Source organism: Prionailurus viverrinus, chromosome E1, assembly GCF_022837055.1.
Source record: "Prionailurus viverrinus isolate Anna chromosome E1, UM_Priviv_1.0, whole genome shotgun sequence".
In the NCBI taxonomy this organism is placed as follows: domain Eukaryota; kingdom Metazoa; phylum Chordata; class Mammalia; order Carnivora; family Felidae; genus Prionailurus; species Prionailurus viverrinus.
The window spans coordinates 10,608,187-10,730,440 of record NC_062574.1 but is presented as its reverse complement, the minus strand read 5'-3'; the positions used below and the strand labels follow the sequence as shown (position 1 = coordinate 10,730,440).

Here is a 122,254-nt window from a genome sequence, read left to right as displayed (position 1 = left end):
AAACTGTGACGATGACTCCGTCTGGAAGGAGAAGGCGAAGACAGAAATGGTTACATACCTAAGATGCTGCTCAAATGTCCCCGGGCTTAAGGAGGAGTCCGCGTGGGTAACGATGGCTGGTCTAGTGCCTCTGAAATGCCAGGCGCCTGCCTGGCTGTCACTTCCTAAGTCCGTAAAACCACTCAGCCAGAGAGGTCTGAACATCCCCACTGCACAGATGAGGGCATGGAGGTCAGGGCTGTCCAGTCCTGGCTCCCCCACGGCCTCTGCCCACCTCTCTGGCCCCCTTCTCTCCTCCATTCTCTGGGCCCCTTGGCCCGGCCGACACGTGCTTGTCCCTTGGGTCCCAACTTACACATCCATCCTTGACTTCCCCGGCTGGACGAGAGGCTCCTCCCAGCTCCCCGGTGTCTCAGCACCCCTCACCTTGGCACTTAACACAGGGGACCGTGGCTGCCTGGGTGAGATGTGGTCTCCCCTGGGAGCAGGCTGGGGCCGTGACTCTAGTGCACAGCACAGACAATAAAGAATGCCTTGGTCGTGATGTGGCAGGGTTGAAATCCAGGTGTTTCTGATCCCAAAGCGCATCTTCTTAAAACTCTGGGACTGGATGGGGGCGCCTGGGTGGCTCAGTCGGTTAAGTGTCCGACTTCAGCTCAGGTCACGGTTTCACGGTTCATGAGTTCGAGTCCCGCATCGGGCTCTGTGCTGACAGCTCGGAGCCTGGAGCCTGCCTCAGACCCTGTGTCTCCCTCTCTCTCTGTCCCTCCACTGCTCACACTTTCTCTCTCAAGAAGGAAAAAAAAGAAACCCTGTTCTTTTGCTCATCCATAGGATGCAATTCCTCACCCATTCATGTTTTATCCAGAGATTGAAGCCCTTTGATCACGCGTTCAGGCTCCACTTCTGATTCTGGTTCTCTTGTTGTTTCCACAGCATCTGCAGTGGCCTCCTCTGCTGGTCTTAAATCTCCAATTTGTAAAAAAAAAAAAAAAAAATGCACTACCTATGAGATGCAATAGAGAGAGGGATACCCACACTCTCTCCCTGGGCTTAGCTTGCCCAATGAGAGCCCACTTTGAACCTTTACTGGGACTGCTGACTACCCCCACTGCCGCAATGGGGGGCCCCTGGAGGTTGTTTGAAGGAGTCTGATGTTAGATGTTCCCAAAGTGATGAGGGTTAAGGTTCTGCAGCTCAGGAAGGCACTCAGGGCTTGGGTCAGAGATCATGTGATAACACAGGACCAAAGCATCCACCGCTGAGCTCATCGCCTAACCCCTGACCTGTTCCTCCTCCAGGGAGCCCATCTGGGGGACATCTCCACTACCTGCCCAGAAACTCTGACATCTCCTGCACTTCTCTCTCTCCACACACCTGTTTCAGGGACGTTGCTCTGTATTCCTGCTGCCACTACCCAGTCCAGACCCCCATCATCACTGTCAACCTGGACTGTCACAATGACCTCCTCCTGGCCTCCAGTCTCTTTCTCGAGTATGCCCTCCATAGCGTTTGCCAAAATTATTTTTCTGAACCAGGAATTGTAAACCCAAATGCCCACGACCGTCAGACAGGAGACATGAGCCAAGAGAGTTGAGTTTGTGTATCTAACGCACATGCTAGTCTTCATTCCCACAAAGATAACGTTTGTGTTACTGAAACCCAAGTTCGGTCACTTGTCTCTTGAAAGCCAATGCTCGAGAGATAGTGATGGCGGGAAAGGAAAGGCTGTTTTATTCAGGAGGCCAGCAACCTGGGAAGATATGGCAGACCAATGTCCAAAGACCATCTCTGAAGTCTCCGAGCAGTGGGTCTAGAAGAGGGAAGCACAGGGAAGTGTTGGGGGCTCAGCGTGCAGGGGAAACAGTGGGATTCTCGAAAGGACCTCAAGCAGACCTGCTGGTGTCAGGAAAGGCTATTTTCTTTTCTTTCCTTCTTCCTTCCTTTCTTTCCTTTCTTTCTTCCTTTTCTTTCTTTCTTTCTTTCTTTCTTTCCTTCCTTCCTTCCTTTTCTTTCCTTCCTTCTCTTTCGTTTCTTCTCTTCTTTCTTTTCCCTTCCTTCCTTCCTTCCTTCTTTTAAAATTTATTTATTTATTTTGAGAGACAGGGGGAGAAAGAGAACCCCAAGCAGGCTCTGTGCTGTCAGTGCAGAGTCCGATGCGATGCTCAACCCCATGAACCAAGAGATTATGACCTGAGCAGAAATTAAGAATCGGATGCTCAACCAACTGAGCCGCACAGGCACCCCAAGGCTAATTTCTAGTGTGGTCAAGCTTGATCTTCTAGGGACATCTGGGTCCTTGTTTCCCCAGGGTTAGTGTTCTGCTGAAATCTCAAAGAAGCTATAATTAGCCAAACCCCAGGCTAGAGGGCACAGGTCAGTGAATTTGCATTATGCAGCCTTTAGGCTACTTGGAGCATTTTACTTGCTCTCCTGGTTTTTTGTTTGTTTGTTTTGTTTTTTTGAGACACGTGTCCTCTCAGCCTCATTTGTTTTCCTGCTTTTAATACATGTAGAAAACAGTGGTGCGAATAAAATGGTAAATAGCATCTGACACTTGGACCATGCTGGGGAGGGCATTAGGGAATGGTGGGGACTGTAATGAACTAGAGAGCCATGCCCTTCCAGTGGGGGTGGTTCTGCTCAGTTATAACCCATCATTGCCATGTGTAAATGCGGGACTGATGTTGACAGGTCTTCTGGTTTTCCGAAAGAAACCGGAGATCAGGATTTTTGTTAATGTTTTATTTTTGAGAGAGAGAGACAAAGCATGAGCTGGGGAGGGGGAGAGAGAGAGAGTGGGAGACGCAGAAGGTGAAGCAGGCTCCAGACTTTGAGCTGTCAGCATAAAGCCTGACTTGCTGCTTGAACTCACAAACTGTGAGATCATGACCTGAGCCGAAGCCGGCCGCTTAACAAACTGAGCCACCCAGGTGCCCCTCCCCATTTTTAACATAGGCAAGTAACTCCAAGCTTTAAAAAAGCTCTGTGTGAGTCATTCCCCCATCCTGCTGGCAAGTCAACATGGTACGATCTCCAAGGACAGAATTTTGACATTAATTATTAAAATTGTAAGTGCCGTAGTCTGTAACTTGGCACCTGGACTTCTGGATATCCATCCAGCAGGTGTACTGGCAACATGCAAAATGATGTGTTCAAGATCATTTATTTCAGGACTGTTTGCAACAGCAAAAAAATCTGAGTGAATCTAAATGTCCACCTATAGGGTGCTAGTTAAAGAGATTACTTTGTAAAGGGATACCATTTAGCTGTAAAAAATGAGATGGTTTCTTACATAGGACATCAACAGCACAAGGGACAAGAGACAAAAATAGGTAAGTTGGAATTCATCACAATTAAAAACTAAAAATTTTAAAAACCTTTGTGCTTTAAATTAAAAAAATTTTTTTTAACATTTATTCATTTTTGAGAGACAGAGACAGAGTGGAAGCGGGGGGTGGGGTAGAGAGAGAGGGAGACACAGAATCCGAAGCAGGCTCCAGGCTCTGAGCTGTCAGCACATAGCTCAACCCGGGGTTCAAATCCACAAACCATGAGATCATGACCCGAGCCGAAGTCGGACACTTAACCGACTGAGCCACCCAGGCACCCCAAAACCTCTGTGCTTTAAATGATACCATCAAGGAAGTGAAAAGGCAATCTGCAGAATATTTGTAAATTATATATCTGATAAGGAACTTATTTCCAGAATATATACAGAACTCTTACAATTCAACAATACAAAGGGAAATAACACAATTAAAAACAAAGCATTTGAATAGACATTTTCCCCCCAAAAGACAAATGGCCCATAAGCACATGAAAAGATGCTCAACATCATTAGTCATTAGGGAAACGCAAATCAAAACCACAATGACGTACCATTTCACACCCACTAGGATGGGCTACTAAAAAAGGAGGGTGGAATTGACAAGTGTTGGTGAGGCTGTGGAGAAATGAGAACCTTCAAACTGCTGGTCAGTTTGTAACATGAACACAGCCACTGGGGAAAAGTTTGGCAGTTCCCCCCAAAAATTAAATGTGAAAGTTTGCCGTATGACCCAGCAAGTTCGCTCTAAGGTATCTACCCAAGAGAAATGAAAACACGTCCACACAAAAACTTGTACTTGAATGTTCAGAGCATCATTGTTACAATAGCCAAAAAGTGGAAACAAATGTCCACCAACTAATGAACAAAATGTAATCTATCCATACAATGTAATATATTTGGTCTTAAAAAGGAATGAACAAGACAGCGATGTCCACTCTCGCCACTGTTATTCAACATAGTATTGGAAGTCTTAGCCTCTGCAATCAGACAACACAAAGAAATAAAAGGCATCCAAATCGGCCAGGAGGAGGTCAAACTTTCACTCTTTGCAGATGACATGATACTCTATGGAAAACCCAAAAGATTCCACCCAAAAACTGCTAGAATTGATTCATGAATTCAGCAAAGTTGCAGGATATAAAATCAATGTACAGAAATCAGTTGCATTCCTATACACCAACAATGAAGCGACAGAGAAATCAAGGAATCGATACCATTTACAGTTGCACAAAAAACCATAAAATACCTAGGAATAAATCTAACCAAAGAGGTGAAAAATCTATACACTGAAAACTACAGAAAGCTTATGAAAGAAATTGAAAAAGACACAAAAAAATGGAAAAAGATTCTATGCTCCTGGATAGGAAGAACAAATATTGTTAAAATATCGATACTACCCAAAGCAATCTACATATTCAATGCAATCCCTACCAAAGTAACACCAACATTATTCACAGAGCTAGAACAAATAATCCTAAAATTTGTATGGAACCAGAAAAGACCCCGAATAGCCAAGGCAATCTTGAAAAAGAAAACCAAAGCAGGAGGCATCACAATCCCAGACTTCAAGCTATACTACAAAGCTGTAATCATCAAGACAGTATGGTGCTGGCACAAGAACAGACACTCAGATCAATGGAACAGAATACAGAACCCAGAAATGGACCCACAAACGTATGGCCAACTCATCTTTGACAAAACAGGAAAGAATATCCAATGGAACAAAGACAGTCTCTTCGGCAAGTGGTGCTGGGAAAACTGGAAAGCGACATGCAGGAGAATGAACCTGGACCACCATACACAAAAATAAACTCAAAATGGATGAAAGACCTAAACGTAAGACAGGAAGCCATCAAAATCCTCGAGGAGAAAGCAGGCAAAAACCTCTTTGATCTTGGCCACAGCAACTTCTTACTCAACACATCTCCAGAGGCAAGGGAAACAAAAGCAAAAATGAACTACTGGGACCTCATCAAGATAAAAAGCTTCTGCACAGCAAAGGAAACAATCAGCAAAACTAAAAGGCAACCGACAGAATGGGAGAAGATATTCGCAAATGACATATCAGATAAAGGGTTAGTATCCAAAATCTATAAAGAACTTATCAAACTCAACACCCAAAAAACAAATAATCCAGTGAAGAAATGGGCAAAAGACATTAACAGACACTTCTCCAAAGAAGACATTCAGATAGCCAACCGACACATGAAAAGATGCTCAACATCACTCAATATCAGGGAAATACAAATCAAAACCACAATGAGATACCACCTCACACCTGTCAGAATGGCTCACATTAACAACTCAGGCAACAACAGATGTCGGTGAGGACAGAGAGAAAGAGGATCTCTTTTGCATTTCTGGTGGGAATGCAAACTGGTGCGGCCACTCTGGAAAACAGCATGGAGGTTCCTCAAAAAACTAAAAATAGAACTAAAAATAGAACTAAACTAAAAATAGCCTGCCAGCTAGCAATTGCACTACTAGGCATTTATCCACGGGATACAGGTGTGCTGTTTCGAAGGGGCACATGCACCCCCATGTTTATAGCAGCACTATCGACAATAGCCAAAGTATGGAAAGAGCCCAGATGTCCATCGATGGATGAATGCATAAAGAAGATGTGGTATATATATATATATATATATATATATATATACACAAGGGAGTATTAGTCAGCAATCAAAAAGAATGAAATCTTGCCATTTGCAACTACGGGGGTGGAACTGGAGGGTATTACGCTAAGTGAAATTAGTCAGTCAGAGAAAGACAAAACTCATATGACTTCACTCATATGAGGACTTTAAGAAACAAAACAGATGAACATAAGGGAAGGGAAACAAAAAGAATATAAAAACGGGGGGGGGGGGACAAAACATAAGAGACTCTTACATATAGAGAACAAACAGAGGGTTACTGGAGAGGTTGTGGGCGGGGGGGATGGGCTAAATGGGTAAAGGGCACTAAGGAATCTACTCCTGAAATCACTGTTGCACTATATGCTAACTAATTTGGATGCAAATTTAAAAAATAAATAAAATTAAAGTTAAAAAAAGAAATTAAAAAAAACCAGGAATGACGTTCTGATACATGCTGCAAGGATGAACCTTGGAAAAACATTATGCTGAGAGAAATCACACACAAAAGATCACATGTTGTTAAGATTCCATTTGTAAGGAACGTTCAGAATAGGCAAATCCAGAGAGACAGAAAAGTAGATGGGTGGTTGCCAGGAGCTGGGGAGGGGAGATGAGGAGCGACTCCTGAAGGAGCTCTTTTTGGGGTGAGAAAAAAGTTCCAAAACTAGGTGGTGGTTGCACAATTTTTATGAACATAATACAAAAACCCACTAAATTGTACGCTTGTAATTTTTTTCAAGTTTATTTATTTTGTGAGAGACAGACAGAGTGCAAGCAGGGGAGGGGGAGAGAGAGAGGGAGAGAGAGAATCCCAAGCAGGTTCCACCCTGTCAGTGCAGAGCTGGACACGGGGCCCGGACTCGTGAAACTGTGAGATCATGGCCCGAGCCAAAATGGAGCCCGATACTTAGCTGACTTAGCCACCGAGGTGCCCCTTTACGCTTTTAGGTCTTATAGCATGTGAATTTTCTCTCAAAAAAAGCTATTATTAAAAAAAAAAATGGGGCGCCTGGGTGGTTCAGTCGGTTAAGCAGCCGACTTTGGCTCAGGTCATGATATCACTGTTCATGAGTTCAAGCCCCACATTAGGCCCTGTGCGCAGACAGCTCAGAGCCTGGAGCCTGCTTCAGGGTCTATGTTCCATCCTTCTCTGACCCTTCCCTTGTTCACACTGTCTCCCTCTCTCTCAAAAAATAAATAAAATAATTTAAAAATAAATAATAAATAAAACCTTTAAAAAAATGAGGGACCACTTTGGTTATTGATATTTAATGATCTTTAGGAAAGGTGTATAGAATTTGTATTTATTAAAGAGGAGTTGGACAAAAATGTGTATTTGTATTGAATTGTATTCTAAGAGACAACAAAAGTGACCGCCTGGGGTTAGGGCCAAGATTTTTCACTTAAACCTTCTTATAACAAGTTTTGAGCCATGTGAGACATTAAAAAAAAATTTTTTTAAGGTTTATGTATTTTTGAAAGAGAGAGAGAGGGAGACACAGAACCTGAAGCAGGCTCCAGGCTCTGAGCTGTCAGCACAGAGCCTGACGTGGGGCTCGAACTCACAACCGTGAGATCATGACCTCAGCCAAAGTCGGACACTTAACTGATTGAGCCACCCAGGCGCCTCGAGATGCTTTTTTCCTAAAGAAATGGTCAGTTGTGTCCGATGCAGCAGAGCTCAGTAAGGCAAAGACCGAAAAACATCCATTGGATTTGCCTATAGTTAGATAATTGATGACTTTTCCAGGACAGAGTCAGGGCCCAGTGAGGGTAGAGGCAAAGAAGGCAGCTCATAGTAGATTGAAAAGTAGATGAGAGGGGCACCCGGGTGGCTCAGTCGGTTAAGGGACCGACTTCAGCTCAGGCCGTGATCTCATGGTTCGTGGGTTCGAGCCCCATATCAGGCTCTGTGCTGACAGCTCAGAGCCTGGAGCCTGCTTCCGATTCTGTGTGTCTCTAGATTCTCTCTCTGTCCCTCCCCAGCTCACACTGTTTCTCATTCTCAAAAATAAACATTAAAAAAAAAAAGTGGATGAGAATCAGTTTTTGTCAGAGAATGTTGAATAGCCTATAACTGTATACCCAGCCTAGCTGAAGTTTTTATAGAGAGGTAACTAAAGTCTATGTATGACTCTCTTACGATACTTTGTTTTCTTCCTGAATCAGACAGGACCATCACACAGATGCCCACCCAGTCCCCTGACTACGTGAGTTTCTGTGTCTTGCTGTTTTATGACCTCTACTTATACTGAAGGTCACTGCAGGCCTCATATTAGACATACTCGAGTTAGGGAAGATTGTCTACTGTGCCCCCTAAAGAAAGGCCATCCAAGTACTATTTTCAGACCTCAGTGACAGAAAATGTTCCCTTTCCTCAAGTACGGTTTATTAATATTCAGTGCAACAGTTAATATGGTTTTTTGTTATGCTGTGAGAAAAACCAGAAACAAATTCATAGCTCAACCTTAATTAACCGGGGAGACCCATATGGGATCTTTATATGTCTAAATACTAGATAGTTGTTTTTCCAGGGGCTGACCTTAGACAAGTATGTTTTTCCTGGACTTTTAAAAGACGCAGTATCTACTTTTTCATTTTAATGTATGATCCCAATAAACCTCTTAAAATTCAGTGCTGGGGCGCCTGGGTGGCTCAGTCGGTTAAGCGCCCGACTTCGGCTCAGGTCACGATCTCGCGGTTCGCGAGTTCGAGCCTTGCGTCGGGCTCTGGGCTGATGGCTCAGAGTCTGGAGTTTGCTTCTGATTCTGTGTCTCCCTCTCTCTCTGCCCCTCCCCCGTTCATGCTGTGTCTCTCTGTGTTTCAAAAATAAACGTTAATTTTTTTTTTAATTCAGTGCTGGAGCGGGGTGGGGGGTGGGGGGGGGAAACTGTCACCATTAAAGAGAAGGGGCTTCTGAGCAGCTGATAGTTTTTTTTATCTGAATTCAATACAACCGTTGGGTTAAATTTGTGAAAACTGATTGAACTATACACTTACGTCTGACTTTCTGTATGTAAAAAGAAAACAAAACACAACACAACAGTGTGGAATATAAACAAAACAAAGGTTTTAAGATTTTATTTTTTTAGCCTCTACACCCTACGTGGGGCTTGAACTCACAACCCTGAGATCAAGAGTTGGCACGCTCTACCAGCTGGGCCAGCCAGGTGCCCCAACAAAACAAAATTTTTAGGAAGTGTGTAGGGCTTACCAAACTTCGTTTCTGGTCTGGATCCACTTTTCAGCCGCTAGTTAGTGATGTAAGGAAGAGACCCTCTCTACCCGGCACTCGGAGTCTAACCATGGGGTTCCACCCACCGGTCATTGATCATTATTCAGGGCAGAGCCTGCGATCCTGTACTTCTCGCCTCCATACCGTTGTCTGAGCCCTTCCCTCTTCTCACTCGGCGTAAAGAGCCACCTTTGGAGTCCCTGCTCCAAAGCCCTTTTCCTTACAGCACTACCTCGAGCTTCCTGAAAACCTTTCCTCCCCACCATGTTCATACTTGTCCCCGTGTCACCGCTGCCTCCTCCGCACTGAGCTTTTGAGGGATGGTGCTCGATGAGTATTTGCTATACGGACGAACGAACTGCCGGCTCCGGAGTGGGGCGGGGCACCTGGATCCCAGTACTGCTTCCTCCCTCTCTGGGCTCGGCTGACCCGCGGGCTCCGCGAAGGGGTAGAGGCTGGACGCCCCGCTCGCTCTCCCCCTCAGCTCCGCCGCAGCCCAAAGAGCGGAGACCACCGCAGAACCACCGACGGAGAGAACACGCAGGAGGCCGGGAAAACCCGAGCGGACGCCCGGGGACTCCGGAAGCTGGGCGGACGACCAACCACCGGAAGTCAGTGGCGGCTTCAGGCCGGCCGCTCTAGAATCCCAGAGGCCCAGGGTCTCTGTGGTTGGACGCGTCGGACCAACCCTATAGTTTGGGTGGCGCATTACCAAGAGCCGAGCTCCCAGCCGATCGGGAAAAGGAGGGGGTGGTGCATAATTCCTCGGGCGATGGGGACTGATAGAGGGAAAGGGGCCTAAGAAGGGAGATTTCATGAGCCGACCGAGAAGGTGACAGATCCACGCACCTCAGCCCTTCCAGCTCCCGGGACCAGAGGTGACTAACGAGTAGTTAAAGCGCAGGATGGCAGTGCGCGCGCACGCACGGGGACGTTGCCTTCCATTCACGCGGCGCCCGGGGCTGCTACTGCGCATGCGTCAGAAGACGGCGCGGGGCGGAGGGTGCACCCCTGCGAAGCGCCGAGAGCCCTTTGGGCGGCTCCCTCGGGCAAGCTGGACAGCGGCGCGCGCGCGCGGGCGGAGGCGTGGCTTCCTCTTCAGGTGGGTTCGGATTGGACGCAGCCAGTAGAAGGGGTGGGAACCTCCTGAGAGGCCGCCCAGCGATTGGTTAGAGGCTGGAGGGAGCGTGGTCTTGGGAGGCGGGGCGGGGGGACCGGCTGGGCAGAGCACGACGCTGAGGTGGTGGCGGCGGCCTTAAACAAGTGAGCGAGCGACTCTTTTAGTACCCCTCCACGGGGAACGGGAGATCGGGGAGGCAGGGGGCACCGGCGACCTCCGAAGGCCCCGAGGAGGTGTCGGAGTGGGGCGCCGTTCGGTGAGTGTTGACCGAGAAAAGCGAAGTGCCCCGCCCCTCCCTTTCTTCCTGGACCGCGCCTGGCGGCGCCTCCCCCACCTCCCACCCTGCGTTCCACCCCGGACCTGAGCTCTGGGTTCCAAGTCCGGGTGTGGGACGACGACTGCGTGCCAGCCGCTCTCTTTCGCTCCCTACCTGGCCCCCGTCGGCTTGGGGAACTTGGTAACTCCCTGGTACTGCTCCCCAGCCTCATAGAGGGGAAACTGAGGCCTGGGAGGGCGGCGGGCCCCTCCTCACCAGCGTCTCCGCACAGAAGCCATGGCCGAACCCCTGAAGGAGGAAGAAGGCGAGGACGGCTCTGGGGAGCCTCCCGGGCCGGTGAAGGCGGAACCCACCAACACCGCTGCCTGTGTAGCGGCCAAGAACCTGGCCCTGCTGAAAGCGCGCTCCTTCGATGTGACCTTTGACGTGGGGGACGAGTACGAGATCATTGAGACCATAGGCAACGGGGCCTATGGGGTGGTGTCCTCAGCGCGCCGACGTCTCACCGGTGAGCTTCCCTATCGTGAACCGCTTACAGATCTGGAAGCCGGTTCCCTAGAGAGTGAGAAACCTGCTCCATCTCAAACAGCCAGGAAAGCTGGGATCTACATTCTGGCTGAAGGCAACAAATACCGATGAAGTGTCTTCTGGGGGGGTGCTAGGCTCTGTGTTGGGCACAGTTCTCGGGAGCTGCCGTTGGTGGTTTTGCCTATTTCTTTAGAAAAAAAAAAAAAAATGACAATACCAATTAGACCAGAATGGAGATCCCATCTTTGGTTTCTAAAAGAGAAAAGTGTTCTGGAGCCAGAGACTGGAGCAAGGCATTGGTGGTGGGATGGGTGAGGTCTGAGATGGAGAGAGAGTGTAGGTAGGGAGAACGAGCACAGGTTATTTAGAGTCAAGGCTCTGCTACTGATTAGCTGCACAACTAGCTAGTTACTAGCAGGTAACTAGGTTACCATGGGGGGTTATCATGTCCAGCATTGAACTACTAGTATCTGTCTCAGGACAGATGTGAAGGGGAAATCTGATAATGTATGCAGAGTGCTTAGGACAAGGCTTGGCACGTAGTAGGCTCTTGTTATAGGATAGTTGTTATTCAGTATATGGTAACTGCATTCTAGAAGGGAGATGTTGGGGGGGCCTGGGTGGCTCAGTGGGTTCAGCTCAGATCATGACCTCGCGGTTTCGTGAGCTGGAGCCCCGCACAGGGTTGTGTGCTAAAAGCCAGAGCCTGCTTCAGATCCTCCGTCCCCCTCTCTGCCTCTCCCCCACCTTTGCACGTACTCTCTCTCAAAAATAAATAAAACACTAAAAAAAAAAAAAAAAAAATAGGGAGATGCTGAGAGTGGCCTTTTGCTAATCTGCAGCCATTCTAAGGTACGTCATGGTATCTTCCTTTTCCCTGCTCCCCAGGCCAGCAGGTGGCCATTAAGAAGATCCCTAATGCTTTTGACGTGGTTACCAATGCCAAGCGGACCCTCAGGGAGCTGAAGATCCTCAAACACTTCAAGCACGACAACATCATCGCCATCAAGGACATCTTGAGGCCCACGGTGCCCTACGGGGAGTTCAAATCTGTGTAAGGAGCAGGGATGGGAGAGAAAGGCAGAGGCGGGACCTTTTCTGAAGGCCGGGGCCATGTTGCTGAAGTTTCCGAAGGGCAGCTGAAGGCAGGCTGGGAAATGTCCCGTGATTCCAGGACCAGTGTCCCTTAGGGCTTTCCCCGGGACAACCGTGATTACGCGTGAAGAGTACAGACGTTACGGTTTTATGAAATCTCGGTATGTGGGATGGCAGACGCGGGACCTTCGTGAGATAACGTCACCCTTTTGTTCTCATAGCAGATATCACTGGTCGATCACAGAGCACTTTCTTAACAAAACCTGGGCAAGCCTGCGCAGTTTTCACATAGTCTTTCAAGCAGCCACACCAAACAGTGGAGATGGCCCCCAAACTAGACCTATCGGCCAGCCCTGGTTTAGTCCAACCCTGGGGAAACTGGATCTAGACAGAAAAATGACTTAACTTCACTTGAGGTTATGGAAGAGTTGGAGAAGATCCTGACTCTTCATACCATGCCATTGGCCCCTGCAGAGTGCAAGGATGAGGCCATTACCTGTCACGCTGGGAGGGAGTAGTGAGGCTGGGGCTGCCGCACTGGCGAGGCAGCCATGCCTGTCTTTCTTGCCCCCTCTAGCTACGTGGTCCTGGACCTGATGGAGAGCGACCTGCACCAGATCATCCATTCCTCCCAGCCACTCACTCTGGAGCACGTGCGCTACTTCCTGTACCAGCTGCTTCGGGGCCTCAAGTACATGCACTCGGCTCAGGTCATCCACCGCGACCTCAAGCCCTCCAACCTGTTGGTGAATGAGAATTGTGAGCTCAAGATCGGTGACTTTGGCATGGCCCGCGGCCTGTGCACCTCGCCGGCTGAGCACCAGTACTTTATGACTGAGTATGTGGCCACGCGCTGGTACCGTGCTCCTGAGCTCATGCTCTCACTGCATGAGTACACGCAGGCCATCGACCTGTGGTCTGTGGGCTGCATCTTTGGTGAGATGCTGGCCCGGCGCCAGCTCTTCCCAGGCAAAAATTATGTGCACCAACTGCAGCTGATCATGATGGTGCTGGGTACTCCATCGCCGGCCGTGATTCAGGCCGTCGGGGCTGAGAGGGTGCGGGCCTATATCCAGAGCCTGCCGCCACGTCAGCCCGTGCCCTGGGAGACAGTGTACCCAGGCGCTGACCGCCAGGCCCTCTCACTGTTGGGGCGCATGCTGCGTTTTGAGCCCAGCGCCCGCATCTCCGCAGCCGCTGCCCTTCGCCACCCCTTCCTGGCCAAGTACCACGATCCTGATGATGAGCCCGACTGTGCCCCGCCTTTTGATTTCGCCTTTGACCGTGAAGCCCTCACCCGGGAGCGCATTAAAGAGGCCATCGTGGCTGAGATTGAGGACTTCCACGCGCGACGCGAGGGCATCCGCCAGCAGATCCGCTTCCAGCCTTCCCTGCAGCCTGTGGCCAGTGAGCCTGGCTGTCCCGACGTTGAGATGCCCAGCCCCTGGGCTCCCAGCGGGGACTGTGCCATGGAGTCCCCTCCGCCAGCCCCGCCGCCGTGTCCGGGCCCGGCACCTGACACTATCGATCTGACCCTGCAGCCACCCCTGCCCGCCAGTGAACCAGCCCCTCCGAAGAAAGAGGGCGCCATCTCAGACAACACCAAGGCGGCCCTCAAAGCTGCCCTGCTCAAGTCCTTGCGGAGCCGACTCCGAGGTGCCTTGTGGAGGCAGCGGCTGGCCAGGGAGTGGGGCTGCAGAGGGGGTACTCCCAGCTTGGACAGGCCACAGACTCTTACCCTCCCCCTGCCAACTTCTCTGCAGATGGCCCCAGTGCTCCTCTGGAAGCTCCTGAGCCTCGGAAGCCGGTGACAGCCCAGGAGCGCCAGCGGGAGCGGGAGGAGAAGCGGCGGAGGCGGCAGGAGCGAGCCAAGGAGCGGGAGAAGCGGCGGCAGGAGCGGGAGCGCAAGGAGCGGGGGGCCGGGGCCTCTGGGGGTCCCTCCACTGATCCCCTGGCTGGGCTGGTGCTCAGTGACAATGATCGCAGCCTGTTGGAGCGCTGGACTCGCATGGCCCGGCCCCCAGCCCCCACACCGGCCCCGGCCCCGGCCCACGCCCCAGTCCCGGCCCCCACCCCAGCCCAGCCCACCAGTCCTCCGGCTGGCCCCCCACCGCAGCCTGTAGGCTCCACCTCTGGCCCCCCACCGCAGCCTGCTTGCCCACCCCCTGGCCCTGCTCCCCACCCTGCCAGCCCTCCGGGGCCCGTCCCTGGCCCTGCTCCACTCCAGAATGCCGCCTCTAGCCTCCTGGCTCCCCAGTCGCTTGTGCCACCCGCTGGGCTGCCTGGCCCCAGCTCCGTAGGTGTTCTGCCTTACTTCCCATCTGGCCCGCCCCCTCCAGACCCCGGAGGGGCCCCTCAACCCTCCACCTCAGAATCGCCCGATGTCAACCTGGTGACCCAGCAGTTGTCCAAGTCACAGGTGAGAGGCGAGGCCCGGGCTGTGGGCTCTCCTGGATCTGGGCCCAGAGAAGATGGGTCTGGGGAGTCCTTGCTGTTTGGTGGGGATGGGGGATAGGAGAGTCTTTGGTGTATCTTTATTCCATGAAAACTGAGTGGCAGATGGGGCTCACCTCTGAACTTGTTCTCTTGCTCTTAGAAGAAGCGTAATGCCAACAAGCAGGCTGTCGGGAGACAAATAAGATGCTTCCTGGGAAGAGGGCTTGGACCAAGCTGGTCCCTAATTAGCACTCGATGGTTGTCAAGGATTGTCAAGGGTGGTGCTGTCATCTCCCACAGGTGTCCAGGCAGAGTCACCGGCAGCATCAGGACGGACTTGTAGACGTCTGTCCGCTCTTGATGGTGCCTGTGTCGTAACCTGCCATCATCCGTTGCAGGTGGAGGACCCCTTGCCCCCGGTCTTCTCGGGCACTCCGAAGGGCAGTGGGGCCGGCTATGGTGTTGGCTTTGACCTGGAGGAATTCCTAAACCAGTCTTTCGACATGGGCGTGGCTGACGGGCCACAGGATGGGTAAGATGGCAGGACCGAGCTTCTGGAATGGGGCTGTGGGTAGGGTTTCCTGTTGGAGGAGGAGCTCGCCTGTGGGATGGGCAGGGAGCCAGCCTAGGCTAACAGTGCCTTTCCCCTCCACTCTCCCTGCTTCCCTTATCCCCGCAGCCAGGCAGACTCGGCCTCACTCTCGGCTTCCCTGCTTGCTGACTGGCTGGAGGGCCATGGCATGAACCCTGCCGACATTGAGTCCCTGCAGCGTGAGATCCAGATGGACTCCCCAATGCTGCTGGCTGACCTGCCTGACCTCCAGGAGCCCTGAGGCCCACGGCCTGTGCCTTGGTGCGGGGGGCAGACCCAGCTACCAGACTCACAGAGACGTCTCCAAGGGCTGGAGCCTGGGGCCCAGCAGCAGAAGCTTGGCTAGATTATTCTGCAGGTTCATCTCAGACACACTCTGCAGCCTTAAGCAGCCACCTGAGCCACCACCAAGCCATGGAAGGATCAGGAAACCTCTACTCCTTGAGCGATCCTTTTCAGTATTGTATTTTTATTATTATTATTATTATTATTATTATTATTATATTAATGTTATTACACAGTCTTTTTGCCATCAAAATGAGGCCTGTGAAATATAAGGTTCCCTTTAGTGCCTAACTCTAGGTGTCTTTTTGGAGTTGAGAGCAGGGTGTCGTAAGTAGGGGAGCAAGGGGGAGCCGGGTCCCCCCACGTTTGGGGGCCGAGCAGACAACACTTGCATGCACAACAGCCAAAACCAGTTCATTCAGATCCTGAGGTTTATTGAGATCTTCGCTCCCCACCTGCTTCCAGCCCCACAGGAGGTGGTCCTCTGCCCCCTCATGTGGTCAAACCTCAACCCTGGGGTGGGTGGGGGACCTTGTGTCTATGCCTACCGTGGTTGTACCTGTTTTCGAGCGGCATGCGGTAACTGCTGAAATACAGTTTTGGCATTGAGCTCTAGGGGCTGGGACAGGCAGGTAGGGGAAGCTGAGTATGACAGTGAGATGGGGCTGGGGGTCCATGGTGCTCACCGTTGGGGGATGAGTTGGTGGGAGGGAAACGGAGGACGGAGATACTCGGAACGGTGCGGGGAGCGCCGGGCAGTGGCGGCAGTGGCCACACGTGGGTAGCCTGGCGCAGGCCGTGGGTATTAGGCTACGCCAGCTCAGTCTAGCACACTAGGGTGGCTCCAGACCGAGGAGCCCGCGGTGAGGAAGCTGGCTGAGGTGGAATGCGGAAGCCCACAGCCGAGGAGAGCGGTTCGGCCTTTGGGGTAGGGCAGAGGCAAGGAAGAGTCTCGCAGAGCCCAGTCAGGTCTGGGCCAGGACGGCTGCGCCTTTCGGAGGAGGCCTGGGTCAGCTGCTGGCCGCGTGGCCGGTGACGAAGGGAACAGAGGCCTGGCCTGGAGATGGACACCCTGGGGGTGACGGGATCCGCTGGGGCGAGAGCCGCGAGATCCCCTGTGAGAAGCAGGTGCTAAGAGAGCAGGAGGCAGGGGTGAGGCCAGGGCGCGGAGGGAGCACTCATGGAAACCTGGAGCAGCTAGGAGGGGGAACTCGGGGCCTGACGGGGGCCAGCCCCTCAGGCCCGGCGGATTTTCATCTCGGTGCGCTTGAGGGAGTAGTAGAAGCCCTTCCACTGGGCCCAGTTGATGCCATTAGCATAGGAGAGGTGGGAGCCGCCCAGGTAGAAGCCGTTGAGGTTGGCGAAGTGGCAGCTGCGGAACCAGAAGGCTCCCGAGGAGAGGGCTGCACAGTTCTGCACAAAGAGGTCCTGGTCCCGGTCGAAGGTGGAGAATTTCTGGCCGCTGTGGTAGGACAGGGAGTCGCCTGGCGGAGGGGAGGAGGGATGGGGCCACTGAGGCGGGGTGCAGGGCCCCGTGCTGGCAGGGACGGGGATGGCGGGGACGGGGGACACTACGCGAGGCGTCACGTGGCAGCCTGGCGGGACGGGGCACCCTCCCTGAGTCCGCTGTTGGGCTGCCTGGAGTGAGGGGACGCGGCTTCTCCCAGGGCCGAGGCCCAAGCTGGGTGGGAGCCAGCAGGGCCCTTTCGGGCCAAGCGGGGAGGGAGGGGCCCACAAGGGGCTGGGAGCCAGCTGGGTAGTGCCAGCCCTGCCTTCTCCCCGCCCCCCCGCCCCCCCCCCCCCCCACAGCCCCTTGTTAGGGCGGCAGCAGGGGGTACCTGCCCCGCCGTCCTCGAAGCCTGCCACGTAGAGGGTGTAGCCGTCCTCCTCGGCACTGACCGCGTTGGGCGAGATGGAGAATTCGGCGTACTTGGCCGAGGCCGTGTTGTTCTCAAAGTCTTCCAGGTCCACTCGTAGCTCGTACTTCTGCTTTAGCGTCAGGAGGTGCAGGTTCTGCAGCCCTGGGGGGGATGGGGGGGAGGGGCAGCTGCTCAGCAAAGCTCTGGCTCAGGGCGGCCCCCAGCCCACCGGACGCCCCTGCCCCTACCTTACCCAGCCAGTACTCCCCGTCGGCACGGCCAAAGCCCAGCTTGTAGTCATTCCAGCCCCGGAAAAAACTCACGGAGCCATTGAATCTCTTCTGGAAAACCTGGAGCACAGAGGACAGGCCTGGACGATCAAGAGTCCAGGGGGTGGGGGCCTCACGCAGGCACGGACCCTGTGGTGCTGAGGGGCTTCGTTAAAGGACCAGACTGGGGCCTAACACGAGGCACACACTGGCACCAGGCCCCTCGGTGAGCATCTCCCGAGTGCCAGGGAAGGGTTAAGAGGGAGAGTAAGTCGTTCTAGAGTTCAGGCAGCTGGCAGTGAGTTCCAGTGTGGGCTGTGTGACTTTGGGCAAATGACTTCACCTCTCTGGGCTCCAGTTCCTCTATAGAAGGTACCTTTCTCCCAGGATTATTGTGAGGATACAGGCACTAGCCTGCCTTAGGCACCTGGAATTCAGTGTTGGCGGCGGCTCACAAGCTACACCGCGGATATCGTGACCCCATTAGAGATGACAAAACCGAAGCTCCCGGAGGTGAAGCTCCGTCACACAGCCGGGGCAAGAACCTGGCCTCCGTTCCTTCCTCCCACTCACCGTCCACTTGCCGCCCCCGGTGGTCATGTCACAGAAGACAGGCACGGGCACGCTGGGGCCCGAGGGGTAGATGAGGTACACACCGTCCTCCTGGTAGCCCTGGGCGTAGATGTCATCGCAGTCCAGGGGCTGCTGAAGGCAAAACTTCTCCAGAGCTGGGGGCAGGGGCGGGGAGGGTGAGGAGAAGAGACCAAGGCATACCCGGCACCCCGCAGCTTGCCCCTGTTCCTAGGGGCACAAGCAATCACGGCATTTCTTCCGGGGTGGGGCGGGGGGATGCTCAAAGATCACCTCCACCTGCCCCGTGCTGTAGAGGAGGGGATGGCATCCCGGCTCCCAGAAATGACGGCTCAGAGTACTCTCTCCTTGCCCAGCCTGCTGGCCGGGCTGCTTACCGTCTCCCCGGATCCCAGAGGCCTGGGGGGCGCAGGGGGGCGTGGAGAGAAGCAGCAGCAGCGGCAGGGCCAGGAGGGCCTGGGACAGGATGACAGGGTCACCTCACCGCAGCCCCCCCCCCCCCCCGCAACCAGCCCCAAAGCTCCTTGGGTTCTCTGCACCGGTCCCTCAAGCAGACCACCCCCTGCCGGGAGCCCCTTGCCTTCCCCCTCTGGCCCCTCTTTCCCGGCCAGAGGAACACCACGCTCTGGGACAGGCCCGGGGCCTCACAGCTTAAGAGTCTCCCCTGGATCACAGGAATGTCCTGTGCCTTCATAGCCCCCTCTCTGGTAAGGGCCCTCTTCCCCCAAGGGGGCTCAGGCCCCCGGTGCCGTGAGTCCCCTGCCCCGGGCCCAGTACCTTCATGCTGCCAGTTCAGCTCGGAGCGGCTGGGTGTCTGCTGCCCCAGACTGCGCCCCAGACTGCACCCGCCCAGAGTTATGTGCTGGGCCCTGGCCAGCCGCCCTGGCCCCGCCCCCTGTAGCTGCAGAGCCCCCCTCACCCCTCCCCGGCTCTGAACCAGCATCTGCTTTCATGGTCAGGGGGGCCAGGGGATGTGGGGCCCGGGCCAGGGGACCACCTGCGTCTCATTAGGCCTGTCGGGTAGATTACTGGGGAGTTCACTCCCTGCTGAGTCACCCCGCTCCCTGGAGCCCCTCTACCACCCACCCCCTGGACCTGGTACCCCCAGCTCATCCCCTGCTTCCCAATGCCCCCCCCCCCACACCCCCCAGATGTCTGTTTATTTTCTTCCCCGGCCTGTGTTTCATCAGCCTTTGGGGGAAGGCTAAGGAGTGGTGGGGAGGGTGTGGGCATGCCTGGGTTCGGGGGAGGGGAGGCCCATTATGGGGGAGCAGAGGGCTGGGGAGGCAGCTTAGGAGCTCCTGATGTGGGAGCCTGTCTGGGGCTGGAGGGGGATAGGGGCAGCGGGGGCCAGGCCGTCTCCTGGCAGGGCTGGGACATTTCTGAGCCATGAGCACAGCCTGCAGGCGTCCAACTGCTGTCTGCCCCAGCTCAAGCCAGGGCCCCTCTCCAGCCCCCTCCCAGCCCCCCTTGCTCTGGCCCCTCAGGCCCCCTCCTTTCCCCTCCCACAGTGTTCCCCGGGGATCTGTCTGGCTCCTGCTCTGAGCGCACTGAGCGAGGGGCCTCTCTTGTTCTCTTCACCTCACCCCACCTCCCTTCCTTCTCCCAAACCTTTGACCTCAGCCCCTATCCCACCTCAGCCTCCCCACTAAGACCCCTCTTAAGAAGTGTCTCATTTTCTCAGCCCTGAAAGCCTGCCTCTTGCCTCCTCACCCCCATTGAGCCCGGGTGTCCTCCTGTCCGCCTCCCAAGCATTCCTGGGGCCCGCCTGCTCCTTTCTCCATTTAGGTTCCAGGCCTCCTTCGAGCCCTCCCAGGTGCTCGTCACCCCCAGCCTCTTCATGGATGCCCCTGCTTCCGTTCCCTCCCCTTCCTTCCATCCTCTGCGCAGGCTGCCAGCACAATCTTTCTGGAGGGCTGCTTTGTCATCACCTGCTTAAAGCCTCTGGTGGTTCCCTATCGCCTCAGTGCTGAGACTGTTGCTAGCCTTGGACTCGAGAGGAATTAAGTCCGGCTTAGGCTTACCTTAAGGACCTCATCCCCTGACTGCCTGTGACTCCTCAAGTACAATCTGGCCACACCAGATTTCTCGCCGTGGAGCTCCCCCCTCCCCTGCCTTTGCCCACTCAGTTGTTCCCTGAGGGGCCCACCCAGTAGAGTCTCGTCTACCAGGCATTGGGTGCAAACGGGCCAGGTCAGTGTCATTCCTGCACGCTTTGCACACATCACAGACTGGCATGTGTGTTCGGTCACAGATCAAATATCTTTTGAGCACCCACTTTGTGCTGGCTGTTGGGGACACAGTTGCTGCCCTTAAGGAGTGGCAAACACCGGCATTAGCTCATTGCAGATGTTAACGTGGTTATACAGGAGCCTCTGTGGAATGGATGAACAAATGAGGTATCCAGAGGCACAGAGTAAGAAAGGACTCTGGCCCAGGTCCCCTCTCCTAAGTCAGTAAGCCCCTTGGATGAGCCCAGGTGGCCTCCTTGACTCGGCTCTGTAATTGCTGGTAAGAGTTGTCTCTCCCCCTAGTTGTGTCGTGCTCTGGAGCCAGGTTGCCAGCTTTCAGATCCCGGCTGTGCCACCTGTTAGCTGGGAGACCTTGGGCAAGTGCTCTCTGCTTCACTTTCCCCCTTTGTAAAATGAGAATAGTAATAGTATCTCTTTCTCAGGGCTGTGCTAAGAAGTAATCTAGAACAAGTGCCTACATACCATATGCCACAATACCCACGACGCGTGACTCTACCTACAATCGGTAAGTAAGAAATTTTAGTTATCATCGTTAACGTCACGATTGTGATCTCAGGTGAACGGTGTGCCTTCCATGTGATTTTTATCCTTGCGTGTGGAAGAGATAGTTGCCTGCCTCTCCGCATCCTCCATCGTTCCCTCAGTCCTTTGTAAAGGCAGGGAGCTACTCCGTCTTCCTGCCGTTTGCCCTGTTGCCGGGCACGATGGCTGGAGCTCCAGCCACCTCTTTGGCCAGTGAGGATGAGGCCCCGTCAAGAGATGGCAGAAGGTGGGTGTGTCTGGCTGGCTCATTCAGTAGAGCATCCAACTCTTGACCTCGGGGTTGTGAGTTTGAGCTCCACGTTGGGTGTAGAGAGCACTCAAAAAAGAAAAAAAAAGAAGAAGAAAAAAGAGAGAAATGGTGGAGCATGATCAGGGAGGAGCTGGGTCCCTCAGGACTTCGTGGAGTGGGTCCAAGGCCAAGCTCTGGACTGCCCTTCCCTAAGCCTCATTTACGTGCAAGAGAAAGAAACTTTTATCTAGCTTAAGCCTCTGTTGTTTTTCTCCTGTTACACACAGCTGAATCTAATCCTAATACATCTCTCCTTTCAGCAAATGTCAGCTAATTTTAGCACAGGCTACAAATAGGAAAATCATGAAAAATCAGTCATCAAAACAAATAATAAAATATGTAGTAGAATACAACTAATAAAAAAATGTAGGCAGAAAAATTTAAGCAGGGAGGTATCAGTCATATTTTGCCTTTTTTTTTTTTTTTTTTTTTAACTTCACAAGAACGTATGTAGGTGTGGCAAAGCAGGCACTCTGTTCACTGGATGTGGTCGGGAATTCGTTGAACCTTCCAGAGAAAGAGGTTTGGTACATACCAAGAGTCAGGAACACCTCTCTGAAGCTGCCGTCTGAAGGAAATAGTCTGACATTTGGCAAGGCGCGTGTACTGGTCAGTGGGTATATTCGTGGGCTGCCCACCGTGGGAACCTTCTTCCCGTGTTTGGGGGGATCCCCAAGCACCTGGAATACCTGTGCTTGCTCTCCCAGCCTTCCTTGCGGTTCTGTTGAGGACACCTGACCTCGGTTCAGCCAACCGAAAGCATTGCCCTGGGCTTTGTTTAGGGAGAGCTTGGTTTAAGAAGCAGGAGATTGAAGAATTCACTCTTGGGGCGGTAGTGACCCCCGAGGCATCTGACTTCTGGTCCTCTGGCTGGTTGGTGGTGGCTTTGCAAGCACGGTGCCGAGTCACATAGGCTCTGGCTCGGGCTGCAAAGCCCTGAGCTTGGTTCTCAGCACCTCTTGGCAATTGGTTTTCTCTGCCCACGATCTGCTTGCAAAAGACCCCCTTCTCATGAGTGAAGATGTTTACATGAGGGCTTTTTCACGGCCAGCAGCAGACGCCAACCCTGACCAACTTTGTTGGAAGGCTTTCGGGGCCTTGGAACTGTGGAGGACTAGCAAGACTGGGGACCAGTGGTTGCTCAGGCTGCTCCAAGGTCGTCAGTGGCGGTCTTGTAGTGGGGACAGTCTGTCAGGGTGGTGCTGCTCCCTGGACAGGCCGGGTCTTGGTCAGCCTGCGAGCCAGGAGGTGGGGAGCACCCGTCCCACTGGCCTTGCTTCGGTCGCTTGCCTACCCACTTGGCATTTGCCCCTCCACCTCCTCATCACTGGGTTCCCGTGGCCCCTGGCTTCTGGCTGGTTTCGGCCAGTGGGAGGCACCAACAGGAGGTGGAAGAAGAGGGAGGTTGGGGTGTTTGTCCCTGGCTCCCACCCTGCCTAGGACTGTGGTTTCAGCAATGGCTGTGCCCGCCTCCCCACCTCCAATTATAGCTCTTGCCGTAACCCCCTTCACTGGCCCTGATAACTCCATATCCTCCCCTTACCCCTGCCGCCTGGGATGCTAAGGCCCCCACCACTGCTAGTCCCAGGGTGGCTTCCTTAATGCCCACGCCCAAGTAGTCCATTAAATTCCCTTACAAACAGAAGCTGAGGCTGCCTTTGTTTCTTGCCAGGACCCTGACGGACACCAGGGCTTTCTTTGGTTTTGTTCTAAAAGCCCAGCTCCTGTGGACTGTCTTAGACAACAGCCAAAGACAAGACCCCCGCACTGTCTGTGGGTGCCGGGCATCGTGTCTCCATAGGACTTTCCTAACTGCCTCATCACCCGGCCTTCAGCCCGAACCGGGAGAGGGCTGAGGAGGGGAGTTTTTGAAGGGAAGTCCTAGGAGCAGAGGGCACTCGAGGAGGGGAGAGGGTGTGTCCCCCAACTCGGGCCATGCGAGGGGGCTCCAAAAAGGGTGAGGCTGTCTGTAGGAGAGGCCCTGGCTGAGCGGCTGCAAAGGGCCGCTACTGCAGCAGGGGGAGGGGCCGTTGGGAAGAGGGCTGGGGCCCTCAGGCTCACTGGCAGGACAAGGATGTAGTGTCCCTTGAGCACCTACTAGGACACATCAGGCATCCTTTAATCCCTATGTAGGCAGCTGCGGACAGACATGACTTTCAGCCCTGCTGGAGCTAGAGGGGGAGAAAATGACAACGTGAAATGATGAGCCCAGTGAAAAAGAAAGCAGAGGAGGGATGGGAAGGAAGGCCATGGTGAGAAGGGGTGACGGCTGACTCGGGGTCCCAGGTCTGCCGTCGCTTTTGTGGTGGGGGACGCTTCCCTTCCCATATTTTCCCTCTTTGTCAAGGGGGCAGTGAGGAAGCGTTTGGTGTCTCTCCCCGCTTCTCTTGGTAGTTTGGGGCGAGTTCAGTTGACGGAGCTCAGAGGGTGGCCAAAAGTAAAGCAGGTTGGAGATGCGGAGGGAATCGAATGCCAGGCTAAGTCACTGGAAGCGGGCCCTGAGGCCTTTGGAACTGGGGTGTGTTGAGGCATGATCTTGCGTCTCCTGTTTGCCCCCTGGGATTTATGTAACCTGGGGGCTTGATTTTATTTTGGTGGGAGAGAGGTGTGCATGCTGCCTACCAGGGAAAACATACAGGTGATAGGTTGGTCTTCCTTTCTTAAAATAAAGGAGGGGCGCCTGGGTGGCTCAGTCGGTTAAGTGTCCGACTTCGACTCAGGTCGTGATCTCATGGTTCGTGAGTTCGAGTCCCACGTGAGGCTCTGTGCTGACAGCTCAGAGTCTGGAGCCTGCTTCAGATTCTGTGTCTCCTCCTCTCTCTGCCCCTCCCCTGCTCACTCGCTCTCTCTCCCTCTCAATAATAAATAAACGTTAAATTTTTTTTTTTAATAAAATAAAATAAATAAAATAAAATAAAATAAATAAAATAAAATAAAATAAAATAAAATAAAATAAAATAAAATAGGAATGCATAGGCATAGTTGGGAAAAAGTTGTGCTGAAAGGCCCTTCCTTGAAAAACAGCATTCCCACCCTGGTGTTTGAGTCCTTCTGGTGGGTCTTTTCCGTTTCATTGCGTGGCCACTTGGGGGCCCTTCCACACTGGAGGCTGTGTCCTCATTCTGAGAATGTTCGGCTCTGTTGCCTGTTCTCCATTTTCTCTGTTCTCTCTCTTTTTAGCTTTAAAAATATTATTCTTAAGTAATCTCTGCACCCAGTGTAGGGCTCAAACTCATGACCCCAGGATCAAGAGTCTCACGCTTCACCGACTGAGTCAGCCAGGCACCCCTCTGTTCTCTTTCTTGTAATTTTATTAGTTAGATGCTGGACCTCCCAAATCAATCCTGTATTTGTTCTTATCTTTTGTCTGACATTTTTCATCTCTGTGTTTTTAATTCTAATCTCTGGAGCCCACCCTTCATGTCCAACATTCCTATTGACTACAATATTAGCTTTTCATGTTATTTTTATTTTCCAGGTCCCTCTTGTTTTAAGGCTTTATTTGGGGTATAATTTACATATCATAAAATCTACCCGCTCCTTTAAAAAATATAGTCTTTATTTTATTTTAGTTATTTTTTTTAAGAGAGGGGGTGCAAGTGAGCAAGGGGGCATAGAGAGAGAGACAGAGAGGGAGACATAATCCCGTGAGGGGCAGACAGAGAGAGAGGGAGAGAGAGAGTGGGGCTCACCCAAAGCAGGGCTTGTGTTTTACCCAGAGTGGGGCTCGTGCTTACCCAATGTTGGACTCGAACTTGTGAACCGTGAGATCATGACCTGAGCCAAAGTCAGATGCTTAATGACTGAGCCACCGAGGTGCCCTAGTAGTCTTTATTTTTTTGAAGACTTTTACTTTTACGTTCACGGCAAAACTGAGAGGAACGTACAGAGGTTTCCTATGTAGCCCCTGCCCCCACACATGCACGATCAACGTCCCCTAGCAGAGTGGGACATTTGTTACAGTGGGTGAACCTTCTCTGACACATCATCATCACCGCAAGTCCATAGTTCACACAGGGCTCCCTCTCGGTGTCGTACATTCTATGGGTTTGGATGGATGTATAACCACATCCCACCACTAAGCATCATATAGAATAGTTTACTGCCCTACGGACCCTCCGTGATCCACTGATTCGTCCCCGTACCCCCCGGCAACCGCGGATATTTCTACTGTCTCCCTAGCTTTGGCTTTTTCATAGTATCACGTAATTGGGATCATACAGTACGTAACGTTCTCAGAGGAACCTCTCTGACTTAGTGACGTACATCTAAGGTTCTTCGCTGCCTCTCGTGGCTTGGTAGCTCGTTTCTTTGTAGTGCTGAATAATATTCCGTTGTCTGATGGACCACAGTGTACCCACTCACCTACAGAAGGACACCTTGGCTGCTTCCAGGTGTTGGCAGTGGTGAACGAAGCTGCTATGTTTGGGTGAATAGCAAGGAGTGTGGTCGCTGGGTCATATGATAAAGAGTACGTTTAGCAACGTAAGAAACGGCGGAACTGTCTTCCCCAGTGGCTGCACCCCTTTGCACTCCCACCAGCAACGATTGAGAGTTCCTGTCATGCCACGTCCTTGCCAGCATTTGGTGTTGTCGGTATTTTGGCTTTCGTGGTTTTGTTGTCTTAATTTGCAATTCCCTAACGACATGTGATGTGGGGCCCCTGTCCGCATGCGTACTTGCCACGTGCATGTCTTTTAAAAAACTTTTATTGTATTTTATTTTTCGAGAGCGACCGGGTGCAAGTGACTGAGGGAGGAGAGAGAGGGAGAGAATCTCACGAGGGACAGAGAAGCATGCTCACCCAAAGCGGGGTCCCAGACTCACCAGATCCGGAACTTGAACTCATGAACCGTGAGGTCGTGGCCTGAGCCGGTCAGATGCTTAACCAGCTGAGTCACCCAGGCACCCCATCTGCATGTGTCCTTTGGTGAGGCATCTCTTCAGATCTTTTGCCCATTTTTAAATCCGGTTGTTTTCGTGCTGTTGAGTCAATTGCTCCTTTTTAACGCATGCAGTGTTTTTGGTTTTGCTTTGTTTTGTTGTGTTTTATGAATGTGCATCTTCTCTTCTTTGGAGATGCCAATCACAGCTGTGAGGTTTTCTTCCGTTTCCTGCGTTACCTCTACTTCCTCCATTTTTTTAAACGTTCACTTACTTTGAAAGCGAGTGTGTGTGTGAGCTGGAGAGAGGGGCAGAGAGAGAGGGAGAGAGAATCTTAAATAGGCTGCATGCTCAGTGCAGAGTCTGATGTGGGGCTCGATCCCATGGCCGCGAGATCATGACCCACGCCAAAATCAAGACTCAGACGTTCCACCGACTGAGTCACCCAGGTGCCCCTCCTCCATTTTGCTTATTTGACTTGGTCACTGTCTCGTGTGTTTGAGGCTTTCTTCAAAGACCTGCTGCTGATTTGTTCAAGTTTGGGAGAAGGCTCTGGAACCTGTTAGGAAGCTCTGTGGACCCAGGTGGGGCTGGGCCTCGCTGTGGCTGACGGGTCAAAAGGTGTATCCTCCGTAGAACAGGAAACCTCACTATAGTGGCACAACCAGCTGGAGGTATTTTGTTTCTGTTTTTCCACAAAAAAGAAACAAACTACAGAAATGGACCGAGCAGGGCTACTTGAGAAGCTGTAACGTTTTTCACTTCCTTCCTGTATTTTCGGTGGATTTTGGAAGGAAGAGGAAACGAATGTGAGAGATAAATCCACCAGATTTAACCCCCCGGACTATTTGCGTATCTCGTTTTGTTTTAAAGCATTTCTTGCTGTTGGCACAACGTTCTGCCTTCTATCAATGAGGAAGCTGATGCTCAAAGAGGTGGCGGCACCGGGGCTCGAACCTGAAGCCCGTTCTTTTCCCATGTTTCTGGGAGCCCCAAGAGACTTGTGATCCCATGGGACAGGAGGACATTAGGTACGCGGGACACGTGTGGGAGCAGGCCAGGCCACATTCAGTGAGGCCGTGGTGAGAGGGAGATCCAAGTATGGAGGAAGACGGAGACTCCCAGCCCATGGAGGGTGAGGAAGGCTTCTTAGGGCCCCAGGCGGCTGGCATGACACAGGCCCTTGCGGGTACACACAGCACTCTCCGTGGTGCCTGCCCCACAGTGCCTGGTCAGCCAGGTCCTGGCTTCTGTCGCTTTGTTTCCCGTACCTGCCTGCCCGTCAGCTCCCTGAGGATGGGAGCTGGCCCTGAGCCTGTCCCCTGGCACCTGGCAAACACCGGAGAGCCACCTTGAGGTGCTGATGGGCGGGGTGGGGGCAGCTTTCCCTCCAGATGCTAACACCTGCTAAAGGAAAGAAGTCTGGGTTCTGGGGTCCCAAGAAGGAAGGAGCAGAGCCATGGAGGGGTTTCCGGGAGGGGATGGGGAGTCCAGGGGCCTGGCGGAGGGAAGGGTGAGAGAGGGAGAGCTGGTGTTGGGGGTCAGCTCATAGCACAGGAGGGCTGTAAACCTGGAGCAAAAGTGACGTCGCTTTGTAAACTGTGAAGTGCCCTCCATATTCAAGAGGCTTCTTCCTGAAGCTCTTTTGGTAAAAACAATAGAATCGGGCGCCTGGGTGGCTCAGTTGGTCAAGTGTCTGACTTCGGCTCAGGTCATGCTCTCATGGTTCTTGAGTTCAAGCCCCGCGTCGGGCTCTGTGCTGACAGCTCGGAGCCTGGAGCCTGCTTCGGATCCTGTGTCTCCCTCTCTCTCTGCCCTTTCCCTGATCACGTCACATCTCTCTCTCTCAAAAATAAATAAACATTAAAAAAATTTATAAATGAATTGGGAAATGGTTCCTCCTCCTTCCATTTTCCTGGGAGATATTGTATAAAATTCATGTTTACTTATTCTTTAAAAGTTTGGTAGAATTCTCCAGTGAAACCCCTTGCTCCTGGAGATCTTTTCCTTCCTGAAAACATACTCTGTCACTTTCTTCTGCCTCCATGGCTTTTGCAGAGAAATTTACTGTCATTTGAATTGTTTTCTCCTGTAGATCTGTGTTGTTTTTCTCTGGCTGCTTTAAATATTTTTTTCTTCTCTTCAGTTTTCAGAAGTTTAATTATGAACTGTCTTGCCTAGAATTTGGGGGGGTTCTCCTGTTTGGGATTTGCTCATCTTCTTTAATCTGTAGGTTGATGCCTCTTGTCAAATTTGGGAGGTTTTCAGCCAGTATTTCTTTGACTACCTTTTCTGCCCCTCCCTCCTCCTCTCCTAGGACTCCTATGACATAAATGTTAGAACTTTTGTTACAGTTACATGGGTCCCTGACTCTTAAATTTTTTTTTCCCATCTTTTTTTCTGTGAGTTGTCACTGGTCTGCCTTTGTCCCATCCATTCTGCTGCTGAGCCCGCCCACTGAGCTTTATATTTCTGTTATTGTGTTTTTCAAGTCTAAGATTTCCATCTGATTCTTCTTTACAGCTTTTATCTTTTTTTGGTGAGGCTTTCTCACCAAAGTGAGAAAAGTGACGTTTTCATTTGTTTCAAGTGTGTTTGTAATTGCTTGTTGAAGCATTTTATCATGGCTGCTTTAAAATCATTTCAGGTAGTGGGGTGCCTGGGTGGCTCAGTTGGTTAGGCGTCTGACTTTCGGCTCAGATCGTGATTTCAAGGCTTGTGAGTTCAAGCACTGCGTCGGGCTCTGTGCTCACAGCTCAGAGCCTGGAGCCTGCTTCTGATTCTGGGTCTCTGTCTCTCTCTGCCCCTCCCCTGCTCATGCTCTCTCTGTCTCTCAAAAATAAACATTAAAAATTTTTTAGGGGTGCCTGGGTGGCTCAGCCAGTTAAGCGTCCGACCTCAGCTCAGGTCATGATCTCGCGTTTCGCGAGTTTGAGCCCCGCGTCGGGCTCTGTGCTGACAGCTCAGAGCCTGGAGCCTGCTTCGGATTCTGTGTCTCCCTCTCTCTGCTCCTCCCCCCTCACACTCTGTCTCTCTCTCTCACAAATAAACATTAAAAAAAAAATTTTTTTTTTAATCTTTTCAGGTAGTTCTAACATCTCTGTCAGCCTCTATTGATTGGTCTTTTCATTCATTGTGAGATCTTCCTGATTCTTGGTATTGAGACAGAGAAACTGGAGGGACCCCATGAAGAAAAGCTAATTTTTTCTTTCCCCTTTTTCCTGCCCCTGTTCTCGCCATGACCTGCACCCCCACCTTACATATGCCTTGTAGAGCAGATAATGTATGTTCTCCTTGTGAGGGTCAGGGAGTTCATGATTTCTCTGGAGTCTCTCAGCACAATAGATAACGTCGAAGGAGTGACCAAGTGACCTTTGTTCCTGGATTGCTGAGAGGACACGTGCACCTCCGTCTTCAGTAAAAAGACTCCCTCTTCTTTCTGAGTCTCCCAGACACCCTGTCTGTATCTGCACTCCCTCTACAACTTTAACAGGCTGTGTTCTCATTTCCTCTTGGCCCATGGTTGATTTCTGTGCCGTGCGAAGCCAATGACCCTCTTGGCCGGTCCGGTGGGACCCCCTCTGGGTCTGCAGACCACGCGTCAGTGTGATCAGTGATTTTCAAACGAAACCTGGAAAATGTCTAATTATGTTGTGAGACACTGCGTCCTATTTAAACCTATCTGAGCTGGCTTTCTCTGGCTCCCCTCTGGCAGGGAGAAAGGGGCACTGCCTCGGTACGCCCGGTGAGGGAGAAGTCCAGGTTTCTCGTTCTGCCTCATTGACAATGCCAGCAGGGGCTCCCTGTGACTGCTGGGCGGATCAGAGTTTTGGCTCCCCATGTGGCCTCTGTTAACACTTCATGGTCAGGGAGAGCACTTGTTTCCGGCTGGGAGGAAAGTCAAACCTCTCCACTTGGCCTTCTCTTGACAACAGCCAGCATGTCTGGTCTTTCCACCCAGTCTCCACTGGTGTGAGTGGGGGTGGGGCTGCATCTTTTCTGTGTTGTCTGGCTGAAGTCTTATTATCTAAAAGTTTCCTGACTTCAAAATAAAATAAAATAATAAAATTAAATTGTAAAAAAGGAAAGGAAGAAAGGAAAAAAGGAAAGGAAAGGAAAGGGGAAAGGAAAAAGGAAAGGAAAGAAAAAAAGAAAGCTTCCTGACTTGCCAGGCTGTCCCTTTCCTGGGGTTTTGGCTAGAGAAACAGGCTTTTGTTGTTGTCATCGTTGTTCTTGTTTTTTTGTCTGTGCCCACTGGCATTTCCAGAATGCTTGCTCTGCCAGCCCCCAGTCTGTGACAGTGAGACAAAAGGAAAACCCAGGGCATGCACCTCTGTGTCATTCCTTGGGTTCTGAGGTTCCCAACCCGTTTGCTTTCTTTTCTCTTTCCGTGTCTCTTTCTTATATTGCCAAAAAGGAACCAGGGGCACCTGGATGGCTCAGTCATTTGAGCATCCGACTCTTGATTTTAGCTCAGGTCATTGTGAGAAAAAAGGCCACTGACCCAATCAGAGGAGGGACGCAGACACTCGGAGCGCAGTGAAGCAAGGCTTTACTCAGCGTTCTTGCAAGAGCAGCTGTCTCATGGACAGGCACGCTTGGGGCAGTTACCGCAGGCAATTTATCTCCTAGCCTGCAAGGCCCTCCCCTGACTCCTCATTGGCTGAGCACTACAGAGGTGAGTCCCTCCCCTGGTTCCTCATTGGCTGAGCACTACAGAGCTTACAGCCTTCAGTTCTTTGGTGCATGCTCATTGCAAAGCCCGCAAAAATAAGCCTGTGAAATGGAGAGGGGAAGAAGAACCAGGAAGTGAAGTGTCTAACAGTTTGGGACTCCAAGTGCGGGGGGGTGGGGATGTGGTTGTACATATCTCCAACAGGTGGTAAACTTATTGTTAACTGGACAGCGCAGCTTTTATTTGGTATTTCAGAAGATGAATCCTCTCACTTCTCGCAGTCATGGGACTGAGCCTCACATCAGGCTCTGCGCTGAGTGTGGAGCCTGCTTGAGATTGTCTCTCTCTCCCTCTGCCCCTCTCCCCCACTTTCACGCTGAGTCTCTCTTTCTAAAAAAAAACGAACAAAAAAACACCACAGAGCCAAAATGGAGTCACTATATTAAGCTCCATCAAGACTTAACACCGAACTAATTGCAGTTTCAGCCTCTCCCATGAGTAGAATTTTAAACCAATCAATCTGGAATTTTTCTGGTCAGCACTAGTGAGGTAATCTGCATGATACCATCCCCCTGCCTTCCCCTAAGGGAAGGTGACCTTGCCTGAAACAGTCTTTTCTTTTGCTAATAACATCCTGCCCCACCCATTACTGGCCCATAAAAGCCTTCCATTTTGTGCAACTCCTTGGGGTACCCTTCTGTTTGTTAGGGGGGATGGTGAATAGAGCCAATTAGATATTTAAGACTACTTGGTTGAATTTTTGCTCTTTAGCCGTCTCTAATGTCCACAGCGTCTCATGTCTTGCACAGGAAGAGGAAGAAGCGTATCTTCTCCATCTTCTGCAAAGCGCGAGTCCCTTAAACCGAATTATAACGAGGTGTAACGTCCATGCAGTGCGGCAGACCCGTCTTCACAGACAGGTACACCCGCTCACCACCACCCAGTTGAAACATACCCGGCAGGCTCCCTTCCCTGGTCCTGGGAAGGACCCATGTTGATTCACAGTCTTTAAAAAACCCCGGCTGGCTGGGTGGAGGGTGGACTTCTCAGGCCGGTCATCCGTTCCCAGGGGCCACCGTGGGTGGGGCGGGAGTGGCCTGTGGCCTCGGGCCTGCGTCTGGCTCCCAAGGCTGCTCGGGCCTCTCGGCTGACCGGGTCCCTCTGCTCTGGCACTGGGACATCGTGAGGATGCTGCACACTGGGTCATCCGATCAGGGTGGGGGGTTCCTGCCCTTTTGCCGCCAGACTCACTGTCAGAAGGCAGGGGGTGGATGGAGCTGGGGACACGTGGGCACAGTGGGGTGAGCCACCAGGCTTGCCTCCAAGGCTCTTTAAGAGCTAGCATTTATCGGGCGCCAACTGCACGTTAGGCTGTCTGCAATAACCTGCACAGGAGCAATTATTACCTTCAGTTTTACTGCCGGGAAACTGAGCTCGAGTGAGAGGAGTTACTTGGCCTGGGGAGCTGGGTGGAACCAGTATTTGAACTGAGGCCTGTTTGATGCCAAAGCCTGGGTGCTATCCAGTGCCCCCCACAACCTTCCTGGTCTGGTCCTGCTGAAGGAAGGTGTAGGCCAGCTGGCCGGGGAGGTCTATACGCAGAGGTCTGGACCGCAGCCGGACCCTGGCTCTGTTCAGTCTGACTGTCTGCTTATGTCCAGCTGCGAGGCACGGGGGAACCTGGGTCCAACTGGGCAGAATCTGTGATGGGAAGTTTGCTCCTCAGGGGCCAGCTGGCTGCGACTCCCAGCTTCTTGGCTGACCGCCTGGATGCTCCAGACCTGGGTAGGCGGCATGGGAGTCGGAAAGGGGGTGGAGCAGGAGAGCGGAGGGGTCTGGAGCCAAGTCTACAATCTGATGGGTGGGGGGGGGGGGGGAAGATGATGCATGAGGGTGGGTTGGCTGCCCGCAGCCAAGGCCCCCTGCCAGCCAGTGTGAACCTCCAGAAGGGTGCTTGTGGCATCTTCTGATGTCACCACTATCACCTCCTTCTTCCTCTCCTGCTGTCCCCCAAGTCAGTTAATGCTCCCCAACCTGTACATCCTGCTTGACCCTGCCTTTGCCACAGACCTTCCTATCTCTTGATATTTGAATTTTGGCTTCTCCACTTTTTCATTACACTCAGCAAATGTCTGTTAGGCCACCTTAGGCCTGACTGTTTCAGTTGCTGAAGCATCAGTGAAGAAACTGATGTGAGTGTTGAGGAAGTCACTTAACCCCTCCAAGCCTCAGTTTCCTCTTCTGTAAAATGGGGGAAGGGTTCATTCTCACGTCAGGGGTCGTGAGGGTTAACAAGAGGTGGCTCCCGTCTCCAGGTGCCTCTTGCCCCTCCTCCCGACCCCCCAGACTGGCCCCCAGCTTCTCTCCCCTTCTGATCTTCCACACCAGTTGCCAGGACGAGGGCCCAGGTGCTCTGCTGAAAACTGCCCTTTTGGTTCCCGGTTTGATTTTTAGGGGACAGAGTCTAGTTTTCTTAGCCTGATAGCCAGGACCTTTCTGGCTCCTGCCAGCCCCTCCAAGCTTCTTTCCTCACTCTGTCCACATTCACATGCTAGTTATTGTGAGAAATAAGGCCACCGACCCAATCAGAGGAGGGACACCGACACTCGGAGCGCAGTGAAGCAAGGCTTTACTCAGCGTTCTTGCAAGAGCAGCTGTCTCATGGACAGGCACGCTTGGGGCAGTTACCGCAGGCAATTTATCTCCTAGCCTGCAAGGCCCTCCCCTGACTCCTCATTGGCTGAGCACTACAGAGGTGAGTCCCTCCCCTGGTTCCTCATTGGCTGAGCACTACAGAGCTTACAGCCTTACCTAGAAGTCACCTATGCCCATGTAAGACAAAAAGTAGTCTGATTGGAACAAATGTTCGTTCCTGGGGTGACGCAGAGACTTCAGTTCTTTGGCGCATGCTCATTGCAAAGCCTGTGAAATGGAGAGGGAAGAAGAACCAGGAAGTGAAGTGTCTAAGGGTTTGGGACCCCGTTGTTTGGGGGGGGGGGATGTACATATTTCCAATAGGTTGTAAACTTATCGTTAACTAGACAGCACAGCTTTTATTCGGCATTTCTGAAAATGAATCATCGCCCTTACTTCTCACAGTTATCCACTTGGGGCCTGTTATGAGCCGAATGGTGTTCCCTCAAAATTCACATGTTGAAGTCGTAACCTCCAGTGTCTCCGAATGTGATTCTATTTGGAGACAGAGTCTTTAAATAGGTAATTGAGGTAAAATTAATTGGGGTGAGCCTTTAAAAATTTTTTTTTAATGTTTATTTATTTCTGAGACAGAGAGAGACAGAGCATGAGTGGGGGAGGGGCAGAGAGAGAGAGAGAGAGAGAGAGAGAGAGAGAGAGACAGAATCAGAAGCAGGTTCCAGGCTCTGAGCTGTCAGCACAGAGCCTGACGTGGGGCTCGAACTCACAAACCATGAGATCATTCCCTGAGCTGAAGTTGGTCACTCAACTGACTGAGCCACCCAGGCGCCCCCGGGGTGAGCCTTTAAATAGGTAATTAAGGTAAAATTCATCGGGGTGAGCCCTAATCCAATAATTTGTGCCCATATAAGAAGAGGAGACTGGGACACAGACACTCACAGGGAAAGCCACGCGAGAACCCAGGGAGAAGGCGGCCATCTATAGATCAAGCAGAGAGGCCTCAGAAGAAACCAGCCCTGCCCCAAAAACCCCAAACAACAAACAAAAAGGGGCGCCTGGGTGGCTCAGTCGGTTAAGGGTCCCATCTCTTGATTTCGGCTGTCGAGCCCTGTATCGGCACAGAGCCCGCTTGGGATCATGACCTGAGGGGAAATCAAGAGTCCAACGCCTAACAGATTGAGCCCCCCAGACGCCCCAACAGCTTGGGTTCTAAACGGAAATGGACTCAGCAATCAACAACAGCTTTGCCTAAGTCTCTGAGTTATGTCTCGTTACTTCATCAACTACTTATTTATAGCTGGGTATTTAGGATGCTTTAAAGCTTCCCCTTTAAAAGGACAAAAACAACAACAACAACCCTGTTTTTGGCCACAAGACAGATAGATGACCTCAAAACTCTGGAGCAAACTAGGAATGCCCAGTAGACCGCAAGAAGCGTCTTTTAACCTGCGTGGCTGCAGCTGGCAAAGATCAAAGCGCGTGATGAAGCGCTGTGTCGGTCAGGACGTCCTTAGATCACATCATCCAGGTGGGAAGCGTGTCAGAGCAGGAACGTTCGCTACAGCACCGCGTGTTACAGCAAAACGTTAGTGATGCCCTTGATGTCTGTCACTAGAGGACTTGTGGGAGACTAGTTAAATATGCTCAAAGGTGCCTAAAGAGAGGTAGCTGTCCAGAACCACAAGTGGTCTCCTCCGGTCCATTCAGGCGAAATAATGGTTCAGGAACACGGATCTGATCACATGCCACCTGCTTAATATCATTTATGGTTCCCACTGTCACGCAGCAAGAGACTCTACATGGCCCCCTACAACCTGTGCCCTGTGGACTGCGCTCTGGGTCCCCCCACCCTGCCTCTGCTCTGACTAGCCCCTTTGCGGTGCCACACCCGCACTGGCCTTTTTTGCACGTGGCCTGGAATCCCCCCCTCCCAGTATCTTTCGTGGGGTTAACTCCCACTCATCCTACAGCGCTGAGCCTCAGTGGCCCCCAAATCTGGGACAGGGGCTTCTCCCGGGGGCCCACAGGTCCCTGGGCTTCTGTACCAGCACTGACCGCGCTGAGGGTCAAGCTGCCTGTCTCCTTGTTTGAGCCTAGTCTTCGAGCGCCTCGGGGCAGGGACCCTGTTTGTTACTTGTAGCTCCAGCATCGGGCTCCATGCTTGCTTGGTGCAGAGGAGGCATCTTCTGACTGAGAAGCAAAGGGCAGGAGAGAGAAGGCTGGGGAAAGTTCCCTGCAGGAAGTGGGAGCCAACCTGGACCTGGCTGAGAATGGTGAGGGTGTCCCAGGCAGGGGAGCGGCAGGGGCAAAAACGTGGAGGTGAGATGTCGAGAGACCCTCTGGACACGGTAAAGCCCACAGGACCGGGTGGGCGGTCGAAGGGGCGACACAGGCCTGGGAGTCAGGGAGCCTGGTTCCCCCTGCCAGGCCTGGCACGGGAAGTCTCTTCAGCTTTCTGAACGTCAGTTTCCCCATCCAAAAAATGGGGCTAATAATCACCGTGTTGTGGGAATCCACTGAGGCGGTTCATGCGGCAACATACGAATCCTATACTGCTAAGTAAATGTTGGGTTTTGTTTTTTTTTTTTTATGAAAATTATTTCAGGAAGCCTGGGATCAAACTGATGATGGGGGCTTCAAAAAGGAGGCGGGGGGAGCTCAGACTTTCCTCCAGCTTCTGACGGGAAGTCCCATACGCTGGCACACAGCAGGGAGGTGCAGCCAGGTTTACGGGTCAGGGTCACGAGCAGCCACACATGGGCCTGGCCCCTCTAGCATCTGAACTGTCTCCTGCCCATCCGTAGAGTTCTGGGACTGGCCTTGATATCGCTCTTTGCTAACTGTCCCCCTGGGACCCCAGCTCTGAACACAGATGTTGAAACTCGGCACCACTTATAAGCACGGCCATCTGTGGAGTGGGAACATGTGGCCTCCCGACTGAGCTGGCCGCAGCCTCCCCCGTGTCATCAGGGTTTCAGGCATCTGGGCTGCAGCCTGGAATTGGCCTTTCAATCCAAGGGGGTGTCTCAGGGCAAGCCTGGGGCACCTGTGATGAAAGAGGACTGACGGACACTGTCGGGAGGGGCGGCGTCCTCTTAGTGGCTACTTTGTTTTGTCTCCACAAAAGCAGGAATCCCACACATGCTCGGCCTTATCTTGCTCTTTACTCAAAACTCAAAGATGCCGGCCAATATGGCAGGTGCTGCGGGAGCTGGCGCCTTCTTCCAGCTCCATTGTCTCCGGTCTGGTTCTCATTCCACTGCTCTCCTTCAGCTGAAGGAGGCCTGACCCCTGGGCCCAGCTGTGTGGGCCGGGGCTCTGAGGCTTGCACAAGGGGGCCCGGCACGGAGGCACCTTGGTAAAGGCCACGGTGAGAGTGAGGGTGACCACCGGGCCCACAGGGCGTGGGGAGCACCTCAGGGGCCAGGGCGAGGGCCAGGGCATGAAGGCAGCTATGCTGGCATGGGCACCAGGGCAGCTAGGGCTTCTGCAGCACCCGCCGCACCCAGCTCACCACACCTGACAGCCCAGGGGCTGTTGGCTTGACAAGATAGTGGGCTCCTGAGCCCCGCAAGAGAGCACTGTGGGGCGGGACACGAGGGATGATGGCAAAGGGTTGGGGGCTTATGTGCCCCTGTGGGCCTTGGCCCCTGTTCCCCTTGCCTCTCGTCGTAAGCTACACAAACTAGGCTCTTTATCTCACACCTCGGGGTCTTTGTAAGTACTGGTGTCCCTGCCAGAAATGTTGTCTTCCCGCTCCCACAGCTTTGCCGGCCAGCTTGTGTTTGTCATTCAGGCTTAGCTTGGGCATTGCCTTGTGGAGGATGCCTTCCAGATGTCCAGATCTGCGTGAGGTGCCTTTGTTTGGTCCTCCTGCCTCACCCCTGCCTCACCCTCGTCAGATCACCCAGGACTTGTCTAGTGATTTTTCTGCCTCCCCACCACTAGACTGGAAGCACCATGAAGGTTCACTAGTCTACGCCTGGGGCCAGCATGATGCCTGGTATATAGTGCTTAACCCATGTTTGCAATGTGGATGGATAAGTGTGAGAATGGATGATTGGATGGACAGACTTAAAGTGGAGTGATGGCTGAAAGGATGGATGGATGGCTGGGGAGGAGGGGGGGCAGGTGGTTGCACGAGTGGATGGGTGGGTGGGTGAATGGGTGGATGGATGGGTGGGTGGGGGAAGGGGAGTGGGGGAGTGAATGGATGGGGCAGGTGGGTGGGGGTGGCTGGATGGGGGGCAGGTAGGTGCATGAGTGGATGGGTGAGTGCGTAAGTGGATGGAGGAAATCGTACACGTGTGCATGCTCACGAAGGCGCATGGATGAGTATCCAGGGGATGGATGGACGAAAGAATATAGGACATGAGTTGTGTATACATGGGGGAATTAATAAAGGATAATGAAGGAGTGGATGCCTGACTGGGTGGGTGGATAAGTAAGTGGATAATAAATGGGTAGATAATCAGTGCATGTATAATGGATGGCTGGAGGAATGGACAGTGAATTGATGGGTGGATGGACAGGTGGGTGAGTGGACTCCTCACTCACCTGCCAGGCCTCGGGGACACGTTGGGGGGAGTCAGTACACAGCACATCCTGCTCAGTGATCAGGGTCTCTGGGCTCTCCCAGGAACAGCTGCAGCAGAGACCTTCACAGGCTTCCCAGGGCAGGAGCAACCCAGAAGTCTACTGCGGAGATGGTGCAGGAGGAAGAAGCTGTGGGAGAAGGCAAGGAGTGACAGACTCTTGCCTGGGCCACAGCCAGAGAGAGCTGTTTGCATCTAGGGAGGGGGACCCCGGACAGGGATGCGGGGCTGGTGAGGGAAGCTGAGGCTCAGGCTGGGGCGGGGGAGGGAGCAGGGGGCCGGGAGCAGCTCAGGGAGGAGTAGAGAACAGTGTAGCTGGGTTCAGGCTGGAGACAGGTGGAGGGATGTCACCTCAGCCCCAGCCTGGGGGTGTGTCTGCCTTTTCTTTCTCCCAGCCAGTCACCCGTGGGAAGTGCCCTGGGGCAGCTGGGCGGAAGCCAGGGGATGCAGGTGGCTAGATCTTCCCAGAGAACGCATGCCCCAGAGACAGAAAGGCACCACAGCAACAGTAGAGGGGGGTGTGCCGATCCCTCACATGGCCTGCACCGCTGGCAGTGCTTGGGGCATCCAGGTGGTTCCCAGGAGCACGGAGGAAGGAGAGCTGTCCAGGCGGCAGGGCTGGGAGGGAAGGGATCCAGTGCTCACCAGCACCCACTGTGCCAGGCTTCCTGATGAGTGCCGGCCTGCCCCGTGCCTTCTGGAAGCTGCAGGCCGGGGAGGCAGGAGAGGAGCAAGACACTCCAACAGAAGGGACTTCTGGTCTCATTGAGCCCCTTTCCATTTGCATATCAGGAAACTGAGGCCCAGAGAAGGTTGATGACTTGCCCAAGGTCACACAGCGAGCTGGGGTCAGAACCATCCAACACTGAGTTGCCTGATTCCTAATTCCAGTTTCTACCTAGACCAGGCCTGGGCCAATTTTTCTTTCCTTCTCTGAAGTAAATGGCTACATCCTGAGATACAGCAAGACCGCATACTGCTTTCCAGGCTTATTGTAATTGAGATGATTTCTGCCACCAGGAAAACCATAGAATGTAGTGGTTAAGAGCTTGGGTGCAGGAGCCCGACTGTCTGCCCGGGTTTGGATTTTAGTTCTGCCATTAATGGCTGTGTGACCTTGGACAAGTGACTTAAACTCTCTGGCCTGTTTCTTCATCTGTAAAATGAGAGTAATCCAGTACCTCCGTCATAGGTTGTGTTATTGAGGGTAAGTTCACGCCCGTAGGGTGCTTGGAACTATGCCTATGAGTAGGAGTATTTTCGGCTCCTAGTTTCTCCAAAAGTGTCTCCGCACCCTTACCTCCTCCCAGGCCGGAAGCTGGAGCCAGAGGTCAGGAGGCCAACGGCCTGAGCTGGGCCAGTAGGAGCTGGACCCACAGGGAGGGAGGAACCACGATGTTTGTTGGGTGAACGAATGGACAAATGGATGGAATAATGAACGAGTCTGTCTCCAGGGCCTGAAGTTCAACTCCCTCCCCACAGCTCAAGCTCCTGAAACCCAGGCCCACTCTCTTGCCAAACCCCCTTCATGTGGGCTCTGCTCTCTCTGAACGCACCACTCAGCTCTCCGAGCTCCCCAGAGGCCTGTCTACCTTGTAGGGCAGGCCTAGCTCAGTGTGGCCTTTGCTGACCCTGTGAGTCCCTGGGGTAGGCTGGGGGCACTGTGGGAGGCCCTACGTGGTATCCTCGCCCTACAGAGCCGGCGTTCTTCCTTTCCTTTCCAGCCACTGTGGGCCCTGTGCAGGTGCACGGGGCTACCCTGCTAGGGCCCCCTCTTGGGTGGGGCTCACCTGCCAGGCTCAGGAACTTTGACCTTGGGGAAATCTCCCTTCACATCCGCGCAGACATGCCAAAACAAGGATTGCCCATAGCCCACACGGAATTGAAATATTTTGCCATGAATTCTTTTAAAGAGGATTTATATGATCTTTTACAATGTTGAATTTGTTAAGAACAGATTACTTGTTACTGTGTATGAACACGAAACGGCTATTATGTTCTCCACGTTAGTCACGCCTGATGTCCCAGGATCTAGCTCAGTGTTCAACACTCAGCAGGTGCTCGGTAAACATTCGTTGACTCCGTGGCACTGAAGATTTGCATCTGACGTCACAGATGACACGAGCTGGGTTTACCAGCTGACATCACGTGGAGGGTAGCAGACACCCAACTCAGCAGGTATGACGTTTGATTTGACGTTTTCTTCTTGGAGTTTGGAGATTATCCCATTCCCATCAGGTTTCAATCCTTCCCAGAGACTGTAGAGACATTCACAGGCCTACAGAGCCTAGTGGAAAGAATGGGACCATCCACACCTAACCTCTACAGCCAGGCTCCCTGGGCAGCAGGTTCCCCTCAGAGCCCCAGATAGCAGCAGGGGCCTCTAGGAGCAGAGGAACGGGGTCCAGGCCTTTCTCCAGGAGCACGGGGCTCTCAGCCTGAGGGTGCAGTGTACTTCTCCTGCCTGCCCCTCTGCCAGGCCGGTTCCCACTATGGCTCACAGCGAGCCTCTCTCAGGTGCCTGGCCTGGGTGGGGGCCCTACCCTTTTAGCCGGCCTCCCCGCCCACCTCCAACCCTTTGTAAAACGGTGTCCACCCAGCAAGCCAGAGTGACCAGGGTCGACTTCTTTTGTGTGACCGGTGCAGTCACTCTGGGCCAGCCCTCAGAAGGGACCTGTGTCTAGGCATCCGCGCTGGGCATCCCCATCTGGAAACTCTTCCTTAGTGTAGCTTGGAGTTTGTGTTTTGGTTTTTTGAGGTTATGTGTTTGTTTTTTTTTTTTTTTCAAAGCTTATTTATTTATTTTGAGAAAGAGAGAGAGCGAGAGAGCAGGGGAGGGGCAGAGAGAGACAGGGAGAGAGAGGATCCCAAGCGGGCTGACGTGGGGCTCAAACTCACAAACCTCGAGATCATGACCTGAGCTGAAACCAAGAGTCAGTTGCTTAACCCACTGGGCCACCCAGGCACCCCTGGAGTTTGTGTTTTTAAAAGTGAAATCTACTGGAGTGCCTCAGGCTCAGAGAGGATCGCAGCTTACCCAGGTGTTGCCAGGACAGGGCAGGTGTAGACCTTCCATGTGCGTCCAGCCCCCTGGCTCTCTCCCCTGCATCTCTCTGCCAGCCATCCAAGTCCATGGATAGGGGAAGCCTACTCTCTGCCACAAAGATGAGTGCCGGTCTAGGGCTCTGCTCCGCTACTCCCTAGAGTGAGGCTTTGCTGCCGGCCCACAGTGGGTTCGGGTCCGCCAGGTGAGCTTCTCCATCCTGGTGGGAAAGACAGGAGCGAGCCATATCTAGCCCCACCTGCTGGGAGTGGTCCCCAGTGGACTTCTGGTGAATCCATCACCCCTCCCCAACCCCGCCCCCTCCCCTCTGCACCAAGCTCCCAGGGCTTAAGAATAACTTCCTCTAGGCAAGTGGCTTTCTGTACATACTTGTGACCTCAGAGCTTAGAGGAGTGAAGGAAAGCGCCCAGGGCCCCTGGCTCATACGGGTCAGATGGGAAGTCTGATTCCGGGACTTGGGCCCCTCGGAAACTGTCACAATCAGGAGCCTGACCATGAGCTACCTGATGGCAAGTTCACGCCCAGTCGGGAAGGGGGAGGCGGGGAAGCTCCAGGAGGGGATCGCATCTGAGCTGGACCTGCGAGGGTCTCTCAGGAGGGATGAGGGGAAGCCCCGCCGCAGGCAAGGTGCAAAGGTGCAGAGGCAGAGAAGGGTGACAGAGGGCGGAGGCTGGAGAGGAAGTTTCAGGCCCGCAGACGCAGGCCAGGTGGTTTGGATTTTGATCTGATGTTGTAGAGAGCCATGGCCGGTGCTGGAGCAGCATGGGACCCAGCTGTGTTCAGGCAGATTCTGCTGGCCGTGCACCGGGGAGTAGATGCGAGGGGCTAGAGGTGAGAGTCACACGTTTGAAGCAGAAGTCACACGTGAAAGCTTCATGGAAGGGGAGATGCCAGGGAACACACAGCCAGTGTCAGAGAAGTCAGGGGGCCAGGAAAGCTGCAGCTTTTCACCGTTGGCACCAGTGAGATGCCCGGGGCAGGAGGGAATGCACCAGACCACATGCAATATGCTGGCATCCTGGGGCCCCACACAGAACTGGCTGCTCAGGAAACTGTCCCTCCAGGGACCAAAGGGAGGCTCCGCGTCACTCTCCGGGGGTGCGATATCTCATCTCCCACACCTCCCCTTTGGCACACCCTGTTCAGTGGCCTGGGAAGAACCCTGGCTGGGCCAGTAGGGGCAGTGCCTGCCCACAGTTCCATCTCTGCCACGCGCCCATATGGCTTCTCTCTCTCCATCCCTCCTCCCCCTCCCTGCCTGTCCTTATCTTTCCCTTCCGTCACCATGGCGACTCACCACCTCGGCTCGCCTGCATCCCAGCCTCTGCCAGGGATTCTGAGCCCGGCTCTGTCCCTCCCTCCTCCGGAGCCCTGGTTCCCGCAGTCCTGTCTCCTCCCCCTGGGGTGAGTCCAGAGGCAGCCTCCTCTTTCCCGACTGTCACATCTATTTTCCAGCTCTGACGAGTCGCTGCCGGCTCCTCTGGGGAGACCATCCCCCACCCACCGTCCACCTGCCACTGTACGGCCAGCCCTTAGGAGGAGAGCCATCCTCACTGCAGCTGACAGTGTCTCGGGGCCTCAGCTCTCAGCTTCCAGACCTCTCCCCGCTCCCAGCCCCCCATGCCGAGGTCCGCCTTGTCAATCATTTCCTTCTGTCATCGGCTTGGCAAACAGGCAAGCATTGGGTCCTGAGATCTGGGGTGCAGGGTGGGGGGGTGGGGGTGGAAAGGGCCACCTGGGGACAGGGAGGGATGGGTCTTTGGAGGGGGGATGGGGTCCACTGAGACCTAGGAGGAAGACAGAAATCTGGATTCTCTTCTAGATAACGTTTTATCCCCCCACCCCCACCCCCAATTATGTCTCCAAGGAGAGAAAACGGAGCTTCATGGGAAACAGCCGCAACAGTTGGTGAGTGGCAGGGCCACCCGGCCGGACTGCCCCAGATCCTGCTCGCTAGGCTGGTCTGGGAACCGGAGGCCTGGGGCCACCCGGCCTCCCTCCAGAGGGCTGTGCCAGGGGAGGGCCTGAAGCGGGATCTGCCAGGGTATGGAGGGAGGGAAGGAGAAAATCCGGCGGGTGCTGCATGGAGACCAAATCCAGCTCAGAATGGGAGAGCGGAAGGAATCTTCTAAGAATCGGAGCCATCTGCCCCACCGCTGGGAGGCTCCCATCCACTCCTTATGGTCCCATAGTGTAGCATATGCAGGTATCACCCCTGGGGGGTCCGGCCGAAGCCAGTAACTCCTTGAGGAAGCCCTTGCAGTCGAAGGCTGTGGGAGACAGTTTCCAGTGAGTATTCGTGCCGGGCACCGGGCAGGGCTCTGCACGTGCACCAGCTCGTGTGATCGCCCCAGTGGCCCCGTGAGGCAGGGACCGCTAACCTCCCGTCTCGGACAGTCAGGAAACCGGGGCCCAGATCAGTGCGGGAGCTTGCCCATGGACACACGGTAACTCCATCCAGGCTTCTCCCTGCCGGGAGCACTGTCACCGCTGTTCTGCTGCCTCCCCCCCTGGGGTCCCAGGCTCTGGGGTGCAAGTCAGTGAGGAACGAGCAGGGCGTGGCCTCACTGGGAGCCCCCCCTGCCCCCCAAACTCCTGACCCGCCCTCCCCGCGCCCCACACACTGCTCCCAACAGCCTGCTCTGCACCCCCAGGTCTCACGCGCCATTCCCCAAGTTGGAGCTGGGCCTGGGGTCCCGGCCCGCAGTGCCGCGGGAGCTCCCCGCCTGCTCCATCTGCCTGGAGAGGCTGCGGGAGCCCGTCTCGCTGGACTGTGGCCATGACTTCTGCGCGCGGTGCTTCAGCACACACCGCGTCCCGGGCTGCGAGCCGCCTTGCTGTCCAGAGTGCCGGAAGATCTGCAAGCAGAAGAGGGGCCTCCGGAGTCTGGGGGAGAAGATGAAGCTCCTGCCGCAGAGGCCTCTGCCCGCTGTGCTGCAGGTCCAGGGTCCCGGCCTTGGCGTGGGGAGGGGGCGTGGAGGCCCCCGGGTCTGACGGTGGCTCCGTCTCCATTCTAGCATGTCAGGGCGGGGAGCGGAATTTGGGGTTGGACACGCTCCCCGCTTGGGGCCCGGCTCCCACTGCCTGGGTGCTCAGGGAACCCTCTCCCCCCTCCCCCTCGGCCCAGGAGACCTGCTCCGTGAGGGCCGAGCCGCTGCTGCTGGTGCGCATCAATGCCTCCGGAGGCCTCATCCTGAGGATGGGGGCCATCAACCGCTGCCTGAAGCACCCCCTGGCCAGGGACACCCCTGTCTGCCTCCTCGCTGTCCTGGGGGAGCAGCACTCAGGGAAGACCTTCCTCCTCAACCACCTGCTCCGGGGCCTGCCGGGCCTGGTGAGGGCAGGTTAGGGGTCCCCGCCCGGCTTTGGGAGGGGCATGGGGGCTGGAGGGTCCACCTGATGCTCTCTTCTCTGCCCCACAGGAGTCAGGGGAGGGCGGCTGGCCGAGAGGAGGAGGGTCCCTGCAGGGGTTCAGGTGGGGTGCCAATAGCCTCACCAGGGGCATATGGATGTGGAGTCACCCCTTCCTGCTGGGGAAGGAGGGGAGGAAGGTGAGGGGCCCAAGGGCAGAGGAGGTGAAGATTGGATGGGGGGGGTGGGTATCAGGGGGAACGTGGAGGGTGGGGGGTTGGTCGGGGAGAGCAGGGACAAAGGGGAGGGGAAATGGAGAAAGAAAGCTTTGGGGACAGGGACAGGAAGACGGGGTAGGGAGAGGCAGGGTTGGGGGGAGCACATGGAAGAGCGAGGCGGGCTTGACCCCGTGGTTCATCCCCCACTCCCACCCCCCATACAGGTGGCTGTGTTCCTGGTGGACACAGGGGACGCCATGAGCCCGGAGCTGAGCAGGGAAACCAGGACCAAGCTCTGTGCCCTCACCACGATGCTGAGCTCCTACCAGGTGAGGGCGCTGTGACCTGGTCATCCGCCCCATCTGCCCGGCTCCAGCTCAGGAATCTCTCCAGACTGGACATCTCAGCCCCGTCCAGCCCTGGGAGTGCTAGGGATGGTTACCCTGATCTCATAGACTTCCGTGTCCAGGGTCCCCACAGACTCTGGGGTTGCCCCTGCAAGGGAGGGTCGCCCCCGGTCAGTGAAGGTGGGAACATGGCTTGTTCTAAAGGGAAGTCAACAGCCGCTGGGAGCAGCTGAAGGTCAGCAGGACCTTCCACCCCCTCGAGGCCAGTCCAGGCCCTGCAGGCTGTGCAGGCTCCCAGGCAGGTGTCTCCCAGGTCCCGGCCTCACAGTCGGCCTGCGAGCTCCTTCCTCCCCGGGGTCTTCCCAGTATCTCTTTGCCTTTGCAGACCCTCTTCCATCTTGTTCTCCTTGGTTCCAGATCCTCAACACCTCCCCGGAGCTGAAGGATACAGACCTGGAATATCTGGAGGTGAGGAGACATTTGGTCTAGGGGTGCCACCCTGTCCCTGTCCTGACCGTAAGGCCAGGGGACTGGATCAGCCACAATCAGAGGTGCCTTCCATTTCTGGCCAAGGAGTTCATGCAAGACCCGGAGCTGGGCTGGGGGGGGGGGGGGGGGGGGTCAAGGGCAGAGGGTGACGTGTGGGATGCCTGGTTGGGAGAGGCAGGGGAGTCCCAGAGCCGGGAGCTGGGGGGCGCGGGTTCCCCAGTGTGCCCAGAGGGGAGGGGGCCACAGTCCTTGCAGTGGGCCAGACATGACCCTCGGTGCCTCACCCCCAGATGTTTGTGCACGTGGCCGAGGTGATGGGCAGGCATTATGGGATGGTGCCGATCCAGGTAAGACACCCATGTCCAGACACGTCACCCCAGACTCTAACACCCCACAGCTGCTGGTGTCAGGACCCCTTCTCTTCCAGCACCTGGATCTCTTAGTCCGGGACTCATCCCACCCCAACAAGGCAGGGCTGGGGCGCGTGGGTGACGTCATCCAGGTGAGGGGTGCAGAGGGCGGGGATGAAGGTGGCGGTGGGGGAACTGGGCAGGAGGTGAGGGGAGCTGGGGAGGGGGCCTGCAGGGAGCTAAGAACAGGAGCGTGGCCCCTAGCTCACAGGTCTCCCCTCTGCGCTCTCAGAAAGCCTCCAGCAAATACCCCAAGGTTCAGGAGCTGCTCCGAGGGAGGCGAGCCCGCTGCTACCTCCTGCCTGCTCCCGAGAGGCGGTGGGCCAGCAAAGACCACGGAAGCCCAGGCGGTGAGTGTCCCCGGGAGCAAGGCCTCCCCCGCCTGCCCTCCTCTGGGTGACCCCCCCTTGCCCTAGCGAGCCTCTCCCTGCCTCTGACACCCTTTCTCCTCCCAAAGCCCGGTCCTGCTCAGCCCCTGGTCCTCAGCATGAGGAATCTCTTCTTCAGACACAGATGACGATGTCCGCCACCTCTGTGCCTACGTCGCCGATGTGCTGAGTGCGGTCCCCCAGCACGCCAAGAGCCGCTGCCAGGGGTACTGGAGCGAGGGCCGCCCCGCGGCCAGGGGAGACAGACGCCTGCTCACCGGGCAGCAGTTAGCTCAGGAAATCAAGGTGGGCCAGCCCCCAGCCCCAGGCCCCGGAGAAACCGCCCCCCGCCCCCCGCCCCCGCGCCCCTTGCCCTCCCTGACCCCTCCCGTGATGTCTCTGCAGAACCTCTCAGGCTGGATGGGGAGGACGGGGCCCGGGTTCACCTCCCCGGACGAGGTAGGGGCCCCTCCCCCCACACCCCCAACCCTGGGGAAGGGTCTGGGGGGCCGGGCGGGGGCGGGGCTGTGGGCCCCGGGCGGAGCGGAGGCAGCCTGGCTTTGCCGTGGACAGATGGCCGCCCAGCTGCACGACCTGAGGACGGTGGAAGCTGCCAAGAAGGAGTTTGAGGAGTACGTGCGGCAGCAGGTGAGCTAGCCTCGAGCGGGGGGCGGCGCCTCAGGCGGCGGGGGCCACCCCCACCCCCCACCCCCACCCCCACCCCGGGACAGGGCTCCGGGACGGAAGGTCAGCGCGCCTTCCTTCCTCCCCGCCACAGGACGTGGCCACCAAGCGCATATTCTCCGCGCTCCGGGTACTGCCCGACACCATGCGGACCCTCCTCGCCACCCAGAAAGATGCCATCCTGGCCCGCCACGGGGCGGCCCTGCTGTGCAAGGGCAGAGAGCAGACCCTGGAGGCCCTGGAGGCCGAGCTGCAGGCCGAGGCCAAGGTCTTCATGGACTCTTACACCATGCGCTTCTGTGGCCACCTGGCCGCCGTCGGGGGCGCCGTGGGCGCCGGGCTCATGGGCCTGGCGGGCGGCGTGGTGGGCGCCGGCATGGCCGCGGCCGCACTGGCCGCGGAGGCCGGGATGGTGGCGGCCGGCGCGGCGGTGGGGGCCACGGGGGCTGCGGTGGTCGGGGGTGGCGTGGGCGCCGGGCTGGCTGCCACCGTGGGCTGCATGGAGAAGGAGGATGATGAGAGGGTGCAGGAAGGGGACCGAGAGCCCCTACTGCAGGAAGAATAACGGGGCCCAGGAGACCCAAGGGAGGAAGAGGTGCCGGGTGGGAGGGCAGGAGGTGCCGGAGGGGAGGGCTTGGGGGCGGCGTGCTGCACCGCCCCGCTCCAATGCCCAGTGTCCGGGTGGCTGGCCGAGCTGGACAATCCAGGTGGCTCCAGGATCCTGGGGAGGCCGCCTGGGGCCAGGAGGCAGTGTCTGGGGGCAGTGGATAGAGGACAGGGCCCGTTCCTGGTTGCAGACCACTGCTAACCTGCCTGTGGTTCCCAAACCAACTTTACCCCAGGGTTTCCCACCCAGAATGAGGCTCCACTGGCCTCCCTCTCCTGGCTTATTCCCCTGATGACCCTGAATTGTAGGAAGGCTGAGCAGGCACCATTCTGGAAGTCTCCCTTGGGTGGAGAGGATCTGTCCCTTCACAGATGGGAGAAGCCGCGGGGTCGGGTGACGTTGGTGCTCAGGACCAGGGAGCACTAATGAGGGGCTGGGGGAGAGAGAGAAGGAGCGGCCACTGGGCAGAACCAAAGAGTCCAGTGTGGTGGACAGTGACCTAATCCCCAGAGTGGAGACACTTTGCTCTGATGACTTTTCCCAGAGCTGCCCCCAGGAGGATAATGGTGGCCTCCCTGACCCTCCGCAGCCCCAGGGAGTCCACATATGCACTTTGAATGGGGGTCCCTGTAGATCTTCCCTCATGGGTGTGTCCTTTGTTGAGCAAGCTCAGACAGCAGAGTGCCCAAGTTCTTTCTGGAATGCTGTCCCAGCAATGGGTTAGATGCCAAAGAAAAATGCCCGTAATTGCATTCTGAGCTAAATCGGACAGCCCTCGTGAGTCTATGAAAGTCCTGCAAGGGACAGCAAAGGGAAGAACACATTCCATCCCGAACACGAACACGCCCTTTTTCTGGAGCCCATGTCTGCAGGAGACCTGGGTGCAACCCCCCCCAGGAACCCAGAGGGCCCAGCGTCCTTCCATGGGACAGAAAAGTCCTGCTGGAAGACTTCTAGGCTATTAAGCTGTAAAGTATTCATGGGCGCCTTATATGAAAAATAAACTGTGTGTGCTTGAGTGTCAATTTCCCAGTAAATTATTGAAACAATACTCGAATTCAGCCCCCAGAGGGCTTTGGGGCACAGGGGCGAGGGAGGTAAACCAAGGCATTCCATGGTGGGGACATGTGGATAGGGAGAGCAAGACTGAAATTCAGGAGATCTGGGACCTGAGTGTCCAACACCCCACTTGGGGGTTGCAGGAGGGCTCAGGCCAAAGGCCAAGGGCACAGCCACCTTCCACTAAGACTTGGGGTCCTGCTCTTCTGGTCTCTCCTGCCTCAGATGGCCCTGGGAATAGATTGTCACCGGGCATCTGTCCTGGCAGAAGGAGAGAGTTGGAGGTGTGGGTGAGGAGTCTTTGCTTCATAAATACTAGAGGGAGGAGGACCCCAGGCCGACCTCTGGTCGGGGGCGGGGGGGGGGGGGCAGTCAGCCAGCCAGGCCTTCCCATGCTGTGTCTCCTCCCTGCCTCAGCTCCCCACCTCAGAATTTCAGCAGAGGTCACCGTGTCCAAACCCTGCCTTTTACAGATGCAAACCCAGAGAAGGGACATCTCAGTTAATGCCCCCCAGCTGGCTGGTGGCAGAGTAGGGCAGCTCCAAACTCCTAATTCCCCAGCTGGTGTTCCCCCACATCCATCAGAAGAGTTTTTTGTTGTTGTTTTTTAATGTTCATTTATTATTGAGAGACAGAGCATGAGCATGGGAGGGGCAGAGAGAGAGGGAGACACAGAATCCAAAGCAGGCTCCAGGCTCCAGCTGTCACCACAGAGAGCCCGATGTGGGGCTCCAACTCGCGAACCGCGAGATCATGACCTGAGCTGAAGTCGAACGCTGAACCGACTGAGCCACCCAGGCGCCGCAGAGTTTTTAAGGTCAGCTGTCCTGAAATCCAGGTGCTCTTCTTAGGTGATTTCCTCCCACTCTGGTTCAGCTCTGGGAAGCAGTGTTGCAGGGACTGAGACAGAGGGACTTGGTGTGGGACAAGTGGCTTCACAGTAGAAGCTTCAGTTAGCAAGCTGGGGGCAAAATAATGATGCCAAGAAATCCCAAAGCCAGAGTTGGGGAGAGGAGGGGCGAAGACGGAGGGCCGAGGGTGATCCTAACTTTTGGAGACTGGGGCAGAGGTGGGGATAGGGTCCAGACTTTGTCTGGTGTGTGCCCAGAAAAGCTTCCTAGAAGCATCTGTGGGGCCCTGCCATCATCATGTGGTGAACCCGTGAGCTACACAACCTCCCAGACTTTGGGGCTGGCAGGCTTAGAACTTGGATGGGGGAAGCCTCCGAGGAGACCCTGAGGGAAGGTTTCGTCTAGCGAGAATCCCACCCAATAGCGCTGCAAGGAGTTGCCGTGATCTACTTTGAATGGAAGCAAGTGGAAATGCTCTGCATAAGCAAGATGAGTCGTATTAAGTTGTACAGCATTTGTCTTGTGCCCTGTAGTTCAAAGCATCCTCCCAAACATCAGCTTCCTTAAGTCTCCACACCATCTCATGCAGCATGTGGATGGAGTATCCGTTTCTACAGAAGCCCGGACACATGACTAGTCAGACGTAAGCCAAGACTTGAACCCAATGTTTTCTGATGCCATGTTCCTTGCTTAAGTGAGCCCTCACCGCACAAGTCTCTCCAGGCTCCTCGGCCAAGCTGTTGGGTCCCAAACCCAATTAGGGGGCTTCCTGGACTTTCAAGGTCAGTTCTGGAATTCACAAGAGCCCACACGACTCTGTGGTCAAGGTCCCAGCAGGGTGCTGACGTCTGGCTGGTTTCTCCTCTGTGACCTGTTGAAGGTCACTGACTCTAAGATTCTCAGGTGATTCTCAGGGTTGGAGATCTGGTGATTTGGCTTGTGGCTCCAGTTTCTGAGGCCAGTCCTCATGTTGGAGATGGTGGGACCACTACCTGAAGGAACCTGCATTCTTAATTCTTACTGTGGACTGAACCCCACCCCCCACCCATCCTAATCCACCATGCGTTGGTATTAGGAGGTGGGACATTTGGGAGGTGATTGGATCATGAAGGTGGAGCCCTCACAAATGGGATTAGTACCCTTATAAAAGAGTCCCAGAGAGATCTCCAGTCTCTACCCCCCATGTGAGGACACAGCCGTCTAGGAACCAGGAAGTGGGCTCTCACCAGCCACCACACCAGATCTGCTGGCATCCTGATGCTGACTTTCCCTACCTCCGGGACCGTGGGAAAGAGATATTTGTTGTTTGTATGCTTCCCATTCTGCGGTTGTTAGAGCAGCCCCTCGATCGCGTGGCCCAGGGATTCCTCTAACTGCCCGGATCTGCGATAAACCATGCTCTGAGCAAGGAAGAAACGCTACTTGCACGAAGTGAGTGAGATGTATGGGTTTACTTATTACTGCACCACAGCCTGTCCTACCCTCACCAACATGGAAATTTGCTCCCGGAAATGGGGTGAAGACCTGAAATAGTCCTGGTTGGGTGGTGGGCAGTAAGGAAACACAGTGCTGCATCCGTTTTATGGCCTCATGAAATATTGGGTAAAACTATCCTCTACAGTAACACTGAAGACAGACCCTTACACTGTTGTATTTTCATTTCTAAAAATAAAACCTGCCAACCCAGAAAACCCTCCCTACAAATGTCGAAAAGGAATAGTTCTGGTTTTGAGTAAGCATGAGCTCAGCCTGGCCTGTGTCCCAGGTGACCTGCTATTTAAAAAATAAAATTATTGGGGCGCCTGGGTGGCGCAGTCGGTTAAGCGTCCGACTTCAGCCAGGTCACGATCTCGCGGTCCATGAGTTCGAGCCCCGCGTCGGGCTCTGGGCTGTTGGCTCAGAGCCTGGAGCCTGTTTCCGATTCTGTGTCTCCCTCTCTCTCTGCCCCTCCCCCATTCATGCTCTGTCTCTCTCTGTCCCAAAAATAAATAAAAAACGTTGAAAAAAAAATACCATAAAAAATAAAATTATTAAGACAGAAAAGAAATCCCACCATTTTTTTAAAAAAAGATTTTATTTTTAATTAAAAAACAAACAAACAACCACGATGTGGGGCCTGAACTTACAAATCGAGGGTCACATGCTCTACCAACTGAGCCAGCCAGGCACCCTCCCCATCCTGCTTCCCTATAAGCCAAGCAGACACAACCCCTGTTTGCATGTTCCCAGGTATGAGCACTTGTCGGGTGAGGAGACTCAACAGTCCTGCTCACTCTACGTGCTTTCAGAGTTCACTCTGCATTCCCCTGGTCATTGGGGTGGCCATCTGTGAGAGTTAATGGCCTCTATCTGGGAAAAAAAAAGAAAGAAAGAAAAGAAAATTCTTGTACCTCTACGACGAGCAGGTAGTTGAGATGCCTCAGCTAGATTCCCACAGTGACAGGGCGATGGGGCATTGTCTTCCTTGATGTTGACATTGAAAAGAGATGGCTCCCAGGCCCTGCTGAAAAATATTCCTGGGTTTTAATTCTGATAAGAGGCTTATTTAACCTCCGATAAGATTTGCATGCGTATCAAAAGGACAGAGGAATTCTTTCTATCTTTATTTTATTATTTTTTAAAAAGTCTTACTTATTTAAGTGATCTCTACACCCAACACGGGGCTCGAACCCACAACCCTGAGATCAAGAATCACACACTCTTCCAATGGAGTCAGCCAGGCACCACAGGAATTCTTTACAAATACAAGTTTTCTCTCTGAAATGTTCTAAGAAAAAGGAGGAGAAAAGATCTCATTCCTTTTGGAAAAGAAATTCAACCTTATTTTTATTTACCCTTTTGTTACTATTTTATTGTAATAGCATAGTTTCTAATGATCTCCATTTCTGTTTCTCTCGGCATTTTGCAGCCACTGAAATATTCAGCGATTGTGTGGGGAAATGTGAAGCAAAGTAATTATCAGAATCACGTTGGGACAAATTAGAAAATTCAGTACAATATGGACTTGAGGAAGAAGAGTCTTTAAATGTGTGTACCAACGATATGCTTAATTTACTTAAAGCAAATATTTGATTACGTAAGGGAGGAAAAAATATCTTTTCGTTTTACTTGTTAAAAACAACAGGCCCTAAGTGGAATTGCTTATGCTAAGCCCATGTCAACAAACTGAGACTTAACTTAGAGTTTTGGCTCTTCTAGAAATCAGACCTTACTGATAGACCCTTGGCAATCTCCTAAAGGAAAGTGACCTTGTAATAAGCAACTTGCTTTTCTGCCTGGTAGAACTTTCTTGTTCCTGCTCCCTCTGCTTATAAAAGTCTTCTGTTTCATACAGCTCTGTGGAGCTCCTTCCCATCTGCTAGATTAGATGCTACTCGATTGAATCATTAAACAAATATTATGATAATAATAATAATAATTTCACTAGAAAAGCTCTTTTCTTAAAAAAAAAAAAAGCAAGCTCTTTTCTATTGAGCTCAATATCAATGTCAGTGATTCTAGAAAACTTGTTTCAAGTCCTTGTGGGAACCCCAATCCCTTCCTCCTGAGATGCTGACTTCACTTCAGAAGCCTGAATCCAACTGGATTTTTCTTTCAGTTTGATAACCATATCAAAACATGTAAAAGCGTCCCTCCCAGTGTGGTGACAGGCATCTTTCCTCTAGAATCCCATTTATTTATTTATTTACTTACTTACTTGCTTATTTATTGATATTATAGAGAGAGTGTGCATGTGAGTGGGGAGAGGGGCAGAGGGGAGAGAGAGAATCTTAAGCAGGCCCCATGCTCCACGTAGAGCCCGATGTAGGGCTCGATCCAACGCCCCTGGGATCATCTCCTGAGCCAAAATCAAGAGTTGGCCACCCAACTGACCAAGCCACCTAGGCACCCCTCCTCTGGAACACCTTTATGTACATGAAATCCCCCCAGCAGAGGATGGCAGGCCTCCTCCGATGTCCTCCAATGGGCCCTTCCAGGTCCTTATGATTTTAGGTCTCACAGCCCTTTTAAGTATTGAACATGATTATGAGAGGATTCACCAAATTGGGCACAGACCCAAATTCATCAGCCTATCAAACTGAAGTTCATAAGTTCAAAGGGAGAGACACCGTACTTTCTGAGGGGGTGCTATAGGCCATTTTCACCTATAGACATCTTTTTTTTTTTTTAATATTTATTCTGAGAGAGAGACAGAGAGTGGGAGAGCACGAACAGGGGAGGGCAGAAAGAGAGCAGAGCCTGATGCGGGGCTCAATCCCACGAACCGTGAGATCATGACCTGAGCCAAAAGCAAGAGTCAAATGCTCGACCGACTGAGCCACCCAGGCATCCCCTCACCTATAGACTTCTAAATGAAGTTTGCAGTGTTGGATTCATCCACTCCATTTGCCTTCAGGGCTGAGGGGACAGGGCAGATCCCAGCATGATTTGCATGCCTCCTGAATGACAGCGGACGTCAGGTCACCTGCAAATCCTGCAGACATAACGAGACAAAGATCTCTTACTTTCCACAGGTGTCAATTCTATGGAATTGAACTGCCACCAAGTGTCTCCTGTGCTCACCTTGGCAGTGGCCCGAAAAGAATTCTGCCGACAGACAGCACGTCTCTGATACATTTTGGATAAGGTCACCTGTTTGGTCGTCATTGGTAAGAGTCTAGTGCCTTTAAAATTCCTCTCAGATGTTTGACTCAGATGATTTTGTTGATGACACATTACTGGTCTGATCGTGCACCCGCAGTGCTTCTGCACTTAAAAGACGGTCCAGGACATACACAGAAGTCAAATGATCCAAAGAAAGGCTTGAGCTCTTTGCATAAGTGTGGCTGCTACCACCACGGCGTGGAGGCATCCAGAAGAACTGAGAAATAATGCTATCGGTCTAGAGTCAAATGCCAGCTTCAGAGCTCAATTCTGCCAGCAGTCAGTGTCTTTGTTTCCATGGTAAATCACGTGGAAAGCTTTTTCAAAATTTGGAATCCTCACAGCGTGGGGAGAGACCGTGACCAATTTCAATGGTTCAAAAGCTTCCTGCGGATTCTAGGGATCCGACACAAGGGTCTAGAGTATTATCAGTCGGTTGGTCTATCAGAGGATTTGCCCGCTCTTGAAAAAGCTGGAATCCACCGTGGAGAATATGTCACTTGTCCCCCAAATTGTTGCTTTGTTGTTGTTGTTGTTGTTGCTGTTGGCTATTTCATCTGAGAAATTGGCTAACTCCGGCATTCTAACACTTTGTGGACTTGCACGACAAATTCCCTAAATATGTGACCCCAGCTTGGCAATATTGCAGTTTGTCTAGTGAGGCCGTATGTCCCCGCCAGGTGAGGAATGGTGAGAAGCCCAAGTATCACTTCTGCATTACACTTCAGTTTCTGAAGCTACCAGCAAATCATCCCCATACCGAATAATTATAGATAGCTCGGCGAGACAGATTTCCCTAAATGGGCTAGACAAAACAGTAGGAGTCCCCCAAATCCTGAGGAACATTTTGCTCTGAACACTGGACTCCTTCAAAGGTAAAAGCAAATGGGAATTGGAACTCATTAGCTAGAGGAACAGAAGAAAGAAAAAAACACAGCAGAATGTAGAGAAAAACTGTAGGCGACAGAATCAAAGTCAGAAAAGTTGCAGGGGGACCATGGAGCTTAATGAAACGACAGACTCATTCACCTCTCTCAGATCTGGTACAAAGCCCTACAGGGGCCAACCCTCTATCTCAAGGTCACCTTCCCTCCTTGCTGGAGGTATGGGAATATGACAGAGTGAGTGTCCCTTTGAAAAAATGATGGCTTGTTTTCTGATTTTTTTCAATAACGTGTTTGATTTTCTCCAGCTGAGCCCTTGACGAAGGATCTGGTTTTCCACATGGCCCTGGCTTACCTTTTCGGTAAGGTATTTTTATCAGTTCTATATCCCCAGTTAAACCAGGATACTAAATCCCAAAGCCCCAGAGTGGTGCATGGATCTGTCTCAGCTGGGTGCTTTTCCAGCATGGTCTGAGACTGCCACTCTGCGATTCCCCCTTTCTTTCAGGAGGCACAGGGTCGCCGGGTCAGCCTTTTGTCCAGGGAGGTCCACAAACACTCCATTGGAGCACAGAATACGGTAGGTTCTCACGTGCACAGCAAGCATGTCCCCTGCGGGTTTACTCGGGAATCAGGAGAGAGTAAGAATGCTGTTCCTCAGCCAGGGAGGGAACCACAGAGAAAGAGGAACCGTTGAGAACTCTTGCTTTTGGGTGGAGTCTTTTAAAAAAAATGGTAATTAGGTCAACATTGTTTACAGCATTGCTAAACCTTCTGTGTCCCTACCGATTTTATCTACAGTTATCAACTACTGAGAGAGGGATGTGAACATTTCTAACTATAATGGTGGATTATTTATAAATATATTCTAAATAGGATGCGCATAAATGGTGGTCTACTTCCCCTGGCAATTCTGTCAGTTTCTGCCTCACGCATTTTGAAGTCCTGTTATTTACGTGCGTGCATATTCAGGAATGTCCTGTCCTCCCCTGAATGGAGCATATTATGAAATGTTTCCCTATCACCCTGCTAATAGTCCTTTTGCGGTCTTCTCTGTCTGATACTGATACAGCTACTTCATGTGTGTATTATGGAGTGCTTGGCTGGTATATCTCTTTCATTCTCGCACTTTTCACCAGCCGTGTCTTTATATTTAAAGCGTGGTTCTTATAGAGGGCATATTTTGGGTCTTGCTTTTTTACCCAGTCTGATAATACCTGCCTTTTGTTTGCAGTCTTTAGGCCATTTACATTTAAAGTAATTATTAATCGGACGTGCCTTGATGTGGTTTTCTTTATGTTTCCTTGTGGCTTCAGGTTCACTGAACCTCGATCTGTTGGTTTCTGTCAAATTCAGAATATTTCAGGACATTATTCTTTGAAGTTTTTCCTGCCTCTTCTCATTCTGGGACTTCAGTGACATGAACGCTGGACCATTTGCTATTGTCCGACAAGTCCTTGATGTTCTTTTCTCCCGTCTGTGTATTTGCCTTCTCTGATCTTTACTCTCTAATATCCACTCTGCTGTAAATCCCATCTAGTCTTTCTTTTTAAAGTATCTTCTTTTTCACTCCCGATCCTCTGCATTCTTGAGTACACAGAGGATATTTATAACTGTTTCTGTGTCTTTGTCTATTAACTGCCTCATCTCTGCCACTTAGCGATCTGCTTCTCCTGAGAGATTTTCCCCTTGATTATGGGTAATATCTTCCCGCTTCTTTCCATGCCTATGGATTTTTTCCTGGAAAAAAAAAAATTAAATACTGGTAAAATATATATAACACAAAATTTACCATCGTAACTGTTTTCTAAGTGTGCCGTTCAGTGTGCTAGTCAATGTGTTAACTACATTCACATTACTGTGTGACCATCTCTGTCAAACTCCAAACTTGCAAAGCAGAAACCCTGTCTCCCTTAAAAAATAATGTCCCTGCCCCCTCCCCCCCACCCAGCCCTGGCCGCCACCACTCTACTTTCTGTCTCTATGAGTCTGAGTACTCTGGGGACCTCATATGATTGGAATCATGCAATATTTGTCCTCTTGTGATTTGCTTATTTCATTTAGCAGAACGTCTTTAAGGTGTATCCACATCGTAGCCTGTGACAGGATTTTTCCCCTTTTTGAGTCAGGCCTACTGATATTTACTTATTTATTTATATTTGAGAGAGAGAGAGAAAGAGAGTACACAAGTGAAGCAGGGGGTGGGGGGAGTAGAGAAAGAATCTCAAGCAGAGTCCACACTCAGTGCAGAGCCCTACGCAGGGCTTGATCCCACAACCCCGAGATCATGACTTAAGCTGAAATCAAGAGCTCGCCACTTAACTGACTGAGCCACTGAGGCTCCCCACGCCTACTGATTTTTAAAAAAAAAAATTTAACGTTTATTTATTTTTGAGAGAGTGTGAGCAGAGGAGGGACAGAAAGAGAGAGAGAGAGAGATACAGAATCTGAAGCAGGCTCCAGGCTCTGAGCTGTCAGCACAGAGCCTGACACGGGGCTTGAACCCATGAGCTGTGAGATCATGACCTGAGCTGAAGTTGGTGCTGAACCAACTGAGCCACCCAGGTGCCCCAAGGCCTACTGATTTTTAGTTGAATGCTAGACCTTGTGAGGTCCCATTGTCAGGTCCCAAATGTTGTTGAATTCCTTTAAAGAGTGTGGGATTTTCTTCTAACAAACAGCTTGAAAGGATCAAATAGATCTCTAGTAGCTTAGCTGTTTTCCAGAACAAAGTACAGCAGTCTTTCGAGAAAGACAATATCTAGTCTCATGTACTACAAGGCCTCTTTCCATGCTGGATTTTTTCCCAGCCCTGCGTGAGTGCCAATGACTATTCAGTCTACAAGTTCCAAATCAGATTTCTGGGGAAAAAAAAAAAAAAGAAAAAAGCTTCCTTAGGGGCACTAAGCAAAAGGCCAATTAAAAAAAAATTTTTTAATGTTTATTTATACTTGAGACAGACAGAGCACAAGTGGGGGAGGGGCAAAGAGAGAGGGAGACAGAATCTGAAGCTGGCTCCAGGCCCTGAGCTGTCAGCACAGAGCCTGAAGCGGGGCTCCAACTCATGACCCATGAGATTGTGACGTGACCCCAAAGTCGGACACTTAACCTACTGAACCACTCAGGTGCCCCCGAAGGCCAATTTTAAATATTGTATTGGTATCCACGAAGACTCAAGACACCATAAATCTAGAAACGCAGTCCTAATTGGCTCATTCCTATTATAAGAAATGATATTTATCCTCCTAATATAATATAAACTTCACTAGGATATTACTTCTCATATGGACATCAGGCTTATACTTGTCTACCACATTCTAATTTATTCTGTGTAACCTGAGTAATTGTTAGAGGTATCCAGATATTTAAAACCACCACCCCTGTAGTCAATCATGTGTCCTAAAAGGGACATCCAGAAATTCCTAAAACAAAAGAAACACAAATTATTCTTAAAAACTTCCAGAAGGGATCATCGGTTCTCATTTCCTGCACACTCCCCAAAATACAACGCCCACAAAGGGAGCGAAACAACTAGAAAAGGTGTTCACACTTTTCTCTAACCTTCACAAAAGTCATAAAAGATGACACTTCTGTTCTGAAGGCCCAACAAACCAATCTAAATGCATTAGCTAAAGTAGCCATGGCAATCCTATAAGCTTTGATTTGCTCTTAGCTAGTCACGGGGAGCTAACGCTAAAGTACATCTTGTTACACCTATGTAAGTGCTATGGGGCAAGTAGAAAGGCCCGTGATTGGCTAAAGGAAAAGACCTGACTCTCTAAAACAGACCCACTAGATTGTGGGACCTATTGGCTTTGAGACCTATTACAGGCGTTAATAGTCATTTTGTTTGTGTTAATTGCCTATTTTACTGTCGATTTATATGTCCTGTCCAGAGTTGTGGGTTTTTTTATTAAAAAAAAGTTTTTTAATGTTTATTTATTTTTGAGAGAGAGAGAGAGAGACAGAGCATGAGTCGGGGAGGGGCAGAGAGAGAGGGAGACGCAGAATCTGAAGCAGGCTCCAGGCTCTGAGCTGTCAGCACAGAGCCCGGCACGGGGCTTGAACCCATGAGCTGTGAGATCCTGACCTGAGCTGAAGTTGGACGCTTAAGCGACTGAGCCACCCAGGCGCCCCTGTCCCGTCCAGAGTTTTAAATGCTACTGCGCGGTCACTGTCACATCAGGTCCTACGACAGAGAGAAAAACAGAGATTGACCTTGGGTCGACTATGGAGTATGTTCGATGCACGGGTTTTTGATCTTAATCAACAACATCTTGACAAGAGTGAAAATCTAGACATCATGAATTCATGTCCTGGAGCCTGACGTCATCTGTCCTTGGCCAAAAGAGAAACTGAGAGGGGAAAAGCAGCCCCTGACATCTGGAACTGATCTAACAGTTGTAGCTAGATCTCAGCATGATCATGAGCCCGTCTGAGGCTCACAGCCAGGCCATTTTGTTCTGTTGGATGTAAGGACCTTCATAGACTTACCAGCCTCAGAGGTTACTCTGAGACCAGGGGTAAAAATGAAACAAAACAAAGCCGCTACATAATTTCATCTAAGAACAGATGCAAATAAGGCCACCGTCCATCCCACGAAGTGCCCAAGGATAAAGCTGTCACCGGCTTTCTAATAGCACTCCATCTGGACCAAATCCATGGCTTCCTTGAACCCTTCACCAAATGACCCACCCAACGCCCAAATCCTGTAACAGGTTGTTTTTTTTTTGCCTAGCACAGGGGCTGTGGAGCGGGCGTGGCCAGGGTTCTAGCTGGGCCACTTACCCGATGTGTGCCCGTGTCCCATACACTGTTGCTCTCCCTGTCTCAGTTTCCCCAGATGCAAAAAAAAAACCTAGGAGCATTCTCTTTCAAAGGGAGCTGGCCACAAACAGGGACTGTTTACCATTCTTAATTGTTACTATCGTAAATCACCCCAACCACAGCTCAAGATCTGGGCTCCAGAGATGCAGATCTTCCCAGGAGGCCAAACTAATTTGGGCCCTGTAAGAGGACTGCAGCCGGCCAGGAGCATGCCTGTCTGCACTCAGCCCTGCCCACTGCCCCTCTGGTCCTTACCACTTCTTCCCTGGCATGAGCTGGGCGGAGTGGGTCAGATGGGAGCTGGGTCCAGGCGGTGGGGGTAGGGCAGGCTGTGTTGGCCACAGTCTTCAAGGGTTTAGGCACAGCACCTCGCCAGGCAGGGCCCCAAGTGTCACAGCCACTACTGCGGCTCCTTAAGCCATCCAAGTGGGCCAGGCTGGCTCAGGGCAGGCTCATTCTCCGGGTGAAGCAGAAAGGCTCACAGACCTATTTCCCCTCCATCTCCTGTAGAACTCAGCCAGCCTCCCCCGCTCCCCTCACACCTACCATGGATGGAAGCATTGCTGTTAGCTTTAATGTCTATATAGCCAACTCCTTCCGGAATCTAGAGATTATCCTCTAATTCCACAAGGGTGTGGCTTTTTTATCATTTATTTATTTTTAATCTTTATTTATTTTTGAGAGAGAGACAGAGCACGAGCAGGGGAGGGGCAGAGAGAGAGGGAGACACAGAATCCGAAGCAGGCTCTGGGCCCTGAGCCGTCAGCACAGAGCCTGATGCGGGGCTCGAACTCACGAACCGTGAGATTGTGACCTGAGCCCAAGTCGGACGCTCAACCGACTGAGCCACCCAGGCGCCCCAAGGGTGTGGCTTTTTTAAAGAAAGAGGTGGTCAGACCTCACCTTCTACTGAGGGCTGAGCCCTGTCTGTAACCCACCCTCCCTCAGCAGAAGAGAGGGGATTGCAGCAGACATCTCCTCCCAGCCCAGCCTTGTATCCTTTCCCCACGACGCAGCAATGGATTGCGAGTTGCAATTCACGCAGCGCCCTTTAACATTTCTTTTTCAGTTAAAAAATCTATTTTTATGGTGGTAAGATCCACATAACATAAGCTTGACCATTTTAACTCTCAGCGTACAATTCTGTGGCATTGAGTACATTCACGTCCTCGTGCAGACATCACCGCCATCCATCTCCAGGACTTTTCTCATGATCTCACACGGAAACTTCAGACCCATTAAATCATATCTTCCCATCCCTCCCTCCCCCCCAGCCCCTGGTGACCACCACCCTCCCTTCTGTCTCTATGAATCTGATTATTCTAAGTACTCATATAAGTGGAATCAGACAGTATTCATTCTTTTGTGTCTAGCTTATTTCACTTAGCATAAAGTTCCTGCTTATGGCCTAATAATATTCCATTGTCGGGGCGCCTGGGTGGCTCAGTCGGTTAAGTGTCCGACTTGGGCTCAGGTCATGATCTCGCGGTCCATGAGTTCAAGCCCCGCGTCGGGCTCTGTGCTGACGGCTCGGAGCCCGGAGCCTGCTTCGGATTCTGTGTCTCCCTCTCTCTCTCTGCCCCTCCCTTGCTCATGCTCTGTCTCTCTCTGTCTCTCAATAATAAATAAATGTTTAAAAAATTTAAAAAAATAATATTCCATCATGTGTATATACGTATTTGTTTCTCCATTCATTTGTGGGTGGATATTTGACATTTCCACCTGTTGTTGGTAATGCTGCTACGAATATCGTATATTAATTTTGTATTTAATGTTCTCAGGAACCACCATTTTGTCTGTAGTCGGCAGTGTTCTCCATTCCCACCAGCAGTGCACAAGGGATTCAACTATTCCAAACCCTTGGCAGCCCTGTGTTTTTGTTTTGTTTTGTTTTGTTTACTAATAGCCATTCTCATAGGTTGTAATGATATTTCATTGTGATCTTCATTTTGCATCCCCCTAATGATTAATGATGCTGGGCATCTTTTCATAGGCTTATTGGCCATTCGTACATCTTCTTTGGAGAAGAGTTCTTTATATATTCTAGATACTAGACCTTTATCAAATATGATTTGCAAACGTTTTTTCTCATACTATAAGTTGTCCTTGCCCTTTCTTAACGGTGTCCTTTGATGCACAGACATTTTTAATTTTTATGGAGTCCAATTTATCTGTGTTTCTTTTGTTACTTGTGCTTTTGGTGTTATATAGGAATCAACTGCTAAATCCAAAGTCATGAAGATTCACCCCTATGTTTTCTCCTAAAAGTTTCATGGATTCAGCTCTTATATGTTGATCATCGATTTAAAACTTAATTTGTAAATCAGTTAAGGGAAAAGAGTAGATGAAATATGCATTTATATAATTTTTTATGATTAGAGATACCTTTATCAGTTCTGTGTTTGTGTGTGTGTGTGTGTGTGTGTGTGTGTGTGTGTGTATGAATTTCCATATGAGTTTAGTTGCTTTCAGCCTGAAGAATATTCTTCAGTATGTCTTTTTTTTTAAATGCTTGTTTATTTTTGATAGAGAAAGAGAGAGTGCGCACAAGCAGGGGAGGGGCAGACACAGAGGGAGTCAGAGAATCCAAAGCAGGCTCCAGGCTCTGAGCCGTCAGCACAGAGCCCAATGAGGGACTTGAAATCATAGACTCTGAGACCATGACCTGAGCCAAAGTCGGATGCTCAACTGACTGAGCCATGCAGGCAACCCCCCCACCATTTGATTCTTGCATATAATTTCTTTTTTTTTTAATGTTTATTTATCTATTTTGAGTGAGAGAGAGCAGGCGTGTGCAAGAGGGGGAGAAGCAGAGAGAGAGAGAGAGAGAGAGAGAGAGAGAATCCCAAGCAGGCTTTGCACTGTCAGCATGGAGCCCGATGCGGGGCTTAAACTCACAAACCCGTGAGTTCAACCTGAGCCGAAGTCGACAGTCTGGATGCTTAACAGACCAAGCCACCCAAGGGCCCTGAACACAGAATATTCACATACGTCATTAAGGAAAGGTCTACACAAATCCCACGATACTAGTGTTAAACACAGAGACATGCTACACAGAATCTAAATACACTGGACTCTGTTAAACGCCAAGTTTTAACATATACTGTTAAGCAAGTACATCCGTGAAACAGTACAACTAAATACAGTGTTTCACAAACCTATTACACACCATGCCCTGTTAAACGCAGCGTTCGCACATATCTCAACAAAGCAATTCATTCGTGCACCACCCAGTGCTAAAAACACTGCTTCACAGAGGAATCATATACTGAATCAATCACACGCCTCGCTCTTAAAAGCCAAGTTTCAGCACGTGTCACTGAAGAAAAGGTGCATGTGCCACACGGCACTAACCACAGTGTATCGGAGACAGCACTGTTCCGAATCACAGACACACCTACTGTGTTTAGCAACTTGCGACGGATGTATACCTTTCTTGGTGGCGCATGCTTGAAGTGTTTTAAAAATAGCATAGGGGAGCGCCTGGGTGGCTCGGTCGGTAAAGCGTCCGACTTTGGCGCAGGTCATGATCTTGTGTCTCGTGGGTTCGGGCCGCACATCGGGCTCTGGGCCGACAGCTCGGAGCCCGGAGCCTGCTTCGGGTTCTGTGTCTCCCTCTCCCTCTGCTCTGCCCCGCCCCCCCCCCCCCCCCCCCCCCCCGCTCACACTCTGTCTCTAAAATAAGTAAACATTGAAAAAATTAAAAGGAAAAACTATTCTATGATCTAGAAACCATTATTTAAATAAATAAATAAATAAATAAATAAATAAATAAATATGTGTATATATATATGCATATATATATATAAAGCTGGGGTACATGATTATTATATATGGGTATATATACCCAATATACATATTGGGTACATGATATTATATATATATATGTGTGTGTGTATATATATATACATATATATACACATATATATACATATATGTATATATATATGTGTGTGTGTGTATATATATATATATATATATATATATATATATATATAAAGCTTGGGTACATGATTGATTCCAGAAAGTGAAGTCTCTGTGAAAAACTGCTTAGAAATGCATGGTGCATGTCACCAACTGACGCATGTTGACATTGGAATAATAGGCCAGTGTGTGTGATTTATTCCTTGGCGGGACATCCCTGTAAAAGAGCGTGTTTATGCACATACTCCTTTCCAGAAGTGGAAACTTTGCAGAACAGAGCTGGGGGCCTGAATATTTAGTATACGACGTCTGCCTGATGCATTCTGTGGAGCCCTGTGTGGTACATTTGCTCCGGACCTCGTGCCATACGTTGAAACTCTTCACACAAGTACGACAGGTGGTGACTGACCTGGTACATAGATGTCCGTGTGAAAGGATGCCTGTGACCCGGTGTGCGTGTGTACTCATTTCTTTATCGCCATATATTGAGACTCTGTTCATCAGAGCTCTGGGCGTGACCGATTTAGTACAGAGATGACTGAATCGCTGTGTTCAGTTCTCTGTCACGCATGTCCCTTGCTGACATCTGTTGAAACTCTGTCCTGTCAGAACTAGGTGCATGTTTTCTTTGTCGTGGTGAAGTCTCTGGGAACCATTATGATTAAGAATTGGTCCATCATGGCCCTTTCATGAGGATGGAACTGAAAGAGAAGGAGGAAGCCCTTGCCCTTCCCAAAGCCAAAGCCCGCAAAGGCTTTGAAAGCCTTTCCAAAGTCCCATACGGAAAAGAAGATCCGCATCTACATTCCGAAGGCAGCCCAGATAGCCTCCAAAGAGCACCCCCAGGAGAAACAAGCTTGACCGCTATGCCATCACCAAGTTCCCCCTGACTTCCGCGTCAGCCATGGAGAAAATAGAGAACACAGCACACTTGTGTTCATTGTGGACGTCCAGGGCAACAAGCACCAGATCAAACAGGCTACGAATAAGTTCTAGGACGCTGACGTGGCCAAGGTCAACACGCTGATCAGGCCCGATGGAGAGAAGAAGGCATATGTTCGGCTGACTCCTGACTATGATGCTTTGGACGTTGCCAGCAAAATTGGGATCATCTGAGCTAAGCCCAGCTGGCTAAATCTAAATATAAATTTTTCAACATATAAAAAAAGAATTTATGCATCATTTACTCCTCTTTAGTGACGTTAGCACATGGTTGTGTGTGCACTCCGTTTTTAGTGATCAGTGTTGGCACTCTGTGTTTGAAGGACTAGGTGCATGAATGATTAAATATAGTGATATCCACCGTGTTTAACGTTGTGTGACTCGTGTATTTTGTCGTTTGCGACATGTGTCGAAACTCAGTGTTTTTCTAAAAATTTTTAAATGTTTTTTATTTATTTTTGAGAGACAGAGACAGAGACAGAGACGGAGTGCAGCGGGGGAGGGGCAGAGAGATAGGGAGACACAGAATCCGAAGCAGGCTTCGGGCTCCGAGCGGTCAGCACAGAGCCGGACGCGGGGCTTGAACCCATGAGCTGTGAGATCATGACCCAAGCCAAAGTTGGATGCTTAACCAACTGAGCCACCCAGGCGCCCTGAGACTCCACGTTTGAAAGAGCTCTGGGAGAGGTTGAGTCAGTGCAGTGACATCTCTGTGAATTTCTGGTCAGCAGGTGCTCTTTCCTCTCTTATTGGTATGCGTGGAAACCAACCCACTGGAGCTGGGTGCATAGTTGACTCAGAACAGCGATGTCGTGGAGAAATGTTTAGCATATGGGCTCTTTGGCTTAGTGCCATGGATTGAAACCTGTGTCTCACAAGCCCCCTCTGGAATAAAGTCAGCCTAACGACCTCTCTTCTAAAGCTTGTTGTACCGTTTAGCCGCGGTGTCCTAGGTGTCCAACTTTTTCTAGTTGCCTATGTTGAAACAGTGTCTAACTGAGCTCTTTGCAGATTGATGCAGGGGTGATAGATCTGTGAAACACTGTGTTTTGGAGAGGGTGGGGGTTGTTCTGTTTTAAGTAACATGTAACTAAAATATTCTTTACTTAGTATGTAGTGTGTTACTATCTAAGTAACAAAACTCTGCATCTGAGCCCGGACGTGATTGAATCAGTACCATGTCAGGGAAGCGCTGTGTTTAGCAGCGTGAGCTGCCTGGGTTTCTTCTCTTGTTCCCTGGTTCTATTTAAAAATTGAGATATAGGGGCGCCTGGGTGGCTCAGTTGGTTAGGCGACCGACTTCAGCTCGGGTCATGATCTCACACTCTGTGAGTTCAAGCCCCGCATCGGGCTCTGGGCTGACAGCTCAGAGCCTGGAGCCTGCTTCAGATTCTGTGTCTCCCCCTCTCTCTACCCCTCCCCTGCTCACACTCTGTGTCTCTGTCTCTCAATAATAAATAGACATTAAAAAAAATTTAATAAAAAAAATAAAATAAAATAAAAATTGCGATATAGGGGTGCCTGGGTGGCTCAGGTGGTTAAGCGTCCGACTTCAGCTCAGATCATGATCTCACAGTTTGTGAGTTCGAGCCCCCCCATTGGGCTCTCTGCTGTCGGTGCAGAGCCTGTTTTGGATCCTCTGTTCCCCTGTCTCTCTGCTTCCCCTGCTCACGCTCTCTCTCTCTCTCTCTCTCTCTCAAAAATCAACATTAAAAAAAGATATACCCTCTTAGCAGCTTTCACATATATAATACAGTATGTTAACTATAGTCATTATGTTGCATATTACATCTCTAAGGCTTATTTATTTTTAACCGGGAGTTGTACAATCTTTTGACCATCTTCCCCCATTTTTAACATTTCCTACCACTCACCTCTGGCAATCACCAATCTGTTCTCTGAATCTATGGACTCAGTTTTTGGTTTTTTGTTATGTGTGTGTTTTTATTTTATTATTTTTTATTTTTTATTTTTATCATGTTCTTTTTTAAATTTATTTTTTAAAATTTACATCCAAGTTTAGTTAGCATATAGTGCAACAATGATTTCAGGAGTAGATTCCTTCATGCCCTTACCCATTTAGCCCACACCCCCTCCTAAAACCTTCCAGTAACCCTTTGTTTGCTCTCCATATTTAATTTTCTTTTTTTAATAATTTTTTTAATGTTTATTTATTTTTGAGACAGAGAGAGACAGAGCATGAGTTGGGGAGGGGCAGAGAGAGAGGGAGACACAGAATCTGAAGCAGGCTCCAGGCTCCGAGCCATCAGCATAGAGCCCGATGAGGGGCTCGAACTCGTCAACCACGAGATCATGACCTGAGCCAAAGTTGGACGCTCAACTGACTGAGCCACACAGGCGCCCCATCCATATTTAAGTTTCTTATGTTTTGTCCCCCTCTCTGTTTTCATATTATTTTTGCTTCCCTTCCCTTATGTTCATCTGTTTTGTATCTTAAATTCTTCATACCAATGGAGTCAAATGATATTTATCTTTCTCTGATTGACTAATTTTGCTTAGCATAATACCCTCTAGTTTCATCCACATAGTTGCAAACGGCAAGATTTCATTCTTTTTGATTCTCGAGTAATACTCCATTATATATGTATACCACATCTTCTTTATCCATTCATCCATCGATGGGCATTTGAGCTCTTTCCATACTTTGGCTATTGTTGATAGTGCTGCTATAAACATTGGGGTGCATGTGTCCCTTCAAAACAGCATACCTGTATCCCTTGGATAAATACCCAGTAGTGCAATTGCTGGGTTGTAGGGTCGTTCTATTTTTAATTTTTTGAGGAACCTCCATACTGTTTTCCAGAGTGGCTGCACCAGTTTGCATTCCCACCAGCAGAGCAAGAGGGTTCCTTTTTCTCCACATCCTCACCATCTTCTGTTGCCTAAGTTGTTGATGTTAGCCATTCTGACAGGTGTGAAGTATATCATTGCTGTTTTGACTTACATTTCCCTAATGAGGAGTGATGTTGACCATTTCTTCATGTGTCAGTTGGCCATCTGGATGTCTTCTTTGGAGAAGTGTCTATTCATGTCTTTTGCCCATTTCTCCACTGGATTATTTGTTTTTTGGGTGTTGAGTTTGAGAAGTTCTTTATAGATTTTGGATACTAACCCTTTATCTGATATGTCATTTGTGAATATCTTCTCCCATTCCATCAGTTGCCTTTTAGTTTTGCTGATTGTTTCCTTCTCTGTGCAGAAGCTTTTTATTTTGATGAGGTCCCAATAGTTCATTTTTGCTTTTGTTTCCCTTGCCTCCGGAGATGTGTTGAGTAAGAAGTTGCTGTGGCCAAGGTCAAAGAGGTTGTTGCCTGCTTTCTCCTCGAGCATTTTGACGGCTTCCTGTCTTACATTGAGGTCTTTCATGCATTTTGAGTTTATTTTTGTGTATGATGTAAGAAAGTGGTCCAGGTTCATTCTCCTGCATGTCACTGTCCAGTTTTCCCAGCACCACTTGCCAAAGAGACTGTCTTTGTTCCATTGGATATTCTTTCCTGCTTTGTCAACGATCTGTTGGCCATACGTTTGTGGGTCCATTTCTGGGTTCTGTATTCTGTTCCATTGATCTGACTGTCTGTTCTTGTGCCACTACCATACTGTCTTGATGATTACAGCTTTGTAATACAGCTCTAAGTCCGGGATTGTGATGCTTCCTGCTTTGGTTTTCTTTTTCAAGATTGCGTTGGCTATTCAGGGTCTTTTATGGTTCCATACAAATTTACGATTGTTTGTTCTAGTTCTATGAAGAATGCTAGTGTTATTTTGATAGGTATTGCATTGGATATGTAGATTGCTTTGGGTAGTATTGACATTTTAATAATATTTGTTCTTTAACAATATTTGTTCTTCCTATCCAGGAGCATGGAATCATTTTCCATTTTTTTGTGTCTTCTTCGATTTCTTTCATAAGCTTTCTATAGTTTTCAGTGTAGAGATTTTTCACCTCTTTGGTTAGATTTATTCCTAGGTATTTTATGGGTTTGGGTGCAATTGTAAATGGGATCAATTCCTTGATTTTTCTTTCTGTTGCTTCATTGTTGGTGTATAGGAATGCAACCGATTTCTGTGCATTGATTTTATATCCTGTAACTTGGCTGAATTCATGGATCAGTTATAGCAATTTTTTGGTGGAATCTTTTGGGTTTTCCACATACAGTATCATGTCATCTGCAAAGAGTGAAAGTTTGACCTCCTCCTGGCCAATTTAGATGCCATTTATTTCTTTGTGTTGTCTGACCTGTCTTGTTCCTGACCTTAGGGGGAAAGCTCTCAGTTTTTCTCCATTGAGGATATTAGCATTATATGGCTTTTATGATCTTATGATCTTATGATCTCAAGGTATGATCCTTCTATCCCTACTTTCTTGAGGGTTTTTATCAAGAAAGGATGTTGTATTTTGTCAAATGCTTGCTCTGCATCTATTGAGAGGATCTTGTGGTTCTTGTCCTTTCTTTTATTGATGTGACGAATCACATTGATTGTTTTGCAGATATTGAACCAGCCCTGCATCCCAGGTATAAATCCCACTTGGTCGTGGTGAATAATTCTTTTAATGTATTGTTGGATCCAGTTGGCTAGTATCTTCTTGAGGATTTTTGCATCCATGGTCATCAGGGAAAATGGTCTATAGTTCTCCTTTTTAGTGGGGTCTTTGTCTGATTTTGGAATCAAGGTAATGCTGGCCTCATAGAAAGAATTTGGAAGTTTCCCTTACATTTCTATTTTTTGGAACAGCTTCAAGAGAATAGGTGTTAACTCTTCCTTAAATGTTTGGTAGAATTCCCCTGGAAAGCTATCTGGCCCTGGACTCTTATTTTTGGGGAGATTTTTGATTACTAATTTGATTTCTTTACAGGTTATGGGTCTGTTCAAATTCTCTGTTTCTTCCTATTTCAGTTTTGGTAGTTTATATGTTTCTAGGAATTTGTCCTTTCTTCCAGATTGCCCATTTTATTGGCATATAATTGCTCATAATATTCTCTTATTATTGTTTTTATTTCTGCTGTGTGGGTTGTGATCTCTTCTCTTTCATTCTTGATTTTATTTATTTGGGTCCTTTCCTTTTTCTTGTTGATCCAACTAGATAGTGGTTTATCAATTTTGTTAATTCTTTCAAAGAACCAGCTTCTGGTTTCATTGATCTGTTCTACTATTTTTTTGGTTTCGATAGTATTGATTTCTGCTCTAATATATTTATTATTTCCTGTATTCTTCTGGTTTTGGGTTTAATTTTCTGTTCTTTTTCCAGCTCTTTAAGGTGTAAGGCTAGGTTGTGTACCTAGACCTTTCTTTCTTCTTTAGGAAGGCCTGGATTGCTATATACTTTCCTCTTCTGACTGCCTTTGCTGCGTCCCAGAGGTTTTGGGTTGTGGTGTTATCATTTTCATTGGCTTTCATGTACTTTTTAATTTCCTCTTTAACTTCTTGGTTAACCCATTCATTCTTTAGTAGGATGTTCTTTAGTCTCCAAGTATTTGTTACCTTTCCAAATTTTTTCTTGTGGTTGATTTCAAGTTTCACAGCATTGTGGTCTGAAAATATGCATGGTATGACTTTTATCTTTTCATGTTGAGGCTGATTTGTGCCTCAGTCTATTCTGAGAGAATGTTCCATGTACACTGGAGAAGAATATATATTCTGTTGCTCTAGGATAAAATGTTCTGAATATATCTGTTAAGTCCATCTGGTCCAGTGTGTCATTCAAAGCCATTGTTTCCTTGTTGATGATCTGTCAATTGTTGTAAGTGGGGTGGTGAAGTCCCCTACTATTATGGTATTATTATCAATGAGTTTCTTTATGTTTATGATTAATTGATTTATATATTTGGGTGCCTCCACATTTGGAGCAGAAATGTTTACAACTGTTAGATCTTCCTGGTGGATAGACCCCTTAATTATGATATAATGCCCTTCTTCATCTCTTGTTACAGTCTTTATTTTAAAGTCCAGACTGTCTGATATAAGTATGGCTACTCCAGCTTTCGTTTGTCAATCACTAGCATGATAGATGGTTCTCCACCCCCTTACTTTCAATCTCAAGGTGTCTTTAGGTCTAAAGTGGGTCTCTTGTAAAGAGCATATAGATGGATCTTGTTTTCTTATCCATTCTATTACCCTATGTCTTTTGATTGGAGCATTTAGTCCATTGACGTTTAGAGTGAGTACTGAAAGATATTAATTTATTGCCACTATGTTTCTTGTAGAGTTGGAGTTTCTGGTGGTGTTCTCTGGTCCTTTCTAGTCTTTGTTGCTTTTGGTCTTTTCTTTTTTCTTTTTTCATCTTTTCTTCCCTCAGAGAATCCCCCTTAACATTTCTTGCAGGGCTGGTTTAGTGGTCACGAACTCTTTTAATTTTTGTTTGTCTGGGAAACTTTTAATCTCTCCTTCTATTTTGAATGACAGCCTTGTTGGATAAAGAATTCTTGGCTGCAAATTTTTCTGATTCAGCACATTGAATATATCCTGCCACTCTTTTCTGGCCTGCCAAGTTTCTGTGGGTAGGTTTGCTGCAAACCTAATCTGTCTTCCCTTATAGGTTAAGGACTTTTTTCCCTTGCTGCTTTTATAATTCTGTCCTTGCTTGAGTATTTTGTGAATTTGATTATGATATGCCTTGTTGATGGTAGGTTTTTGTTTAATCTAATGGGAGTCCTCTGTGCTTCCTGGATTTTGATGTCTGTGTCTTTCCCCAGGTTAGGAAAGTTTTCCACTATGATTTCCTCACATAACCCTTCTACCCCTTTTTCTGTCTTCATCTTCTGGGACCCCTCTGATTCTGATGTTGTTCTTTTTTAGTGGGCCACTGATTTCTCTAATTCTTAAATCATGCTATTTTGCTTTAGTTTCCCTCTTTTTTTTTCTGCTTCATTATTCTCCATAAGTTTGTCCTCTATATCATTGATTCACTGCTCTGCCCCATCCATCTTTGCCGCTGTGGCATCCATTCGAGATTGCAGCTCAGTTATAGCATTTTTTATTCCATCCTGCATAACTTTTACTTGCTTTATCTCTGCAGAAAGGGATTGTAATCTATTTTTTACCCCAGCCAGTATTCTTATTATCGTGATTCTAAATTCTGGTTCAAACATCTTGCTTGTATCTGTGTTGATTAAGTCCCTGGCTGTCTTTTCTTCCTGCTCTTTCTTTTGGAGTGAATTCCTTTGTATTCATCATTTTGAAGGAAGAAAAGGAATAAGGTAAAAAAAATTAAAAAATTAAAAACAACACACACAAAAAATCAAATAAATGATGCTAGATGCTAGGTGTGTTTTGGTTTGGGTGTCAAGAGAAGTTTAATAGATTAGAGAAAAAAGGTGGGGGGGGAATAAAACGTTTGAAAACTTGAAAAAATGAATACAATAAAATAGAATAAAATGAGATGTTGGAAGTAAAATAGAATTTGAAAAATTTACAAAAAAAATATTATAGAAAAAATAAAAATATTAATAAAAATTGAAAATAAAAATATTTTTTTTCTCTTTCTGTATTCAAGAAAGAGAAAAGAAATGAAAAAGAGAAAAAAGAAAATTGTATAGATGGATCAGCAAACAGACTGAAATACTATTGAAATTACTTCGTTTTCCCTTAGAAGTCAAACTATGAAGCACTTTATAGTCCGTAAACTAAGCAGGTGGAGAGACTTGTGTTCCTGAAGAATGAGGTTAGCCCAGTTGGCCGGGACTTAGTGTAATGGCTCCATTCTCCACTAGATGGCGCTGCTCAGCTTACTGGGGTGGATTGTTGTGGTGCATCGTAGGTGCTTATGTGCATGCGCTGGAGAGGTGAAAATGGCATCACCCAGCTACCCAGTCTCTAGTATCGGAACTCTGTGCTCTCCCTGACCAGCAATCAGGCACTCGTCTTTTGTCTTTGGCTTCCATCCACTCCCCACTTTTTTTAAAAAAAAAAATTTTTTTTCAACGTTTTTATTTATTTTTGGGACAGAGAGAGACAGAGCATGAATGGGGGAGGGGCAGAGAGAGAGGGAGACACAGAATCGGAAACAGGCTCCAGGCTCCGAGCCATCAGCCAAGAGCCTGATGCGGGGCTCGAACTCACGGACCGCGAGATCGTGACCTGGCTGAAGTCGGACGCTTAACCGACTGCGCCACCCAGGCGCCCCCACTCCCCACTTTTACACAGTCCTTGACCAAGCCATCAGGTTGCCAGGTGGCCCCGCCCTCCTGAGTTTTATCTCAGATGTGGCTGTGTTTCCCGACCCCTCACTTCTGAGGGACTGTGGTTTTAACCCACTCAGACCCTCTGTGGGAGGGTCTCACTGAGCAATAGTCAGGTGCCTGCTGCATCCAGGACCTTTCGAGGGACCGTGCTGCTGCCAAGGCCCAGAGACTGCAGCCAGGTGCCAGCCCACCCCAGAAAAAGTTCACGCGATTGTGTAGCAGCAGCGGTTCCGGGATTATGGAGAATCACAACACACATCTGGTGCCAGGCTTCACCCTTAATGACCTTGTCCAGCACCAGTGAATGTGGTTGTTCTCCGGGGTCTGCTGGCCCAAGGACCCCTAGACCTGACTCTCCACTCTTGGGGATTCGCCCTTCCCACCAGAGCACCACCAGGTATCGAGCTGTGGAGTTTCAGACTCTGTGCCCCCCTGTTTATAGAGTCTTCATGGAATTTAAACCCTCTCTTTCGTTTCTCCTGTTTTAGTTCAGTCTCTACGGCTGTTTCCACTTTCCCACTTTCTCTCCAGCTGCTTTTGGTGGGGGGTGCTTTTCTTTTTTTTTTTTTATTTTTTTTTTATTTTTTTTTTTTTTAATTTTTTTTTTTAACGTTTATTTATTTTTGAGACAGAGAGAGACACAGCATGAACGGGGGAGGGTCAGAGAGAGAGGGAGACACAGAATCTGAAACAGGCTCCAGGCTCTGAGCAGTCAGCACAGAGCCCGACGCAGGGCTCGAACTCACATACCGCGAGATCGTGACCTGAGCCGAAGTCGGACGCCCAACCGACTGAGCCACCCAGGCGCCCCGGGGGTGCTTTTCTTGTACTCTTCCCCCGTCTCCATCCTCTCTCCACAACAAAAACAGCTCCCTGCCCTCTGTGGCTTCTCTCTCTCCCAGTTCACCTCCCCATGTCACATACCTGCTGAATTCTGTGGTTCAGGTTGTGCAGATTGTTGTGTTAATCCTCAGATCAGTTTTCTAGGTGTGCAGGATGGCTTAGTGTTGATCTGGCTATGTCTCATGGATGCGAGGTGCAAAACAAACAAACAAACAAACAAAAAAACTCCGATGCTGTTCTTCCATCTTGGTGTCTCCCCCTGTGTGTGTGTGTGTTTCAGGATTCCACATATAGGTGAGATCACACAGTATGTGGCTTTCTCTATCTGACTTATATCACTTAGCATAATGCCCTCAAGGTCCATCCATGTTGTTGCAAGTGGCAGGATTTCCTTTTTTGATGGCTGAATAATATTTCATTGTATGAACATGTGTGTGTATATCACATTTTCTTTATTCATTTATCCATCGATGGACACTTAGGTTGTTTCCATATCTGGGCTATTGTAAATAATGCTGCAATGAATATGGATGTACAGATATCTTTTTCTTTTAAGTTTTTTTAAATGTTTATTTATTTTTGAGAGAGAGAGAGAGACAAAGCACAAATGGGGAGGGTCAGAGAGAGATGGAGACACAGAATCGGAAGCAGGCTCCAGGCTCTGAGATATCAGCACAGAACCTGATGTGGGGCTTGAACCCATGAACCGCAAGATCATGAACTGAGCCAAAGTCAGATGTTCAACCAACTGGGCCACCGAGGTGCCCCCCAGATATCTTTTTGAGTTAGTGTTTTGTTTCCCTCAAACACCCAGAAGTGGAATTGTTGGATCACATGGTATTTTCCATTTTTAATTTTTTGAGGAGCCTCCATATTGCCTTCAATAGTAGTGGCACCAATCAGCATTCCCACCAATGGTGTGCAAGGATTCTCTTTTCTCTACATCTTCACCAACACTTATCTCTTGTCTTTTTGACTCTAGCCATTCTAACAGGTATGGTGGTCTATGTCACTGGGGGGTTTATTTGCATTTCATTGACGATCAGTGATGTTGAACAGCTTTTCATGTACCTATTGGCCATTGGCAGGTCTTCTTTGGAAAAATGTCTATTCTGATCCTCTGGCCATTTTGTAAAACTTGGTTTCATTTTTTTCTTTTTCTTTTTCTTTTTCTTTCTTTCTTTCTTTCTTTCTTCTTCTTCTTCTTCTTGCTATTGAGTTGTATGAATTCTTTATATATTTTGTATATTAACCCCTTATCAGATAAATGGTTTGCAACTATTTTCTCCCCATTTGGGAAGTTGCTTTTTCATTTCTTGATGATTTCCTTTGCTGTGCGGAAATATGCTCATTCTTTACTGAAAAACGTTGAAGCTCTGTGTTACCAGAGCTAGGTATGTGACTGATTCAGCATGGTGATGTCCCCGTGAAACCCTATGTTTAGCATTATACAGTGCATGTGGCCCTTTCTTTGATAACATCTGATGAAACTGTTTTTTACGCTAGTCACGTGCGTGTCGTCCTCAGTAGAGTGGTGTCTCTGTGAAAAGCTTTATGCTTAAGATTGTGTGGTGCCTGGAGTCCTTTCTTGAGGAATAGCTGTTGTATATTGTAGTAACATAGCTCTGTGTTGTTATTTACTTAGCATAGTGATGTCTCTGAGTTTAGGCTTTTGTGGTGTGTGGGCTTCTTTCTTTAGGGTGACATAATGAAACTCTATTAAAAGAGCTCAGTGCGTATGTGTGCACGGGTACGGATATAGAATCAACATGGAACCAGCATATCGAGTCCATATGGTGCTGACGCTATGTGGTGCATATAATTTCATCTCGAGTGACATAAGTTAAAACACTGCGCTTCATCTGTCTTGATGCACGATCGATTCAGTATGGTGCTCTGGGACACACAGTGGTTAGTACTGAGTGGTTGCAAAGAGTCCTTTCTATAGTCACATACATTGAAACTCATGTTCAACAGATCTCCATGAGGGATCTGTGTCTGGGCCTATGTGATGCATGTGCTACCATTGTAAAAAAATATATATATATGTTTATTTTATTTTTGAGAGAGAGACAGAGAGACAGAGTGCGAGTAGAGGAGGGTCAGAGAGAGAGAGAGAGGGAGACACAGAATCCAAAGCAGGCTCCAGGCTCCGAGCTGGCGGCACAGAGCCCGGCGCGAGGTTCGAACTCACGGACTGCGAGATCATGACCTGAGCTGAAGTCGGTTGCTCAACCAACTGAGTCACACGGGTGCCCCTATATGTGCTACTTTTTAATGACATATGTTGAAGGTGCATTTAAAAGAAGTTGGTGGTTGATTGAGTCAGTACAGAAATGTGTGTTTGTAATACTGTTTAGCACTCTGTGGTCCACACGCTCTGATTTTAGTGACATATGTTTAAACTACACACTTAGCTCCGCCAGGGGCATGGCTGATTCAGTAGAATGATGTCTCTTTGAAAGACTGTGTATAGTACTGAAATGTGCAAGCACTCTTTTCTCTAGTAACATATGTTGAAATTCTGTGTGAAAGAAAGGCATCACTTAACAGAATCTCTCGTGCACCTACATCTGATAAACCCCAAGTTTCAACATATGTCACTAAAGGGAAAGATACGCACACCATTGATTGCTAACCATGGTGCGTCACAGAGACATCATCAATCGTGCACACAGAGCTTTTAAAACAGAGTTCAGGGGTGCCTGGGTGGCTCAGTTGGTTGAGCATTTGACTCTTGATTTCAGCTCAGGTCATGATCCCAGGGCCATGAGATCGAGCCCCGTGTTGGGCTTTGTGCTGAGCAAGGATCCTGCTTAAGATTCTCTCTCTCTTTCTCTCTCCCTCTGCCCCTCTCCCCCACTCACATGTTCTCTCTCTCTCTCTAAAATAAAATAAAATAAAATAAAATAAAAATAAATAAAACCAGAATTCAAAAATACGTCTCAAAAGAAAGGAATGGATGTGCCTGTGTCACACATTGCCAAGCATGTTTTTGTTTTTGTTTTCAGAGACATTACATTACTGGATGAATCAGGAAATTAGTCTTATAAAACCCAAAGTTTCAAAATATGTCACTAAATGTAGAATACATGCATGACACAGTTCTAAACAAAGTGATTCAAAGAGATGTCACTTCACTGAAAACAAAATCACTTGCTTCCTATTTAATGCAGTTTCGACATCACTAAAAAGGAAGTTCAGACACCATACCCCGCCAAAGAAAAGTTTTCAGAGACATCACTACTGAATCAGTCATGCCCCTAATTCTGTGATTTCAACATATGTCACCAACAATGGCGTCCTACACCACACAGTGCTGAGCAGTGTTTCACAGTGACTTCCCATAGGTGACTTCCCTTCACCTCGCTTGTTTATAGGGTCCCAACACGTGTCACAAGGAAAGGAGTGCATACATCACACGGTGACAACAAACACGCTATTAGAGTTAGGATTTTTGTTGGATACAGGCGTTCAAGGACACATCTGTCAAATCACTAGCTGACAACTGAGCTAGTGGCAAGAGACTTCTTTGACCACATGTGACCAAAAAATGCAGACTTTGCAAAAATAACTTAGCAAAGTCATTAAACAATCAATCAACTATAACCTGCAGCAAGCAGCAAAAACAGACCCTGAGGGTGGGGAATCTGATTTCCAGAGTTACCTACTGTAAGAGTCAAATGTCTAGTTATCAGCAAAAATGACAAAGAAACAAAGTAAGACTTATATATAGGAAAAAAAAAAAGAAACTGTTGTTGAAGAAACACAGACATTGGGCTTATTATACAAAGCCTTTAACATTTTTTTAATGTTTATTTATTTTTGAGAGAGAGAGAGAGAGAGAGAGAGAGAGAGAGAACGAGTGGAGAAGGGGCAGAGAGAGAGGGAGATACAGAATCCGAACCAGGCTCCAGGCTGAGCTGTCAGCACAGAGCCTGACACAGAGCTCAAACTCATGAACTGTGAGATCATGACCTGAGCTGAAGTGGGATGCTTAACTGACTAAGCCACCCAGGCGCCCCTACAAAGCCTTTATTTTATTATTTTTTTATATATATATGAAATTTATTGACCAATTGGTTTCCATACAACACCCAGTGCTCATCCCAAAAGGTGCCCTCCTCAATACCTACAAAGCCTTTAAATAAACTGTCTTAAATATGCTCAAAGGGCTAAAAGAAACCACTAGAAAAGCACTAAAGGAAACCAGGAGAATAATGTCTCAACAAGCAGAAAATATCATAAAGAGGTAGAAATTATTAAAAGGATCCACATGGAATTAGTATTTTTGCATTTTGGGGGTAGATACTTCGTAATGCAATTGCTGGATTGTAGGGTAGTTCTATTGTTAATTTTTTGAAGAACCTCTGTACTGTTTTCCAGAGTGGTTGCACCACTTTGCATTCCCAACAGTGCAAGAGGATTCCCCTTTCTCTGGAGTCTCCCTAACACCGGTTCTTCCTCGTTTTGTTGATTTTAGCCATTCTGACAGGTGTGAGGTGATATCTCATTGTAGTTTTGATTTGCATTTCCCTGATGATGAGTGATGTTGAGCATCTATTCATGTGTCTGTTGGCCGTCTGGATGTCTTCTTTGGGGAAATGTCTGTTCGTGTCTTTTGCCCATTTTTAAATCGGATTATTCATTTTTGGGGTGTTGAGTTTTGGAAGTTCTTTATGTATTTTGCGTGTTAACCTCATTAGATATATCATTTGCAAATATCTTCTCACATTCTGTAGGTTGTAGGTTTTGTTGATTGTTTCTGTCACTGTGCAGAAGCTTTGTATTTTGATGTCCCAATAGTTTATTTTTGCTTTTGTTTCCCTCACCTCTGGAGATATATATAGAAAGAGGTTTCAATGGCCAATGTCAAAAAAGTTACTGCCTGTGTTTTTCTGTAGGATTATTATGGTTTTGAGTCACATATATAGGTCTTTAATGCATTTTGTATTTATTTTTGTATATGGTGTAAGAAAGCCATCCAATTTTTCTTTTGCTTGTAGCTGTCCGGTATTCCCAACACTATTTGAAGAGACTTTTGTTTTACCATTGGATATTCTTTCCTGCTTTGTCAAAGATTCATTGACCACCCTACAACCCAGCAACTGCACTACTAGGTATTTACCCAAAGAATAAAAATGTATTCGTTCAAAGGGATACATGCAACCCGATGTTTATAGCAGCAGCATCAACAACAGCCACATTATGGAAACAGCCCAAGTGTCTGTCAACTGATGAATGGGTAAAGATGATGAGGTACACACACACACACACACACACACACACACACACTGGCATATTACTCAGCCTTAAAAAAGAAAGTCTTGCCATTTGCAACATGCATGGTGCTAGAGAGTATTGTTTTAAGCAAAATAAGTCAGTCAGCAAAAGAAAAATACCATATGATCTCATTTATATGTGGAATTTAAGAAACAAAACAAATGAGCAAAGGGAGAGACAGAGAGAAACCAAGAAACAGACTCTTAACTATAGATAGCAAACTCATGGTTACCAGAGGGGCGGTTGGGGCAGGGGAATGGGTGAAACAGGTGATGGGGATTAAGGGTGCACATGTGATGAGCCCTGGATGTTGTACAGAATCACCGAATCACTAGATTAGACACCTGAAACTATATTACACTCTATGTTAACTAACTGGAATTTAAAAACTTAAAAAAAAAAAAAAGATTCACATAGAAATTTTGGAGCTGAATAGTGTGATAACTGAAACAAAAAATTCCCCAGAGTGCTTCAACTCCAGCTTGAGTACAGAAGAACCGGCAAACTTGAAGATAGGCCCCCTGAAATGATCCACTCTGAAGAGCAGAAAGGAAAAATAATGAGGAAAACCGAACAGAACCAGGGGAGTAGATGACAGTGTTAAGAGGCCCCAGGGACCGATCCTTCCAAAGAGACACCACGCCAACCCACCAACAAACCAAAAATGGGCAAGAGCAGTCAGAATCAACTTTGTCAGACTCTGGAAAATGGCCAAAGGCCTAGCACAACCTTGGTTGTGATGGCTTACGGAGGACAGGTTGACTGAAGCACATGAAGAGAGTTTGGGGGCATTTCTAATCTCTTCTTGCTCTATAGGGATACCAGTGATATGGGGTTAGTTGCCCCCCCCCCCCCACCTCATTTCATCTTAATTATTCTTTAAAGAGCTTATCTCCAAATACCGTCGTATTCTCAGGTACCAGAGGCTAGGAATTTAATGTATGATTTTTAGGGGCACAGAAGTCAGCCCACAACAGTCTTCTAAATGATTTGTGCTTGTCTGTGTTCACATGTCTGGAATTCCCCTGACATACTGCTCTAAGAGCCTTGCTTTTATTTCCCTAACTCAGAACTCTCTTAGGGTGTAGAAATGATTACATAGAAAGGCATTCCTCAAAAACACTGAAAGACAAGGGAACAAGTTGCGGCTGCCTGTGGCACAAGATAACACTCAAGGCCAAACACCTGGGAGGAAAAATGGGCAGTCAGGGACTTCCGGTAATAATGGCTCTGAGTGACTGGGGAAAGATCTGAGAAGACCACCATTTTCACTTCTGGCTGATCTGTAGGCTTCCCATTAGCAAGAAGTAAAGACTGAGGCAGAGCTGTAGACAGCTAAGCTAAGCTCTGAAGGAGTGCCCCCAACACAGAGCCAACCTGCTAAATACAGAGACAGTGTTTTCTTTTTCCTCTTTTCTCTCCCGATGCTGAAGGAAATCTCTGTCAACCAACTAACTGGAGTCACTAAAGGCACAGTCCTCTCAGAGACTATATATAACAAGAAATTACATCCTTTACAGAAATGGTTTAGAAAGATTACTTTAAAAAAACCAAACAACTCCAAGCAATAGGGAGACACGGGGATCTGATTTCTGGAGTTACCACATCATAATATCCAAAAAGTTCCATTTTCAGCAAAAAAAAAAAAAAAAAAAATTTTTTAATTAAAAAAATGACAAAGCCTGTAAAGAAAGCAGAAATTACGGACAATTCTTAGGTCCGTGCACAGGTTAAAAAAAAAATTAATAGAAACTGTCCCTGAGGAAACGCAGACATTGGACTTACTAGACAAAGATTTTAGATTATTTGTCTTAAATATGTTCAAAGGGCTACATGGAATCAAGGACAAAAAAGCAAAGGAGACAATAGAGAGTATCATTAAATGGGTGGAAAATTTTTAAAAGGAATAGGGATTTTGGATCTGGAAATACAATAACTGAAATTTAAAAATTCAGTATGGTATTTCAACACCAGGTTTAAGCGGGCAGAAGAAAGAATCACAAAACTTGATAGCTCAATTGAAATTATCCAGGTTGAGGTGCAGAAAGAAAAAGAATGAAGAAAAATGAGCAGAGCCTAAGAGATCTGTGAGCTCCAACATACAAACAATGGGATTCCCAGAGGAAGATGGGCAGAAAGGAACAGAGAAACTACATGAAGGAGAGTGGCCTAACTTCACAAATTTGATAACACACATGAATCTACACATTCTAGAAGCTCAACAAACTTCCAAGAAGGATAAACTCAAAGAGATCCACACGGAGGTACATTATAATCAAACTGTCAAATGCCAAAGACAAAAAGCAAATCTTGGCATCAGCAAGAGAAAGTGATGACTCATCATATACAAGAGATCCTCAATAATATATTTTAAAAATTTTTTTTTCATGTTTATTTATTTTTGAGAGAGAGACAGAGCGTGACTGGGTTAGGGGCAGAGAGAGAGAAGGAGACACAGGATCGGAAGCAGGCTCCAGGCTCTGAGCTGTCAGCACAGAGCCCGACGCGGGGCTTGAACTCATGAACCGCGGGTTCATGACCTGAGCTGAAGTAGGACGCTTAACCGACTGAGCCACCCAGGCGCCCCAAGATCCTTGATAATATTAACATTTAATTTCTCAGAGTCCACAGAGATCACAAGGCAGTGGAAAGACAGTCAAAGTGCTGAAAGTTAAACATACCAACCAAGAATTCCACACATGGTAAAACCATCCTTTAAAAAGGAGAAATTAAGGGGTGCCTGGGTGACTTGGTCAGTTACACATCCGACTTTGGCTCAGGGCATGATCTCACGGTTCATGAGTTGAAGCCCCCATTGGGCTCGGTGCTGACAGTGTGGAGCCTGCTTGGGATTCTGTCTCCCTCTTTCTCTGACCTTCCCCCACTTGCTCTCTCTCTCACAAAATAAATAAAAATAAACTTTAAAAAGGAGAAATTAAGACATTCCTGGAAGAACAGAAAGTGAAGGAGTTGGTCACTAGCAAACATACCCTACAAGAAAACCTATGAGGGTCCTTCAGGCTGAAAAGAAAGGAAATTAGACAGCAATTCAAAGTCATATTGTTGCATCCACACGACTCCTGAAACAGAATGCTAAGGGCACCAGTGACAGTCACAGCAAAGTTTATTGCAACGAGAGGCAAGGCCGACCGATCGGGACCAACACGCTTGATCAGAGTGCGGCCTCGAACAGCCGGGGTACAGAGTTTTTATAGCCGACCACATCGTCTTATCATCACCTGGGAACAGAACAAAGAAATAGTTCCCAGATGGGGGTGGAAGCAGTTCAGACCTTCTGCGGTTAAGCCACAACCAGTTGACCTCCTTGACCCTGCCTCCAGCACCACTTTTTCAAAGTTGTCAACATGCCCTTACCCCAATCCAATCAAACACTAATCCAGTTGATTTCCCTTGAACTTTTGTCCCCTTGATTGATAGGACAAGGCTGTTATCTCTTAACCTACAGTGTCAAAACAAAGCTGTTATTTCCCAAGGCTACAGGTTAGCCCTACACTACAATTTAACCCTTACAATATGAAGAAAACAGTAACACTGGTGAAGGAGGGGGGAGAAAAAGTAATATTAAAAACTATGATTGTATTTTGGTTTGTAACTCCTCTTTTTTTTCCTGGATGATTGAAGAGAAAAGGGGAACTGACACCAATCTTTCTCAAACTCTCTGAATAACACTGAAGATTAGGAAACACATCCTCATACTATGATAACCTGATACAAAAGCCAGACGAAGACATCACAAGAAAATAAACCGCAGGCAAATGTCCCCTATGAATATAGATGCAAAAAATATTCACCAAAATACTAGTCAACCAAATCCAGCATCACATTAATAGGACTGTATACCATGACCGGTGATATTTATCCCAGAAATGCAAGGATGGTTCGCATATGAAAATTCATCAATGTAATACACCATATCAATAGAATGAAGGTTTTAAATATATGATCATCTCAATTGATGCAAAAAGACATTGACAAACTCCAACTCTTTCATGATAAAATCATGCTATAAACTCTAAATAGAAAGGAATACCCTCAACCTGATACAGACATATATGAAAAACCCCAAGCTAACATAATCAAGCCGAAAGAGAGAAAGTTTTTCCTCTGAGATCAGGAACAAGACAAGGATGCCCATTTTTTGCCACTCCTCTCAATGTTCTCCTGGGCAGCTCCAGTCAGAGCAGTTCGGCAAGATCAGTAAATTAAAACCATCCATATTGGAAAGTAAGAGGTAAAATTATTGCCGCTTGCGGAGAACATGAACTTATATATAGAAAATCTTAGTGAATCCACAGAAAGACTACTAAATCTCATCAATGTAACAAAGATGTACAACTACAAGATCAATAGAGAGAAATCGGTTGTGTTTCTATACGATTACAATGAATAATCCTCAAAAGAAAGTAAGAAAACAATTGCACTTGCAATAATATTTAAAAGAATGAAATACATAGGAATAAATTTAACCAAGGAGGTGTAAGACTCGTACAACCAAAAAGTACGGAACGGCGCTGAAAAAAATCCAAGAAGACGTAAATAAGTGGAAGGACACCCTCTGTTCATGGAGGGGAACCCTCAACGTTAAGATGTCGCGACCCCCAGTGAGACATTGACTCGGTGCCTTGGTCCTTTTTTGCAAAAATGGAAAGGCAGACTGTAAAATTCATAGGGATCCCTGTGTATTTTTCAGGATCACGGGGCACAGGCTGTCCCTACGCAGGGCCAGGACTCATTGGCCAGTGTATGGGTGACAGTCACAGATAACTGGTGAGCCATACTTACGAAGCGTTATGAGAGCAAGGGGGGTGTGGTGGTTTGCTCCCTAATGAAAGCAGCTTAAAAACTTAAAAAGGGGAAAATGTGTATGAAGAAAGACGTAATAGACATGACAGTGTGAGGAACTCCGTGGACCCACTTTCCAGCGAAACTAGTGAAAATTAGAAAAGTACAGCCATTTAAAGTCTCTAGAAATGGTCGGGGGACACATTCACTCAAGAAGATCTACTACAGTTGAGTAAGAATGCCAAACAGTGGTGGTGTTTGAATCAGGGCTCACTCACTTCCTACTCCCTCCCAGCTCGGCGAGATGGAAAACCCATTCTAGACTGGGGCAGCCAAAAACACAGAGCTCCCTCTCACCCCAGCTCCCAACCAGAGGGCTGATTTCCCAGAAGGCAGGACTCAGCCTTGCTGATTTTGTTCCCAGCTACTTGCTGTGGAACTATATTCTGTGCAACTGTGGCCAAGAGGTGGGGGCTTCCTTTTTTCCCCCAACGGGGGTGGGGTGGGATGGGGAGGTGGGTAGGGAAACAGGTCACAGAAGCAGATAAATCCTAATCTTTTCCCAGAGGAATTGACTTCACTGCAGTAGGGTGTGGAGAAGTGTAAGCCCGAGGGGGCTCTCAGCAGCAGAGGATGTGGTGAAAGGCAACTGGTAATATAAGCTAAACTGTAGGCTGGCCAGTTTGCCCAAGAGACCCAAGAGCTGGGAGGAGTCCACCTGGGGGTCAGAACAGATCCCTAATACTGACCTCTACAAATATGCATTAAAGGAGTGGGAATGTGATGAGTTTGGTCTGTGGAGGAATTTCTGCCCTCAGGTTATTGTCGAAACAATAGAGGGATAGGCACAAATTAACAGCTGGATGTAGTTAGGAAAAGAGAAAAGAGAGCCCTGCCCAGACCAGTGTCATTCCAAGGCAACTGTGAGTAGATACGGCCAAGGCTGTGCCCACTGAGAAGCAACATCCCAGGCTTACCACTGCAGGGATGGAAATAGACGCCACAAAAATAACCCAGCCAGTCACTAAATGAAACAATAAGCAAATAACAATAACATGCCCGGGAGGAGGACCAGTACCCAGAGTGAGTGCAATGTATTGTCCAAAATGTCCAGGGTCCAAAAAAAGAGAGACATGCCAAAAAACTGGAAAGTTTGATCCATATACCAGGAAAATAAAAAAAGCAAGGACAGAAACCGCCGGTGAATAAGAACAGATGTTGGTTTTAACAGATAAAGCCTTCAAGTAGCCATTCTAAGTAGGTTCAAGGACTAAAGGAAGGTGTGATAAAGGTACTGGGTCAAATAGAGAATATAAACAAAGAGATGGAAATTGTTTGAAAAAGGGATCAAATGGATATCCTGGCATTTATTATTTTTTTTATTTATTTTTTATTTTTTTTAACGTTTTATTTATTTTTGAGACAGAGAGAGACAGAGCATGAACGGGGGAGCGGCAGAGAGAGAGGGAGACACAGAATCGGAAACAGGCTCCAGGCTCTGAGCCATCAGCCCAGAGCCCGACGCGGGGCTCGAACCCACAACCTGTGAGATTGTGACCTGAGCCCAAGTCGGACGCTCAACCGACTGAGCCACCCAGACGCCCCAGGATATCCTGGCATTTAAAGGACACTACCTGAAATTTAAAAATCACTAGGGCTGCACAACAGTAGGTTTGAACTGGCAGAAGAAAAGATTTGTGAACTTGAAGGTAGGTCCATAGAGATGGTGCAGTCCAAAGAACAGAGAGGAAAAAAAAAAAAAAAAGAAGAAAAACAGACCTTCCAAAACCTGTGGGACACTATTAAGTACATCAGCATACACATAATGGGAATACCAGGAGAGAGCAGAAAGAGAAAGGCAAAAAAAAAAAAAAAAAAATCATCTGAGAAATGATAGCTAAAACTTCCCAAATTCCTTGGGGTGGGGGGAAGAATGTTCCGTGGACTCAGCAAACTCAAAGTAGGATAAATGGAAAGAGATCCGTAAACAGACACATTGTCGCAAAAATGCTGAAAGCAAGCCACAGAGAGAATCTTGAAAAAGCAGCAAGAGAAGAAAAGACACATCCCTTACAAGAGAACCCAGGTAAGATTAGCAGTTAACGGGGCGCCTGGGTGGCACAGTCGGTTAAGCGTCCGACTTCAGCCAGGTCACGATCTCGCGGTCCAGGAGTTCGAGCCCCGCGTCAGGCTCTGGGCTGATGGCTCAGAGCCTGGAGCCTGTTTCCGATTCTGTGTCTCCCTCTCTCTCTGCCCCTTCCCCGTTCATGCTCTGTCTCTCTCTGTCCCAAAATAAATAAACGTTGAAAAAAAAAATTAAAAAAAAAAAAAAAAAGATTAGCAGTTAACTTCTTCCCAGGAAACGATACTAGAAAGAAGTGGGATAACATTCCGAGTGCTTAAAGAAAACTACAGTCAACCATGAACCCCGTAAAAGCTTTTTTTTCAAAAATGAAAGTGAAATAAGACATTTCCACCTAAACAAAAATTGAGAATTTGTTACTAGCAGACTACACTTACATGAAATTCTAAAGGAAATTCTTTAACTTGAAAGCAAGGGATGGGGCACCTGGGTGGCTCAGTTGGTTAAGCATCTGACTTCAGCTCAGGTCGTGATCTCACAGTTCATGGGTTCAAGCCCTCCCCATGTGTGCCAACAGCTCGGAGCCTGGAGCCTGCTTCCGATTCTGTGTCTCCCTCTGTCTCTGCCCTTCCCCCACTCGCGCTTTGTCTCTCAAAAATGAATAAACGTTTAAAAAAACTTTAATAAATTGAAAGCAAGTGATCCCAGATGGTAATTCAGATCCACATGAAAAAGCAAAGAGCAAAAGTAAAGGCAACTATGTAATTAGAATAATATAGATGCACATTTTTCTCCTTTAATCTCTTATTTGGAGAGACACTGTATAAAGCAATACATACATAATGTACTCTTGGGCCTGTAACAACAACAACAAAAAATGTGATACGTTATTGGCTAAAGGTGCCAAAAGTTCAGAAATAACAGAAGCAAAACCATGAATCGCTGAAGCAGTAATCAGTAAAAGTTTATTGTGCACACACCAAAAAGATAGTTTGCAAGCCAGGAGCACACAAACGAAAACATGTAAATGAGGCTCAGAGGTGTATTGTGATAAAGCAGCCTATATATAGAGAGAAAGCAGTGACTGTTTATTTTTCACAGTGATTGGTTATAATATTAGAATTTCCTTAAATGATGGGGAATTGGTCAGTGGTTACCTTATATCAGTCTTGGGAAAGAGTTGAAGTTTTGCTTATGATTTCCAGAGGCATAAGCAAAAGTGACCCTGGTCAAGTTAGCATTGCATAATAAGCTAAATTAAGCTTTGTTTGTATGACTAAACGGGTTTTGTCTGCTCAGAGAATTTTCAAGGCTGGTGTCCATTTGTTTTTTATTTTAACAGAGGTGAATGGCAAAAGGAAATGAGTCCAGATGGTAACTTGAATTTACAAGAACAAATAAAGATAAGCAGAAAAGATAAATAGAAGGTTATTATGACTAAAGTGATAAATATATACTTGTTCTCCTTTCTTCTCTAAGCTTCTTTAAAAGACACTGAGTTTCATCAGATTATTTGTTTTTGGGGGGTGTTGAGTTTTATAAGTTCTTTATAAATTTTGGGTATTAACCCTTTATATCAGATATGTCATTTGCAACTGTGTTCTCCTAGTCCATAGTTGCCTTTTTGTTTTGTTGATTGTTCCTTCACTGTGCAGAAGCTTTTTATTCTGATGTAGTCCCAGGAGTTTATTTTTGCTTTTGTTTCCCTCGCCTTGGGAGACATATCTAGAAAAAAGTTGCGACGGCTGATGTCAAAGAGGTTACCGCCTGTGTTCTCCTCTAGGATTTTTATGGCTTCAGGTCTCACAGTTAGATCTTTCATCTGTTTTGGATTTATTTTTGTGTATGCTGTAAGGAAGTGGTCCATTTTCATTCTTCTCCACGTCTCTGTTCAGTTGTCCTGACACCATTTTGAAGAGACTGTCCTTTCCCCACTGAATGTTCTTTCCTGCTTTGTTGAAGATTAATTGACCATATAGCTGTGGATTTATTTCTAGGTTTTCTATTCTGTTCTATTGATCTATGTGTCTGTATTTGTGCCAGTACCATACTGTTTTGATTTCTACAGCTATCACTTGAAGTCCGGAATTGTGATGCCTCCAGCTTTGTTTTTCTTTTTCAGGAATGCTTTGGCTATTCCGGGTCTTTTGTGGTTCCATGCAAATGTTAGGTTTGTTCTAGTTCTGTGAAAAACGCTGTTGATATTTTGATAGGGATTGCATTAAATGTATAGATTACTTTGGGTAGTAAAGACATTTTAACAATATTTGTTCTTCCAGTCCATAAGCATGGAATGTCTTTCCATTTCTTTGTATCATCTTCAATTTTTCTCATCAGTGTTTTATAGTTGCAGAGTATGGATCTTTCGCCTCTTTGGTATCTTATTACTTTTGATGCAGTTGTAAATGGGATTATTTTCTCAATTTGCCTTTCTGCTGTTTCATTATTGGCGTATAGAACTGCAGAGGGTTTCTGGACATTGATTTCTGTATCCTGTAATTTTACTGAGTTCATTTATTATTTCTAGCAATTTTTTGGTGGAGTCTTTTGGTTTTGCTCTATGTAATATCGTGTTGTATACAAACAGTGAAAGTCTTTACTTCTTCCTTACTGATTTGGATGCCTTTTCTTTCTTTCTCTCTTTTTTAAATTTGAGAGAGAGAGAGAGACTGCAAAAACAGGGGAGAGGGGTAGAGGGAGAGGATCTTAAGCAGGCTTCATGCCCAACGTGGAGCTCAACACGGGGCTCAATCCCATGACCCTGGGATCATGACCTGAGCCAAAAATCAAAAGTTAGATGCTCAAACAACAGAGCCACCCAGGTCCCCTTCTTTCTCTTTTTTTTCAAGTTTTTGTTTAAATTGCAGTTAGTTAACATACAGTGTAATATTAGTTTCAGGTGTACAATTTAGTGATTCAACACTCACATAAGACACTGGGTGCTCATGACAAGTGCCCTCCTTAATCCCCATTACCCATTTACCCATCTCCCCACCTCCCCTCTGGTGAGCATCAATTTGTTCTCTGTAGTTAGGAGTCTGTTTCCTGGTTTTCCTCTCTGATCTCAGAGAGAGGATCCTCTATGATCATTTTTCCTCTATGATCTTTTTTTTTTCTTAAATTCCACATATGAGTGAAATAGTATTTGGTATTTGTCTTTCTCTGACCGACTTATTTCACTTAGCATAATACTCTCTAGCTCCATCCATGTCATTGCAAATGGCAAGATTTCATCCTTTTTTAGGGCTGAGTAATATTCCATTATATATATGTGTGTGTGTGTATATATATACACACCATTATATATTGTAATATTCAGTGTATATTGTATATATACAGTATTGTATATATACTCAGTTACCATGTCTTTGTCTATTGGTTGCCCCTTGCAATTCCTATGAATTTTTTAAAAATTTTTTTTCAATGTTTATTTATTTTTGGGACAGAGAGAGACAGAGCATGAACGGGGGAGGGGCAGAGAGAGAGGGAGACACAGAATCGGAAACAGGCTCCAGGCTCTGAGCCATCAGCCCAGAGCCTGACGCAGGGCTCGAACTCACGGACCGCAAGATCGTGACCTGGCTGAAGTCGGACACTTAACCGACTGCGCCACCCAGGCGCCCCATGCAATTCCTATGAATTTTTTACTAAGCGTCTCAATTTCTGCAAGGACGTCAGCTGGGATCAGGATATGTATATGTAATATACATATATATACATATGCATATATGTATATATATATATGTGTGTATATATATATTTATTTGACATATGGTACTGGATATTGACATGCCAAAGAATGTATTTGGATCCCTACCTCACACCATATACAAAATTAAGTCAAAATGGATCAAAGACCTAAATGTAAGAGCCAAGACTATAAATGGAGAAAGAATTGGTAGAAGAAAGAAAGAAAAAATTGGAAAATAGAAGAAAAAAGTGGTAAATTTTCATGAAGTTGAATTTTTCAATGAATTCTTATAGATGACAGCAAAAGCACAAGCACCAAAAGAAAACTAGATAAACTAGACTTCAAAAAAAATTAGAAATTTGTGTGCTTCAAAGGGCATTAGCCTTGAATATCTCCCATAGATTGGGAGACATTAGTTGCAAATCATATATCTGCAAATCATATATCTGACAAGGGACTTGTATCTTGAATATATAGGGTTATTACAACTCAATAACAAAAGTTAAAAATTGAACTACATGATCTAGCAATTGCACTACTAGGTATTTACCCAAAGGATACAAAAATACTAATTCGAAGGGACACATACATACTAATGGCTATAGCAGCATTATCAACAGTAGACAAAATATGGAAACAGTGTCCATCAACTGATGAATGGATAAAGAAAATGTGGACAAAGTGGCCAAAGTGGCCAAAGTCGGACACTTAACTGACTGAGCCACCCGGGTGCTCCACATCGTATTTATTTCATTGTATTTTAGAGAGCATGAGCAGGGGAGAGGGGCAGAGGGAGAGAATCTTAAGCAAGCTCCATGGTCAGCCTTACACAGGGCTTGATCCCACAACCTGGGGATCATTACCTGAGCTGAAATCAAGAGTCAGACACTTAACGGACTGAGCCACCCAGGCACCCCTAGGAGATAGACTTTAGATTTGAAGATACAAATAGGTTGAAACATAATACATAATTGTTTCCTGGGCCAGATGTGTGTGTGTGTGTGTGTGTGTGTGTGCGCGCGCGCACGTGTGTGCACGCGCATGTGCGTGTGTGCAGGTGTGCACAATTATATGAGAGTAATATCTAAAGAGTATAGGGGTTTTTTTCAGGTGATAAAATGCTCTAAAATTGTGATGGTTGCACATGTTTGTGAATACACTAATATCTACTGAATTATACACTTTAAATTGGTAACTTGTGTAGTATGTGAATTAAACCTCAATAAAGCTTTAAAACATTTTTCATATGGAATTTCAAGGGCCCCCAAACAGCCAAAAAAATCTTGGAAAAGAACAGCAAAGGTAGAGGATTTACACTTAATTTCAAAACTTACTACCAAGCTATAGTAATCAAAACAGTGTGGTATTGGCATAAGGATAGATATATCAATCAATGGAATAGAATTTACAGGGCAGAAATAAACTCATTTATCTTTAGTCAGTGATTTTTGACAAGATGTCAAGTCTCTTCAGTGCAGAAAGAATAGACTTTTCATCAAAAGAGGATGGGACAACTTCCTATTCATATACAAAGAATGCAGTTCAGCCCTTACCTCATACCAATCAACTAAAAATGGAATCAGTCGCTAAATATAAGGGCTAAAAAGTGTAAAGGTCTTGGAAAAAAAATAGAGGTAAACCTTCATGGCCTTCAATTTGGCAATGGAGTCTTAGATACGACACTAAAAGCACAAGCCACAAAAGATAAATGAGATAAATAGGACTTCACCAAAATTAAAGGGTTTTGTGCATCAAAGGACACTATCAAGAGAGTGAAAAGACAACCCAAAGAAGGTGAGAAAATATTTTCAAATCATTTATTTAATAAGGGCTTAGTATCCAGAATATTCTTCTACTGATTCCATCACTATCTCTCTATAACAACGTCCATAACTTTTGTATGGATTTCATTTCTGAGTTTCAATCCCTACGTGTTTGTGCTATAGAAACCTAAAATGAAATCTGTCATATAGTGAAGCCATTACCTTCTCCCCAAACAAGTAAAACATCTTCTTCCTTTAGTTACTGATCGTAGTTAATAATGTCCCTAGATAGGCACCCAGGGATCAGTCTTTGCAACCCTTCTGAGAACTATGCAAATACAATTGAGCGTTGGTGTTGTCTCTACACTGAGCCCTGTTGACATCCTTCATTTCCACTCAAGTCCCACAGACATATTCTCATCCCATTCCCATTTTCTTTCAGCCTTAGTTTCAATGTTAATTCCTTGGAAATCCCTTCTCTGAACTCAACATTGAGTCCCATTCCTTTCCATTCTCCCCGCCTGTCCTCTTGAATAAAACTCTGTCTTCAGGACGTTCATCTATTTTGTCATTATACAATTATTTCTTTATCTCTTTACCTCTGTCTTCCTCCAACTGGACCAGTTGCGGAAAAACTGACCCCAGAATACTAAAATAAAGCAGATTTCCCTGTGATCATTACTTCCGAGTTAGAAATTCAGAGAAATTCCTTGCTATCTTAGCCTTAAATGCCTGTTTGTTTAAAAAAAAAAAATCCTATAGTCAGGGGCATCTGGATGGCTCAGTCGGTTGAGAGTCTGATCTCAGCTCAGATCATGATCTCACAGTGGGTGAGTTTGAGCCCCACACAGGGCTCTCTGCTGTCCGTGCAGGGCCCGCTTTGGATCTCCTCTCCCTTTCTCTCTGCCCCTCTCCTGCGCTCTCTCTCAAAAATAAATAGACATTAAAACAATTTCGGTAGTCAGATCACACGATTGTCTTCAGATTCAAGTTTTACTTACAGAAGAAAGAAGGCCTGCCCCAACTGGAAATATGGGTGCAGATAGGTGTTTGAGATGATGACTTCAATTCCTTTGGCTATCTACCCAGAAATGGAATTGCTGGATCACAGGGTGGTGCTTTTTTTTATTTTTATTTTTTTAGGAACCTCCACACTACTTCCCATAATGGTTGTGCCAACTCACATTCCCGTCAGCATTGTCGAAAGGTTCCCTTTATTCCGCATCCTCACCAACACTTGTGAGTGTCCGCTGTCGTTTTGATAATAGCTCTTCTGACAGGTGTGAGGTGAGCTCACTGAGGTTTTGATTTGCGTTTTCCTGATGACAAGTGAGGCTGAGCACACCTCCCCGTGGATCTGCTGCTTTTTGTATGTCTTATTTTCAGAAATATCTATTCCAGTCTTTTGCTCATTTAATTGGATTATTTGTTTTTTGTTCTGTTTTTGCTGCGGGGTTGTGTGAATCCCTTATATGTTTTGGATATGAACCCCTTATCAACGTAGGGTTTGCAAATATTTTCTCCATTCCCTGCTGTTTCACTCTGTGGTTTCCTTTGTGGTGCAGAAGTTTGGTTTTTGTTTGTTTGTTTGTTTAGTTTGATGCAATTCCACTTGTCTAGTTTTGCTGTTGTTGCCTGTATTTTTAGCATCATATCCAAAAACATCACTGCAAAGACCCATGTCAAGAAGCTTTTTCCCTATGTTTTATTTTAGTAGTTTTATGGTTTCAGGTCTGATTTTAGGTCTTTAATCCACTTTGGCCAATGTTTGTATATGGTGCGAGATAAGAGACCAATTTCATTCTCCAGCATGGGGATAATCAGTTTTCCCAGAACCATCTGTTGAAGAGACTATCCTTTCCCCTTTGTGTAGTCTTAATACCCTTTTTGAAGACATTTGACCATATACATGAAAGTTTATTTCTGGACTCTTCTTCTATTCTATTGACCTATATGTCTGTCTTTATGTCACTATGATACTGTTTTGATTACTGTAACTTTGTAATGTATTTTGTAATTATGAAGTGTGAGGTCTCTAGCTTTGGTCTTTCTCAACATTGTTTTGGCTATTCAGGGTCCTTTGAAATTCTATGTGAATTTTAGGATGTTTTTGTCTATATTGGGGGGGGGGATGCCATTGGGATTCTAATAAGGATTGAATTGAATTGAATCTATAGATTACTTTGGGTAAGTATTGACATTATTTAAACAACAATAATTCTTTCTTTTTATTGTTATTATAAATGTTTATTTATTTATTTGGGGGGCAGGCAGAGAGGGAGAGAGAATCCCAAGCAGGCTCTGTGCAGAGCGTGACATGGGGGGGTGGGAGGTGGGCTGTGAGATCATGACCTGAGCCAAAATCAAGAGTCAGACAACCAAATAAGCCACCCAGGTGCTCCCAATATTAACTCCTTCAATCATGAACAGGAAATGTTTTTCCATTTGTGTGCGTGTGTTCATTTCTTTGGCAAATGTTTTATAACTTTCTGTATGTAAGGGTTTTTTGTTGTTTTTTTTTTTTGCCTCCATGGTATTTTGTTCTTTTTGATGCTATTGTCAATAGAAAGAATAGTTTTCTTAATTTCCTTTTTGATCTGTTCATTATTAGTGTATAGAAACATAGCTGATTTTTGAGTATTGATTTTGCATCCTGCAACTTTACTGAATTTGCTTATTAGGTCTAAGGTTTTTTGCCTCAGTCTTTAGGATCTTCTATACATATGATTATGTCATCTGCAAACAGATGATGTTTTACTTCTCTTTTTCCAATTTGTATGTCTTTTATTTCTTTTTATTGCCTAATTTCTCTAGCTAAGAATTCCAGCTATGTTGCAGAAAAATTGAACCAGTAATCAACAAATTCCCAACAGGGGCGCCTGGGTGGCTCAGTCGGTTGGGCGGCCGACTTCGGCTCAGGTCACGATCTCGCAGTCCGTGAGTTCGAGCCCCGCGTCGGGTTCTGTGCTGACAGCTCGGAGCCTGGAACCTGTTTCGGATTCTGTGTCTCCCTCTCTCTGACCCTCCCCCGTTCATACTCTGTCTCTCTCTGTCTCAAAAATAAATAAACGTTAAAAAAAATTTTTTTAAAAAAATTCCCAACAAAGAAAAGTCCAGGACCAAATGGCTTCACAGGTGAATTCTACAAAACATTTAAAGAAGAGTGAATGCCTATTCTTCTCAAACTATTCCAAAAAAGAGGGAGGAAAGCTTCCGATTTCATTCTATGAAACTGAAATTACTCTGATACCAAAACCAAGTAAAGACACTATCAAAGAGAGAGAGAGAGAGAGAGAGAGAAGCCAATATCTCTGGTGAACATGGATGCAAAAATCCTCAACAAAATATGAGCAAATCAAATGTAACAATACATTAAAAAAAATTATTCACAACAATTAGGTGGAATTTATTCCTGGGATGCAAGGTTGTTCAATATTCGTAAATGAATCAACATGATGTATCACATCAGCAAGAGACCAATATGATCATTTCAACAGATGCAGAAAAAGCACTTGTGTAAGTATAACATCCATTCATGGTTTAAAAGTTTGGTCTCTGTATTTAATCCCACCAAAGGCCATGAGAAAGGAGTAAGGGTCCCAGGCACTCTCATACCATGATGATTGGGTAGCAAACTTGTAAAGACATAGATAAGTAAATAGAAATGTATAGAAAGAGTGAACATCTCCTTCCCAGAGTTATATACTCTTCTCTAGAGGTCCTTGTTAGAATTTTTGTTTATATGATTTTGATATTGTCCCATTCATTTGATATACTTTTTAAAAATATAGAATTTATTGTCAAGTTAGCTAACATATAGTATATGCGGTATGTTCTTGGCTTCAGGAGTAGATTCCTGTGATTCATCACTTACATACAATACCCAGTGCTCACCCCAACAAGTGCCCTCCTTATTGGCCATCACCCCTTTTCCCCGCCCCACCCTGCCCCCATCAACCCTCAGTTTGTTCTCTGTATTTAAGAGTCTCCTGTGGTTTGTCTCCCTCTCTGTTTGTAACTATTTTTTTTTCCCTTCCCTTCCCCTTGGTCTTCTGTTAAGTTTCTCAAATTCCACATATGAGTGAAAACACATACTTAAAAAAAACATGCACAAGTATATCATTTAGGCGATTATATTATATTCACAATTCTTCAACTTGTTTATTGAGAGAGCACGAGCACATAAGTGTGAGCAGGGGAGAGACAGAGGGAGAGAGAAAATCCCAAGCAGGATCCATGCCAAGCTTGGAGCCCGATTTGGGGCTTAATCTCATGACAGCGAGATCATGACCTGAGATGAAATCAAGAGTCTGACGCTTAACTGACTGAGCCACCCAGGCACCCTTTCAACTTGTTTTTTTAAAGCATATTAAGCTTTAGAGATATTTCCAGGTAACGGAATATATATCTATGCCATTATTTTTAATTTCCACATAATATAAAGCCACATAATACAATGAATGGCAGTAATTCATTTAAATATTTTAAGTTGGTGGGTATAGAGAGCATTTCTTCTGCGTTTCCAGCTATAAATCAATAAGCATGAATAATCTTTGCATACCTCTTTGTGGATCTGTATTTTTTTTTCAAAAAGAGGTAATCTAAATATATGATAAAGTTATTTGTTCTAGCGACACATTTTTTTTTTCAGTTCACATAGTCAGATTTCCCTGAAAAATGTCTTTGTTAGTACATGTTTAATTTTTTTTTTAATTTTTTAAAGTTTATTTATTTATTTTGAGAGAGACAGTGAGAGCTCAAGCAGGGCAGGGGCAGGGAAAGAGCGAGAATCCTGAGCAAGCTCCACACTGTCAGCACAGAGCCTGATGTGGGGCTTGAACCCACAAACTGTGAGATCATGACCTGAGCCAAAACCAAGAGTCAGACACTTAACCAACGGAGCCACCCAGGCAATTTTATGTGTCAGGTGGCTGGGCCACAATGTGCCCAGATATTTGGTTAAACATTATTCTGGACCTCTCTGTGCAGGTGTTTCTGGATGAGATGAAATTTGAGTTGGTAGATTAAGCAGATTGTCCTCCCCAACGTGGGTGGGCCTCATCCAACCTGTTGAAGGCCTGAATAGAACAAAATGATGGAATAAAGGAAAATGTGCTCTGTCTAGTTGCCTGTCTCTGAGCTGAAACTTTGGTTTTCTCCTGTAGTCAGACTTGGACTGGAGTGACACCATCGGCTCTCCTGGTTCCCAGGCCTCCGACTACAGGCCTTGGTACTTCTCAGTCTCCATAATCGCGTGAGCCAATCCCTTCATTCAAATGCAGAAATTCCAGGGGTGCCTAGGTCAATCAGTTGAGCATCCAACTCTTGATTTCAGCTAAGATCATGATCCCAGGGTCATGGAATTGAGCCCTGCGTTGGGCTCCATCAGTGTGGAACCTGCTTAAGATTCTCCCTCCCTCTCCCCCCCTCCCCCACTCATGCCCACTCTCTCAAATTAAAAAAAAAAAAAAATTAATTAAAAAAATGCAGAAATCCTGAACCTGGAAGCTTCTTCCTGTAAAGTTAGAGCTTGTGATATTGCCTCAAGTTTCTGTCGTCTAAAGGGCTTTGTTCGACTACTCCACCCCTAGCCTGCAGATTTAAAAACTACAAAGTACCTGAGAAAATAGTGCCAGCATAAGGTAAACCCAGTCCCTAGTTTTTCCCAACCCATGAAATGTCTTTCAATGGAAACTGTTTGAAAATCACAAATATGGATGGAAAACCCTTTACATTATGTCTTCCTCCACAGTGGCCCAAAGGGGGATGATAAACAGATAACGTTGGTGTCTTAGGGTCTGTAGTCCAAATGCAGGTGAGGAGCCACAAGGACTGAGGGAGGCCTGGCAAGGGATGGTTTTTGACTCATCCACCCTGGGCTGTGGGCCCAGCACACTCTTCCTGCAGCACTCTGCTCTAGGTGAAAGTTTTTGTCATTCGTCTTCGAGTTCTCACCCCTGTTCTCACTCCTCCACCTGCTTCCCATGGGAAATCTTCAGTCTTATTCCACACACCCATGGCCATCTTCTGGTCACGTGATTCCATCTGCTTTGTCGCCACAAAGATGGACAAACATGAACAAACTCCACAAATGGCACCCACATCAACCATACACAGCCCCGGGTCAGGCCCTTGCTGTCCTCCTCTTTCCAGATGGTGAGAGCGAGGGAGTTTTAAAAAAAATTTTTTTTAATGTTTATTTATTTTTGAGAGATAGAGACAGAGGTTGAGCAGGCGAGGGGCAGAGAGAGAGGGAGACACAGAATCCGAAGCGGGCTCCAGGCTCCGAGCTGTCAGCACAGAGCCCAACGCGGGGCTCGAACTCACGAACCGAGAGATCATGACCTGAGCAGGAGCCGGAAGCTCAACCGACTGAGCCACCCAGGCGCCCCGAGAGTGAGGGAGTTTAAACAAGACACACTCGAGACCCACATGAGGGTTAGTGACGGGTCAGAACTCAGATTCAGATAGCCCAGCTCCAAAGCATCTTGATTATTCTCGAGATGCGGGCGTTATGTACACCATCTCATTGTGCTTCCTGGAAACCTCAGATTGATTGTAGGGGGAAGGAGCTGCGGGTCAGCTATAGTGAGCCACACTTTCGAGAAAGCTGTACACGTTTGTTACCACTTTCCTGTCTGACCCACTTCACAGAGATTCCCTCAGGGAAACCCCTTGGGGGACGTATGTTGTAACTCTTATTAATTCTTTAATTATTTACTCTGTTGGGATAGTGTTCACTGTCACCAGAGCAGCCAATGCAGTAGCTCAAGAACAAACTCTCGCAAGACTCCACACCCCTCAGCAAGTTAAGAGTCAACCTTAGAAATCTACCTTCTCATTTCCTGCGTTCTTAGATTTTCCTTGCGAGCTCCCCTGTGCCCGCATGAGCAACAGACCATGATGAATTCGACGGTGGATGTAACAATAACTAAGGGATGTCCCCTGACCTGCTGTAAGGGAGAACTCTGGACAGGCTGAGTAGACTTCCACGGATGGAGTCACGTGGGGAGGGAGGGGTGCAGGGCATCACAGACGTCCCATTGTGACGCGCGTGGAGTCTTAGCTGGGATTGGCCGGGTGGGCACAGGGTGGGATAAAAAGCCGGGCTCAGAGCAGACCTTGCACTGAGAGTCCGTGGGGAGGGGTGTCCTGTACCTCGTTTTCTGCTGGTCTCGTCCTCCCCACCGCCTCAGCACCCACTCAGGGCCCCTTTCCCAGTCTCCCAGGCTTCCGGTATAGACTCAGGTCTCCCACTTCCCACATCTACCTTTTCTATCCTGAGGCAACTAAAGAGAAACAGAAAAGCAAAAAGACACCAAGCTGAGCCCCCAAATCTGGAATCTTGTGGATCAGTAACAAAGGGAAGCCCATCGCCAGAATGATCAATATCGCGAGCTCAGTGAGCTTCACCAAAGTCATGGGAAACCCTAGGGTTTTAAAATGTAAAACCTTGGAAGAAAACTCAGAATCCTAACGAGCACTTCATCAGAGGAACTGCGGAAGAGAGCAAAAGTCGTGCTGGGCTCTCACTTCCCAGATGGTATTTTCTCCACCCAAGTGATGAATGAACCTGAGTCCACAATCATGGCTTATTCATGAGACAGCAGCCAGCACAAAGCCTTTCCCCTCCTGTGAGATGAATCGTTACCCAACCAGGCGTACTTAGGGAGCAGTACGGCCTCCGGACGGCCATACCCATCCTCCTTGTATTCTGCGGCTCCCCTCTGATCAGGTAAGGCCTCTGAGCCCACAAAGACCACCAGTGTCCGTTCTGCCTATTCTAGAATTTCATATCCGTGGAAGCATACAGTGTGTGCTGCGTTGGGTAGGGTTTTCTTCTCTCGACATAACGCTGTTGCTTGTATCAGAAGCATGTCCTTTTTATTGCTGGGCAGTTCTCCATCGTGCGGATGATCACACATACTTTCCGTTCTCCTGTTGCTGGAAACCCGGACTATTTTCCAGTTAAAGGATATTATGAATAAAGCTGCCTTGGGTATCCTGGTACATATCTTTTGGTGGGGTTATCGTAGCATCTGGAGACCGAATACATTTCATCATTTATGGGGATATAAGGACAAGTGGAAGACCTTGCCCAGGGTCAGCCATGACAAGGCTGGGCACATCCAGGAAAGCTGTCTCTGACATCAGCGGTCCTCCGCGTTGTTTGGACGGAGTCATGGTGGTTGAACTTTAGGACTCCGTTAACTCAGGCTCCCCATATCCATTTTACAACCTTGAGATTAGCTCCCAAGCTTCTAGGGGTGGCAAAAAGGGACTGGTTTTCCCCTTTCGCCTTTAGTCCGGGCTCAGGCTCTGAGCAGGTCAGGGAGAGGCAATGAGATCAAATTTCTGATTCACTGTGTGAATGTCCCTTCCCCTCCCAGCTTCATTTTCTCCATGTGCCAATAGAGAAGATTAGCTTCATTCTGGGGCTCACTATGGGCCTGACAGTCTGTGAGTCCAAAACTACCCACAATTATTCAGTGATGGTTAGAGATGGGGTGTCCTTTCCCCATCTGCCCTCTCCAGTCCCTTGCGGCCCCAGAGTCACCCCTCCGTGTAAGCTCCACATGGGACTCTGCACACTGCTTCCCTCGTCAACCTAAAATTGTCAGGAGGTAATAATTAGGCAAGAGCACTTATTTGGGATTAAAGAATTGCTATTTGGGGTACAGACATGGGTAGTTCCCCAAATAGTGTCCCACTAGAAAGCAAAAGTCAAGTTAAAAAAAAAATCTTTTTTTAATGTTTATTTATGTTTGAGAGAGAGAGACAGAGAGCATGAGCAGGGGAGGGACAGAGGGAGAGGCAGACACAGAATCTGGGGCAGGCTCCAGGCTCTGAGCTGTCAGCACAGAGCCTGACGCGGGGCTCAAATCCACGAACCGTGAGATCATGACCTGAGCCGAAGTCGGGCGCTTAACCGACTGAACCACCTGGGCGCCCCAAAAGTCAAGTTTTTAAAGCAAAAAGGGAATGCGTGCATATGCTGTTTACAAACAACCTTTGATCGGTGTTGGTGGCAGAAAGGTCATCCTTACTGAATATAATGGGTTGCTATAATATCAGTAAGCGAAGTCTCTTGCTGTAGCCAAGTTGCTGGTATTCACGGTGAGTCCTCGGAATATTTTCGGTTTGGCCCACTTCAAAAGTTCATGGTTCCGCTGGTGAGAACATACATAAAGCCCATCTCCTTAATGGCCTCCCACTTCGCTTTACAGCCCCTTGACATTATGACCCCATTTCACGTCATCTTTCATACACCCAGTGCCCAACTCCCGTGACAGTCGGTGCTTTTTAAAATGTACCCAAGATGTTGGCTTTATTCAGGTATGGTGAGGCCGGGGCGCCTGGGTGGCTCAGTCGGTTAAGTATCCAACTTCGGCTCTCAGGTCGTGACCTGACGGCTCGTGAGTTCGAGCCCCGCGTCGGACTCTGTACTGACAGCTCGGAGCCTGGAGCCTGCTTCACATTCTGTGTCTCCCCTTCTCTCTGTCCCTCCTCTGCTCATGCTCTGTGTCTCTCTCTCTCGCTCTCAAAAATAAATAAACATTAAAAAAAAAAAAGGTATGGTGAGGCCACCATCAGAAAATGGTTGCTCTTGAGAGACAGTCTGTTATAGTTCCTAAGAGGAGGGGGCATGTCACAACATGCAGGGCCACGTTGGGGGAGGCACCCAGGTCAGTCGGGAGGCAAAAGACAAAAGCCTTTAGTTTTTGCTGGAAGGTTTGGGTGAAACAGGGGAAACAAGCTTGGGATTGGCCACTTTGAATAATTTCAGGGGCTCTGGGGTGTAGGGGCTGTCCCGAGTTGCCTGGTACATGGCCCTAGGGTGATTTATGACAGGGGGATAGTGTCCCAGACTGCCAGAGTCCGAAAACAGAGGTGCTGGGGATGGCCTTGCCCATCAAAGGCATCTCCAAGAATTAGCCAACTCTGGCAGGGACGGTCCCTCCCAGGTCCACAAGACCACCAGGATGTCAAAGCATCGTAAATGGGACGCCTGGGTGACTCAGTCGCTTGACTGTCTGGCCCTTGGTTTCGGCTCAGGTCATGATCTCACAGTTTGTGGGATCGAGCCCCACGTAGGGCTCTGCACTGACAGCACAGAGCCTGCTCGGGCTTCTCTCTCTACCTCTCTCTCTGCCCCTCCCCAGCTCACGCACACGCTCTGTCTCAAAATAAATAAATGAACTTTTTTTAAAAATCGTAAAATATGGAGAATTTAAAACATGAATATAGTCAGGGACGGGCAGGATGCTGTGGGAAGAATCCTCTGGAGTCCTGCTCCATCCCACCAACTGGTGGACAAAAATGGCTCCTGGAACACCCTCCAGGAGGTGCTAGGGCGGTCCTTTGGGCTTCAGGAAGAAAAAGCAGTTTGTGTGCGTGTGTGTGTATGAGTGTCTGTATGCGTGTGCTTTTTGTGTGCACATTCTCAGCTAATTCCTGTTACCGATTAAGTATCTACATAGTCTAAGCTTTGTGACGGTCATTGTTATTCAGTGTGTTCAGTCAGACAGCACCTGAATATTTCTAATTGGGCCCCGTGGGCCAGGAGCCCCTTCCATCCTGGCTGCCCCCGCACTGTTCCTCACCCCCATGGGAAGCCGCCGAGATGCTCTTAGGGGGAGGGAGACACAGAGTTGCTGCTTCTGGCAGGTCATGCTGCAGGGACCCCAAAGGAAACAATCTTTCTTGTGTTCACTAGGGCCACAGGAATGGGTCAGAGAGATCGGGGAGCAGAGCCAACAAGCCCACCACCTTCTTAGCAGGGTCTCGGGTAGATGCGTCTCATCTCTCTGCCTCCCCGGGACTTCAGTTCCAATGATCAGATAGTTCAAAGAATCTCAGAGGGAATCTGCAGAGGCCTGTCTTGAACCGTCTGCAGCTTTCCAGAAAACAGTCATTCGACCGGAGACTGAGTTAGGGTAGGGGTGGGAGGGTCTGGGGGGGAAATGATAATGGCACATATGTTTTTCTCCAGCAGAAGAGAAGTTTCTTAGTGCCTCAATTAGTTAAAACCAAACCCCGCCCCCCAAAACCCAACACCTCCATACTGAGGTGAGGTGATCCCTGACGTGCCCTAAGGCTGAGGCACTTGAAGCCATGTGTGATCTCCCCAGCAGGACTGGCCAGGGTGGGCACCAGGGCAAGTGTGGGGAAGACTTCTTAACCCAGCACCGGGCTGGCCTAGGGCTCTGTGGGATGGTTGTGGTTATTGAGTCTGGCAATACATGGAGACAGGGCTCATTCCTTTTATCTGATTTCAATCATCTCCACAACCCAGGAAAATTTTCAGACCGGTATGATGGAAGTTCCTCCCATCTCAGCAAATATGTGAACTCCAGAAAGTCCGAGCCAGATGTGACCTCATACGCCACCCATCCAAAATTTCCACTCGGCAGATAGAGAGCCTGTGGGCCAAGGAACAGTTGTCCAAATCAAACTACAAACTCAGGATGTGAGAACAGAAACAAAAGCATGGGGGGGGGGGGGCGGCGCCTGGGTGGCTCAGTCGGTTAAGCATCCGACTTCAGCTCAGGTCACGATCTCGCAATTCGTGGGTTCGAGCCCTGCGATGGGTTCCGTGCTGAAGGCTGGGAGCCTGGAGCCTGCTTCGGATTCTGTGTCTCCCTCTTTCTCTCTGCCCCTACCCCACTCATGTGCTCTGTCTCTCTCTAAAAAAAAAAAAAAAAAAAAAAAAAAAAGAAACAAACAAACAAAAAAAAAAACACAAAAAACCCCAGAAACAAAAGCATAGTCGTAAATTGGATGCCTGCTACCTGTTATAAATCCTGTACAAGTCCAGCGGCATATAACCTTTCTTACCCTCAGGAAACTTTAGTTGGTGGCTTCCTTGCCTGTGTTCACCCAAGGGAAATGCCACAAGTTGCACATTGCCCTGCCTGAGGCTTTGGACTGCCATATAGGTCCCCAGTTCAGGGTCTACAGGATCAGGCATGGGATTTTTCTCCTGTGCCTGGAGTGCCCCCCGATGGCTAATTCGGTAACAACCGTAGTTCCCTCTAATGTCTTCATGCAAGACAAGAAAGACATTGGCAGGAAGGGGGTCTTGCACGCTCCTCTTTGGCAACCTCGCCTCCCCCGTCAGTGTACATGTGGGGAAAACATGCATCAGTAAAATGTTCCCCGAGGATGGACGTTTTCGTCCTGAATCCTTGGATTCCTCGAATTTCGTCCCTCCTGGAGGACTCAGTGGCTAGTCCTGCCCGCCTCTCCAGAAGGTTCCTTCCCTCCCTGGCACATCCATCTCTTGGAAGCTTCTTCCCACCAAGACACCCCTCACATCCCAGCCCTGAACTGAGCACTGACTGGTGGTTACAACCCTGCAGCGCCCAGCCCTGAAGTCTGACTCAGGAAGCCGAGACTTTACTGGGACATCAGCTGGAAGGGATCCGGCTGGGGGGTGGGGGAATATAGCTCAGCCTGTGACCTGAGAAAGAAAATTCATCTAGGACTTAAGGACCAAATTAAACTTTGTTTATAGAAACTTATTCTACTAAAATTAACAACTCAGGCAACAACAGATGTTGGCAAGAATGCGGAGAGAGAGGAACCCTTTTGCAAGTGCTGGTGGGAATGCAAACTGGTGCAGCCACTCTGGAAAACAGTATGGAGGTTGCTTAGAAAATTAAAAATAGAACTACCCTACCACCCAGCAATTGCACTGCTACGTATTTATCCAAAGGGTACAAAAATGCTGATTCAAAGAGGCACATGCACCCCAATGTTTACAGCAGCACTATCGGCAATAGCCAACGTATGGAAAGAGCTCAAATGTCCATCGAGGGATGAATGGATAAAGATGTGGTATATATATATACAATGGAATATTACTCGGTGATCAAAAAGAATAAAATATTGCCATTTGCAACTACGTGGATTGAACTGGAGGGTATTATGCAAAGCGAAATTAGTCAGTTGGAAAACAACAAATATCATATGACTTCACTCATATGAGGACTTTAAAATACAAAACAGATGAACATAAGGAAAGGGAAGTAAAAATAATATAAAAACAGGGAGGGGGACAAATCATAAGAGATGCTTAAATACAGAGAACTAAAAAAATATTTCAATATTTCTCCATTTCTTGCCAACACTTTTTTTTTTAAATCTGTCTTTTTAATTATACTCATCCTAGTGGGCGTGAGGGGGCACCTCGGTGTGGTTTGGATTTTCTTTTCCCTGATGACAATGTCGAGTGTCCTTTCACACGCCTTAGGCCACTGGTATATCTTTTTTAGGAGGGAAATGCCTATTCAGATTTTTTCATTGGGTTGTCTTTTTACTATTGAATTGAAAGAATTCCTTATATATTCTAGATACAAGTTCCTTGTCAGATACACCATTTGCAAATATATGTACTCTCTTTACATGGGTTGCCTTTTCACTTTTTTTTTTTTTAACTGAAGTGTAGTTGACATACAATGTTCTATTGTTTTCAGCTGTACAACATAGTGATTCAGCAATCTTGTACATTGCACCGTGGTCCCCACCGTAAGCGTGGTTACCATCTTGTCACCATACAGAGTTATTATCATATTGTTGGCCATATTCCCTCCGCTGTCCTTTGAATCCCTGTGACTTACTTATTTTATAGCTGGAAGATTGTACCTCTTAACCCCTTTCGCTTACTTTGCCCACCCCCACCTCCCCTCCCCTTGAGCAACTACCAGTTTGTTCTTTGTATTTAGGAGACTGTTTCTGGTTTGTGTGTGTGTTCCTTTGTTTTGCTTTTTAGATTCCACATATAAGTGAAATCCTACGATATTTGTCTTTTTCTGACTTATTTCACTTAGCGTATATCCTCTAGGTGCATCCGTGTTGCCATGAGTGGCAAGTGTCGTTCTCTTTTATGGCTGAATTATGTTATGTGTATTTATACCCTACAATTTCCTTATCTGTCATCTGTTGATGGACACGTAGGTGGCTTCCGTATTTTGGCTACTGTAAATAGCACTGAGATAAATATATGGACCCACGCATCTTTTCAAATGACTGTTTTCATTTTCTTTGGGTGAATACTCAGGAGTGGCATTACTGGGTTGTATGTATGATATTTCTATTTTTAATTTTTTTGAGGGATCTCCATACTGTTTTCCACAGTGGCTGCACAAATTTACACTCCCTCCAACAGTGCACGAGGGTTTCCTTTTCTCTACCTCCTTGCCAACACTTGTTATTTCTTGCCTTTTTGATACTAGCCATTCTGACTGGTGTGAAAAGATATCTCATTGTGGTTTTGATTTGTATTTCCATGGTGATCAGTGATGTTGAGCATCTTTTCATGTGTCTGTTGACCATCTGTGTCTTCTTTGGAAAAATTTCTGGTCAGATCTTCTGCCCATGTTCAATCAGATTATTTGGATTTTTTGGTGTTGAGTTGTATGAGTTATTTACATAGTTTAGACATTAACCCCTTATCAGATATATCATTTCTAAATATCTCCTCCCATTCAGTAGGTTGCTTTTTGATTTTGTTGATGGTTTTGTACGCTGTGCAAAGCTTTTTTAGTTTGTAGTAGTCCCAATGGTTTATTTTTGCTTTTCTTTCCCTTGCCCAAGGAGGACAAATCCAGAGAAAGTTGCTACGGTCAATGTCCAAGAGATTACTGCCTATGCTTTCTTTTATGAGTTTTAGGATTTCAGGTCTTACCCTTAGGTCTTTTGTCCATTTTGAGTTTATATGGTGTGAAAAAGTGGCCCAGTTTCATTCTTTTGCATGTAGTTGTCTTGTTTATCCTACACCATTTATTGAAGGGACTGTCTTTTCCCCATTGTATATTCTTGCCTCCTCTGCCATAGATTAATTGACCATGTAATTATGAGTTTATTTCTGGGCTCTCTATTTTGTTCCATTGATCTATATGTCTGTCTTTGTATCAGTGCCATACTGTTTTGATTATTATAGAATAATAATCAGTGTGTCTCGAAACCTGGGATTGTGATACCTCCAGCTTTGTTCTTTCTCAAGATTGCTTTTGCTATTCAGGGTCTTTTGTGGTTCCACACATATTTTAGGATGATTTGTTTTAGTTCTGTGAAAAATACTATTGGGAATATAATAAGGATTGCATTGAATGTGTAGATTGCATTGGGTAGTATGAAAAATTTAATAATATTGATTCTTCCAATCCATGAGCATAGTATATCTTTCCATTTGTGTCATTTTTTTTTCCCCATCCATATCTTATAGTTTTCAGAGTACAGGTCCTTCACCTCTTTGGTTAAATATATTCCTAGGTATTTCATTCTTTTTGGTACAGCTGTAAGTGGGATTGTTTTTGCGATTCATTTTTCTGCTATTTTGTTACTACTGTATAGAAATGCAACAGATTTTTTTTATATTAATTTTGTATCCTGCAACTTTACTGAACTCATTTATTAGTTGTAATAGTTTTTTGGTGGAGTCTTTAGTGTTTGCTAGATACAGAATCATGTTATCTGCAAATAGTGACATTTTTACTTCTTCCCTACCAATCTGGACGCCTTTTATTTCTTTTTATTGTTTAATGGCTGTGGTTAAGACTTCCAGTACTGTTTTGAATAAAAGTGGTGAGAGTGGACATCCCCACCTTGTTCCTGACTCTCTTTAGCCTTTCTTGTGGAGCAGGTCTACTAGTGGTCAATTATCTCAGCTTTTACCTGCAAAGTCTTAATTTCTTTCTCTTTTGAAGGCTAGTTTTGGTGGATATAGAATTCTTGGTTGATGTTTTAAAGTCTCAGCATTGAAATATGTCATCTGCTTTCTGGCTTCTGTGGTTTCTGAAGAGAAATTAGCTATTAATATTATTGAAGATCACTTGTATGTGAGAGGTTTCTTCTCTCTTGCTACTTTCCAGATTCTTTATCTTTTGTTTTTGATGATTTGACTTTAATATGTCTTGGTATGACTCTATTTGAGTTTATCCTGTTTGGAGCCTATTTGACCTTGTTGAAAGTGTAGATTCATGTCTTCCATCAAATTTTGGAAATTCTTGGGTACTATCTATCTTTGTGCTCATTTCTTTTTCTCCTCTCCCTCTGGAGTTTCTGGTGGTATGCATGACGTCTTAGGTCCTGTTAATTTTTCTCTATTCTTTTTCTACTCCTCAGATGGAATAATATCAATTTTCTTATCTTCAAGTTCACTGATTCTTCTGCTTCCTCAGGTCTGTTGGGCTCTCATGAATTTTTAATTTCAGTGGTTGTACTTTTCATCTCCAGAGTTTGTTTTATAATTTCCTTTTACTGACACTATTTGGTGAGACGTTGTTTCTCTGGTATCCTTTTGTCTTGTGTCCATGGTTTCCTCTCACTCTTTGGAAGTTGATATAAAGTCTTTGTTTAATAAGTGAATACCTGGGTTTCCTCAGAGACAGTTTCTATTCATTCCCCATTTCCAGTGAATTGTCCTTCATTTCATGTTTCTTCACATGTCTCATAGTTTTTTGTTGAAAATTAAACCTTTTGAATATTATAATGTGGCAACACTGGAAAACAATTCTCCCACCTCCCTGGGGCCTGTTGCTGCTGCTTGTTGTGAGCTGTTGTTATTTGCTTGTTAGTGACTTTTTAAAAAAAACTAATTTTGCATCTTAAAGAAATTTTTTTAAATTTATTTTTGAGAGAGAGAGAGAGCAAAAGCGGGGGAGAGGCAGAGACAGAGGAAGACACAGAATCTGAAGCAGGCTTCAGGCTCTGATCTGTCAGCACAGAGCCCAACGCGGGGCCTGAATCCATGAATTGGGAGATCGTGACCTGAGCCAAAGTCAGACGCTCAACCGACTGAGCCACCCAGACGCCCTAAAAAAACTAATTCACCGTCATGCGGCCGTTAGCGTACTGGTCAGCTAGCATTTTTAACTATATCTTAATTAAGCACCTGGAACCAAAGAAGGGGGAAAAAAAGAGAAAAGAAACAAAGAATATAAAGAAGAATAATACTGTTATTGTAACTCTCCCTGCCCCCCACCCCCCAGCCCCGGCTTCAGATGTTGAAGTCCTAATCCCCAGTAACTCAGAATGTGACCACATTTGGAGATAGGGTCTTTAAAGAGGTAATTATGTTAAAGTGAGGTCACTGGGGTGGGGCTTAATTTAATATGATGGGTGTCTCCATCAGAAGAGGAAATTAGGACAGGGACACACAGAGGAAAGACCATGTGAAAGCATAGGGAGAAGGCAGCCATCTACAAGTCATGGAGAGAGGCCTCAGGTGAAACAGAATCTGATGACCCCTTAATCTTGGACTTCTGGGCTCCAGAATTGTGAGAAAATAAGTTTCTGTTAATAAGCCACCCACTTGGGGCGCCTGGGTGGCGCAGTCGGTTAAGCGTCCGACTTCAGCCAGGTCACGATCTCGCGGTCCGTGAGTTCGAGCCCCGCGTCAGGCTCTGGGCTGATGGCTCGGAGCCTGGAGCCTGTTTCCGATTCTGTGTCTCCCTCTCTCTCTGCCCCTCCCCCGCTCATGCTCTGTCTCTCTCCATCCCAAAAATAAATAAATGTTGAAAAAAAAATTAAAAAAAAAAAAAAATAAGCCACCCACTCTATGGTACTTTGTTATAGTAGCCTTCAAAAATTAATGCAATCACTGTTATTTGTTTCTTTTGTTGGAAATGCTGCAGGAGTTTTGGCATTGTGTGGGGCTAACCCAGCTCGCTACGAGGAGTCAGCAATGGGCAAAAGTGTAGTCTGTCTGAAAATAAACACACGCCTTCTGATCAGCTGGCCTCCTCCAACAAGGGTATTGATATGAAGACTGTAAAATTTTGAAGGATTTTAGAGACTTTCTACTATTATAGTTCACAACACTGACTGCATATTGGAATCATTTCAGAAATTATTTGCTAAAAGCCTGGCTCCATCCCCATAAAATCATAAAATTATTTTAATGGTATGGAGTTAGTCAAGGAAAACTCCCCTAATATGGGTTTGGGTGAAGGACAGATTGAAAGTCAAAAGCTGGAGGACGGCAGGACTTCAGTTGAGGCTAGAGGGCCAGGTGAGGGAGTTTTAGACGAGGTGCATGGAGACCAGCATGGCAAGGGCACACGCAAATACTGGGGAGCAGTGGAGGTAAAGCTGGGTTGGGAAGGAGAGACCAGGCAGTGACCACGAAAACCAAGCAGAGAAATCAAGGCTTTCAAAGGATTTTGAGCATTGGGCGGGAATCAATGGGGCCTTGGAAGCTGCTTGAACCTGGGAGGAGTGCCATCAGAGGTGGGTGGAGAATGTGGCTTCTGGGGGCAGTCCCAGTCACTGGTCATCAGGAGGACTGAAGGCTGAGGTTTGGAGTAAAGAAAAGGCCACAGAGGGGGCACCTGGGTGGCTGAGTCAGTTAAGCGTCCGACTTCGGCTCAGGTCATGATCTCACAGTTCGTGGGTTCGAGCCCCACATCAGGCTCTGTGCTGACAGCTCAGAGCCTGGAGCCTGCTTCGCATTCTGTGTCTCCCTCTCTCTCTGCCCCTCCCCTGCTCATGCTCTGTCTCTCTCTCTTTCAAAAATAAATAAAAACATTAAAAAAAAAGAAAGAAAGAAAAGGCCACAGAGTTCCCAGCACTCATCAGAGTTGTAGAAAATATGTGCATTTTACTTTTTTAATGTTTATTTATTTTTGTTAGAGAGAGAGAGAGCACAAGCAGGGGAAGGGCAGAGAAAGAGGATCTGAAGTGGGCTCTGTGCTGACCGCAGCAAGCCTGATATGAGGCTCGAACTCCTGAACCGTGAGATCACGACCTGAGCCGAAGTCGGATGCTCAACCGACTGAGCCACCCAGGCGCCCCTATGTGCATTTTAAATAGAACTGAAAACACAAACAGGAGGTTTGGTTCCTGCCACAATGAGGCAATAGCCGAGGCTGCTGGCTCTGTCCATAAAAATCTGCCCCTGACAAGACCTGTGGCGGAAAACACGGAGCCAGGAACCAGCAGATCCACATTATGAGAAACCTCTGGAAGGAGGGAAGGTTGGCCTGTGGTGTGTGCATGTCTGTGTGGGGAGGGAGTTGGGGGCTAAGTGGGGTGTGTCTGCAGCCTGGGGCACAGGGAGACTCCAGCTATGAGAGGAAAATAGTAATGATTTCAGCTCTGTTCTGGGCTTTCCTCAACCATTGCCTGTTGACAGTCACCGTTTGTCCCGCACCCTCACAGCAGGAATCAGTAGCAAAGGTCAAGTCTGCTGAGATGGGTGTTATCAGAGGTGACATCCAAGTAACACGAGATGAGGAAATGGGGACAGCGGATAGGAACCAACATTCCCAGGGAATCGTGACTTCCCTCTTTCTCTCCGGGCCTCCAGGCCCAGCGGACTCCAGTGTAATCCCAATGCTGCCCCTTCTTGGATGCTTGAAGGTGAAGCCCTGACCTGAAGGGTTTCTTGGAGTCTAAGGCTCCCAACGTCAGTGGCCACGGGGTATGCTATGTGCTCTCAGCGCCAGAGCTCCTATTCCTCAAACTCTCCGTTGCCGGACGGAGAGCGGGGTCTGGCCACCATCTCCCCTCAATACTCTGCCAGAGGAAGTCACCCCTCAGAGCGAGGGCAGAAAGATGAACTCAGGGCAAAGAGCAGCATGACTTCCCCAGAAGAGGAACAATCACTGGACGGCGTATGGCGTGGGGCAAAGAAGCCTGAGAAACGATGGATCGAGACTACGAAACGAGGGTGCTAAAGCAGACGAGGGGCTATTAACAATGTGAAACGGGGAAAATCACCGGAAATAAAGTTGAACTATTAGGGAAGAAAAATACGATACTCTTAGTATTTGCTGTATATACCGAAACCAATTACTCAGCCATCAAAAAGAATGAAATCTTGTTGGTGGGAAGGCAAGCTGGTGCAGCCGCTCTGGAAGACAGTATGGAGGTTCCTCCAGAAGCTAAAACTAGAACTACCCTACGACCCAGCAACTGCACTACTAGGCATTTCTCCACGGGATACAGGTGTGCTGTTTCGAAGGGACACATGCACCCCCGTGTTTCTAGCAGCACTATCGACAACAGGCAAAGTATGGAAAGAGCCCACATGTCCATCGGTGGATGAATGGATAAAGAAGATGTGGTCTATATATACAATGGAGTATTACTCGGCAATCAAAAAGAATGAAATCTTGCCATTTGCAACTACGTGGGTGGAACTAGAGGGTATTATGCTAAGTGAAATTAGTCAGTCAGAGAAAGACAAAAATCATACGACTTCATTCATATGAGGACTTTAAGAGACAGAACAGATGAACGTAAGAGAAGGGAAGCAAAAATAATACAAAAACAGGAAGGGGGACAAAACAGAAGAGACTCATAAATATGGAGAACAAACGGAGGGTTACGGGAGGGGTGGTGGGAGGGGGGATGGGCTCAATGGGGGAGGGGCGCTAAGGAATCCAGTCCTGAAATCATTGTTCCACTATATGCTAATGTGGATGTAAATTAAAAAAAATAAAAAATAAAACAAGTTAAAAAAAAATGCCCAACAATCAAACACTGGATGTCTGCTATGTAATGTTCTACACTTTTTCATAAGTTTGAAATCTTTCATATTTATGAAACGCAAACAAAATGAAAATTAAAGCAAAATGGACCATCTCACCGCTACCTGGGAATCCAGACTTTTCTCCTTACACGTCTCCTATCATTTCCTGAGCAGGATGGACAGATCTCTAACTTCAAATCTTAACCTATTCCATTCCCCGGCATGAAAATTTCTTTTCATTATCTTCTCTGAGTCCCACCCCTTTGTGATGAATTTCAATTTCCTCTCCTACAGAAATTCCCGCCAAGTATCCTTATTCTTCATTTCATTACTGCCTCTTCTAAACAGCTGAAATCTCCGTGACCTGGCCTATTCTTGGATCCCCATCAGCCTATCATTGTTATTTATCTTTTTCCTGAGGTCCCTTTTTCTCCTCAATTAGTAAGTGCCAGCAAAGCATTTAAAAAGCACTTGTTGAAAAAAATAACCGAAAGACACTGAAAAGCATTTACAAACAGACTATGTATATGCGTATTCATGCTTGCCATGTGTTTGCCAACATATGTGTGAAGAATTTTAATTCCGTGGGAAAGTGCTTGTGATGGAACGCAGAAAGAAAAGGTCAGGATGCAAAACCTTTCATGCCGTCTGAGCTCAGTAAAATTCTGTACAAGTGCGCCTTCATAACTGCATGAGAGCTCATCATTTGGATGTGAACTGATAACCTTTTAGGAAAGCACGGAGCCGTTCTTAATAAATTCAGAAAATGCTCTCTAATACAAAAAAAAAAAAAAAAAAAAAAAAGGAAAGAAATCTTGCCATTTGCAATGACCTGGATGGAGCTAGACTGTATTCTGCAAAGGAAAATAAGTCAGCAGAGAAAGACAAATACCGTATGATTTCACTGATTTGTGGAATTTCAGAAACAAAACAGATGAACATACGGGAAGGGGGGAAAAGTAGAGAGGGAAACAAACCATAGGAGACTCATAATGACAGAACAAACTGAGGATTGATGGAGGGAAGTGGGGTGGGGGAGGGGCCAGATGGTCGATGGGTATTAAGGAGGGCACTTGCTGTGATGAGCAGTGGGTGTTGTATGTAAGTGATCAATCACTGAATTCTACTCCTGAAACCAATATTGCAGTATACGTTAACTAAAATTTAAAGGGCAGTGGGTAGCTCAGTCAGTTGAGTGTCCAACTCTTGATTTCGGCTCAGGTCACGATCTCAGGGTCATCGGACTGACCCCTGTGTCAGGCTCCACGCTGAGTGTGGAGACTGCATGGAATTCTCTCTCTCCCTCTGCTCCTCTCCCCTAAAATAAAAAAATATATATACATATATTTTTAAAAAGAGGGTTTTTTAATTTTTTTTTAACGTTTATTTATTTTTGAGACAGAGAGAGACAGAGCATGAATGGGGGAGGGACAGAAAGAGAGGGAGACACAGAATCCAAAGCAGGCTCCAGGCTCTGAGCAGTCAGCCCAGAGCCTGACACAGGGCTCAAACTCACAGACTGCGAGATCGTGACCTGAGCTGAAGTCGGATGCTTAACCGACTGAGCCACCCAGGCGCCCCAAAAAGAGTTTTAAAAATATCTAAAATTGACATTAAAATCAACAATTTTTAATTCAAAAATTTTTAATGTTTATTTTTCAGAGAGAGACAGAGTGTGAGTGGGGGAGGAGCAGAGAGAGAGGGAGACACAGAATCCAAAGCAGGTTCCAGGCTCCAAGCAGTCAGCACAGAGCCTGACACCAGGCTCGAACCCACAAACCGTGAGATCATGACCCGAGCCGAAGTTGGACGCTTGACCAGCTGAGTCACCCAGGTACCCCTTCCTTTTTTTTTAATTAAAAAAAAATTTACATTAAAACAAAAAACACGCACACACTAGCATCAAACTTAAGAAATAATCCATTTTAGGCATGGTGTCCGTTGTTTAAGTTAACTCTTACAGAAGAGTGCCCAAATAATAGGGATCCCTTTGCACAAGAAATAGGAACTTAACAAAAAAGGATGAATAATCCAAAGCAGAATGAAGTAAAAGACTTAAGCACAGCTCTTGAGTTATAGACAGATGGACTGGCGTTTAAATCCCACCCCTGCTATCCAGTTGCTAAAAGACATTTTACTCTATGTTATTGGCTGAATCGTGACCCTCTTAAAATTCATTTGTTGGAGTCCTAACCAGCTCTATTTGGAGATGGGGCCTTTAAAGAAATAATTAAGTTAAAATGAATCGTATGGGTGGGTTCTAATCCAATATGACTGGTGTTCTTATAAGAGGAGGATATTTAATAGCATATACAGAGGATGTAAAGACACAGGAGAAGGTGGCCATCTACAAGCCAAGGAGAGAGGCCCCACAAGAGCCCAACCATGCTGACACCTTGATCTTGGGCTTCTACCTTCGAGAATGGCAAGGAAATGCATTTCTGTTGTTCAAGCCACCTAGTCTGTGGCACTTTGTCATGGCAGCCCTAGAAAATTGATCCACTACATATTCAACTATCATCTGCTGATAGGGCTTTTGTAAAGGATAAATTAAATACATTAAATGAGATGCTTTAAGTTAGGCACCTAATACTGTATCCAACATGTGGTAAGAATTCAACAAATATAAATGCACAACTTGCAAATGCCCACATTTCGCCAGGTCAGCAGCATCCTTCGACCACAGAATTCATTGCTAGAAAACCAGAACTGTTTCAAAATTGGTGACAGATGGGGGTGCCTGGGTGCCTCAGTTTGTTAAGCTTCCAACTTCAGCTCAGGTCATGATTGCACGGTTTGTGGGTTCGAGCCCCACGTCGGGCTCTGTGCTGACAGCTCAGAGCCTGGAGCCTGTTTGGGATTCTGTCTCTCTCCCCCTGCCTCTCCCTGCCCTGCTCATGCTCTGTCTCTTTCTCTCTCAAAAATGAATAAACATTTTTTAAAAATCTTTAAAAAATGGTGAAAAATGCACTAGAGTAGGGAAGAGAAATGTTTTCCTAGTCTCTCCCCCCACCCCGCCCCACTCCCCATCACCCTCACTGAAAAAAGAAACAAGTGGAGACGAATTCCTATCATCACTGATCGTAATATTACTCAAGAAAATATACTGAATCTATAATAGGATAGTTTAAAATCTGAGCACAGGAGTAGCAAGATTCACAGACCAAAAAAAAAAAAAAATGCTTGGAGTAGACCTTGAGAATATAAATAAATTTTCTAACTCATGTGGTAAGGTGAACAATGGCCATCCAAATATATCCACATCTTGGGAATGCAAACTGGTGCAGCTAGTCTGGAAGACAGTATGGAGGTTCCTCAAAAAATTAAAAATAGAACTACCTTATGACCCAGCAATTGCACGACTAAGAGTTTAGGGGAGTGCTGATTCATAGGGGCACATGCACCCCAAAGTTTATAGCAGCACTATTGACAGTAGCCAAAGTATGGAAAGAGCCCACATGTCCATCGACGGATGAATGGAGAAAGAAGATGTGGTCTATATATACAATGGAGGATTACTCGGCAATCAAAAAGAATGCAATCTTGCCATTTGCAACTACGTGGATGGAACTGGAGGGTATTAAGCTAAGTGAAATTAGAAAAAGACAAAAATCATAGGACTTCACTCATATGAGGACTTTAAGACACAGAACAGATGAACATAAGGGAAGGAAAACAAAAATAACATAAAAACAGAGGGGGACAAAACAGAAGAGACTCATAAATATGGAGAACAAACTGAGGGTTACGGGAGGGGTGGTGGGAGGGGGGATGGGCTCAATGGATAAGGGGCACTAAGGAATCTACTCCTGAAATCACTATTGCACTATATGCTAACTAACTTGGATGTAAATAAAGAAAGAAACAAACAAAAAACAAAAATGAAAACCAAAAAAATCTTAAAAGAATCTACTTTGATCAAAGTGTTGGTTACTGAGTAAGATTGGCATGGTATTGAATCACACTAATATACTATTCGCCAGCCACATGTAGTTTGAAATTTGGCTAGTCCAAATTGAGATGTGCTCTAAGTGTAAAATATGTATCATATTTCAAAGACTTAGTAGGGGAAAAATACTAGAAAGATGTCATTGATAATGTTTTCTATTGATGACATATCAAAATGGTAGTATTTTAGAATACTGGGTTGAATAAAATATATTATTAAAATTTTTAAAAACACAAATACATCCACATCTAATCGTCAGGACATTAGAACATGAATACGTCACCCTACATGGCAAAAGGGACTTTGTAGGTACGATTAAGAATCTTGAGAAGGGGAGATTATGCTGGAGTATCTGGATGGAGACACATCACCGGTAGGAGATACCATCACCCAAGCAAGGAGACTGCAGTGACGTGAGGAAGGGGCCCCAAACCATGCAATGCAGAGGCCTCTTGCATCTGGAAAAGACAGGGACACCGATTCTCTCCTGGAAGCTCCAAGAGGAATGCAGCCCTGGTAACGCCTTGATTTTGGACTTCAGACCTCCAGAGAAGGATGATGATAAATTTGTGTTAATATGTGATAATAGCAACAAGAAAACTAATGTACACAGGAAGTATTTAGGAATAATAGTCTTTTCTCGAAGGATGAAAGGAATGTTTGCCCGTGAAAGAATAAAAGAGAAAATGACTCAAATCGAACACAGGCATTTTAGTTGAGTGGTTGTTAAACTTGGCTTAAAAAAAAAAAAAAAAAAAAAAAAAAAAAAAAAAAAGGGGCGCCTGGGTGGCGCAGTCGGTTAAGCGTCCGACTTTGGCCAGGTCACGATCTCGCGGTTCGTGAGTTCGAGCCCCGCGTCAGGCTCTGGGCTGATGGCTCAGAGCCTGGAGCCTGTTTCCGATTCTGTGTCTCCCTCTCTCTCTGCCCCTGCCCCGTTCATGCTCTGTCTCTCTCTGTCCCAAAAATAAATAAATGTTGAAAAAAAAAAAAATTTAAAAAAAAAAAAATAAAAAAAAAAAAAATAAATAAACTTGGCTTTATGCTTGTTTAAAAATACAGATGCTTCTTATGTATCCGATTGATTTAGGCTCAGGTTGTGATCTTGTGGTTTCGTGAGTTCGAGCCCCAAGTCGGGCATGGTGCTGGCAGCACAGAGCCTGCTTGGGATTCTCTCTCCCCCTCTCTCTGCCCCTCCCCTGCTCACACACACGCACTCTCTCTCTCAAAATAAATAAGCATTAAAAAAAATATACAGAGGCTTGGGAGCTCCATTCGGAAATGCTGCCTTGTTAAGCCTGGGATTGGACTGAGTTATCTTTTTTTTTTTTTCTTTTCTTTTCTTTTAAATGCTTCCCAGGCTGTTTTGGGTTTAAGATGGTCCTATTCCACTTCTTTTCTCCAAAAATGCAGGGGAAACAGCTACAAATTCAGATCTACAAAATGAACAGTAAAGACTGAACATATGTGTGGGTAAAGTGGGAGAGAAGATGCAAAGGGAAGCATCTGAGTGCGTATTTCCAAGAGGAGAGTGGCATCCTGAAAGCACGACCCAAACTCCTCCCTTAAAAGAAAGGCGACAAGTTGCACAGGCTGGGGCAGGACTCCCTCTGGACTCTGCGCCTGAGCAGGGAACAAAGGGAAGCAGGGACAAACGTGACTCACACTGTCAATCCGGAGATAGAAGACACATATGCAGGGAACTATAATTCAGAAGAAAGGAGTGACTGTTCTTTACTATTGTCTGGGTGAGAAGCAAAGCCTAAAAAGAAACATTTAAACAGGAAGTCTGCAAGGAATTAAGGCGGGGTTCTCTTACACAGAGGTGAAGGCATGTGTTGTTGCATGTTGGAATGCATTTAGACGTGACTTAGTATCTGCATGTGGCCATGCCCTATGACCCAGCAGTTTGGGGAGTTCCTTCAATCACTACCTCTGAAGGATGAGTGTCCTTAATTTTGTAATTATCAATTGCCTGTTAGTGATTATGCGAGGAGGTAAAGGAAGGAGATGCAATAGGGGGGGCACATAGAAAGCATCAAAGATCCTGATTCTGTTCCATGTCTTAAGATGAGTGGTGTAGAGGGGCACCTGGCTGGCTCAGTCAGGTAAGCGTCCGGCTTCGGCTCAGGTCATGATCTCGCAGTTGGTGAGTTCGGGCCCCGCGTCGTGCCCCGTGCTGACAGCTCGCGGAGCCTGGAGCTGCTTCGGATTCTGCGTCTCCCTGTCTCTCTGCCCCTCCCCCATTCACGCTGTGCCTCTCCCTCAAAAACAAGCATTAAAAATTTTTTTGAAATAAAAAAGTCTTTTCCTCAATCAAGACAAATCTTGAAGTGACAACCTTAAATTTACAGCTTAAGGAACCAGAAAAAGAGTAAAGCAAACATAAACCTGTCAGGAGGGAAATGGTGAAGATTCGAACAGACAGAATAGACCATAGAGAAATCAATGAAATCAAAAGCTCGTTCTTTGAAAAGACCAACAAAGTTGACAAACCATTAGCTGGAATTACTTAAAATAAATAACATTCAGAATGAAAGTGGGGACGTGACTACCAATTCTACAGAAATAAAACGTATAAGAGTACTGTGAACATCTGTATGCCCACAAATTGGATAGGCTAGATGAGATGGACCGATTGCTAATAACACTAAAAATAGAAAAAATTAGAAAATCCATAGACGATAACTAGTAAGAAGATTAAATCAATCAAAAAACAAAAACAAAAACAAAAAAACCTCCCAACAAAGAACCTGATGGTCTCACTGGTGAATTCCACCAAACATTTAAAGGACAACTTATACCGGGGTACCTGGCCGGCTCAGTCTGTAGAGCATGCAACTCTTGATCTCAGGGTTGTGAGTTCAAGTCTCCTGTTGGGCATGGACCCTACTGAAAATAATAATTTTTTTAAAAAGCTTTAAAGAAAAACTTGCACCATCCTGCTCAAACTCTTAAAGAACTGAAGAGGAGGGAACACATCCTAACTCATTCTACGAGGCCAGCGTTGTCCTAATACCAAAGCCAGACAAAGATACTGTAAGGAAAAAAAAAAAAACTACAGACCAAAATATCTCTAATAAACATTGATGTAAAAATCCTCAACAAAATACTAGCAAACTGAATTCAGCAGTATATTTAAAGTATTATACAGCATGCCCAAATGGAGTTTATTCCTGGAATGCAAGAATGGTTCAACATTCGAAAATCACTCTGTGTAATATGGCACATTACCAGAATAAAGGACTAAAAACACATGATCATCTCAATGGATGCAGAGTAAACATCTGACCAATTCAATCCCCTTTCAACACAATAAGAGTCATATATAAAAACCCACAGTGAACATACTCAATGGCAAAAGACTGAAAGCTTTTCCTCCAACATCAGGAACAAGGCAAGGATGCCCACTCTCTCCACTTCTATTCAACGTAATACTAGCCAGAGAAATTGGGCATGAAAAAGAAATAAGAGCACTCAAATGGGAAAGGAAGAAGTAAAACCACAGATGACATGATCTTGTATGTTGAAAATCCTTAAGAATACACATACAAACTTAGAATACACGAATTCAGCAAAGTAATAAGATACAAAATCAACACACAAAAATCTATTGCATTTCTATATACTAACAATGCACAATCCCCAAAGGAAATTAAGAAGACAATTCCATTTACAACGGCATCAAAAAGAATACAATATTTAGGTATAAACTTAACCAAGAAGGCAAAAAGATTTGTACACTGAAAACTACAGAACATTGCTGAAAGAAATGAAAGCAGACGTACAAGAATGGAAAGATAACTCATGTTCATGAATTGAAAAACAATATCGTCGAGGTGTGAATACATTTATATTTAAATACCACAATATAGTAGCCAGAGGCTACCATATAAGACACATAGCTGTAATATATCATGTCTCTTTTTTTTCATGAGAAGGAAAACAATCCCTGGCAAAGAAGCCCTTTCAGGAGAATTTACCTAATACAAAAATATTATTTAAAAGAAACCAGGGGCGCCTTGGTGACTCAGTGGTCAAGCCACGGACTCTGAATTTCGGCTCAGGTAATGATCTCCTGGTTGATGGGATCGACCCCCGCCCCCTCGCTTCCAAGGAGCTCAGCACTGCTTTCTGGGGTTCTCTCTCTCTCTCTCTCTCTCTCTCTCTCTCTCTGCCCCTCCCCCGCTCACATACACTCTCTCTCTCAAAATAAACTTAAAAAAACAAAAGTTAAAGAAAGTAACCAGCACAAGATCTACACAAAGAAACTATGAGTAAAAGCAAAGTTTGTCTAGCTCACGAAAACAAGGTGTCAGAGGGAATGAAAACTATGATCAAAACTTGTCATCAAAATATTTAACTTAACGGAGCCATCCCCTTTGTAAATAGGAGGCACACGCACAGATCCCGCAGCTCGGGCAGAAGGCAAGACAACAGAAGGTGAAATAAACGTGGGGTGCACAGAAACAAAGAAAGAAGCACAAAACTCTGAAAATGGCTTCCCGCGAGAGAAATGGACTGGGGGGTCTGGGGTGCTGTTTTAATACAGGATTCTAGAACTATTTAGCCTTTAATTTAAACTCTGTGGATGTAAAAAATCTATCCCCTTCCCCACCCCCTACCCCCTCCAGCACGCAATGCTTACTTGTCCGCCGCTCATACTCCTAGCCTGGGAGAGCCCCCGGCCGGGCAGGTTGCCTGCTCCTTCCTAGGAAAACACCACAAGGTCTTGCTTGAACGAGTCCCTCTTGCTCCCGGTGTCTTATCCCACCTCTGCTGCCTGGGCCCACGCAACATCCGGCTCCACCTGCACGTCTGCTCCCTTAGATCTCAATCCCTGGTTCTCCAGTTGCTGCTGCCTCTTCCGGGGGTTGCAGACCCTGGCACCACAGCCCACGTGTCCTGGACCCCCAGGCGGGCCCTCCCAGGCCTGGCCCCCACCTGGGCCCCCATGTGTCCCGGTTTCAGTTCATAACAACTTCGCTGTCATTCTCGATCACCTTATTTGCAGGAGCGTGGGTTGGGGGAGCAGGGCTGCGGTGGCTCCCGCAGCTCTTGAGTGTTGTTTACTGTCGCCACGGAAACCTCTCCGCAAGCCCTGGGCGGGGCTTAGGAAGGGGCGTGGTCAGAGCCCAGCGAGGCAGAGGCGGAGGTTCCTTCGGAGTCGGGAATTCTAGCTGGCGTCCCGCGCCCTGGGCGTCGGGGAAGCAGCCTCGGGACAGGCAGCTTGGCGCTGGTACAGCGGGTTCGAGGAGTTTTCCTCTTCCCGCGGTGGCGTAAAGACGGGCCGGGGACCGACATCGGATTCTGAACGGATGGAGGACGTGTGGGATGGGATGAGAGGAAGGCGGCAGCTGAAAAGTACCGGCAGTCAGGAGGAGGAATTTCGTGAAGGACTTCCGGGGGTGGGGTCACGTGGCGAGGTGACCCCCCCCCCTCGACGTCACAGACGCCCATTGTGACGCGCGTGGAACCTCAGCCGCCTATTGGCTCGGCGGGCGCGGGATGGGGCTAAAAGCCCAGGCGCAGGTCCAACCCTGGGCTTAAGGGGGCGGGCAGAGAGGCGGTCGGTGTCTCGGCTCCCGACGGTAGGACCCAGCTCTCTAGGCCCTCCGCACCCGCTCTGTTGAGCTGGCAGCGGTGGTCTGTCGCGCCTCCGGGACTCGGGCCCAACCTCAGACCTCGGATTTCCTTGCCCCATCCTCGGCCGTCGCCCATCCGGACTCGACTCCCAGGGCCCACCACTGCCTCCGCTCCAAGCCCCCAGCCTCGCTGGTGCAGCACCTGTTGCTTCCCTCCCTCGTGGCCATGCCCCCATGCCACACGATGTCTTCGGGCGAAGGCACAGAAGTCCTCGGTGCAGGCCACTGGCCAGCTGGACAACTCTAGAGCCTCTAGAACAAATTTGGTCTGAAACCCATTTAATCTTTCGAAACATCATCTATCGAAGAAACTGAGTTGAGGGTATAAGAACGAAAATAAGGGTCATGCCCTATAGAGGAAAATCAAAATAGGGAACGAGGAACTAGGTCTTGAGAGTGGCTACAAGTGTTCATAGAGCAGACAGGTTGCCTTTTTGAGCCCGTGCTGGCTAAGAAACATCAGAACCTCAAAGCAGTGCTTAGAAAGGTGTGGAGAGTACAGGTCCGTCTCTTAAGGAACCCGTGGATTGCTTGGCTAATTGTTATCCTGGGGGAGATGGGGAACCTAAGTCCTGGGCCAGAATTTCTTGAAATGTTTTGGGAGTCTCTATTACTATATTATTCTCGGGAAAATGTCCCTTCAGAAAGAGAAGATCTCAATGGACCGGACAACGGATTAAATGTTCAAAACCATCTCC

The 122,254-nt window shown here is 47.6% G+C and overlaps 3 protein-coding genes and 1 long non-coding RNA gene across 15 annotated transcripts; 2 read left to right on the top strand and 2 right to left on the bottom strand.

The window, feature by feature from the left end:
• Positions 1-9,548: 9,548 nt before the first annotated feature.
• On the top strand, positions 9,549-40,196 carry MAPK7 (mitogen-activated protein kinase 7). 8 transcript variants are annotated; one of them, XM_047832356.1, is made up of 9 exons: positions 9,549-10,307; positions 10,874-11,110; positions 12,019-12,184; positions 12,803-13,881; positions 13,989-14,644; positions 15,060-15,193; positions 15,341-15,711; positions 20,932-21,014; positions 40,108-40,165. In XM_047832356.1, exons 2-7 carry the CDS (start codon positions 10,879-10,881, stop codon positions 15,492-15,494), a joined length of 2,421 nt encoding a protein of 806 aa, XP_047688312.1. In that variant the 5' UTR covers positions 9,549-10,307; positions 10,874-10,878; the 3' UTR covers positions 15,495-15,711; positions 20,932-21,014; positions 40,108-40,165. The 8 variants fall into 8 exon arrangements, with proteins under 8 accessions (XP_047688312.1, XP_047688310.1, XP_047688306.1 ...); XM_047832354.1 differs by lacking the exon at positions 9,549-10,307 and adding an exon at positions 10,405-10,468; XM_047832350.1 differs by lacking the exon at positions 9,549-10,307 and adding an exon at positions 10,413-10,581.
• On the bottom strand, positions 15,956-19,117 carry MFAP4 (microfibril associated protein 4). The gene is made up of 6 exons (XM_047832361.1): positions 19,035-19,117; positions 18,635-18,713; positions 18,240-18,394; positions 17,651-17,747; positions 17,377-17,559; positions 15,956-17,022 (listed from the first exon to the last, which is right to left on the bottom strand). The coding sequence occupies exons 1-6, from the start codon at positions 19,038-19,040 to the stop codon at positions 16,775-16,777; spliced, it is 768 nt and encodes a 255-aa protein (XP_047688317.1). The 5' UTR covers positions 19,041-19,117; the 3' UTR covers positions 15,956-16,774.
• Positions 40,197-42,755: 2,559 nt separating the features above from the next.
• Positions 42,756-48,706, top strand: RNF112 (ring finger protein 112). 3 transcript variants are annotated; one of them, XM_047832358.1, is made up of 14 exons: positions 42,756-42,888; positions 43,082-43,122; positions 43,869-44,154; positions 44,342-44,548; positions 44,637-44,765; positions 45,008-45,112; positions 45,548-45,598; positions 45,910-45,966; positions 46,047-46,121; positions 46,262-46,379; positions 46,537-46,703; positions 46,803-46,856; positions 46,971-47,045; positions 47,176-48,706. In XM_047832358.1, the coding sequence occupies exons 1-14, from the start codon at positions 42,835-42,837 to the stop codon at positions 47,644-47,646; spliced, it is 1,890 nt and encodes a 629-aa protein (XP_047688314.1). In that variant the 5' UTR covers positions 42,756-42,834; the 3' UTR covers positions 47,647-48,706. The 3 variants fall into 3 exon arrangements, with proteins under 3 accessions (XP_047688314.1, XP_047688316.1, XP_047688315.1); XM_047832360.1 differs by lacking the exons at positions 42,756-42,888; positions 43,082-43,122; positions 44,637-44,765 and having other exon boundaries at positions 44,023-44,548; positions 45,516-45,598; XM_047832359.1 differs by lacking the exons at positions 42,756-42,888; positions 43,082-43,122; positions 44,637-44,765 and having other exon boundaries at positions 44,023-44,548; positions 45,910-46,121.
• A 3,012-nt stretch (positions 48,707-51,718) lies between these two features.
• Positions 51,719-121,270, bottom strand: LOC125152128 (uncharacterized). Of its 3 annotated transcripts, XR_007147056.1 has the most exons (5): positions 120,560-121,270; positions 59,217-59,315; positions 54,162-56,866; positions 53,937-54,072; positions 51,719-52,101 (listed from the first exon to the last, which is right to left on the bottom strand). It is a non-coding gene; the product is annotated as an uncharacterized LOC125152128 (long non-coding RNA). The 3 variants fall into 3 exon arrangements; XR_007147054.1 differs by lacking the exon at positions 59,217-59,315; XR_007147055.1 differs by lacking the exon at positions 59,217-59,315 and having other exon boundaries at positions 51,719-52,098.
• Between the last annotated feature and the right edge of the window lie 984 nt (positions 121,271-122,254).

Excerpts from the sequence above, each read along its gene's own strand:
- MAPK7 (XM_047832352.1), top strand. The coding sequence starts at position 10,879 with ATGGCCGAACCCCTGAAGGAGGAAGAAGGCGAGGACGGCTCTGGGGAG. Across the intron at positions 11,111-12,018 it reads AGCGCGCCGACGTCTCACCG|GCCAGCAGGTGGCCATTAAG; the intron begins GTGAGCTTCCCT and ends CCTGCTCCCCAG. Across the intron at positions 14,645-15,059 it reads AGCAGTTGTCCAAGTCACAG|GTGGAGGACCCCTTGCCCCC; the intron begins GTGAGAGGCGAG and ends CATCCGTTGCAG.
- MFAP4 (XM_047832361.1), bottom strand. Across the intron at positions 17,748-18,239 it reads CCGGGGGCGGCAAGTGGACG|GTTTTCCAGAAGAGATTCAA; the intron begins GTGAGTGGGAGG and ends TCTGTGCTCCAG. Across the intron at positions 17,023-17,376 it reads CTTCGAGGACGGCGGGGCAG|GCGACTCCCTGTCCTACCAC; the intron begins GTACCCCCTGCT and ends CCCCTCCGCCAG.
- RNF112 (XM_047832358.1), top strand. The coding sequence starts at position 42,835 with ATGCCGAGGTCCGCCTTGTCAATCATTTCCTTCTGTCATCGGCTTGGC. Across the intron at positions 44,549-44,636 it reads TCCGGGGCCTGCCGGGCCTG|GAGTCAGGGGAGGGCGGCTG; the intron begins GTGAGGGCAGGT and ends TCTGCCCCACAG. Across the intron at positions 44,766-45,007 it reads TGGGGAAGGAGGGGAGGAAG|GTGGCTGTGTTCCTGGTGGA; the intron begins GTGAGGGGCCCA and ends CCCCCCATACAG.